Source organism: Ceratotherium simum, chromosome 16 (assembly GCF_057802395.1).
Source record: "Ceratotherium simum simum isolate JZ-2026a chromosome 16, ASM5780239v1, whole genome shotgun sequence".
Taxonomy (NCBI): domain Eukaryota; kingdom Metazoa; phylum Chordata; class Mammalia; order Perissodactyla; family Rhinocerotidae; genus Ceratotherium; species Ceratotherium simum.
The window spans coordinates 43,993,560-44,136,553 of record NC_141915.1 but is presented as its reverse complement, the minus strand read 5'-3'; the positions used below and the strand labels follow the sequence as shown (position 1 = coordinate 44,136,553).

The following is a 142,994-nucleotide window of genomic DNA, read 5'->3' as shown; positions in this document are numbered from 1 at the left end:
ATGCAACCCTGCCCCCTGCCTTTCTCCTGGCTGTTATGGCTACATGAGACAATTTGCTGATGGACTTTCTGTGGAGGGCAGCTTCCTTGGAGACCCCCACCTCCCACAGCACCTGAGGCAACATCCCCTCCACCTGGTGGGTCCTGGAAGGGGCCACAGATGCTTGTTTTTCTCAGCTCATTGCAGCCTCTGAATTCAGAAATGTCATCCTTTCTGTCTGCTCAGCTTTAATCGAAGGGGTTGGGGAGAAAACCCAGAGGCAATGAGATTATGTTTCTCTGGCTTTCAGGGGGATGACTAGGGTTTTGTTGTTATCAAAAGCAGAAGCCATCAGAGGTGTCTTACTTAGCTGTGGCAAGGCCCTCTTTGGGTCAAAAAGGCAGAATGATACAGCAGCTACCTGGAGGGCAGTGTGTGACCGCAGCCTGGACCTAGGTCCCCTCTCCCACATTCAACTTGGGCAAGCAAGTTAATTTCTCTGAAGCTCAGCATGCTTGTCTAGAAAACTGGGATGGTGATGCCCATCCTGCCTCCCACCGGTCAGTTATAAGCACAGAATGAGAAATGGTTGTGACAATGCTTAAAGAGGAGGTATTTTGTTTAGCTCTCTGCACTGATTTCAAGTGACGAGTCTTTCAGCAAGAATGGCTCCTCTGATGTAGACGGTTTATAATTGCTTAAAAGTCAAGTTTCAAATAATTCTGGGCCTCCAAAATGGCAGGCAGGTAGGATACTTAGGAGAGTGAGTCCATTTCAAGGCAACAGATATTTAACAAGCACCCTCCTTGTGCCAGTCACTGAGCTGGATCTGGGGGGATGCAGGGATGAAAGACACATCTCCTGCCCTCAGGCTGGTAGACAGAGAATTGGAACACGGGTGACAGGTACTGAGAAGGAGCACCAGGTGCCAAAGGAGCACAGGGAGAAGTTCCAACCCAGCCTGGGTGTCGAGGTGCTCCCCAAGGGAGGTGAAACCAGAGCTGAGACTTGAATGAGTGGAAGTTAATCAGGCCTGAGGCAGAGAGAAGGGTGTTTAAAGCACAGGGAACAGCGCATGCAAAGGCCAGAGGACACAAAGGTTCTTTGTGAGAAGAGCTGCAATTAACAACTCTAGTTAGGATGAGGGAAATGGCCAAGGATGTGGCCAGTAAGGAGGGCTCTGTCTACCAAGATAAGAATTTTTCACTGTGCTCTGTAGGCACCAGAAAGCTATCAGAAGGCTCAACATATATATGACATCAAATCTCTGTGTGAGAAAGATCTTCTGGGCAACACTGAAGAGGATGATTGGAAAGTGGTGGGAGTGGTTGAGGAGTGATGAGGGCCTCTCAACAGGCTCTTCCATTTTGGTAGGGGAAGTGAGACATAGTCACAGCTGGCACCAATTGTGCGAGGTGGTGTGTGAGCATTGGCACAGGTGGGGTAGACAACGGGAAGATGGGGCTCAGGAGGAAACAGGATCAGAAGGTGCACTGGGAGGGGGTCAGAAACTGGGGTGGTGGGAGGAAGTATAGGGAGCACAGATGGTTTGGTAGAAGGGATAACAGAATTGTCCTATTCAACCTGTTTGAGATGGTCAGAGAAACAAAACACTTTAATTTGGTTTCAGAGATAAGAATTAAGTTCCATCAAATTGGATGGATCAAAAATACTCTTCAGAGCATTCAAGTTTATCACATCACAAAGGGAACAAACAGGTCGACTGTGGATTGGTTTGCCAAATCCTGAAGCTGTGGAACTGTGGGGCACCTCTTGAAGTTCAAACAAAAGGAGAGAGCAAGAAGTCATCATACTGATTTTCCTGAAATATTACTTGATTCCATTACCCAAGGCTCAAAGCCCTCCAGACGTTCCCCATGGCCACAAGATGGAAGCAAAGCATTCTTCCTGTCCACAGCATGGCTCTGACTCACCATTTTAGCTTCATCTGCCTCTACTACAGAAACCCTCTACTGTAGCCAAGAGCAGCCATACAGACTGCCTGGGAACACCTACACCCTTCCGACTTTATCCCCCTACTTGCCAGGAACGCCCTGTGCCTGCCTCTCCATACGTCTTAATCCTTCTTGTATTGCAAGGCCCATCTGAAGTCTCATCTCTTCTGGAAAGTCTTCTTTCATCACCCAAATTCAAAGGGGTCTCTTCCTTCCCTGCATTCTGGCAGAACTGAATTTTCTTTACTACTCATTACACACTCATACATTGTCTTTCATTGTTACCTTTTCATAAGCCCTGTACCCTGTCTGCCCAACCAGATGATAAACTTTTTGAGGTCGGATATCTGGTGCTACATAACAAACTACACCAAAATTCAGTGGCTTAAAACATCATCCATTTTACCATATCTCTTGATTTCCTGGGACAGGAATTCAGGCATAGGCTCACTTTGGTGATTTGTCTGTTCCACGTGTAGTCTACAGAGGTCACTTGGTGGGAATCAGCTGATGGATAGACTAGTATAGTGGGTACAAGATGGCTTCACTTACACGTCTGGTGTCATGGCTGGAAGACTGGTCTCAGCCGGTCATGTTGACTGGAGTACTCACAGAGGTGGCCTTTCCAGCCTCGTGGCCCCAGGGCAGTCAGACTTCTTCCAAAGGTGATTCATGGTTACCAAAGTGAGTACTCCAAAAGGCTGGGTGGAAGCTGCAAGACTTTTATGACCTGGCCTTGGAAATCCCAGAATTTCACCTCTGCCACATTCAATTGGTCAAGCAAGTCACTAAGGCCAGCTCAGATTTAAAGGGAATGGAATTGATTCCATCTTTTAATGGGAGCAGTAGCAAAGAATATGAGACCATCTTTATTCTACCACACAATCTTGTCCTAAGACCTAGGCAAGCAAAGTCCCTGGCCCAGGTCCCAGGCTTCAGGGGGCCCCACACTTTGGAGTGCTATTTTTGAATTTTTCTAAGTCCCCTTGGGCGGCTGGGGTCGTTCTAGTCTGTTTCTCCTCTTCAGGGTACTTTCTAACCCTCCACCCCATGCATGGGGTTGACAGGGTGCCCTGAAAAGCTTCCGGGTGCATGCATATGGGTTGTCCAGGGCAACCTGGCAAGCAGATTGCTTCTATTGGCCAGCACAGTATTTCTTCTGTGGAACTGCACAAGTTCGGGCCACCAGAACGGTACTGACTTGCTGATTTGGAGTGATTCCTGTTCACATTGGATAGATAATGAGTTCAGGACTCTGGGCTACTGACAGTCCACTGCTGACCCTTGGGGTTGAGCCACCTGTGTGGGTCCATGCTATGGCTCTTGCAAGCCTGTATTCTGACCATAGGGCTGCCTCTGGTCTACAGCCCACCAGAATAGTGGGGGTGGCAGCATCCTTTGCCCTGTGTGGGGCTCCCCCCGCTAACTGGTAAGGGTGGTCATCCTACTCCCTCCACAGGCTTTGCACCACATGTCAAGCAGTCCTCCAGAGGTGGCTGTGCCTATCTCCTCCACTTGAGACCATTACTCTGCCAACTGGCTTTTACAATCAATGTCCTCTCTTTCTTCTGATCAATGTAGTGACCCCATGAACCACTGAGTAGTCTTAAGCAGGGCCAGGTGAGGGCCAGATATTCCTTGTGTGACTAGGACTTCTCTTCTTGCTCCACCCATGGGCCCCTAGCCTAACCACCCCCTCCCCTGCCAACTGGTTTCAGTATGGAAGGCAGGGGTGCAGCCAACACTGGAAGAGGTCATATTCTAGGAATGCAATAATTAAGGCCTAAAGAATTCAAGAGAAGACATGGTTGGAAGATACATTAGTGTAGATTTACACTACAAAATTCTGAATAGTGAATTATTATTCATATTTTCCTGCATATTCTAGGTAAAACTTGCCATTAGTGTCATCATCAATGAAGCACAGTAGCAAACTTTGGGTCATTTGAAGTCAGTATTCATGGGCAGTGTGAAGGATGATGCAGCATCATGAGTAATGATGTAACCAGTATTAAATAAATAAATCAAAACTCAGTTTAGGTATCATCTCCTCTTTGATGCCCCCCTGAATCCCCAAACTAGGCTAAGTGTCCCTTCTCTGTCACCCCATAGTTCCTAGTTACCTGTATCCCACACTCACCACATAGTATTCTAATTATCTGTGTAGATGTTTCACTCCCAGTATATTAAAGAACTTCTATGGCAAACTGATGTCTTACTCATCTTTGTACCCCAGCCCTTGCATTGTGCCTGATACATAGTAGGAGCTCAGTGAATATATGTCAGATGATTCATGGAAAGAGACCACTGGACTAAGTCAGATGAACTCTGGTGAGCCTAGAAAACTGTTCTAGGAGAGGTTGGAGGGCAAGTCACCCATACAGAATGTTGGCAGTGTAGATCAATTGTCCAAGTGGTTTAGCCATCAAAGAAAAAGAAATGAGATAGAGGTTAAAAGTGCAGCAAGATGGAGTGATGGAGTTTTCTTCTCTTTAGAGGAAGGCCTAAGCACATACAAAGGCCTAAGAGACTGAGAGGCAGCGGGGAGGTCCGCTGGACTTCAGTTTCCTTATCTGTCTTATGTACCTCACAGGGATGCTGTGAGGTCCAAAGAATAACAAGATAAAGGCATACAAATTCTTTGAGAAAATTTAAAATTTCTGTGTAACCTCTGATATCTTCCAACTACCTATAGAACAAAAATCTATAAATAGAAATCTAAGCATGACATTTAAGATCCTCCATGATCTGGCTCCAACTTTCCTTCTAATACTATTAATACCCCAAGCCCCCAAAACCCAGCCACAGGAGATCTATGTTCTTTCCCCTTATTTGCCTTTGCTCAAGTTATCCCCTCAGCCTCAAATGCCCTTCCCTTCATCTCCACCAGGCCAATACAATAAACATTTACAGAGTGGTTAGCGTGTGCAAGACACTGTTAAAACTCTATTGATACTATTGATTCATACTTAATTAGGCCATGAACTCTTCTTGCTCTTCTCCAGAGAAATGGTATTTTGTATCAATTGTAGCACTTATTCTACCTGATAACATAGCTTGAGGGCATAATTAGCTCTTAAACAGACTATGAGAAATGAGAGATTTGAGGGCTGTCTTACTTGTATTCCTACCCCTAATATCTGTGTCTGGTAATAGCAGGTGCTCATTAATAAATAAATATTAGTATAAATGGGAAAATGTTAGGGAAAGACTGTACATGGGTGGACAGCCTCTTGGGACACAAAACTGGGTGGGATCCAGGATACAGGAAAATAGAAGCATCACCTTGTCAAAGGAAGAGGAACATCTCCTCCCTTGGGAGGAACCGAAGATAAGCCTGGGAGGATGGAAATGGGTTAGGTCTATGTGGAAAGGCCGAAGTGTTCAAATCCTTCAAGTCCTAACTCAAATGCCATCTCCTACATTGTCTTTCCTGAATCTCCTACTGGAGCTGACCCCAGTTTGGCTGGTCTCTTTGGACTTTCTACTCTGTAGATGTTTATTTGTACACATATCTTACTCTCTTTCCTAGATCGCGACCTCTTTGAAGGCAGAGGAACCCGGTTTCCCCCACAGCACACAGGACACATTGTAACCACTCATTCATTGTAGGTGTATTGGACGGAACAATGCTGGGTAGGGGGTGGGGAGGAGAGTGAGTGGACAAATTTGAGATAGGAGAAGCTTGCGCCAGAGACTCCGGCGAACAGCGAAATCTCCAGACCACAACTAAACAGTTTAACGCGAAGCCAAGCAAACACCCACCAGCCTTCCTCTAGCAGGGCAGAGCACGTACCCGCCCGCTCGCCTCTAACCTTGCTCTGAGGACCTCACGTCAGTGGTATGTGACTGCCCTCGCCAATGCCTGACTCAATGCTGAAGACAACGTCCTGCCAAAACCTATACTTCCTCGTCCCCCAGCTGAGGCAGAACCTCTGACGACACTTAGCCTTCTTCTCTAGGCCCCTTTTCTCGTTTCCCTTCGCCTCTCTCGCCACCATCACTAGTAGGGCGCGCGTGGGGACAGCCCTAGCCGGCAGGGGAGGGAAGGTCCTACGACCGGAAGCCGGAAGCCGGAAGGGGGGTTGTGAGGACGTGTTCTGAGAGAGCCCGAGCCGGACCCGCAGGGCGGGCAACATGGAGCCGCTGTACCAGCAAACGCACAAGTGAGGGCAGCGTCGGGGCACGGGCGGGGGCGAAGCCAGGCTGGGCAAGGCCGGACACCCGGGCTGGGGCCTTGGGCGTCCGCCAGTGTGGAGGCCGAGTCCTTCCGCCCGGGCGCTGCCGGGGACAGCTCGGAAGTGCTCAATCTCTGGCGGGATGCCCAGGTCAGCGGCGGACGAAGGGTCCGGCCTGGTGCCCGGGGACGTTGGCCGGATGGCTCCTGGCATCTTCGAGGCCGTGACTACCTCCTGGGTAGAGTAGTTGAAGGGAAAGTCGCACCTACCGGTTGTAATACTTTGTCCAGCACCTGCCAACTCTGCTCCGGGTTGACAGAGCTGGTGGAGAGTCAGGGCCCTTGCACAGAGGAGTTTACTGTTTAGTTGGAGAATCAAAGCACGTACGAAAAAAGATCTAACGTGTGGCACGATGCGGTGGAGGGTAAATGAGCAGTACAAACAGGATCTTCTTAAGCAGTTTAGAAGGATCCATTCCTGAGCTAAGGTCATCAGAAAAAGTTTCATTATATTTCACAGCTGCTAAATGATGTGAGTCCCTTCTCTTGACTGACCCTAATCTTGTTGCTGCTACACTGTGGTTTCTTTCTTTTTTTCTGGTTTGGTTTACTCTGAAAACCATATTTTTATGGTACAGGGAAATTGCTGTACAAGGAGCGTTCAGCGTCATTATTTGTTATTTATGTCTGGTTACAGGTTACCTTTAAGGAAATCGAATTTTGGTTTAGCTTCTCATGTCTTAAATTCCTTGGTAGTGTCCGTTATTCATATTGTCTTGCATTTTTGGAAGTTGCTGAGGTGTGTAATTGAGTATGGTAATAGACTCATACCTATCTTATTTTTTTGGCAAAAAAATTTTTATTTGTTTTTTATTGTGGTAAACTCTACATAAAATTTGCCATTTAAAAGTTAACCTTTTATTTTTAATTTTTTTTATAAATCAACTACCATTGTATTCTTAATTATTTATTTATTTATTTATTTTTCCCCCCAAAGCCCCAGTAGATAGTTGTACGTCATAGCTGCACATCCTTCTAGTTGCTGTATGTGGGACGCGGCCTCAGCATGGCCAGAGAAGCAGTGAGTCGGTGCGCGCCCGGGATCCGAACCCGGGCCGCCAGCAGCGGAGAGCGTGCACTTAACCGCTAAGCCACGGGGCCAGCCCCTAAAAGTTAACCTTTTAATTTTTAAAGTTACCCTTATCATTTAACTTACCATTTGAAGATTTAATGATTTCTATATGTATAGTTCAGTGACATTAAGTACAGTCAGAGTGTTGTGTAACCATAACTACTACCCATTTCCAGAACTTTTTCATCATCCCAAACAGAAACTCATGAACCCATTAAGCAGTACCTCCCCATTCCTCCATCCCCCAGCCCCTGGTACCCTCTATTCTACTTTCTGTCTCTGAATTTGCCTATTCTAGATATCTCATATGGTGGAATAATACAGTATTTGTCCTTTTGCATCTGGCTTATGTCACTTTAAGTTTCCAAGGTTCATCTATGTTGTAGCATGTATCAGAATATCATCCCCCCCTTTTTTTTTGGTGAGGAAGATTGGCCCTGAGCTAACTTCTGTTGCCAATCTTCCTCTTTTTGCTTGAGGAAGATTAGCGCTGAGCTAACATCTGTGCCAGTCATCCTCTATTTTCTGTATGGTACGCTGCTACAGCACAGTTTGACGAGTAGTGTGTAGGTCTGCACCCCAGATCCGAACCCAGGAACCCTGGGCTGCCGAAGTGGAGCATGGGAACTTAACCACTACGCCACCGGGCTGGCCCTGCCCTGAGAATATCATCCCTTTTTATGGCTGAATAATATTCCTGTCTGTGTGTGGGGGGGTGTACATACCCACACCACATTTTGTTATCCATTCGTCTGTTGATGGATACTTGGGTGGTTTCCACCTTTTGGCTATTGTGAATAATGCTGCTATGAACATTGGTGTACAAATACTTGTTTGAGTCTCTGTTTTCAATTTTTTGGAGTGTATACCTATACCTATCCTATTTTAACAACTTTCAAATTTATGCTGTAGTTTTGTGCTGATGAAAACACTTAAAATCACATCCCCAGGGCCTGAAAATGAAATAAAATAGGGACTCCCCTCCCCTAATGAATTTACAAGAAATACTTTGGAGCATTAGGAATAAGAGGATGATGATCCTCTTACTGTTTCATTTGCTAAGTTTATGGGTTTCTTTCTTTTTACTTTAGTGATGAAATGTTTGGTTTGGATGGGTGAAAATTTAGAACCCACTTTGTAATGGTATAAGAATGACAGAATTTGCTCTTACACTGGGGAACCCTATTCGCATATAAAATTATAGGAAGGGACTTTAAAAACTAGACCTGTGAGTCAATTAGAAAAGGAATGAAACAGAAAATCATGCTCATGTTACTAAGAAAGGGCATATCTTTTACAATAGCAAGGCACAGTGGGCTGGGTAGTGCCTTGAAGTTAATCTGTGATGTACAGTCTCATCTGGTTAGTTAATTTGGTTAAACAGTGTTGCTAAGGAGGCCACGGACCCAGTTTATTATTGAGAATAATTTTGTTCAGAGTCTCAGACTACGTGTTATCAGTGCAGCAGGTAGCTGATCACAGAGTAATCGAGGTAGCTCGATTCTATGTAAACGTAGGGAGAGTTGCAAAACTACGATACTAAATGGTGTCCCAAACAAGATTTGTGGAGTGTAGACGAACTACTTAGCTCTGCAGCCCTCCAACAACCTACCCTCAGACTTTCTAGACCCTCAGACTCTATAGCAGGGCTTGCCAACTTCTTCTGTGGAAAGCCAGATAGTAAATATTTTAGGCCTTGTGGGCCATACAGTCTCTGTGGCAGCTATTCAACTCTGCTCTTATGGCACAAAAGCAGCCATAAGGCTATATGTAAACAAATGGATGTGACTGGGTTCCAATAAAACTTTACTTATGAAAACAGACAGTGGGCCAGATTTGGCCTCCCACTGTTTGGCCCTCTTCTAGGCAGGCGGTCATTCATTTGGTGAATATTTATTGAGCACCTACTATATGTCTCGCACCGTTCCCAGTGCAGACAGTACAGCCCTGCCCTCTGGGAGTTTACCTTCTTTCATGCTGCGGTATATTCTGATCTGCCTTTCCCCTTAAGTACTGAGCTGGGACTGGGAGTTCTGGTTCTAGACCTCTTTGCCTTGCTTTCCTCATCTATAAAATGATAGTTTTGAGCTGGTTAAATTGTAAGGCTCCTTTCAGCTCCATAATACTGGTGATTGGGTGTCTTTAAAAGGAAACATACTGAGTCTTGTGAGCATCAGCAATTAACTTTTGCAGTTGCAGAAATTGATGATTGTAGCTGAATTGATGCAACAATAATGGAACATATTAATTTTACTGGAACTTTGAACCCATTTTGTGGTTATCTCTTGCCATGTCCCCCAAAAATACATTGGAATTAGATCAACATTTTAAAGTTATGTATCTTGAAAACTCCTGAACTGCCTGAATAATGAGTGAAAAAAGGGTGAATATTAGAATAAACATTTTACACTTAAATAATACTGCAATGGGATGAACTTTAATAGAGGAGCTAAGAGCCAGGCTTCTATTTTTGAGAACACAGTGGTTGTGAAGGTGCCCATATTTGTCCCCTATGTAGTCCAGGACCCTTCAGTGCGCTGGGCCTTATTATCCCTAGAGATTCTGATTCAGTAGGTTTGGAGCACAAGAAGCTCTATTTTTAACAAGCTCTCCAGGTGATTTTGATGAACAGCTGGGTTTAAAAGCTATTACCTTATCTATCTTGAGACCAGTTGTTCCTTTTTTTGATTTTGCCTTCTGGTGAGAGACTAAATATTGTAGAGGCAAGTGAGTGAGGTGAAAATGACTAGATGGTTCCCACTACTTTTAAGTAAAATTCAGTAAAAACAAACTTTTGTATGATGCTGTATAGGTTACACAGCATTTCAGTTTGCATTTGGATCTGTGATCTTCTAAATAATTGTGATTATTAGTACCCTGTTTTATCGTTGCAGAGACTGAGGCCCCAAGGAGTTGCATGACCTGTTCAGTGTCCCTCAGCTGCTACATGGTAGAACTAGAACTTCAACCCAGATCTTTTAACTCGAAAACTCTGTTTCCTGCTCACGGTGCTCAGAGGCAGCATGAATGCAAAGTGGACATATATGATGGGGGGCAGGGGTAGTTCCATGGACTTTAAAAAAGAAATTCCATTTTAAAATTCTTCCAGATCTTCTACAGACTTTTTTTTTTAAAAAAATCGGCAACAGCGACCCTTGCTTGCTTGCTACTAGGTCTCTGCTTGGTTATGTAATCACCCAAGACCACCATGGACCCCAGGCTAGACAGAGCTAGGACTTCCGAGTTCTGGTGTCCACATTCCCAAGTCGTAGTTGTGTATCACCTCTTCCTTATTGGCTTTAAGTGTGTTGTCTGAATTCCCAGTTCAGTTTAAAACAGATTTGCCACTGGCGTGTAGTAGTTCCCACCATGCTATTCATACTTGTTTTGCATTTATTTCCTCTCAGGCATGAAATGTAGAGATTGGAATCAGTTTATTGGCTATATCTTTTCTAGTTCATTCAAAGCAAATAGAAGTTGGGTGGGAAAAGTCAGTAATGTTTCCCTGCAACTTAAAGTTTATTATTTTAGCTTAGACAATAGTAAAAGCCAGCTGAAGAGTGTTTATAGGGTTTTGTGGGCGTTGGCATCATCTCTCCTGCTGCCCTCATAGAATTTAAAAATTGAAGGAGACTGGCAAGATCTTCCATTCCAACTCACTTTGGTCAGGAAGACCCTTTATGAAACCCAAGACTGTTCATGTACCCTGTATTTAAACATGCAGGAGCTCTTTTTTTTCCCTTTTCTTGAAGAGATAGTTCATAATTGTTCTCGTTTTTTTCCTTGCGTTGAGTTAAAATCTGTCATCTTGAAATTTGTACCTTTTGGTTCTGGGTCTGCCTTAAGGAGCAGCAACAGAGAGCAAGGCCAGTCCTCTTCCTATATGTCAACTCTAGATATTTGAAGAGCACTAGCTGCTGCATTTTAGTTTAGTTTAGTTTTTTCTTTTCTTTTCTTTCCTCACAGGCTCATTTTCACCAGCTCTGTTGACCATTCCTCTTCATGACTTGACTTCTAGACTCTTTCCCAGCCGTCCTGTTCATCATCCATTGGCGGAAACCTTTAATTGATAGGGTTCCTGTAACAGATGGCTCCCAGAATTGAATGCCAGTCTATAATGTGCATTTGAGTTTTTTTTTTTAATCTTAAATCAAAATACTTTTCATCCCTTACAAATTTCATCTTACTATTTTAGCCTAAATGAAAAATGTTAATTATTTGTTTTGTGGTACAATATCCTAATCACTCATTATAACACAGAATCATGTGAAAATTTAATAAGTTGGGTTTTTTTAAAATATTGGACAAAACGTAGAGCCAAAGGCAGTGCTGTGGTGGAAAGCTGGAAATCTTTTCTAGCATCCCTTAGGTACCATTGTTTAGCCTGCCATGAATCCCTCATCCTTAAAGGTTAAAATATTTGTCAACCTAATGGGATAAATGTGATATTTCATTATTTTTAATTTGAATTTTCCTGATTACTAGTAAACTGGAATGTCTTTTCATATATTTATTGACCTTTTGGGTTTCCTTTTCTGTCAGTTGCCCTTTGCCCATTTTAAAAAATTGCTTTGTTTGACTTTTCCCATTGATTTGTAATAGTTCTTTATATTTTCTGGACATTAGTCCTTTGTTATCTGCCGCAGGTATCTTCCAGTCCCTGCCTGTCTTTTTATTTTTTTTATGGTGCCTTTGGTGTAAAAAAGTTTTTTGTTTTAATGTAGTCAAATTTATCAGTCTTTTGTGGTTTGTGGGGTTTTGGCAATAGTTTTGTTTTTTGTTTTAAGAAATCCTTCTTTAACCTGAAGTCGTAACATGCACGCCTATATTTTCTTCAGAAAGTTTTAAAGCCTTGCTTTTTACATTAGGCTTTAAACCATCTTGAGTTTATTTTTGTGTATTATGTGAGGTATCTTTTTTCCATAGGGATAACAAACTGAGCTGTCAGCATTTATTGTAGTCCATTCTTTTCCCACTGGTTTATGGCACCAAGTCCTCAAATACGTAGGACTGTTTCTGGCCTCTCTTCTTTCCTGTTGGGTCAGGGGTAGGGTTAGGGTTTGTCTATCTGTCCCTGCACTACTACCCTATTGTTTTACTTATTATGGCTTTGTAATAAGTCTTAATAGCAGGTAGGAAAGTCCTCCCTCTCACACTTATTCAGAGTGGTCTTGGCTATTCTTTGCTCCCTACCCTCCTTCCCGCCCCCCCCCCTTTTTTTTTATTTTCGTGTTCCTGTTGATAATGCCATTAATTTTCAGATTTGCTGTGTTAAGCTGCTGTTGAAAATTTACCTCACTGCCTACATTCATGCCTTCAATAAAATCCTAATTCTCCTTTCCACCAGCTTCGCCATCCAGTCCTCTATAGCTGTTTCCATGGTTACCTCAAGCTGCATTCCTACATCTGCTTCCATATCTCCATGTGCCCCCATTCTAAAATATTTGGACTTACCTTACTGAAGTAGCAGTCTGGTTTCAGACTTGAGTAGTGATTTCTAGTTGCCTCTCAGGGCCATGGGTCTTGCCCAGTAGCATTCTGAGAGTCTTTAGAGAGCTGGCCTTGCTTCTGATGCCATGCGTCATGTTTAGAGGCTGCAGGGAAGCCCTGGAAAAGAGTAGAGGCATGTTGAAACCAAATTTGAGCTCCTGGCTTACATTGGTAAATTTGGGGTCACAGTTTGTGGTGCTTATGGTAGAGGATGGTTGCTGACCTCTCCCTCAAGGCTTGGAGATGACATAAGAGCTCAGTAGGCCCTTTCGTGTGGCTGTAACGTGGAGAGACCAGAAGCCCCAGGAGGTGGTGGGGTAGCATAAGCAGTATTCCAAGCACTGACCCTAGAGGACCGCTAGGGAGGGCTCTGAGGGTGGCCTTGGTTAAGCCCTGGGGACCCTCTAGAGAGTGCTCTGGGGCCTGATGTGTGGGACCACGTAGAGGTCCAGGGGACAGTGTTGCATTTCCAGATGAGATGGCAATCACCTCATATCGCCAGAGAAAGATGTTTACCAAACAAGAGATCCCTATCTTTCAGGGCCTTCCTCTAATGGTTTCCTCCAACTAATCGCCTCATCCCGCTCTCCCCTCTGACCCTGGCTCTCTTTCAGGCAGGCCAGCCTCCTTGGGATCCATGTGACATGCCCTGCATGCCTTTTTGCATATCATTTTCTTCATATCTTCCTTTACCAAATCATGTCTCCCTTCTTCAAAATGACGTTCAGATATCCCTTCATCCACACAACTGCCCCCAGCTTACTCTTATTTACTTGCCTTTGCTTGGCACCACTGTGCGTAGCTTCTTAGCTTTCTTTCTGTTTACACTTCTAGTGTTCTCTTAAATCTTCTTGGGACTTTTCTTGTCTATCTGGCCTGTCGTTCCTAATTACATTGTTTCTCAAGGACAAGGATTATATCTCTTTTGCCCTTTGACTCTCCCTAGTACAGACCAGTGCTCAGCACATTGGGTCAAAGAACAGAGAGTGGGATTGGCTGGGTCCAGATCGAGGTTTATCGCTTGCTGTATGACCTTGAACAGTTACATAACCTTTCTGGGCTTCAGTTGTCTTATTTATAAAATGAGGATGATAATAGTCCTTTCCTCACAGGGTTATTGACTTTGCAGAATATCTCAGATGTCGTAAGCACTCAATAAATGCTGCCTATCAGTATTATTATTAATATTAATGTTAAAGTATTAGAAACCATGCCAAAACATGTGGCCTAAAGTGCCACATACAAATTTTACAGTTCAGTGATGCTGTCAATTTAAATCAGTTACATGTTAGCATCAGAAAAATTGTCTTTCCTGACTGAAGTGCTGTTGATTACTCCTGTCTCACTCATTTCCTCCCTCTTCCTTTGATAGGCGGGTCCACGAGATCCAGTCTCACATGGGACGCCTGGAGACGGCAGACAAGCAGTCTCTGCACTGTGAGTAATTAACTATGGAGACCAGAGTCCTTTCTCTGATGACATGGTGCTAATGGGCTGGGTTTCCTGACTGCATTTCTGCCTCCGGGGCTTAATGATTCAGCGTGGAATGAGTTCTGATGTGAGGGTGGACAGAAACCCTGATGGCAAAGTCACTGATTTCCCTGAGTGTGCCCTTTGGAGTCCAAGTCTTATCCCCCATTACCCCTCCACTCAACCTGACATGGCCCTATGGGAATGGGAGCTCTTTCCTCCATCTGTCTTAATCTAATTACCTAGTCCTTAAAGGAATGTACTCCATAAAAATTCAGAGATGTTTAACTGGAATTGGTTGTTTCTTCTGAGCTGAGAACTGAGGCTTTTTAGGAGGATTATTCAGAAATGAATAGTAATAGTAATTAGTTTAGTTCCCACAGTGCTGCTTTTAGTTTTTTAGTTTCTTTTCTATCACAAGAAAAGGTCCTTTTTCTGAGTTGGTCATACAGACACTACTGGTACCCACACACTGCAGAAGCTGTCTTCTCGCCTCACTACTTGGCTGTCCCCATACCCAGTTCTCCTATTTTCTCATGTCTCCTTTCTGCAGCTTCAAAAGCATCTCTTCTCTTGGTTCTTTACCCCACCTTGTTCTAATCTAAAGTGTGCTTGTTAGCTTTAGACTAACCTAGGAGGGTGACATTGGTGTTTTTACTGTCATTTTTTTTATTGGGCAAGAAGCAAACTGGATGCCTTTTTTTGGTGCACAGTTTCGTTTCTATCCCTCGACTGTTTGCCTTCCCAACAATCTCATTGTTACATGATAAGAAGTGGAAAAGAGGTCATTTTGACTGTTTATCAAAAGGGATAAGGAAAATGACTGTATTTATCATATCTTTACCTCTGTGGATTCTTTCCTGGACCTTTCCTATTGATATTTGGTCTATTTTGGGGCCTCAAGCATCAGCCTACCCATTCTTATGGAAAGCCTTAAGGGAGCTCTTCTCTGTGTTTCACATACTAATCTTCTTGTGCTTTTTTTTAAAACCTCATTACTGTAGGGAATTCAATTGGCAGTCTTTTTACTAGATATTTATAACCCATATCTGAGAATAATCTCAAAGGAAAAGAGACCTCATTCTGTATCAGAAAATAGTGCTTTTTCTTAAAATATTTATTTGGACAACCTTTAAATGTGTATTTTATTTTCTAAAGGCAGGAAATTTATTTCTATAGATTTATCTTCAGCTTTTTAAAAAATTGGCATTGTTATGGCATTAACAGCTATATATATATTTGAAACAACATTTACAGAGTCATTTAGTATAACTTGAATTTTTTTCCATTATTCCATAGTGTATGCATTTTTTTCCTTTTGAAATATGTTTTTTTCAGTTTATTGGCTATGAAAAAAAGACATGTTTAATTTATCATTCTAATTTAAGTTCACTATCTCTTTTCCAGCAATTATTCTTTTTTCTCTTTTATGCAGTAGTAGAAAACGAAATCCAAGCGAGCATAGACCAGATATTCAGCCATCTAGAACGTCTGGAGATTTTGTCCAGCAAGGAGCCCCCTAACAAAAGACAGAATGCCAAACTGTGAGTGCTCTGACACCCCAGGCTGGTCAAGGCAGGCCTTTCTTCCAGGGGAGGCTGTTGAATGTTCTGAAAATCCATTTACACATTGAAAAACTGAGACTATGCAAAGATAAAGTCCCCATAAAGGGCACAATTCTATTTGAGTGATGCTTCCCCAAAATAAAAAGCCTGTGAGGTTAGTGGCTCAGAAGCCTTGTGTCTTCTTACCTCGCTGGTGTCATTTTGAAATTTTGCCTCTAGTACTTTTTTTCTGTCCAGACCCATGGCCGCTTGAAGCCTGATGCTGCCAGGGAGTTTTACTCTGCCCTTTGGTTCTCACTGCATTCTTAGGTTGAAATGAAATCTTACTCTTAATCACTTCAATCAGTCTATTTATAATGAAATACCGATCTAATGTTTGATACTCTCTCGTGAAATTAATATGAAACCACCCTCACCACCTCCACCCCAGCCCCTGCTCCCAAAAGTTTTATGGAACTTCGTTGATGCTTTACTCCAAAGATGCCCTTGGGCTTCTTCCAGGAGAGCGATATAATCCATAGAAGGTCAGGAAGAGGTCATCGAACCTGCTTCCTGTGACCTGTTCCCTGTCACACATCCAGAATCAGAGACCAGCAGATATTTAAGTAAAGCTGCTGGAATCTCATGTGCTACAACCCTACTTGAACCACAAGCTACTTCTTTACTTTCACCGTCATTGATCAAAATTAGATTATTTTGGGGGGATAGCGTGGAGTGGTGTAGGGAGAAGCAAGGAAACATCATCTTTCCTGAATACAAAGCCTGGCTATCTTAAGTTGTGCTGCCCCGGGTTCCTGGAATTTAATCTCTTTCTCTATCAATTCTAGTCGTGTTGACCAGTTAAAGTATGATGTCCAGCACCTCCAGACTGCTCTCAGAAACTTCCAGCATCAGCGATACACAAGGGAGCAGCAAGAGAGGCAGCGAGAGGAGCTTCTGTCTCGCACCTTCACCACTAACGTAAGCCAGGTGCCGGGCGGGGGTCTGCAGATACTTGACAGCTTGTTTGGAGCTGGGGCTCAGGTCTCTGAGCGTCATCCTTTTACGGGGTGTCTGAAGCAGATGGAGGAGGAGACCAACTGGAAAGACAGTGGACTTCGTGCACTGCCGCAGAGGCTAGCCCTAGACAGGGAATCTCTTTTTCTAACACAAAATCCTGAAGAGGAAGCAGTTAAATTGAGGGACTGGGCAGAGGTGAAAATTACCTGGTTTGACTGGTCCGATGCAGAAAGGTGGAAGTTCACATGGTGGAAACGTTCTTCTGATCAGATAGAGACAGATGATTAAGAACTTAGACCATTTGTAGTGAGGGCAGCATTTCAAAGCTGCCTTCGGGCGGTTGCCATTGTCCTGTGTATGTGTGTGGTTCCAGTGTCTGATGCATTAAAATGTTTTTGCCTGTAGTCTGAGCAGCAATTTGGAGGAATTTGTTAACAGATACTTCGTTTTAGACGGATGGCTTGACTTGAGCCTGTTTGAAAGTGGCCTTTTGGTTTGCTTGTTTGATCTCTTAGAACACCTTTGTTTCTGCCCTTTGGTCTCAGTAGAATCATTTCCTGCACATGTTGAAACATATAGAACATGTTGCCCTTTTTCATGTCATGCATAATATAGTCCACCAAATGAGGTAGGTTTTAGGGGAGTTTTGGGTTTTGTTTTGGTTTTTTTTTTTTGGGTTTTGGGTTATTTTTTTACAGAGAGGTTCATTTTCTAAAGAGGCCTTAGCTTTCTAAGCCTGACATCAGAATTCAAATCAGTTCCCACTTTGCAGATGTTTAACTCTCTTTGCTGTGTCCACACTTGTAGTAAGTTTCCCCAAGTTTCAGAATCTGCATACGTAGTTTTTGTTTCTCTAGAGTAAGCAGTCAAGTAACAATGATTAACAATTCAGAAGGGTAATGGAGACGTGTTGGTGGTATAATGGTAAGCATAGCTGCCTTTCAAAAGTGTAATGAATTATACGACACACTAAAAGATGTGTGGGCTTTTGATAGTTATGGCGTTGGGTATTTGGGCCTTTTTTAGGCTGGGGATGATTGCTTAGAATTATTTTGTTTCTTACGAGCCTGGTGTGATGCTGTGCATACAGTGGGCCCTTAATAAAAACTGACTTGCCGAATGAACTTCTCCCTCATCATTCTACAGTCTGGAGCTATAATACATTTTTCTGAGAGATAATGGCCCATCACCTATACCCTTTCAGATGGCAGGGTTAAGAAAGATTTGTATATAGAAGGCATTCAATAAATCTTTGTTAAATAAATGAAAAGAAGTCTCTAATTGATTTATTCAAACTCTGGAGTCTTTTGACCCACTGAGCATTAGCTGTATGCAGAACCCTACTTAAGGTAGTAGAGTGTGTGAAAAAATTAAAAGACATGACTCCTACCTGTGAGAACCTCCCGTCTTAGCAGGAGGGATTGAAAATGTGCACGTGAAAAATGATTCTGAACTTGAGCAGCAAATAAAAGGTGGTTTAGCCTCTTTGTGATGATTGAAAGTGGTAAAAACGCCCTGCTTGGCAGAAGAGTTTGTGATCGTCGGGAGGTGGGAAAATTAGAGCCCGAAGATTGGTCTTGGTGTTTCTCCCTACCGGATGGTTGAGAGGGCAGGGTCTGCACCCAGTACTGGGATTCATGCCCTGCTGGACTTCTTTCAAGCTCTTTGTGATCTCAGACAACTTATTCCACCTCTCTGGGCTTCAGTTTCTTCATCTCTAAAATGAGGGTAACATAGTAACTACCTCATAAGGTTACAATGAGGATTAAGTGAGCTTAGGGTAATGAGCATGCAAAGTGGAAAGCATTTGATCAGTGTTAGTTTTTTCTCCCTTCATTTCTTTATAGACTTTTCTTCCCTGCTCAGGAAAATAGTCCCATGCTGAACACTGCTAGGCCTCCAGTAGAAAGCACAGTTCTTTTGTCCTTAGTCCGGCTCAGTCTAATTGGAGGGATAAGCTGTAGATAAAATAGCCAGAGAACGAAAGCAAACATCTAATACTGCATTAAGGGGAGTCCAAGTGCAGGAATGTTTGCTACAAGCTAGGTTAATGAGTGGTCAGAGAAAGCCTTTAGGAGAAGTACAGCGAGGTCTTAAAGGGATAGAGTTTTTCCTAAGTGGGGATAATGCTAGAGAGGCAGGAATTAACCAGACTGTGTAGTGGAACTCATTTGGAAAGTGACAAGTCTGAGGGAGGTTCCTCTTCCTCTGAGTGAACAGAGGCCACCCCAGATCTTTGCTTTGCTTTTCCTTCTCTGTTAGGTTCCTCTGATTCTTGCGCCATTCCCTCTGGCTGTTCTTCTGCCTTGGCCTTGGCCGAAAGGCAGAGCAGTCAGACTCAGTGGGACCCAGGAGCTGACCAGCAAGCAAAGTTAATTCAGTGCCTGCGTTTCCTTCACAGGACTCTGACACCACCATACCGATGGATGAATCCCTGCAGTTTAACTCCTCCCTCCAGAAAATCCACCACGGCATGGATGACCTCATTGGAGGCGGGCACAGTATTCTGGAGGGACTGAGGGCCCAGAGACTGACCTTGAAGGTGGGGGCCCTTCTGGGGGACAGGGAGAAGCCCTTTTGGCCTCATCCAGCAGTTTGGCACCTGCGTTTACGTTTTTGATTACGTGTCCCTAAATTGTGGTATTATAATGGTGAGACAGGATCTTTGAGTTTGGGATCCTTCCTGTTGGAGTTGAATTATTGTGAGTCCAAAAGTAAACAAATTCCCTTTGCCAGTAGGTATTTCTTGTGCTTGCAATGAACCATAATGTGGCATCTCTTGGTATCCAGGTCTTTTTCCATTTCCTGCACTTAGGAAAGTGACTGCTATTACGAGAGGGACCAATAATAGACTAAGAAATTCTCTTATAGATTCCACTATCATGAGAAGGAATGCGTGGCTGTACTTTGGCGTCTCACTCAGGTGTTTTCCCATAGGGTCCCTACTGTGACTGCGTTATCCCCGAGACCTTTTTGTACTAACTGAATCCGCCTGGGTGGTTTCTTAGGACTGCCATGGTTGACAGCAGGAGATAGCTTCTAGAGCACGACTCTTGCCTCTCTCTCTGGTCACAGGTGTTCTAGAAACCCTGCCCCATTGGCTGAGACTCAAACTCCTGGGAGTGGTTTACAGAAACATTACACAGACTCTGATGTCAGTCTGAGGCTTCAGCCTCAGCCCTTTTCCTGTATCAGCCCTGTTGGATAATGGGGTGTGGGCTGTGCCTATTATCAGGGTGTGGTCCCCTGTGAACGAAGCACTCCCAGCCACTGAGCTGTGAGAAACAGTCACTCGGAAGTGTGAGCCTTATCTTAGTTTTTGTTGGACCACGTTGAGCCTGTCAGCTCCACAGGACTCGAGTGCAGTTCTGCACAGCCCCTGCCATCTTCACCAGAGAGAAGGTCAGGCAAGCCGCAGGTGACGCTTACCTCCTGCTGACGGCTGCAGTCCTTCAGGTGGTCTGGAAGTGTGGTCTCCGACAGCTTCATGAGTGCCCCCTTCCAGAACAGCCACCTGCAATAATCTAAACTGATACATGATGATTAATCCGCCCTTTCTTTAGTAAACTGCTGGCCTCCTTCCCATATCTCAGAAAAACAGTAAAACCCTTTTAGGACAAGACTCACCGTGTCACACTGACATTGACCCAGGGTGGGTTAGAGTTTATTGTTAAAGCAAATGTTGGCTTCCTGCTGAAGTCTGGTATCACTGAGGAGTCCAAGCGACTTCTGCCCTTACACTGTCACTGGAAGTGAAGTGCCGGGTTGGAGAGTGAGGTTTCTAACTCCATTTCCAATGACACCTACTGCTACCTGTTTTGGATTCCCTCCACCGGCCTCCCACTCCATTTCTATCAGCGAATTTTCTGCCTAAACCATTTGAAAGGAACATAGGAGACAGCGTGAAGGAGCTGAGCCTTGATTGGGGAAATTTGTGGTTGAAAATCAATACATTTTTTGAAATTGATGTTAATTTTAAGGTGATTTTAGAAGCTAGATACTTGAACTTCATAGGGTAATGAAATAATCTGCGCTTTCACAGCTCAGCAAAATCTTTAGCGAGAGTCTAATTTTTACAATCCCTGTTGTGGAGAAAAACATGTCTCTGGTGTCTGGCAGCAATAAAGTTTGACTTGAGAGATCTCTCTCGGTGAGGCTTGTCAGTCATTGTCTGGGCAGAACATCCGTATTGAATTCTGTCCATGATGCCTCATGTCATTCTCACTTCTCTTGCCTCTTCTCGCAGTTGCTCGTTAATGTGTCGTTCATTTAAAAAGTGGATATGGGGCATTAGGATAGATGCCATCCATACAAATGCAGTTGGTGATGTGTGTGTAAGTAAGTTGGGGTCGGCCAGCATTCATTTATATTTGTTACTTCATAAGAAATTCAATGTGCATAAAAATGAAAATTAGAAAGCAGAGAGGAAGGGCAGGCTGGGTGGTTTGGGTTGTTGGTTTAGGAATAAAATGCCTTTTTGTTTTTGGTGGTGGGCGGTGATGTTTATAGAAGGAGTTTTAGGTCATTGTGCTGGTGTCTGTCAGCTGTGTTTCTGTTGTTCCATCTTGCCCACTTCAAACCCTCTTGTAAACACGGACACTGACCACACATTGTACTCAGCAGAATCCCCGAGGTTTCTACTCCACAAAGTGCACAGGCTAATAGCAAAGATTTTGGAGCTAGGAAGCAGAGAAAAGATTTTTTGATGTTGCCTTTTTTTTTAATATAAAATACTCTAATTTAAATTTTTTTATTGAGATATACTGTACATACAGTGAGGTATACACATCTTATTTGTACAGGTTATTGAATTTTGACAAATGCATACACCTTTGTAACTCACATTGCTATCAAGACATAGACCATTTTCATCACCCCTCAAAGATCCCTCGTGCCTTCCCTAGTCAGTCTTCCCCTCCCCCTGGGCAACCACTGTTCTGATTTATTTCATCATAAGTTAGTTTTGCCTGCTATTGAACTTCATATAAATATATTCATATTACTGTTTAGTATGTGGCTTCTTCCTCTCAGGAATGTTTTCCAGGCTCATTCATGTTGTTACACCTTGGTAATTAGGTCCTTTTTATTGCTGAGCAGTAGCCCATTGTGCAGGTATATCGTAAATTGTTAATCCATCCTCTGGTTTGTGTGCTCCTGGATTGTTTCCAGTTTTTAGATATTCTCCTTTGTTTTCTTCTAGAAGCTTTATTATAGTTTTAGCTTTTATGTTTAATTCTGTGATTCATCTCAAATTAATATTAATGTATAATATGAATCGAAGATCCTTTTTTACACATATACATATATGTGTTATTTATGAGACATATGTATGTACATGATACATATATGTGATATTTATTAAATAGCCAGTTGTTCCAGCACATTTGTGGAAAGACTTTTCTTTCCCCCTTGCATTGCTCTAGCACCGTGATCAAAAGTCATTTGAGGGCCGGCCCTGTGGCTTGGTGGTTAAGTGCGCGCGCTGCGATGCTGGTGGCCCGGGTTCGGATCCCGGGTGCGCATCGAGGCACCACTTCTCCGTTCATCCTGAGGCCGAGTCCCACATACAGCAACTAGAAGGATGTGCAGCTACGACATACAACTACCCACTGGGGCTTTGGGGGGAAAAAATAAAATAAATCTTTAAAAAAAAAAAAAGTCATTTGACCATATGAAAGGGATCTATTTCTGGTTGATGCTGCTTTTTGTATGCTTTAGGCGTGACCAAGAAAGCCCCATCTCATAATGACATTCACCCACCCTTGGCAAAATAAGTTGATCTTTGTTTTTCTTTCTTTCTTGTCTGCCCCAGGGAACTCAGAAGAAGATCCTTGACATTGCCAACATGCTGGGCTTGTCCAACACAGTGATGCGGCTCATTGAGAAGCGGGCTTTCCAGGACAAGTACTTTATGATCGGCGGCATGCTGCTCACCTGTGTGGTCATGTTCCTCGTGGTGCAGTACCTGACATGAGCCAACCAAGCCCAGTGGCTGAATAACATTCCCGCTGCGTGAGAGTGTGTGTGTGAAAGAGGGGGGCCCAGAGGCTACCTTTTGAAATGTGTGTCCGTCTTAACTGTGAAGACCACTTAGAAGTAATTATGATCTGTAACCTAGTGGGAATTTCAAACCTGCTGTTTTCTGTGACATCTTGGAGGGGCAGTTAGTGCTACCGGGATGCGCGGTGCTTAGGAAATGAAAGAAGTACCTGTTCTCTCTCACTCTTACTCTCACTCTCACTGGGGGAGGAAGTGATGTAAGGGAAAGGGATGAAGAAGGAAGGGGGAGGAAAAGAATGGCTTTGGTGGTTTTGTCCACAGAGCTGATGTGCACGCCGGGAAGGCTTTCATGGTGAGCCTTGTGGACAGGACTTCCACACTCTGGCCTTTCTGGCTCCTAGGCTAGAGCAGAAGCAAAGAGAAGAGAAAGAGGCCCTCTTTTTCTGTGTCCATTATGGTCGATGGATTCACATGCCCTTGCTACTAGCCACTTGCCTCTCCCCCCAAATGACATGTAGATGACTGACTGCTAATACTTGTCATCCTCCCCTAGAAGCAGCTACCTAAAGGAAATAGGCATTGATGCTGTTACTGACAGCAAGATTTTCCACATTACAATTGTTGGGTGTTTCTCCTTTCTAAAATGAGGCGCCTGTTACTCCCTGGGGGTGTTCAGTCTTGAGACTGAAGACCCTAATTACTGATTTTTTTCCAGTAGCTAATAGAATTGTTGGCTTTTAAGGTTCCAAGACTGCAGCCTGGCACCCATGCCCAGGCTTTGGTGGGCCTTTGCCCCTTAGAAAGAAGCTGTGAGCAAAGGTTAGTGATTTGTCAGTTATAGTCTCATCTCTAGTCTTAGCATCTCTAATTCTTTGGCGCTCTTCCCATCCTTGAAACATATTGGCAACTGTCAGCTGAGCCCCCATTCTGCCTAGCCAGCGTGGGCAGATGCCACCCTGGAGACTTCCCTGGTGTATATGTCCTTGTGAGACTCTGTTTTCAGGGACCAGGACCTTTTTCCTTCTGTGACCAACCCTAGATTAGACCTTTTTTCTTCTGTGACCAACCTTGGATTAAGGCTGTACCCAATACCCAGTGTATTGTGGAATTTATTGTAAAGCCAGTCTGTTTAATGGGATTAATTGCTGAAAGTACCAGAAAGACCTGGTTAGCGTATTTTTTCATCTATCACAGGCCTTACCGGCGCTAGACTCAGTAGCCTTATGGCAATACATAAAATAACACTCAGAATTTTCCAGAAGAACTGGAAACCTAGTCAGTATTAACCCCACCTTTTGTTGTCTTGCCTCACCTACTTCCTGTCTTTGTCTCCTGTCGTTTGGACTATCTTCTCTTCCCTTTTCTGTATGTCTTCCATTCCACCTCCCTTATTTACCTCCCACCTGTTTCTGTAGCAGTATTGCTCTTTTCAGGCACGTCTGTGGCATGGATCCCCTTTTGATGAATGTTTCTTAATTGTCACAGATTTTTAACATGAGTTTCCTGGTTACTGATTTCATCCTTTTGGTGAGATCGCCATTGCTCCTACCCCTCGGGGCTAAACAGGACCCCTGGGTTTCCAAGGAAGGGGGAATTCATGACCCCATCATGAAAGGCTTGAGGGCCCTGCTAGAGTGAAAACGGTGGCCTGGAGGGTGGACAGAGGGGTGAGGCGTCTTCAGACCTAGATCTAACTTTGGGGAGGCACAGTTTGAAATTTCCCTCACACCCAGCACGCCTGCTCTCCCAGGGACCCAGCACAGGGCTCTTAGCAGTCCATAAAATAGATTTTTAAACTGCGCAGTCCTGGCCGTCCTATCCCATGGGCACCTGAGGATCCCGCCAGACAGCACACTTTGGAGGGAGGTGTACAAGGAGTAGTTGAGCCATTTGGACTTGAACTCAGGGAGGTGGAAACCCCCCGCCCTCCCCTGGCTGGTGTGACATCCATTTGTAGTGTACACCAGTGTGTTCCACACTTGCCTTTGTAGTGATTGTTGGCCTTGATGAACCAGAAGTAAGGCCTTCCTTCGTGCTGCACCTTCAGAGCCATTCTCCCTACTTTGTGATAAAAACTGTGGAGGTAGTTTGTGGGTTGTTACCGCCTGGAGCTAGGGAACAGCAGCCACAGTGTGTGTGGAGACCCAAGGGCACTGAGACCTCATGTGGTTGCATGACTGCCTTCCCTCTCACACGGCTGGCTTTCAGTGCCTGGTGAGAAACACACCTTGGCTGACCCGGCACTTCTGTCTCCACAGTCCCCAGTATAGGGAAGGGTCCCAGGCCTGGGAAGGAGCACCCCCTAGTGGAGTTGGGGTGAATTCTTAGATAGAGCTGGTGCAAGAATCTCTAGTAGACAGCCTCTGTGAGCTTGTCTGGGATGTTGGTGTCTCTTGTGGTTTAAGACAGGTGGGTCGTCAAGGAACTTGGAAATATCTTCATTCTGTGGACGTTTACTGCAGGTGTGACCACCTTAAGAAAAGCCAAACTCAAAGGCCAAGTAAGTAGGAGTATCTTGATCTTACAGAAAGCTTCACTGCTAGGTTTTTTTCCTAAGTCCCTTGCCCTAATGAATTTAAACGGGTTTGGTTTGCAATTTGGATTTACACCCATTGTTTTTGAAACACGTCAGTTGAATAAAGTTGAGATTTATTTTATTTAGAAAATTATATTTTGTAAAGGAATTTGACATTCATTGTTATAACTAATGATCCCTTTTTTTAAGTTTCCACGCCAGAGATTGGCAAACACTGCTCTGTGGTCAGGGGCTGGGCTGGCTGCCTCAGAAGCAGCTGGGAAACTTTTTTAAAATGATAGATTCCTGGGGCCTACCCCAAACCTTCCGAATTAGAATATTTTTTAAGTCTCTAAGGTGATTTCTGATGTGTGTATTTTAGAACCACTCTCTTTTACACAGAAGGCTTTTGTCTTAAAGATGATAGCATTTGAAAATATATGCTGAACTAGCTCAGCATATATGTGTGAAGAACCAAACTTATCAAGTCCAAAGTAAAGTCTTATTTGTTTATATCCTATCTTCTTCCAGAAAAGATTTGAGGAGACTTATAGGAAATAACTAAAGCAATGAAATAGAAAGAAGTGAGGACCAAGAACAAATCAGAGTAGAATGTCAAAACCAAGAAAGAGAAACTCAAGTGCTAGTCATGAAGCCCCTTAGAAGTGCTCTGGGGAATCCCGAATTTCACTTTGAGCCCCAGCAGCCAAAGCAGAGAGAGAAGCATGATCTGTTACTGTCTAAATGGGGGATGGGGTTGTCATATTTGCGCAGGGGAAAACCCAGACCTTTAATGGCTAGCTTGCCTGTGGCCCTTACTGGAAGTCAGGCATGGTTCTTTTCCTGGGTCTTCCCTCTAATCGTCACAAACCCTCTGAGTTAGGTCCTGTGTTATCCCCATGGGGCAGATGAAGAGGCTGAGCTGCAGTGATTTTCCCAAGGCCCCACAGGGGGTCCTGGAGGAGCTGACCCCTCATCTGTCTGGCTTTGTAGCCACAGCTCATAACCACTGCACCAACCTGCCTCCTGTGCTCCGTATGAGATGCAAGAGACCAAAGTGGCCTGCTGGGATTGAGTACAGGCCTATAAGGCATTCGTTGCACCTTATATGGCAGGTTCTCTGTCCTAAAATAATTCCCAATTGAAGTGGGGAGGGGGGATTTAGGGGGGAGTTTCTGGAAGGGGACACTGGGAGCTATACTCAGGTCCTGCCACTAGGGAGCGACAGAGCCCTATCTGTGGCTGGTCTGCCCAGAAGTCTGCTCTGTGCGTTAGGCCTGGTGGTGGAAGAGGAAGAAACAACTGCAGATCTGGTTTGGTTCTTTTTAGATCCAAAATCCTGTGCTGACTAGTGGCTCTGAGCTGTTCTTGGAGCTCCTAGGTATGGCCAAAATGACCCCTCAAGTTCTAATTTCTAGGACTCCCCTTGCAGTCCTTCCCTCAGCACCTGGGCAGATGGACATGTTGCAAACATGGAAAACACTTCTCAAAGTGTGTTCATTCCTTCTCCCCTTTTTGTGTCCTTTCATTTCATATGACACATGGGAGAGGAGGGAAGTGGGGTGGTGGTGGGGGGATCTGGTGGGTCTTTGGCCCCTCAAGTACAGTTGGTAAGTTCCCTGACATAGGACCTCTGTGAGCAGGCCCACCCTGGCTCATCCCTGTGTCCCTCTAGCACAGAGTTCTCAACCTTGGCTCTACATTGGGATCCCCCCGGAGATTTTAAAAATACCCGTGTGTGGGTCTTACCTTGTTCCATTCTGATTTCATTGGCCCTGGGTGCAGCCTGGGCATCAGGAGTTGTAAGAGTTGTCGAGACGATTCTAACGTGTAGACAAGGGTGAGGAATACGGCTCTAGCCCAAGAGCATTTTACCCAAGGCAGGGGTGCCTCCCACGGACTTCCCTCCGGCCATACCAGGGGAGCCACTGCCCTAGACCAGCAGGGGGTGGGGGTAGGGATGGAAGCTTAATTCTGCCTTCTGGTTTGGGAAGGGGCCACATCCTTCCTGGCCAGTGAGCCCTCCTCATTGACTGATGTCTCTGTGTCTGCTGAGTAAAGCATCTTAGTGTGACAGGCCAGCCTTTCGCTGCCCCCTCCGGTGCACCTCCCAGCCCCGTTCTCCCTGGACTGCTTAGCCTTCTCCAAACGTGCCACCTTTGCACAAGATGTGCCACAAACACCCCCACAATCCCATGTCACCTCCCAGAAGCCTGCCCTCCCTCCCCCAGACATACTTCTAGTACTGCACGTTGCCTGGGGAACAGTAGTTCAGGTGTGTCCTCACTATGGGACCTTGTGCATCCTGTGCATATAGTAAGCATTCAGTAGCCATTGGGTCAGTGGCCTGCAGGAGGGCACTTGATGAGCCCAGCCCATGCGGGTAACAGACTTCTGAGAAATGAGGGCAATGGTTCAGCAAAGCTGTTGTGCCAGGCCAGGAGGAAGCCAGAAGGTTCAGGGCCACTGATGCCACTAGCCATGTGCTCATAGGCCCTGAACAGCAGTGATGGTTAAGGTACAAGGAGAGGCATGGGACCCCGTGAGGAAAAGTGCGTCAACCAGGACTGTTTGGGGAGAGAGAAGAGCAACCAATTTGTTTTGGTTTTAAAGCTGAAAGTCCTAAATCCTGGTAACCTCCTCAGGCTGGAGTAAACCAGGATAGTCAGTCACCCTAGAGACACTAAAGGCTACCACAGCTGTGACTAAAGCAGGGCACCCAGGAAGAAGGGACTGTGGCCTCGGAGGCTGACCTCCTGACCTAGTGATTCCATTAGTGAGGTCTCACCGGCCCCTCCTCCTAGGCCCTATGACATGGAGACTCCTGGAGAGCTGGCATAGGCTTGAGCAGGCCCAGCAGCGGAGCCCTCCCACCTTCTCAGTCCCTTAGTAACAGCTACCAGAGCCCTGGCCGATGCCCGGCACCAGGTTACTGTTTCAGAGTAGACACAGGTTGGAAGCAGCCTCTGCACCTGGCAGGAACTAAAGAGGCATGAGGCAGCAATAAAAGCCCTGAGTCTAGGATGCAGACACTTGGCTTCAAGTCCCCAGCCGTGCTGGCGGCAACCACATGGCAGGCCCCTCTCTGAACCTCATCTTTTTCCTCTTAGAATGGGGGTAACACATGTCCCACATCCCATCCCCGCGTGGACAGGGGGCCCAAAAGACCTAGTGTTTGTGGCAGACTCCAGAGGTCTGAAGCAGTGGGTCTCAGCCCTGGCCGCTGATTGCCATCACCTCGAGAGCTCACACAATCCCGGTTCTGGCTCTTGCCCTCAGAGGTTTGGAGCTACTTGATCTGGATTGTGGCCTAGGTTTCAGGATTTTTTTTTTTTTTTTTTTTTTAGCTTTCCAAGAGATTCTCATGTGCTGCCCTCCAGGTGTGATGGATTATTATTCCTGTTTAACTGGAAAGACAAGAACTATTCACATGAAACAACCAGAGGACAGAGTAACATGCAGAATCCCCAAGGTTGAGGGACAAGCTTAGAGTGGCTGTCGCAGTGGGGGCATTAACTAGGAAGGGCTTTCTGGGCGAGAGCAAGGTGATGGCCGCGGGAGGGTTAAGGGAGAAGAATTTCGAGAGCAGTTGAGGGGAAGGGGACTGCCTGGGGGAGTTAATAAGCTTTCAGCAGCCTTTAACTGCCAAGGCAGTGCGGGAGAGCTGCTGGGAGGGCTGACGCAGTCATCTGCTCGGCTCACAGCTTCCTCGCACTGGCTCAGGACCCGTCCAAGAAATGGTTACTGCTCAGAGGCCCAAGACGCCTGAAATGGGGCGGAATCCTTGGTGGGCAGTAACTCATCAGAGACGAACAGGTGTACGCTGTGCAGAAGGGAGGCAGTTCCACCCTCTTCCTTCCCTTTCCAGCCTGGGCAGTGGGCTTCACATTCTTTCACCCAAGACAGCTTGGGCACAGTCCACCCTGTGGCTCTCCACTCACCTCCTGGCACCTTTCAGCATGTTCTGCTGAGAGTTTCTCATGCCCAGGGCATGTGCAGGGCCAGAGGCAAGGGGTCAGGGAGCTGGGACCTCTGTAGGAGAGAAGACCGGTCACTGCTGCCCCCAGACCTCTCCATGTTGTTGTGAATATCCGAAGATAAAGCCCTAAACACTCCTGGATGTTGTCCAGATCCTTGTTGCTAGATGCATGGAGTGGGCGTACATTGTGTCCATAGTGATTTATCCCAGAAACCATTTCTTTCTTCCCTCTCCTTAAACCCTGTGGCAGAGGGCAGCCCCCAGAGCAGAATTCCAGAATGGAACTATGGTCATCTCCTTGGATGAGATAACACCTTGGAATAAATTTTCTGAGGGTGTCCTTTCAGAGTGAAGAGCACTTAATTAAAGATGTGGAAGGGCTGGGATGTTCTCTTAAGGAAAAAAATAGCTCAACCCCAGTATTGTACCCATTTAACTTAAAAAGTCAACTTAATAATTAGAGGAGATGTCATGGGACAATGATAGGTGCCAAGCAAGTGGGGTAGATTCCAGAGACTGTGTGTTCAGAGGGTAGAGAGCTCATCCAGCCGGGGTGGGAGTGGTGACAGAGCGCTTCCTGGAGGAGGGAGGACTTGAGCTGAGTGGAGTATGGATTAGTGGGCCTGGAAGGTGGTACTGACTCATGCTTCTGGGGAAGTCAGGAAGGGGAGCTGGTTTGAAGGGCAGGAATGTGAGCTCAGATCTCAGCTGGCTGGGTTTTGGAGCGGCCTGTGGGAAGCTTGAGTGGGGTGATGGAGGAAGGCCAGGAGGCCCTGTCATGAGAGCAGCTGTAGCTGTCCTCCTGAAACCAGAAGTGCTGGGAAGGCTCCCTGCTCCTGCCCTGGACTCTGTGGACCCTGGAGCCACTGCTCAGGAACGGGGAGGGGGTTGCTCCGAAGCCAGCCTCACCTTGCCTTGAGGGTTTGAATTAAAATCTCTTCTTTGGTATAAAACGTGCAGGAGAGAGGGTGTGCTGGGGCTCTGGGTAGCCAGTCTCTCTCAGGAGCACCCAGCAACCTGGACTCCCTAGACCAGGTGAAACTCCCAAATGGGCATAGTGTGGGAGGCTGGCCCTGCCACAGCACTGCCTGAGAGCTCCCCACAGCTCTTTTCTTGATGACGTGCTGATGGCACCTAGTGGGGAAGCTGTCTGAGGTCGGGTGTGGACAAGCTCAGCTCTGCTGGGACGTCCTGACCACCAAGGACCTTGGACGTGATCTTCTGAGATGCAGTGTAACGTGATGGGGATGGTGGGATGGTGTTTGTGAGGGGGATGGCAGACATGGCTTAAAATCTTGACTTTACCACTTCTTAGCAGGGTAACCTTGGACTTAATTGCCCAAACCCGTTTGCTTGTCTGTATAATGGGAATAATAATAGCTGCCTTATAATGGTGGCTCATGTGCCCATTCTTGAGATCTTGTCTGTCAGTGGCAGTGATTTGTAAGGCAGCAGAAGAGCTTAAGTGGTTGGAAGGAAGTAGGCCTGGGTATGCAGCCCAGCTCTGTCTCTTAGTAATTGTGTGACCTTAAGCAAGTCACATCACCTCTCCCAAGCCTCTGTTCTCTTACCTTCTAGGGATAAATAACGCCCATCTCATTGGGTGGCTGGGAGCCAGTGAATGCTGCAATGTGTATAAAATGCTTATGCATAGCCTGGGACGTAAAGAAATGGGAGCTAAAGTTTTGCTGTTGGTAATTAGCATTGCGCAAGACCTGGGTCTGGTCCCTTCTTATTCAGTGGGTGTGGTTATTAGTCAGGGACCTGATATCCCCAAAGAACGTACCACAGGTATCCACCAGTTAGACTTCATTTGTGAACAGGTATAAGGTCGTGGATATCATATTGAGTTTGGCATCCCAAGACCTGAATTCAAAACCCCACTTGATTATTTATCAGCACTTGCTCTCTCTCTCTCTCTCTCTCTCAGCCTCTGTGTCCTCATATGTGAAGTGGGGATGGTAATAATGACCTGCTTCACAGAACGGTGGTGAGGACACAACGATCCAGCACGGGGATCGATGAGGATGCTCTGGGCTGCAAGTACCAGCAACCCTGACTCCTAGTAGCATAAGCAGTAAGAACTTGGGGAGCTGGAGCAGGCTGCAGGGTTGGTTGATTCAGGGCTCACTGACGCCATCCAGGACAAATTTGGGACTGCCTAGGTCCCTGAGAGCAGTGGAACTCTGGAGAGGGCTGTAGGAGCGGCGAGAGTGATGGTTGAGAGGTCAGACTGGAATTGTCGCCTGCCTGCTAAAGTTCATTCATTCACTTATTCATTCAGTAAGTACTGATTGAGCACCCACTATGTACGAATCATGGGGCTGGGCCTTGGAGTGCAAACGTGATTCAACAGGGCCCTGCCTGCAGTAGTGATCTGTTGTTGTCTATAACAAGTCACCACAAAACGGGGAGCTTAAAACAACAGTACTCAGTTACTATACCTCACAGTGTCTGAAGATCCGGAATTTGGACAGGGCGTGGCTGGGATGGCTCCTCTCTGCTCCTTGATGTCTGGGGCCTCAGCTGGGGAGGAGAATCATCTGACAATTCACTCACATGCCTGGTGCTTGATATCGGCTGAGCTCCTTGGCTGGGCTGTCCCCTGGAACACCCGCACGAGGCTTGTCCACGTGGCCGGGGCTTCCTCAGAGTGTGGGGGCTGGGTTCCAAGAGGGAGCAGCTCAAGGGAGAGAGCCAGGTGGGTCCCGTATCCTTTTTGTGATCAAGTCTCAGAAGTCATGTGGCATCGGTTCTGCTATACTCCTTGGGCTGTGGCATCACAAGACCCCCACGACCTCTCTGCAGGAGTGTTGGTCACGGTGTTAAGAAGAACAGGTGGGATGGGAAGAACCCATGGGCGTGGCCATCTTTGGAAGCTACAGTCTGCCACACTCCCCTTGAATAATGCGCACGTTTAGCTCACAGCAATAAAATGCACAAATTCCATCACCCTAGCTACCAGATGGCATCTACTCACCTGAGACAGTGGAGGAGGCTTTTGAGCTGAATCTCAGCTGAGTCAGACTTGCCCAGGTGCAGCCTGGGGGGAAGGTCTCAGCAGAGGGAATAGTGTGAGCAAAGGGATATGCCCTGGGAGGGGCAGGAGGGCCCTGTGGCTGGAGCTCAGGCTTGGGGGGGTGGGGCATACGTGGGGTACCTGAGAGCAGGCTCATTACTTTGCCCTGCTCCATTCCCCGCCCCTCTGCGCACAGTAGGCATTTAATACATATTGATTGAAATGAGAGTGAACAGTGTGCGTCATAGAAAGGAAATGTATCCCAGAGTGGTGCCTCGGGGCCTTCTGGAGGAGGCCTGGAATGCAGACAGGCAAGAAGTCACCTTCTTAGTGTGGGAACTTGAGGTCCTTTTTCTTGGTTGCTGGCTCTCCGATACTTGTCAGTGTCTCTGAAAGGGTCCACAGGAGCTGGTAGGAGTACCTGAATCACTTCTCTCTCCTATCCCTCACTCCCAGCAGAATTCTTGGGTCCTCTTCCCTTTCTACTGGACCCCAACCCACACTCACTGCTGCTCCTTGTAGGGTGAGGAGGAGGCAGCTGCCTGAGGAGATGGGGATGGAGATGGCAGAGGGGAAGTGAAAGGGCCAGTGGGGAGGGCATGGAGAGGAGGGGGAAGAAAAGGAGAAGGAGAGGGAGAGGAGAGAAAACGGAATTGGTAAGTGTATGCTCGGTGCCGGAGCCAAAATCCCACAGTGCAAATTGCTTTTTCCTTCACAATTGTCCCAGGAAAGGCCCAATTAAAATAGCACCTATTGGAAGTGGAAGAATAATTGCAACAGGCAGCTTATTAAGCCTGTCTCAGGGAGCATGCGGGGGCAGCCGTGAGCTTCAGGAACATCCCTCTATGTGCTCAGACACCGCTGAGCTCAGATGCCCCCGAGCAGCAAAGGCTGGGAGGCTGGGGGTGCCCCAGCATCTTGTCTGTCTCAGAAGAGCCTGGACCAGTCTCTGTGGGGGGCACCCTGTGCCGTGGTGGGGTAGTTGAGTGGGCTGAGATATGCGGCTGATGAGATCGAAACACTCAGGTTCCAAATCCCAGAAGAGAGGAAAAGGGGAGCTGGAACGGGTCTTAGGGACCACCAAGCCTGACCTGGGGGAGAGTGACTTGCCAGGGGTCAGTCAGTTGGTATAACAAATCTAGAATCAGAATGGAGGTCACCTACTCCCAATCCAGTGTTCCTGCCATTTCACCCTGCTGCCCGTGGGCATTCTCACCATGCTAGCTTGTCCTATCCCAGGCTGTGGTCCTCGCCCCAGCTATAGTCCCATGGCCTGGCACTGTACCATATTCTTGCTAGGCACAGCTAACTCAGGGTGGCAGGAGCCATGCCAAAGGCTTTTTTGGTTTTGGGGCTTCTCCCTAGGCCCCTCAGATATTGACATGAACTAGCACATGTATTTGTCATATTGTGATGTCCCTAAGAGAATCCAGACAGATGTGGACAGAGCACATGAGCATGGCTGAAACAGCGGGTTCCAGAGGTGCCCACAGTGAAGCCTGGTGGTGGGTGGCATTCTCCCCACGGGTTACCCATTGGACCATGTCTCATCCACTCAGAGCCAGTTTCCATGGAAACAGCAAGCTCCTTACCCATCATTTTCATCCTTAAAGATTCTCACCCCAGCTGTCTGGGCCTGGGCTCCTCGCCCAGCTGCCACACCAGCCCACGACTCCAGATCCCAGGTTTAACAGTGAGTTGTGGAGCTGCCAGCTAGAGCCTCCTGGGAGGTGCCTGGTAACTGGCATAGCCCCTGAAAATGACCATGTAATCACTTCTTAATTGGGTTAGGAACTTGCTCCCAGTGGCTCCGTCCTGCACCCATGTCGGAGCCACCTCCCTCCTCTCCCCTGGAGCTCAGCATTGGAGATCTTCCCCATCCCCCTCTGCCCAACCTCCCAGGCCAAGATAATGCTAATCAGGGCTACTCCAAAGCCAGCTGTGATCCAGGGAGGAAACCCAGCCTCCCCAGAGGCGCAGGTGGGAGAACGCTCAGAGCTGGTTGTCCACCCCTCCGTCCCTCACTCTCCCAGCTGGCCCTGTTCCTGGCCTCCGGGTAGTGCTTTTGTCTCCCGGCTCCTCCTCTCTAGGCATCACCTCCTTCACAGCCTAGCTCCAAGTTCACTCCCACCAGGAAGTCTCCTTTCTACACCATTTTTCTCTGCACCCTCTCAGCGTCGCTATATTTGGTTCCTGCAACATAACTTTGTGTATATATTGCATCAGGGAGAGGGGGAGATTCCTGAGGCTATTTTTTTTCATAAAGCTGTTTCTTGGTATATTTTTTTTATACTGGAAAATTCTTGTAGTGGATGTATGTTGTTTGTCTGCCCAGCATCCCCTCTTTGGACTACAAGCCCTCATCTCCTTCTGCTGGTAACATAGTCTCTCCTTCCCGTGGAAAATCTGTTCCATGGGATTCACCCAGGGCTGCCTCCTCCAGCAGGGCCTGGCCAATTAGAGGACTTGGTCAGTAGGCCACGGTGGTTAGTTCAGGGATGACCACATGACCATGCAGAGCCAGTCAGAGTCTTCCTTGGTATTCCTATAGATACTGCTGGTTCCCTGACCAATGTCCATTCTCCCCTTGGTTCTCACTAACAAAACCCTAGTTTTATTGGTCTAGCAGGAAGCCCAGTTGAAAATACTTGCTTCTCCAGACTTTATTTCAGCTAGGGATGGTCATGTCACCCAGTTCTGGTCAATAGATATGGGGAGAAGTTGTTAGAAGGGTCTTCTGGGAAAGAATTTCAAAAGGAGCAGACTCAGCTGGCATGTCCCCTTTAGCTCTAGTGCTAACTGATCACTGCCTCTGTGAGAGCAGGACATCTTAACAGCTGTGTGGAGAGGCTGCCTGAGAACAAAGCTCTCCAAGAGGAAAGCAAAGCCAAGAGAGGGAGAGAGGGAGAGTGAGAGAGGACAATATCAGTTAAGCCCCTGGAGAGCCATACCTGAAGCCTCAGAACTTCCCAATTTGGAGAGCCAATAAATCCCTTTCCTACTTAAGCAGGTTAATGTTGGGTTTCCATCTCTTTCAGTGAAAGAGCCCAGAAGGAAACCCTTCACAAGACCAAATTCATGTTCTTCTCTGTCTCTGCTCTCCCCTTCCAAGCTACTCACATTATAAGATGCTAGATGCAAAGCTGGAACACAATAAATATTAATTTAAATAGACTTTGAGCCCCCAAAATTCTTATCTCCACAAGAGTCAAATAAGAGCTTGAAAGGACAGGATATCCGAACTACTCATTAAGGAACAAACTCACCAGTTCTCTATGGACTGAGACAGTGCATGGCTTGGAATCCCTTCTCCTCTTCACCAAACCATTCCTTCAGCACTCACCTCCTCCAGGAAGCCTTCCAAACAGATCTTAACACCATCACCCTTCCCACCTTTGTGATTACTTACTTTTGCTAACACTTTGGTCCAGCCATACTTGGTTAGATGTATCATTTGACATAACTGTGTGTCTCATCCTGCCCACCCCACCCCCTGCCAACTGACTGAAGAGCTTTTAAGAACAGGGGCTGTGTCTCCACCCTCAGACTAGGAACTTTCTGGGGGTGGGGGCTCTAACTCCCCTATTATATTGGGGATTCAGATACTGCCTCTCCTCACATCAGACTGGGGACCGCATAGTCTAGAATCATCTCTCCATGCTTCATGAAGCCTCATTGGCAAGACAAGAAGATATGGTCTGAACTACAACCGTGTAGAGATGGAGAGTGGGGGGAAGAGGGGTAAGAGTGAGCAGTTAGCAGGAAGGTCCATCTTAACCTTCAGGAAAAAACTGATTACAGCCCATAAGATTAGTCCTGGATCAGAGTCTGTTATTCAACAACTCCTGTAATATTCTAACTCAGATCCTGTTCCTTCCTGTGTAGCAATATAAACAGAAATCTTCTCCCCACATACGGCCAGAATGCTGCCTTACAAGCTTTCTTATTTCCTGTGTTCTTTCACTGTTGTGTAATGGTGAATCCTTTGTTGGGAAGCTTGTCAAATCCGCGTAGACACCTAGGGGGTGGCCATGTGTTTACTGTCTCTTGGTTGCTGTTGGATGGCAGTCCTGGAGTAGCCTGTGTAGCTGACAGTGCTGGCGAGACAGGATACCACCATCCTGCTCTATTCAACTTGCTACCCTGTCTTTGTATCCCCCCGCCCCCATCCCAACACTGAAGCCTTTTGCAGCAGCTATACAATGAGAAGTTGTTGAGGAAGGATGTGAATGTAGGGTCTTGAAGAAGGTAATGGATTCCCAAAAGAGAGAATGCCATTCAGGAAGGACAGATAGCCTGAGTAAAGGCACTGTGAGTGAGGTGGGTGAGGCTGCCCTCGGAGAGCTGACTTGGAACTACAGAGAGCAGAGAGCAAAGGTGAGGAGAGGACATGAGGGGCTGGTTTGTTTGGTGGGAGAGGAGAAAATTGATGAAGCTCTTGAATGCAAGTTGAGTCTGTATTTGGTAGAAAAAGCAATGGGGAGAGAGACCAGGTCTTGGATAGGAGAGAGACATGGTAAAAATAGTGCTAATGATCCAGTCATCTGCCTGTGGGAGGATGAGCACTCAGGGGAAACAGAGGCAAGGCGCTCAGCCAGGATTCTGCAGCAGGGATCAGTGTGCATAGTGATGGGTAGGGAAGTGGGGTGGAGCTGGGGATCTGAGTGAACCACTCCTCAACGTTTAGACAGGCTTTGTCCCTTGGAGGAAGGTGCTGGGAGCTCTGGCTCAACTCCCCATCAAAGGGCTGATGGCTCCAGGAGTCTGGGCTGCTGCTTTGGGGATCAGTTGCTGTCAAATGTTGTTGGATCTGGGCCACCCCATTCAGCCCGTGGAGAGCAGGTCTCCTTGTCCTCAGCTGTCCAGGACTTTCTTTCCATTGGCAGCTACTGGCCAGGGAGCCTCAGAGAAGACAGGGATGGGGAGCAAGCTGACAAGAAGCTTTGGCCCAGGTAAACCAAGGTAAACCTTGCAGGGCAAGGGAGAGAGGTAAAGAGCCGCCGACCTCAACATTTTGTAGACATCCAAATCACACACCAAAGAAGGACAAAGATGGGACACATTTGCACAATAATTCAAGGCAGGGTCTCCATGGCAACAATGACCCAAAAATCCACTCCTGACAGTCGCAACAGCAGGAGCTGGCAAAGAAGACTCTGGGGGTGGAGACGTGCGTGGGAACTCAGAGAATGGCTTCCTTTTATTCTTAAACTGAAGGAAGTGCTGACGGCAGGAACCAAAGCATCTCAGAGCCTGACTAGGCCAAGAGCCATTGGAAGCTAGAGCTGGAAGGAGCCATAAAGATGAGCTGCTCTGAGGCCTGGCTGCAGAACACTCCAGGAGGATGTGCTAGCTCAGGGGTGAGGACTAGGCCATCAGGGCATTGCCCCTCCCACCACCCACTTCTGGTGGACAGTCATTCTCCTGCCTCAAGAGGTCTTGGGATGGGGATGAGGGATGGACCCAACTTCCTGGGAAGTCAAAGGCTCTGGGGAGTTTGAGTCTGCCTGAAGACTGAGTCCTCTCCATAAAAACCTCACACGTGACCTGGGTTGGGACAACACCCCTAGCCCGCTCTGCCCCCTGACTTGCTGTATGACCTCTCAGTTTCCCCCACAGTGAAATATGCAACCTGCCTTGAAGAACTATTACAAGGCTGAGTGAATAGCATGAGGTGGGCAGTGCTTTACCCAAGTCAAGTCCAGTGCAAAGACAAGAGGTCTCAGTATGGTCTTGCAGGGCAACCTGACAAAATTAACTGCACCCCAGGCTCTCCTCCACAGGCAGAGCTGTGTCCTAGGATGAGCGAGTCCATGTCATGAGTGCAAGGGGGCCCCTAGAGTGTGGCCAGAGAGAGGCCCCAGGGAGATGGTGGGAAGGTGGGGTTGAGGGTGACTTAGCAGCAGAAGCATTATGTGCTTCCTACCAGCAGACAGATGGACAGACTGACTGACAGAGTGAGCTCAGAGGCAGGCAGCAAAGCGTGCGACCTCCAGTTTTTTATTTTTTTAAGAAGAGGTTTGGCTCAAAAGGAAAAGTATTCTGCTTTCTTTTCAGAAAAACCTAAATCCTCCCCCACCCCCATGCCCACCATCACCCCCACTTCCAAGTTTATTTCTCTTTGACTGGTAGTGCTCAAGAGCAATTGACTATTTTTCAGATCCTATAGCTCAGGCTGCATTAAAAACTCTGGAGAAAGGAGAAGTTTTTCATCTTTTGGGGGGAACTAAGAAAAGAGGTGGTTTGACTCTGTCTCTAGAGCAAAGAAAAAGTCTTTGCTGGGTCTTGCCTGCATTTGGAAGGAAGACTTTTCTACCAACTCCCACGGAGAGCAATCCCCTTACACTGAATTATGGTGAGAAGGGATTAAGCTAGAGCATTTCCTGGGCTCTGTTCCTATTCCAAGCTCTCTCTTCTGCCATCCCGCTCTCTACCCCAAAACTTTTTCCTTCTCTGTTTGTCTCCCTAACCATGGAAAGACCTCCCATCCCTGGAGGTCTTCACAAGCCATTCTTCCCACCCCTGGAGCTGACTTGTTTCTCTCCCCTTCTGGACTGAGCAGGGAAGAGAGAGATGCAAGAGAGAAGCCCTCTGAGGAAGGTTGGCTGGGCCCTCAGGCAGGACCTCACAGGGTAGACTTCAGAGGGGCCACCATCATCCAGGCTTCAGTAGGGTCCAGAAGTTCAGTTGGGCCAGGGCACTCAAAAGTGGCCAGCCTCTCAGGACTGACCAAACTCAATGATGAGCAACCAGAATGCCACTCCCTAAACTCAGAAGCGAAGGGATGGAGGCTGCCTTTTTGGTCACTGGACTACTCATGCTCACTGTTCTGAAGACTCCTTTCTTGGAGTCAGGAGACCACAGAAGCCGAAATACAGATGGCAAGGCGACTTGGAGAACAGAGAACCAGAGCAAGGAGGCAATGTCCTGAGGGATGCAATACCCAGGCCAGAGTGAGTCACCTCCTCAGTGACTGGAAGACTCAGTTCCTCCTTTCACTCATCACTTCATTCGCTCAGCAGACATTTGTAGTGTCCGTACTGTGTAGGCACTAGCTAGGTACTAGGGACACAGTAGCAGGGGAAAAAAGGCCATGGATGGGGAGGTATGGAACTCTGAGAGAGATACTGTTAAGAGAATGAAAAGACAAGCCATAGATTGGGAGAAAATACTCAAAAATCACATATCTGCTAAAGGACTTGTACCCAAAATATATAATGAACTCTCAAAACTCAACAATAAGAGAACAAACAACCCAACTTAAAAAACAAGCAAAAGAGCCTTCACCAAAGAAGATGCACAGATGGTAAATAAACATATGAAAAGAAGTTCACCATTATTATTCATTAGAAAATACAAATTTAACCCACAATGAGATACCACTACACACATACTAGAAAGGCTCACATACAAACAAAATACGAAAACAACTGACAATACCAAGTGCTGATGAGGATGCGGAGCAACTCCAACCCTCATACACTGCTGATGGAAATGCGAAATGCAGCAGCCACTGTGGATAACAGCTTGGCAGTTTCTTACAGAGTTAAGCATACACTTTCTATATGACCCAACAATCCCACTCCTAAATATTTACCCAAGAAAAAAGAAAACCTTTGTTCACATGTACACACAAAAACTGTAAAAGAATATTTATGTTGGCTTTGTTCATAATCACCAAAAACTAATACAACCCAAATGTCCTTCAACTGGAGATAGTAGAAATAAAAATTCAGTTTCAAAAACCTGTGATAACATCGGTATGATGGAATACTACTCAGCAATAGAAGGGGATGAACTACTGATGTGCAGCAACGTGGATGCATTAAGGTAAGAAGCCAGGCGGAAAAGGCTACGTATCATATGATTCCATGTATTTGACATTCTGGAAAAGGAAAACCACAGGGACTGAGAACAAATCAGTGGTTGTTGGGCGTTAAGGGAAGGAGGGAGGGTTGGATTACAAAGTGGCAGCGTGAGGAAGCTTGTTTGGTAGATTGTTCTGTATCTCGATTGTGTTGATGATTACACAACTCTAAGCATTTGTCAAAACTCGTAGTACTGTACACCAAAAAAAGTGAATTGTACTGTGTAAATTTAAAAATAAAAATAAATAAACATTTATAATGACTACTTTAGGGAGAATTTTAAAAAATAAGGTAGAAATAAAATACTAGACAAGATAACTTGGTAGATGAGAGAGGTAATCAGAGTTTAAACATTCAAAGTCTGTTTTGTCCCGGATGAAGACAGAGATATTGATTAATTTCAGACTGTTTCATCAACGATGCTGTTAAAAATTGAAGGTACCCACTAGAAGCACAGAAATAAAATGCATACCTTCCAAACCAGTAGCAGGCATCAAAGAAGCAGAAAAAAGAAGCAAATAAAAAGAATGGTAAAAACAAAAGGCTAACTAATGGTATAAGTAAATCCAAATGTTTTAGTTATCACAATAAATGAAAACAGATAAAACATACCAGTAAAAATTATATTTTTTAATCCAGCTTTATTTTATGTACCTAAAATATATTGACAGAGAAAACTTCCAAGGAAAGGGTTGAAGAAAAGCTACACAAAGAAAATATTAACCAAAATACAGTTGGTATAGAAATATTAATATCCAACAAAATGTACAGCCTTTATTTAAAACCTACTGTATACAGAGCCCTGTCCTAGGCCTGTGGGGTGATAGGGGAAAAATAGAAACATGACACCTAGCCTAGGGGACTATAGTTGGGGTGGTGACCACATGACTCTAAATTACTCTATTTAGTCAAAAAATCTTGTTCAGTAACTCTGTGCAAACCTAACAAGAGATACATCTGAAAAATGAGATAAGAGAGTGAAGCATACTTGAAATTCCAATAATAAAAATCATGTATTGATCAATGTAGTGGTTGGTTTCCAAAAACCCCCTCCAATGAACCATGCCTCCCGGTATTCATGCCCTTACGTAGTCTCTCCTCCCACAATGAATCTGGACTGGCCATGTGACTCACTTTAATAAATAGGATGTGGCAGAAAAGAAAATATGCCAATTCTGAGCTTAAGCCTTATGAAGGCCTGGAAACTTCTGCCTTTGCACTTTGAGGAAGAAAGCTGCCACCTAATAAGTACAGCCATCCTGCTGTAGGGACCGTGTGGAGAAGCGTGTGGAGGAGGAGATGCCACGAGACTACTAGGACAGGAGCGACGTGCAGCCATCCCAGCTCAGCCCTGCCTTCCAGCTGTCCCCGCCAAGGCGCCAGAGTTGGTCATTCGAGCCAGTCGACCCCTAGATGGCTGCTGTTCTTGCTGACGGCACATGCAACAGCAGAACTGCTCCACTGACCCAGAGTTGCCCAGTCAACCCACAGAACCATGAGAGATAACAAATTGGTTACCATTTTAAACCATAAAGTTTTGGGGGTTGTTTGTTATGCAACTATAGATAACCGAATAATCACTGTCAACGTGTGCCAGACACTGTGCTTGCTCATCATTTTCAGAAATGATGTTATTTAATCCTTTCAACAATACTTAGAGGTATGTGTCATTAACCCTCATTTTACAAATGAGGAAACTAAGGCTTGGAAAGAATGTCTTGCAGCTAATAAGGAGCAGAAGCAGAGTTTGATTCAAGGGCCCTTCTTGATATGGACTCCGCGCTCCAGATCATCGCATTATGTGGCCAGGTGGGGGAAGCCAAGGGTGAAAAACGCAAGATGTTTCAGAGCAAGTCCCCACATCCGTGTCCCTCCTCGGTGAGCTCCCTTTCAGCTTTCCCATCTTGGTCTTTTTCACCCTGTGCTACCAGGAGTGCAGTGGATTCTGGAAAGATGATCAGATAAGTAGGTGGATGATATAAGTTGGAGATTTTGTTATAGTTTTGACACATTTCATAACAAGCACTAATCATCCTCGGTGTTTGGTTGTCGTTTGAGAAAATGTAAATGCCACCTCTGCTCACTGCCTGTCTCTTCTTCCAGACAAAAGAACACATGTTCCTAACAAGGGAGCATGCTTTGTCTCTCACCTTCAGTCACCAGCAGAGAAGCCTGAGCTTTGGGACAGGTGGGGAATGGCTGGGTCTTTACGGGCTGTCCTCTCCCCGACAGCCCAGGCAAGTTTCCAGGACTTTTCGGGCCCATCGGGTTTTAGGGATCATCTTAGTCCCCACCTCAGTTTCACAGATGAAAACAAAGGTCCACAGAGGAGGTGTGGCTTCACCAAAAACCCCCTGAGAGCAAATGTCAGAGGCAGGCGAGGACCACACCTCCAAATTCCTCCACTGCTCTCTGAACTCCAACGCCCTGTGGAGTCTCCTCTCTAGCTGCAAAGAGGTCTCTAGACTCCTGATGGAGGCGACCTGAGTCCAGCAGTCTCTAGGAGTGCTGAGAACAGCCAGGATCTATCAGGATCAGGATGTGGCCCAGGAGCTCAATAACTGGATGTTCAGCACCACAGACAGCTCAGCTGGCTTGTTACTTGGGAGGCTGGTTGCCTGCTCCACAAGGCAAAGAATGTCATGGGAGAGAGAAAAGAGTATTGGAATGATCTTAGAGACCATCTTGTCCAGCCTCCTCACTTTGCACGGGAAGAAACCCAGGAACAGAGAGAAGTGACTTGTCCAAGGTTGCACAGCAGGTCAGGACACAACCAGAGAGGACGGCCGGTAGCCATTTCCTCACACCTCTTCAGAGCCCTCAGATACCTGGTCTCTATGACTTAGTGCCACAGCCAGGTCTCCAAAATTTATATCTCCTGCCTTTGGGGATGGCAAGAAAAGAAAAGAAAAAAGGAGAAACAGAAAGAAACTGAAAGAGCACCCGGCCCTGATGGGAAGGTCTGTGATCTGGCCTCTAACTGCAAGTCCTTGACAGAGGCTTCCTACTTCCCCAAGGTGATGTGGCCTTTTAGAATCAATTTAGTTACCTTGGCAACCTCATTCTGGGTTTCATCTCCATGGCAATTTATTGGAGTTTTTCACTCTTATGGTAAGTACACATGTGACTGCCCATATGTACATTGCAGGAAATTAATATAAAATCACATTTCTAGAAGTAGATTATCTCATTATCCAAGTCCACAGTCAGGAGCATAACAAGGCGGTTCCAAGGTGGACAGGGCCAGTGGCATCAAGGACCCAGGGCAGTCTTTGGGGCAGCTCTGTCCTCTTACTGCCATGCAAACCTCTCCTGTTCTTTACAGCTCAGTGTATCTAGGATCACCATGGGCATAAATAATTTCTCCTTTGCTGTGTCCTCCCCGGTGTCCTGCCCATGGTGAAGCCTCAGAGTTACCACTGCTGGCAAGAAGTGCTGGGGCAAGGAGAGAGGAGGCTAGTTCTTCTGACTACAACCTCCGCCAGGAGTGCCTCTTCCCGCTTCCCTTGTCCATGCATCCCAGTCGGGGCCACCCCTGGAGCTGCTCTCATCTTTTGTGATCTGTGGACTGTAGGCACCCCCTTCAACATGACCTCACCTGTCATCTATTTTCCAGGAAATCTTCATGGTTTCTATGAAGGGGTCCACTGTGGGCACCCCTTCTGTTTTCCCGCAACGCTATGGATTTTCTCCAATATGTGTCCTGATGTTTCTAATGATGTATTTAGTCTGCCATCTCAACCTAACCCTCTCTTTCTTTATCCACTTTTAGTGTTTATAATAACAGCTTTACTTGTCAACTTATAGTCTAAGGATGGTGGTGGGTCATTTCTTTCATCATCATCATCTTCTTCCTCATCAGTAGTATACTATTTCATGATTGAGGAGTCACCATCACATTCTGCAACAAAGAAAAGCGAGAAGTGCTCACACAAATATTCCTCCAGCATCCCAAACAATACAACAGAAAAATCAAGGCAGGTTTCATTTCAAAATTTCAGTTAAAAGTATGAAACATTCCAGCTATTCACCTTCCGAATATCTTTTGAATTCAGATAGACTTGAATTTGGACTCTGGTTCCATGAATTATTAGCTGTGGTTTTAGATGAGTGACCTAAGCAAGTTGAGCCTTGTTTTCTTAAGCAGAGATGACAATATCTGCCTTGCAGGAACTCTTAGATATGGCTTATGAGAAAAATCAAAAAGGAATATGTGATAAAATATGAAAAGTGCTTCACACTATTCCTGGCGTGTGGAAGATCTCTAAATGGCAAGTACGCTTATTAGCACCTAAAAGGGGAATCATTCCCATGGAATTTTATTTGCATCTGACTGAGGAGAATGCTCACCCTCCTTGTGTTTTGTTTATTTGATCACAGGTCTTTGATCTCTATGATGTATGACACCCCTTGAAAGCAGGGGCCGTGTCTTCAATTCAACAAAGGTTCATGGTGTTCCTAAACTGAATAAAGCATCATGCTGAATGCTGTAGAAAATACACACACAGAGAAGACAGTTCTGGTCCTCAAGGGTAGTGTAGTGAGGCAGACAGACAGGGACACCAGTAACTATAAAACAATATAGCACAAGGCACATGCCGTGCACCGAGGCAGTGTAGCCTTGTGGTAAGGAGTGTGAGCTCAGAAACCAGTCTGCCTGGGTTTGGATCCCAACTCCACTTAATGGCTTTACAACCTAAAACAAATCTCTTAACCTTGCTGGGCCTCAGTTTCTTTGATTGTAAAATAAGGTTGTTGATAGAAGCCACCTCTTAGGAGATTTAGTACATGAACTGAGCCTAACACATAGAGGGCTCATAAACATTAGCTGTTGTTATGTAGATATACAAAGATTGTGTGGTGGGATGTGTGATTGAAGTGATTATAATTCTGTTGCATGGTTGTACTTGAGCTTGACCTTGGAGGAAGAGTAGTTTTCAAAGGGCAGAGAAGGAGAAGAGAAGCATTTGGGGGAAGCAGAGCAGCGGGAGCAAAGGCATGGAGTGTGAGCTCTGCAGCAATTTCAGGGACTAGCTTGGAGGCTGGGTCTCAGGAGCACAGAGAGAAACACCGGGGAATGGGCTGGCACAGAGGTTTAGGATTGCCTTAGAAGGTCTTGAACACTGGCTCAAGCATTGGAGAGTGTTCTGCAGGCAATACCCCCATTACAGGTTACTCAGGAGGAGAGTGACATGATGTCACCTGTGTTTTGGGCGAATCACCTTGGTGGCAGTGAAGGAGGGATCAGGGAAGAGGGAAGTGGGTTGGCCCAGAGACCATTAGGGGGCTCTAGCACAGCTCAGGCAATATTTCAAGGGCTTAAACCAGAGAGGTAGACAGGAGGGGAGAGTCAGGCGTGGTTTCCCGCTGGGTAGCTGGGAAGATGGGGATAGCGACGCCCTTATACAACCAGGGCCACAGGAAGAGGCCCGTCTTGGGGGTGGGGGGCCTTCTTCAGCTTGGGGCATATGGCATGGCCCAATGCACACTCTTATATGTCCTCAGGTTCTGTTCCCCTCTAGTCTTCACAAAGCCCCACAGAGCACCCTGCATAAATCAGGTGCTTAGCGAACACCTATGAGGAAGTAACCAGGGGAAGGAGACCTCCAAAGACTGCCCCCCATCTTCCTCCACTCCAGATCCAGCCTCTTCCTGTCCTACCTCGGACAGAACAGGACTATGGGATGATGCGTGCTGCCACTGTGTGCGTGCCTAAACATCCGCTCCTGTTTCTGAATCTTTAGGCAAAAATGACCCAACCCCATCTCTCAGCATGGGCTCTCTCCCCTTGCCCATCCCAACAGACATGTGACTTGTTCCCACACGCCCATCTTAGAGCCCTGCCTGGAGGGTCCCCCCGGTGGGCACTGCTGGGGCATCAACCACCATCATCGTAACACTTGCAACTGGTTATCCAATACCTGCTGTGGGCAGAGCACTGTGTCAAGCTCGTCCGTCATTATCTCATGGATCCTCTCAACAAACACACAAGGTGGGCTTTATGATTCCCATCACAGATGAGCAGTGTGACTCAGAGCACTTAATAACTTGCTCTTGCACACACAGCTGGTTCTGTCAAGTCTGAACTCGGTCCATTCCCTTCGCGTGCCTCCCATTCCAGCATCCCCACATGGATGGTCACAAGAGTCTTCAGGACACAGGCGGCAAGCGGGGACTACCTAAGACTGAAATACCAGGGCATCTCTCTTGTGATCAGCACCATCTGGCAGTCACTGAATGAAGAAGGACCTTCTAATTCTCAAGCCTGTTTCCACCCCCAGAGATTCTGATGTAATTGGTCTGGGGTGCAACCTAGGCAGCAAGACTTTTAAAGCTCATCCAGGTAATTCTCATGAGCCACCAAGGTTGAAAATCATTGCACTAAGGGGGGTACTTGCCCAGAAAGTGTCATTGCTGACACCTGGCCCTCACCGCGGCTACCCTGGACCTGCTCCGGGGTCTCAGCGCTGGGCTCCTCCCACAGCAGGGAGCCGTGTCCTGGAGGAGGCCCCCACGGCACGGGCCTCCCTGTGGCCCTCCACCTCTCTGGGTCCCTTGTCTTGCCCCAGATCTTTCTCTCCTCCTCTTGCTCCCCGTGTTCCCAGAGCTTTTTTATGGCCTAAAGCTCCCCATCGCCATGAGAGGCCATTCTGGCTGCCCTTCTGGAAAGGACTAAATTAGACCCCAAGTTGATCCCACTTCCCTCCTCGATTTTAACCAGAGCACAGATTCTCATTTTTCCCTCCGTGGGGCCCACTCGGAGCAGAGCAGGGAGGCTGGCTGGTTTCAGCAGAAGAGATGATGGTGCACCTCTTCCCTTCCCTCTCCCTTCCCACACCGAGGGTGAAGCTTTAGCATGTAGAGAGAGGCGCAGAGCCCAGGGCCTGGTGGGGTGGGCAGAGGGCACAGCCCACGTGAGGGAGGAGGGGAAGCACCCCAGGGCAGGTAACTGCTTTTTCTTCAAAGCCAGACCATAATCACCCTCAGTGTTGCTACTTCTCCTCTTTATTCTTCTGCAGAGACACCGAGATCTGAAAAATTGATGGCTAGGGTTGGTGGGAGCTGTGTGTTGGTGGAACCTGGGGCTGGGACGGAAGGGGAGTTGCCTGCTCAGCCCGCTACTTTGTTTCTCCTCCATCCTCTTCTTCCTTCTCTCTCCTCTCCATTCATTCTCCTCCTTTTTCTCCTCCCTTTTCTCTTCTTCTCCTCTATCTTCTTTCTTGCTTTCTGGTCCAGCTATAATGGGGAGATGTCCCTGCAAAAGGCCCTGCTCTTGGCCAAGGTGGAAGGAGGACCCGGAACAGGAAAGGACCCCAACAAGAAGGTGAGAGTTGCACGTAGGGTCCCTGGAGCCCCTGCTGAACTTCACCTTTGGAGCACAAGATGGAGTCCACATCTGCCAGCCTGGCCCAGCTCAGCAGAGAACCAGCAGTCTGTGCAGCGTGACCACCAGTGACAGGTTGGCCTCTGCCCATCTGGCTGTGTCATCATCAACATCCAGGTCCCATGTCCTGGGCTTTCTGCCCAGGCATTCCCCTGCAAAGCAAGCCCCAGGAGAAACCCAGGTTTACAGCTGACCTGCAGGCTCCCACCAGAACCCTGTACCCACTGGCTGCTGCTGGCTACCCGGAAAGAACAGTGGAGGCTCGGAGGCTGGCACCACTGAGTCCCCCATGTGGATGGTTGTTTCTGTAGTCATGTTATCAGCATCTTGAGGGCAGAGTTGCCTTCATCTTAGCAACCTCCTCAGTAGCTAGCACAGGAGAGTCATATATGGCACGCCTAATAAATACTGGCACTGGCTGGCACATTCATAAGACCTGGGTTTGCATGTCACCTCTGCCACCCTTTAGCTGCAGGTGTGACCTTGAGCCCATTACCTAACCTCTTTGGGCCTCAGATGCATCATCGGTAATAAGATAAAGTGGGGATAATGATAGTATCTGCCTTAAAGTGTTGTTATGAGGATGAATTTAGATAATGCCCTTAAAGTGAGTAGCACAGTGACTATGAAAAAAAAAAAAAAGCACTTTATTATTACCATTGTTGTAATCCAGTTTGTGGAATGTAGCACCTTTGTCAGTGCAAAGGAGGAATCAAGGCCCCTGGTGTCCAAGGGTGTGTCTGTGTCAGGAAGTGTCCGCTGGCCTGCCTGGGTCAGCCTGGGTCAGCCTGGGTGTGGATAGCTCTGTGTATTAGCTTCCAGAGCTACCAATCCCTGCTGATGTAGTCTTTGGCTCCTCCAAGATGGTAGAAATGGGGGGACTTCCATCTCTCTCTCACACACACACACACACACACACACACACACACACAACCAGAAGACAATCTTATAAAAGCTGGTTTTCTAACTGTTGTTTTTTTCTTTGCTGGAAATTCTAGAATGTTCCCTACGGATTAAACTCTCTCTATCCGTGAACTGGAGTGTACCTATCACAGATTCCTGAGTTTAGGGGCCTCTGGCTGCAAGGGTAAGCATGTGCTGCCTTAGGACACTCCCCCAGCTGCCATCTCAGATGCCTGGACACTTGCCCAGCCTGGTCTGAGCTGGGGTTCAGGGTTCAGGACATCCCACATCCCTGGGTGATCTTGATTGACAAGAAAGGGTCATGAGCGGCACTCAAGGGATGCCGCTCAGAAATCTCTTTGAAGTCCTTTGTATAAAATGAGTGTGTGTCTACATGTGTGTGCACACATACCTTTTCCCCAAAATAGAAATGCTGGCTGTGAGCCACTTTTGTCTGTGCCCACCACTTCTCACACTTCCTTCTTTCCCTCTGAAACCTCCCCTGACGCCCAGGGCTGCTCTTGGTCTGCTGCTGAGTTAGGGCCTCTGTGTGAACTGGGATCAGACAAACAAGAAGGAAAGTAGGGGATGGTGTGATGTAAGCCCTCCCTACTGTCCTTCATTCCAGGGGAGGTCTTGCTAGTGAGGGCACATCTGACCCCAGAAATTCCATCCCTGACTCAGAGGAAGGGAAGTGGAGGGTTTGACCTGGTTCCTGAGACCCAAGGAACCAGCTACCCCACCCAGGGCTAGCGGCCCTGAGGAGCAATGCAAGTACCCGGGGCTTAAGGGGCTGCAAGCCAGGCTAGACTCTAGCTCTGCCATCTCCTCGCTCACCCCGGTGCCTGGCACAGTTCCTGGCTCACAGCAGATCCTCAGTAGACACGGGCCGAATGAATGGGCTTGGGCGAGCCTGTTAAACGGAACCTCCTATAAACAGGCAAGTAGGAGAATGTCTGCTCTGACTCACCAAGCTGTTAGGGAGAGCAAACCAGATCACGTAGAGTGAAGACGAGTCATACAGGCCGGGCTGAATCCCAGCTCTGCCCCTTCCTGGCTGTGTGACCACAGGCAACCTCTTCGAGCCTCAGTTTCCTCATCTGTAATGTGGGAGTACTCAGGAAACCTTCCCCGTGAAGGGGGGACCTCAGGGCTTGGCATGTTAGACACTCAATACATTTTTTTCATCCTGCTTATGAAAGTGCTTTGAAAACTACAAAATGCTTCGCAAATATGAATTACTATTTTTCTGTCCAGGGAACCCATTTCAGAGAACCAAATATATTTTGCTGGGAAAGAATTCATACAATTAACAAAAATAACAATAATCATCTTTATTCAGTGTCTATTGCATGTCAGGCATTGTGTTGACTGCTTTACACACATCATCTCATGGGAGCTATGGGTTCCGTTGCTTCCCTTTTATAGATGAGGAAACTGAGGCACAAAGAGGTTGAGTGACTTCCCCAGAGTCACAGATCTAGAAAGCAGGGCAGCTAGGACTTCAAAGACCAGGGTCCCAGGTCTTCTCTTCCGAACCCAGGACCTTCAGAGATTTGGCCCCTGCATTCAGGGCAGACCTTGTAGGAAGCGCTCTGTCCACTGCTGGCCACGCAGTCGGGGGTGAGCGGCGCTTTTGAGAACCAGCCCCCTTCTCCATCCTCCACCCGATGCCCCAGGCTCGGGATTCTGATCCAGTCTCGCCTTTCCCCTGGAGCACTATGTCTCATCAGCCCTTATGTAACTCAGTGTTCCCACCCCACCCCCACGGTTTATGTAAGGCAGCTCAGTAAACACACTGCAGGACATCAGGGCTTCAGGGAGAACTAAGATGGGCTACAACTGTGATCGCACCCTCCACGCCTTCCCAGGACCCCACTCACACTTGCTGTTTTCCTCCTTGCGGCTTGAGCCTACCTTGCGTGTGCCTGCATGCGTGAGTGTACACTCGTGCACAGTGCCCATGAGTGTGCCCATGTGTGCATACTTGTACACGTGGGTGCACTAGTCATGGGAGAAGGGCACAAACATGCATGTTAGTAAACAGACATCTTCATTGTCCTTTTTCTTTTTTACAGGGAGAAAATCCTGCAAAACTTCCCCACTAAGGCTTTCCTTTTTCAGCAAATTCAGGAAACTTAACTCGTGAATCCCCTCCTCTTGCCCCATCACAATTAGTAGCTGATCCATTCTATTAGAGGAAAGTTCTCATAGTGTTCACTCTAACTTGGTCAGCCAGAAAACAGTGTCTAAGCCTGCGTTCCTCCTGAAACTCCGGTTTTCCAGTCATTTGGGGTTTTACATGAACGCCTGCAGCTGTCTGAGCTGCATTCTCCAGGCCACTGGGTCAGCCCAGGCTCCAGGCACCTGTGCTACATGAAGCCAGATATCCAGGTTTCCCACATCCTTAAAGACTGCTCTCCCCAGATCAGGCTGGGCTACCTGCAAGTCGCAGCAAACCATCAACAGGACATTCTCCACAGACACTTTACAAGTAGTCTGTGGCCTCTGGCCTTCCCTGACCTGGCCTGATTAACTGGATGAACTCTCCCAGGTCTGAGATGGGGGGGGGGGGGGGGTGAGAGGTGACACATCCTGATGATGATGATTCTGACCACACAGGAGGGCTCAGGAGCTAAGAAGATTCTGGATCCTTCATAGTCAGTGACCATCTATGCTTTTGTGGAGCTACTGCCCCCACTCCTGTATGGAACTAGTGCTGAAGACATGAGATATTGTTCCCCCCACTTCTCTGCCCAAAGCCAAGTGAGGCATCAGCCATCTTTCTTCTCATTCACCTTCACTTTCACCCAAGGCAAAAGAGAGAAGAGGGGGAGAAAGCCATCAGAGCCCTCCCCCCCAAATCTTCCAAGCACCAGGTTCCTGAATGGGGTTGGCACTAGGGTAAGGGGGAGAGACATCTGCTACAAAGCCCAGCTATCTCTCTTCCTGTCCCCCCACCTCCCAGTTTCATCTTTCCCGGAGACCAGACACTTGCAGACAGCAGAGCCTCCCACTCCCCCTTGGCCACTGAATGCCGAGGCTCTTACTGCTTACACCGCTTCAAAGAAATTCTGCACCTAGAGAGGTGCCGGGTTCCGGGCAGCAGGGGGCAGCCCATAACGGGAGCTTCCAAATTCCCTGAACACAGCTGCATTTGGAAGCCATTTCCTCCAAATTAAACATCCTGGGTCCTTCACACCACAAAGCCCTCTCCCAAGCTTCCATCCCCCCACTCTGGGATGCAGCAAGGGGGCACCTTCGGAATCCACTCGTCTACTCTCAACAAGGGGGGGGCGTGGTCAAAACAAGCCTTTAGATGGGGCTTTTGGCCCTATAATTAAATTTCTAACTAGATCTAGTCGTCCTCCTTCCTCTAATTAAATTTTATTTGTTCACTGTCCTGATGTATTAATTTTGCTGTTTTCCCCGTGGGACTCAAGTCACTGATTTTTTTTTTTTTTTCTATCTCATGAAATAGATTCAAATTTCCCAATGATTTAATCAATCTCACCAGCTGTCCGGCCGCCCTGCAGGACCTGCCTCCGTGGCTGTCCGCGTAGAAAATGATTCCTTTTCCCCTCCCAGGCTACGGCCTCAGGAGCCCGCGACCTGCCCCGAGGGCTCCCCAGTCCTGCGAACAGGCGTCTGGTGACCGGCTTCAAGCGCTTGCGGCTAGAGTACACACTGCCCGCTCGCCCCCGCCAACACACATCCCAACACACACACCCACAGTGGTGCGGGTGGGAAGCTGTCAGAAGCCCGATGGCTGCAGTTTTATTACAAGATTTCTTTTCAAACGCAAAATCAGGCCAACAAGCTCAGCGACTCGGATTCCTCAACAACTCCCCCCCCAACACACACCCCGCTCGTAACTCGCCCCCACATCACCCCACCTACTTACACACAAAACTCCCACGCCAGTGACCTCAGCCCCAAGTTGCATCCCACAGCCTCTCCCACCCTGCCTCGAACTTCCTTTTTGAAAAACAGTTAAGAACCCCATCCTCTACCCTCCCACCCCCAACGCTGAAGCGCACACAGGACCGAGCCGGGTGTGGAAGTCCCTTCCCGCGCCGCCGCCTGAGTCCCGCAGTGTCCCGGCCCGGGCGCCCCGAGGCACGTCGCTGCCCCTCGCGCTGCCCGCCTGGAGGCGGCGGCAGAGCCCGGGGAGGGGCACGAGGGTCCTGTTCTCCCTTCTCCGTCTCCTTCCAGCCACGCTGGCGAGGGCGGGCCGAGGCGCGCTCAGTACAGCCCCAGGATGGCGGCGCCCACGTCCCTGGAGGGCCGGCGCTCCTGCATCAGAAAGTTGATCATGCTCTCGGACTTGATGAGCAGGTTGCAGCCCAGGAAGAAAACGCCGAAGACCACGGTGAGCGACAGCACGCAGAGCACAGCGATCTGCGCCACGCGCGACACCCACAGGCTGCGCTCGTCGGGCGCCAGCCCCGCTGGGACCCCGTCGCTGGAGGTCAGGGGCGCGCCCCCCGGGCAGCAGCCCAGCCACGTGCCCAGCCCATGGCTGCGGTTCCCCAGGGCGGCCCCGCCGCCGCCGCCCGCCGCCTCCAGGCCGCTGTGGTTCAGGAAGGTCGCGTTCATCGCCGCTCGGCGCCCGGGGCCTGGGCGCGCGGTCCGGGGCGCACGAGGAGGCTCGCCGGTTCCCGCACTCTCGGAGGCGCTCGGGTCTACTTGTGCGCGGGAGAGGAGGAAGGCGGGAGGCTGCCCGCGCGCTGGCACCCCCTCGGGCCGCCTGTCCCTGGGCTCTGGGCGGGAAGCGGCGGCCCGGAGGAGCGAGCAACAGGCTGCGCGCGAGCTGGAGCCGGAGAGCGGTGCGCGCGTCGCGGTCTAGGGCTGCGCTCCTCGCCCGCCACGCCGGCCCTCCCCTAGCAACAGCCCCGCCTCCTCCCCTGCCTCCTCCTCTCCCCCACCCAGGCCCCGCCCCGTCTCTGGAGAGCGGGAATCCCGCCGCGAGCGCAGCTCCCGGGAGTCCCAGGGCTGGAAAAGGTCGGGAGATCCGGGAAGCATCGCCCTCGGGCTGGCGAAGCTCGACCCCCTCCGGGCGGCCGCGCACTGTTCCAGGCTGGAAAATCTCTCCAAGGCGCCCATTCTGGCATTAGGTGCTCTTAGCAGTTAAATTCTTCCTGAAGTCTGCTCTAAATCTCTTCTCTGCTCTTTATTTAAGTCCTGGCAAGCCTTCCTAGACATCAGAGGACTCGCTGTGACCCCAGCGCTGCCTTCCCTTTCCCCTTCACCCCTCTCCGCTGGGCCGCGGCCCTGGGCTCCGGAGCCGCCGCGCACCAACCCGATCCTCCCAGCTCCCCAGCCGCCACCCCACTGAAGGCTGTGGGGTGAGGAGTGCTCTCTGCCTCTGTCCCACCCACCTCCACCCTGCCCCTATTTGATTTTTCATTTAATTTAAAAAATGTTATTGCTTTTTTTCTCCATTCCTTTTTATAAAAACACGTTATTGTAAACTAGTTAGAAAGTGTGGATTAGCAAAATGAAAACAGCTAACTAAAACCTCATAATCCTACCACCCAGAGAGTGTCGATGTTACCACCTGGGTACAAAATCTTCCCGGCCTTGCTGTGTCTCTCTCTTTGTATACGTATACTCAAATAGGGATGCAGTGTTCATACATAGTCTTGTACATGTTGTTTTGTAACCCTTAGTCATTTAACGGTGTATCTTTTCGTAGTGGTAAATATCCATCAACGGTGGTTTTGAATTGCCTGGAGGACTTGTTGAAACCCAGATTCTTGGGCCCAGCCCAGGGTTTCTGAATCAATAGGTCTGGGGTGGGGCCACAGAATGTGCATTTCTAACATATTCCCAGAGGATGCTGATTTTCCGGGACCACACTTTGAGAACTACTGATCTGCATTTTTAGTGAAGGAATATTTCAAAGTATGGACTACTACAATTTACTTAACCAAGGTCTCTATTTTTGGACATTTGAGTTTCCTTTTTTTTTTCTTTTGGCATCAGAAACAATATTACCATAAAGAGCCTTGTAACAAAGTCTTTGCGCAGAAACTGTAATTTTTAAGTTAGATTATATTTTGAAAAATGGACCTGCAGAATCAAAAACTTACATCCTTCCAAACTGCTCTCCAGATGTACCAGTTTACACTCCTGCCCTGTGGGGATGGGGGGCATTGCCCTCAATCTTGATTATTGACTGTTTTAAAAATCTTTGCCTGAGTTCACGGGGTGGGGGATGGTTTCTCATCCTTGTGTTAATTTGCGTTCTTTGACTGTTGTGGGGAAGGAAGGAAAGCATTGAGGAGTCTTTGCAATAGTCCAGGCAAAGGACTCCGGCTGGTGGCTTGGATTCTGGTGGTGGAAGTGGAGGGAGAGAAAAGTGCATGGAAAGGGCTTGGCAATTTGGAGTGAGGGGATTCAGGATATCCCCAGCATGCCAGCATCTCAAAGCCACCTCCTCACCATTAGCTGAACACTCATTCGTGTGTGTGTGTGTGTGTGTGTGTGTGTGTCCTGAGAAGCTATTAAAATTCTCATTTTCAAGATGAAGAAACTGACTCACACACATAAATACACACACACAGACACATAGGAGAGATTGGAAAGAGACCGGTTCCCCTCCTCATTCCTGGGAAAGCATCTTGACACAAGGGCACCCAGAGGTTTCTGGGCAGGAGTCTCCCTGCCCTGACCCCCCTCAGAGCCAGGATAGAAGAGAGAGACAACACGGGTCCAGCCTGGACATTTCGTCCTCCACTTCCAACCTGTTGGGTTTCTTTGGAGGAGTGCTTGGTCATGTCCTTCGTCCATCCTTCTCCTGAGACCAGCCCCTGACCTTTGATATACCCTGGACGTGGAGCCCATGCCCTTGACTCCATCCAGCTGAGGTCAGGCTGTCTGCTGCACAGAAAGATGTGGTACAGGGACCTGCCTCCTCCAGCAAGAGGCTTTGAGGAGACTGATGGTTGGCTTTCCTTTATTAACTGCCTACTCTGTGCTCAGTGCATTAAATATCTTACCTCACTGAATTCTTACACCAGCCCTGGGGTTCCGCTGGATTGTCCCCTGGACATGAAGAAACAGAGGCTCAGAGTGGTTAATTGACTTACTCAAGACCACACAGCTAGTTAAGCATCAGAGCCAGAATTTGAGCCCAGATCTGTCCTGTTCCAAAGCTATGCTCTTGATAATTCTTGTCCCGCCCTCTTCCAACATCCCTGAGCTGGTTTCTCTGGGTACCTGGGGGGAGAGGAAAATGTTGTCTATGACCTTCTAGCAGGAAGGGAGAGCAAGAACTTAGGCTTGTGGAAATAAACAAAGACCACCAAAATGAGAACAATTCAGAGCCTGCTACAGCAAAGGAGTCAGCCACCATCACTTGAGTTTGGCAGAAACTCAAAGGCAGGCAGAGGAGTGGGAAGGCTTTATAGAGGGAAAACGGAAGGCTTCGGGTGTGCCCTGATGGGAGGCTGTTGGTAGGGGAAAGCTGGAGGTGGGCTAACTAGAAGTGGGGCATCCTATGTGATCGGTTAGAGGAGCATATTTAACTTTCTCAGTTCGTCCTGTGTTGGAAGTGGGGGCAAAATTAGGGAAGCTGTCAGTTATTGATCAAGTCTTGGCCGTTTGGGGCTGATTGCTACAGGAGTTCTGGTTTGGCTTCCTGGGCCATTGCTGCAGGTAGCGGGTCAGAATTCTGCTTTTATAGATGGTCTGGCCACTGTTTATTTGTATATTCAGACTCTTCCCCAGAGTTCAGGCCTGCCTGGTCTGGACCCAGCCAGATGCTGCTGTCCAGTGCTCCCCTCTTCTGCTGCTTCTGTCTGCCTTTTCTAGAGCCACCGGTCCCAGCAAGTCTGGTTGCTGTTTGATGTGCATTAGCTCTTAATTCTTATAATAACCCTGAAAGGTAAGTGAATTTGTTATTTATTGGTGCACCCAGCTAAGCTGCTTCCGGATTCCTGGTCCTCAGAAACTGTGTGAGATAATAAATGTTTGCTAAATTTGCTACAGAGTCCTGTTGTTAAACACTGCATCCTGCATCCCCCCTGCGAAAATCACGTGAGGTTATACAGTCAAGGTGGAGGCCGCACCTCGGCCACAGTCCTCAGATGCCCTGACTGGGGGTAGAGGACTGGCTTCCAAGGGGACTCCCTGGCACAGCTGTTGTCTCAAGGCCTCAGTTCCTGGCCGTGTAGGCCCTCCCCAGGGCTGCTTGAGTGTCCTCATGACATGCAGTTGACTTGACTCAGAGCCACTCTTGAAGAATGTGCTAGAAAGTGAGCAACTGGTAGAAGGGAGCGGGATAGAACAGGGAGTCGCAGAGTGAAACCTGTCAGCTAGCTCATTATTTAATCTTCACAGCAAGCCTGATAGAAATCATTAGGCCCATTTGACAGACGAACAAATGGAGGCTCAGAAAGGAGAAAAATCTTACCTGAGGTCGCAGAGCAGGGAACCAGCATGGCCAGGATTTAAGCCCTTAGCTACCTTATACCCTAGCCCAAGTTCTTTCCAGCACTTTGTTTGTGGCGGGGGAGGGGTGCTTCATTGTTAGTGAAAGACCCCCAGCCCCCAGGGCGTGGGAGGGGTCTTAGGACCCTAAGACGGTGCCGGTCAACTGGGCTGCCTTCCCACTCCAGAGGAGAGGAAGCTGGTGCCTCTGGGCCCAGCTGCCACCCACACAGGACTATTTTTACCCTCCACCTCGGTGACAAGTCTGCATCTCCCAGCTCTAGAAAGGCCATCTGGGCAGTCTGGCTGCCCCAGGAAGAGCCTCCACCCAGAGGCCACCATTTATGCCCTACATCCCTGCAGCTGTTTCTAGATGAACGTTTAGCTCTCCGGCATGCCTCGGCAATCTGGGGTCAGTAAGATGCCTCCCTCCCCTAGATTCAGAGATGAATAAAACCTCTTTAATTAGTACCACTTGCTAGATGGACCTGTCTGAACTAAAATGTTGAAATCTGCAGCTATTTTAAATTGTTCACATTTCAAACGAGGTTAAAAAGTGCTCTATGCGTGAGCCATTTTAATGACAAGATAAGAATGATTTTATTTGCGTATTCAACTGTACACACACATGAAAAATGTAAATAGATGAGCATTGTATGACAACATACTTCAGGGAGGCCCAAGAGCCCTTGAACATAATTTATTTTCTGAAGTGGTTTCAAACAACTCCCCTAGGATCCTGTTGACGCGATTCATTTGTTTGGCAAGCTCTTCCTGGAGTGGGCAAAGGTTGCCTTCTGTCGGTTCCCGTCCAAATGATCTCACGCTTCACATTGGCAGAAGGGAAGTTAATAACGTTTTACTGCAGCTGGTACAGAATTGAAATAAACATGGATTGCCCTGTTCAACCTTTGCCCCCTAAGAGACCTCAGTGTTGGCCCCTGCTCTGTTCACCCACCCAAGGTGGAGCTGAGGAGGCCCCCAGGCAGTTCAGGCCAAGGTGGCTTTACCCAAAACAGCAGGAGAAATGCCTCGGAGGTGTCTGTGCAGCAGGAGACAAGGGGCAGTGCCTGGGTAAGTACCACGCAATGGAGAATGAGACACGTGTCACAAGGATCATGGAGCTTCACACCCCATCTCCTGCCACCTATCTGATTTGTGTTTTGGAGAATACCTGGATTTTGGAGATTTGGCCTCTATTTTTGCCTCTGCCCCTAATTGGCTGTGTGACCTTGGACAAGTCCGCCATCCTCTCTGGACCTCAGTTGGCTTATTTGTAAATCAAGGGAGCTGGAATAGATCATCTTCAATAAAACTTTATTTACGAAAACAGGTAGTGGGCCAGATGGGCCGTAGTCTGCCTTCCTCTGCTCTGTGTTTCCTGTGGGGTGCAGAGAGCATGGGGCCCGAAATCCGTGTGTCGTCTGTATCTAAAGCACTGGCCAGGCCTCCATTACCCCATCTATAAAATGAGGAGCATGGTTAACATCTGCAGTCCCCAAATCATGCTCAACAGAAGTGACACTGACCTAAAAGGTTTCTGTGCTACAGGACTTCTCAGGGCCTTTAGTGTGTTGGTGTGCATTGTGAATTTCCCAGCGGGGATGCAGAATGCAGCATTTAACTAACACCGACTAATATTGTTTGCCACTATGTACCACTCAGCACAGTTTGGGAAACGCCCTGTAATCTCCCCAAAGCCTCAGTTTCCTTCCCTGCAGAACAGGGGTGAGGATGGTACCTGCCTCCTAGAATTGTTGGGAAGGTTAAATGAGGTAATGCCTGGAAACAGGCCTGGCACATTTCCTGGCACAGAGTAAGTGTTCAATAAATGCTGGTAGCTATTATTTATAATCAAGTTCTTCCTTTTCAGCTCTGACATTCTGTGCTTCCAACTGCAGTGTATAATTAAGCTCCAAAGCATCTGGCTTCTCAAGTTGAAAGAACAAGCCTGGAGGAAGGAAAAAGGAAGTGAAAGATCCTTCTGGGTTGCCCATGTGTGCACCAGCCTCGCTGCCAGTCCTCACAACAGGGGAATGTAGCAAATGCCAACCCCTAATGACAAGGCTCGGGGAAGATGGTGGTTCCGTTTAGCTCAGACGCTGTGGGGCATATAGGAGAGGCGGAGACGTGAGAGGTTGGATCAACGCAGCTTTAGGGTCAAGCAGAGGAACCCAACAGCACCCTGCATGGCTCAGCTTCCCTTTCCCACTGTCCAGGGCACAGTGAGCTCGCCTACTTGCAGGTATGTGTGACAACCTAGGGGAACAGCGGCAAAGAGAGCTGAAGTGGAAAACGTAAGTGGGAGAATGCAGGCAAGAAGGTCAGGAAGGGCGGTCGCAGAGAGAACAGCATCTGCTACGGCTCAGAGGCCTGACGGCTCAGAGGCCTGGAGGAGCCCATGGCTGTAGTCGCAGGGACCCAGGGGTGGGGAGGCAGTGCGGAAGGGTGTCAGAAGAGAAGTGGGCGTGCACAAGGACACTAGAGTCTTTATCCAAGTCATCAGGGAGGCATTTATAGTCCCCTGGATTAAAAAAAAAAAACCTCTTTTCTGTATTTTTCAAAAATTGACAATGATGCATAGTTTCTATAAGAATAAAAATAATATTTTTGAAAAAGAGAGGAAAATGATCACCCTTGCAACCATATGCAGGCCCATTTGGAAGCTACTGCAACTGACCAGGCAAAAGGTAATGATGAGCAATTCCACCCCCAGGATTATACCTAAAAGAATTGAAAGCTGGTACAAATACATGTACACGCAGGTTCATAGCACGATTCACAATAGCCAAAAGGTGGAAACAGCCCACATGTCCATCAACAGATGAATGGACAAGCAACATGTGGTGTAGCCATACAATGGGATATTATTCATAAAAAGGAATCAAGTACTCGGACATGCTTGAACCTCAATATGCTTGAACATACTATATGGATGAACCTCAAAAACAGTATGCTGAGAGCAAGAAGTCAAATATAAAAGGTCATGTATCATGTGATTCCATTTATATGCCACACCCAGAATAGGAAAATCCATAGAGACAAAAGGCAGATTGGTGGTTGCCAGGGGCTGCGGGAAGAAGGGATTGGGGAGCAACTGCTTAATAGGTACGAGAGAAATCAAGTCCCAGTCGTTAGAACTCTGAACTCTCATAGTCTGGTAGCATAAACCACTACATCCCTCTTTATGGCTTAACCCACCTCTTACACAAAAGAGTCCTGTCTAATTCACCTGATATCATGCTGGGAGTCGCTTTGCGAAAGTTCTTGAATCCAGAAGAAAATGATCATGCTATTGATGTTGCTGAAAGCTGTATTGAACATGTGCAATGTGAGAATCTTGGAGAAACTTCCAGCAGTTGTTGTAAGGGATGAGACAGGGAAGGAAATAGTTCACATCACTCTAGGAACCGGTGTCCAGAACATTCACCCATCAAGGCCAAGTGGACAACAGGAAGATGTTCACACTCATTTGAATGTTAGAAATGTGCTTTTGTTCTCTCTCCCTTTCTGCAGGGCCATTTGACAGCACACATAAGCTGCTTTAAAAAGGTTTTGGTTGGGGCTGGCCCTGTGGCATAGTGGTTAATTTCGCACGCTCCACTTTGGCAGCCTGGGGTTTGTGGGTTCGGATCCCAGGCACAGACCTATGCACCGCTTATCAAGCCATGCTGTGGTGGTGTCCCACATATAAAGTAGAGGAAGATGGGCACGGATGTTAGCCCAGGGCCAATCTTGCTCAGCAAAAAAAAAAGGGGGGGCGGGATCAGGCCCTTTGCTCCAGCAGTTACACTTCCAGGAATTTATCTTATTGCAATGTTTTTCAAACTGTGTTTCTTATGGAACACGAGGATTCCACAGAGATGTTTTGTTGGTTCTGCAATACTTTGATTTGAATGCTGCAGGTGCTGAGGCTGATTAAAAAACAAACAAACAAAAACTGCAACCATCATCTACAACTCCTAACTGACTTTCTAAAAATGAAATGTACATTTGAATTTATAAATATATTTAGGTAACAAAATTCCCCTCTTATATGTTGTTCACATGAGTTCTAGTCAAAGTTTCATTTGAAAAAGCGTCTTACTTCCAAAAATAAACAATATAAAATCATTGTCCCAAGAAAATGATCATTTCATACTAGAAGGTTCAGCTCTCCAAGGATGCTCACTACAGCACTGTTTATAACAGCGGTCAGGAAACTATTGCCCACAGGCTAAATTTGGCCACCACCTTTTTTTGTAATAAAGTTTTGTCAGAACATAGCCATACTCATTCATTTATGCCTTGTCTGTGGCTGCTTTTGTGCTACAATGGCAGAGTTAAATAGTTGCAACAGAGACCTTATAGCCAACAAAGGCTAGAACGTATACTATCTGGCCCTTTACAGAAAAAGCTAACTCCTGGTTTTTAATGATGAAAAATTGGAACCAACCTACACATCCAAGAAAAGGGGATTGATCACAGGGCTGGCCCGGTGGCGCAAGTGGTTAAGTGCGCGCACTCCGCTGTGGCGGCCCGGGGTTCTCTGGTTCGGATGCCGGGCACGCACTGACGCACTGCTTGTTAAGCCATGCTGTGGCGGCGTCCCATATAAAGTAGAGGAAGATGGGCACAGATGTTAGCCCAAGGCCAGTCTTCCTCAGCAAAAAAAAGAGGAGGATTGGCAGATGTTAGCACAGGGCTGATCTCCTCACAAAAAAAAAAGGGGATTGATCAATACAGTGCATCCCTTCTGCAGATAGATTGCAAGACCACTATTGAAAAATGATGCTGTAGCACAGTGGCTCTCAAGCTTGGCTACACATTGGAACCACTTGGGGAATCTTGACTCAAGGTAGAACCCAGACCTCAATATTTATTAAGCTTTACCAGGGGGTTCAAATGCAGAGGCGCTGTTGTTGAAGAATAGTCAATGACAGCGAAATATGACTGCTATATATTGTTAAGAAAAGCAGATTTTCTAATAGAGTGTATATGACTCTTTTTTGGTAAATTTCTACATGTACACATACATGGACATAAACTCACATGTATGAAGAATAGATGCTGAAATATTGACAGTGGTCATCTCTGTAGGATGGGGCTATGAGAGATTTTGATTTTTTTTCATTTTGATGATCTGTATTTTTCATACGTTCTACAATGAACATTATATCTTGTAATAAGTAGTTGGCTTAAAAATTCGTATACTTTTCATTTTGGGAAAAATACAGAAATGAGCATCTAATCAAAGTGTCCCCAGGTCATTTGTGTACACAGCACACCCGGGGGGTGTTGGCACTGCAGCCCAACAGAGAGGCAGGCCCCGTCTCATGGAGACACCGGGGCTCTGTGAGTTAAGCCTCAGGCTCCTCGAACGTTAAATGGAGTGCTTGTGCCCACCTCATAGGATCAAAGGCATGAATGGATGAATGCCAGTGTCTGTTGGGCGCTCAACAGAGGTTGCTTCTTTCTCCATAAGCAGCTCTTAGAGTCAGGACCTGCCCCCAGCCAGCTTCCTGCTGTTCTTGCTGAAGGAGAAGGACTGGCTTTGCCAAAGCTGGGCCTGCCCAAGTTCATCCACAGCCGCAGTCCCTGGTGCTGTGGCAGCTGTGCTGGCTGGCAGCGCCGCTCACGGCTTTGGCTTGGAATCTCCACTGCCCTAGAATTTTCCCGTGCTCCCTGGAAAGACCCCAGCTTCTCATCAACACAACCTGCTGATCCTCTTACCAATATAGCCGGTATCCGCTATCCCCAGATTGGGTCCCATCTGCATAAAGAAGGGCTTTCAGTCTTCCTGGGGCTACTCTCACTTTTAATAAAAATGACAATAGTAGCTGCCAAATATCAACCCTGCATGCGCCTGGGCTCACATCCTCTCTCTCTCAGCCTCAACTCTGCAGGGTATCTGACAGTATTCCCAGTTCACAGATGAGGCTCAGAGAGGTTAAGGAACTCAGTCAAGGTCACACAGCTGGTAGGTGGCAGACCCATCTGGCCCCCAGTTTTCTCCACTGTATCCCACTGTCTTCTTTGCTGTCTCCAGTCCACCTTCCTCTCAAAAGGCAGATGTTCCCCACTTGATTCTAACACGCAGCCAAGTTTGATAACCGTTGTTATAAAAGTGATGATTCCCAACAGTGACTATGGAATCCTCTGGAAAGATTTTTTAAAATGGTGGGGGTGGGGTGGGCGTTGGTGGGGGGAGGGTGGAGTTGGGAGGAAGGGGTGGGCAGTAACTGGAAGAGGACACTCGCTGCCTCCTGGGCTTCTGTAATCTTCTGTTTCGTGATCTGGGTGCTGGTTACTTGGGTGTGTTCATTTTTTGTGAAAATTATTGAGCTGTACATTTATGATGTGTGTACTTTTCTGTGTTCATATTACTCTATAGTAAAATTCTTTTAATAATTTTTTTTAAAGTAAAGAAAAAAAGGCGGTTGTCACCAGCCACTTCACTGCCTCCTGGGAAAAGGCAGTCTGTGGCCCTGGACTCGTCATCTTGAGGATGCTTTTCACAGCATCAAGCACTCGTTGGCCTTTGAGTCTGTGCCTGTCCTTGGTGACGAACAGACGCTTCTTCCTGGGCTGATGCTACGTTTAGCTACAAAATGCCCTCTGTTACTGCAGTGGCAGGTACTCACGAATGGTCGGGCCCTGTGGCTAGGCTCTCCAGCTCCTCCCTCCCTACAGCTGGTCTCATATGACCCCATCCTGCCCAGGCCCCAGGACCTACAGCAGCAGAGATGTGAAGAGCTACAGCCCAGCACCTGGGCCTAAGCTGTGAGTCCCCTGCTGACTTCTGCCTCATGTCATAATTTGAGTCGCTAGACACAGGTTCTCTGACCTTCAGTTACAGACTCTCTGATTTTTAGCTGGGCCCATGGATGTGTGAAATGAAGACTATATTTCCCATCATCATTTGCAGCTAGATGTAGTCATGTGACTCAATTCTGGCCAATAGAATGCAAGGGAAGTAGTCTGCACAATTCTGGGAACTGCCTAAAAAAGAAGAGTGTTCTTGAGCCAGCCCTGATGGCCTAGTGGTTAAAGTTCGGTGCGCTCTGCCTCGGCAGCCCGGGTTCAGTTCCCGGATGCGGAACCACACCACTTATCTGTCAGTAGCCATGCTGTGGTGGTGGCTCACACAGAAGAACTAGAAGGACCTACAGCTAGAACATACAACTATGTACTGGGGCTTTTGGGGAGGAGAAAAAAGAAAGGAAGATTGGCAACAGATGTTAGCTCAGGGCGACTCTTTCCCAGCAAAAAAAAAAAAAATCAAGAGTGTTCTCTTTCCCCTACTCTTTCCTATGCTACCTGGAATATAGCCTGGAAAGGCTGAGTTCCAGCAGTCACACTGTGCCATGGAGGGAAGTCATGTTTGAGGATAGGAGAGCAACAAGACAGGAAGGCCTGAGTTCTCTGTCTTGGTCATCTCCTTTGTACCACAGAGCACCCTGTTGGCTATGGACTGACTCCCTCAGGGTGTCTTAACATGAGAGAGAAATGAGCTTCTACCCTGTTTGAGCCAATGATATTTGGGATTTTCCATTCCTCTCAACCCAACTTAATCCTAACTAACACTCAGGGCTTCTGACTTGAACCTTGGCCTGAGTTCCTGCCTTGGCCACCTGCCCAGTGTGAGGATGAGGGTCCTGGCTGGCTCCTTCTGTGGACTGGGGTTCTGCCCTCACCCATCTCAGTGGCTGGACCCTGCTGCCTGCTGGTGCACCCCATCCATGCTGCCTGCAGGATTTTGTGTGGTTGGCCTTGCCTCTTGCCAGGGTGGAGGATAGCCCACCACTCCAGTTGCTTCCATGGACTGAGCCCTGCTGCCTCCCCTCTTCCTGCTCATTCCTTTGCTTACCCCTGGCTCCTGCCCTGTACCTGATAGGCTGGCTGCTCCCTGGACATCTGCAGCAGGACCAACACCTACAGTACCTTCCCCACTGGACAGGTCCAGGAGCAGCCAGTCCCTGATATAAAAACAATGTCACCTTCATTCGTTTATTCATTCAACAGCTATTTATCAAGTTTCTACCATGGGCACTGGGAACCCAACAGTAGGTAAGATGAGGTGGAGAGGCAGACCTAGTGCAGTGGGTATAAGCATGGGCTGTAGAGTGAGAACGTCAGACACAGCCATCAAAGACACTGGAACTGATCGCAGGAATTTTCTGTGGGTTCCTTTAAGGATATGCCCACGGGCCGGCCCCGTGGCTTAGGGGTTAAGTGCGCACGCTCCGCTACTGGCAGCCCGGGTTCGGATCCCGGGCGCACACCGACGCACCGCTTCTCCGGCCATGCTGAGGCCGCGTCCCACATAGAGCAACTAGAAGGATGTGCAGCTATGACATACAACTATCTACTGGGGCTTTGCGGGGGGGGGGGGGAAGGAGGAGGATTGGCAATAGATGTTAGCTCAGAGCCCGTCTTCCTCAGCAAAAAGAGGAGGATTAGCACGATGTTAGCTCAGGGCTGATCTTCCTCACAAAAAAAAATAAAATAAAATAAAAGGATATGCCCAGGACCTAGGTTCCACGGGCAAGCTCACATGAGTCACTCCACCTCTGAGGTCCTCAGCTTCCCCGTCTGAACACAACAAGGCGGAACTGGATGATGTTTAAGATCCTGTGCAGGTCTGTCCTCCTATGAAGGGAGAAAAGGGCCCAGGAGCCCTTAGGATTGGCTTTCCCCCCATGGGCTGCTGCCTGATTTAGGGCCTTGAAACAACTCCCACATAATTGTTTATTATGATTCTATGGGTTGACTGGGGCTCAGCTGGACACTTCTCCTGGTGACAGTTCCCTAACCCCTCTGACCTCAGTTTGCCCACACAGAAGTGGGGATAATCACATGGACCCAGAATCCTCACAGAATTCGTGAGACCATACCCTGTAACTGACAGTAGATGAGAGGCAGTTTCTCTTTATAGAAATAATCCAGCTAATAGATGAGGAAGGAATGATAGAATTAGAATATCACCATTTTTAACCCCCGGGGAATTAATGGGTCCAGGCATTGAGCGTCAACAGCCGCTAATGTCACAGAAAGGAAGCCAACTAGACATTACGTCCCTTCTGTGGAAGAACACAACACCTACTCTGACGTAGTCTTGCCAATAAATTCAAATCTTAATCTGATCAAACCTCTAGACTCAACCATCAATTTACAGGAAATATAGAAGACAGAGCGATATCAGGGGCCAGCCCGGTGGCGCAAGCGGTTAAGTGCACACGTTCCGCTGTGGCGGCCTGGGGTTCGCCGGTTCGGATCCCGGGTGTGCACCCACGCACCGCTTGTTAAGCCATGCTGTGGCGGCGTCCCATATAAAGTGGAGGAAGATGGGCATGGATGTTAGCCCAGGGCCAGTCTTCCTCAGCAAAAAAAGAGGAGGATTGGCATTGGATGTTAGCTCAGGGCTGGTCCTCCTCACAAAAAAAAAAAATAAATAAAAATAAAAAAATAAAAAAGAGCGATATCATCTTAAAGTACATCATGGGTGTACAATCATCTAAACCCGGACTGTGGACAACCTATAGGATACATGATGTGCCTTCTTCAATAATAAATTGCAAGGAAAAAGAGGAAGATGGAGGAAGAACCTATGGATTAAAAGAGCTTTAAGAGGGGCCAGCCCGGTGCTGTAGCGGTTCAGTGTGTGCGCTCCGCTTCGGTGGCCCGGGGTTCGAAGGTTCAGATCCTGGGTGCGGACCTACGCATGGCTCATCAAGCCATGCTGAAGCAGCATTCCACATAGAGCAACTAGAAGGATGTACAACTATGACATACAACCATCTACTGGGGCTTTAGGGGAGAAAAAAGGAGGAAGATTGGCAACAGATGTTAGTTCAGGGCTGATCTTCCTCAAAATAAGTCAATATGTAAATAAATAAATAAAATAGAGATTTAAGAGACATCAACCAATCACAACTCAGCACATCTTATTTGGATTTTGATTTAATCAAACTGTTAATGCTTTAACAATTTGAAATTTGGACACTGACCGAATATGTGATGATATTAAAGAATATGTGATGATATTAAAGAATCATTGTTTTAAGAAAGACACAGTGAGACAATGTGTGAATAACAGTTGAGAAAGTACAGAGAAGTACCCAGCAGCAAGGACCTATTATTAAATAAGGCTGGGAGTATGAGTCCTCCCTAGCTCAGCCATTAGCTCACTCTGTGTGTAGACTTGGTGGAGTTCCTCCCCCTCCCCAGGCCTCAGTTTTCCCATCTATGAAATGAAGCAAGTGGACCCAGTGGGTCTGTGAGGGCCTGCTTAAATCTGGCCTCCTTTGGCTTTGTGCAGCCTCACATGTGCAGCCCTGGAGCCTTTACTTGGTGCCTGTATCAATCCTACCATGTGTCCACAAGAGCATAAGAGCCACAGGATGGGCACAAGCCCAGAGCGGTTGACCCCTGCCTAGAGCAGGAGTACCACCTCCCTGAGGCATCTCACCTGGAGGATCAAGCTGCATGATCCCACGTGGGCTGGTCCAAACCCGAGAGAAAGGATGTCCACGAGAGAAAGTGCTGGAGGACATCACTCGCCCACCCCACGAACCATGGCCATGAGCTATCTGCTCACCAGGATGCTCTGGCCTTGCTCTGATAACCAGGGCCTTCTGGTGAGTTCCCTGGGCCTGCATCCTGGTCTGGTCACCTGCTCAGGACTCCAGCTGAGATGGGGTCCTGCTGCCTTGGACACACACCTGTGGGCATGAATGAGCAATGCCACTGGATCGCTACGTGTCACCTGCCCCTCGATTCCTTTTGCGGGCCTCTGCCCACCTGCCCCTCAAATACCATCACTCTGAAAGTATCAGCCTGAGCACAGAACCTCACACATTGTAAATGCTCACCAAACAAAGGAGGAGGACTTCCCTCTGGGGCCATCAGAGGTGCTTAAAATTCTCTTGAAGCAGCAGGAGCTTTATCTCCAGAAAGTTAAACTAAAATACCACCACCTGCTACCAACACCAACCAGTTTAACACATGAACTAAATAATATCTCAACCCCAAAGAGTGAGAAAGACAATCCTATTCAAGTGAGGAGCATCGAGTAGCTGCTGAACCACCATGTTGGTGTCAAACCTGGATTCAAATCCTCGCTCTGTCTCCTGCCAGCTCTGTGACTTTGGGCGAGTCATTTAACCTCTCTGCAGCCCATTTCACAAGAGTGCCATCAAGATGAAATCATTCTCTGCACACACCGTTGAGCATCACGCCTCGCACATGGGGAGGGCTCAGTATGTGTCGGCAATTGTTTTTATTGGGAGGCCTCCATTGTAGCATCCATGGATGCTCCACCATCACCTCCCCACCCCCAATGAAGTCTTCTCTCCTTTCCCTCTCCCTTTTAAAAATGATCTTTCCAGTGCTTCATTCTGTAGCCTTGTTGGCTAAGCCTGTGGTGTTGCAATGTCTCATCATGGACCCCTGCCTGGTTTTATGATGGTGGGGTTTTAGGCAAGGTGGAAGGCCATTATAGAGGGTACTCCAAACCTGGGAGGTCTTCCAAAAGCACCTTGAGAATCACAACTCCTTGGTGCCATCTCCAGCTACTACTTGTCAGCCCTGTGGATGACAGACCTGGAGCTAAGGCTGCGGCCCCCCTGGAGACAGAACACTCTTTTGAAAGATAGGGTAGCACGAGGGGATCTCTTGGTGTTGAGGGACCAACGAGGCAGAACCAGGAGTCAAAGAGACCATGGCCCAAAGCCCAGCTCTACTACTGTGTAAACTGGGGATATAGATGCCCACTTCCCAGGCTAGTGAGCATAGAGGAGGTCGGTGGCCTGCAACACCCCTTTACTGTACATGGGCCGCTGCTGGCCTCTAGTGGCCACTGTTTAACTTACACCGAGAGTTGGCCTGAAGACCGGTATGTGAGAGGTTTTCTCCACTTCTGATCTACCTGATGCTGGAGTTCTCAACCGTGACAGATCCGTAACTTCATTTTCATAAAGTATGTCTTGTGTCATTATAGTAATTTTTAAATCAGCTTTATTGAGGTATTGACCCATAATAAACAACACATATTTATGGTGTCCGATTTGATAATTTTTGACCTATGTATACACCCCTGAAACTATCATCACAATCAAGATAGTGAATATCTCCAACACCCCTAAAAGTTTCCTTGGGACTCTTTTAATCCCTGCCTCTGCTCCTTTCTAATCCCCCATTCCCAAGCAACTATTAATTTGCTCTCTCTCATTATAGATTAGTTTACATTTTCTAGAGTTTTCTATAAATGGAATCATACAGTCTGTACTCTTTTTTGGTCTGGCTTCTTTCACTCAGCATAATTAGTTTGAGGTTTATCCACGTGGTTGTGCATACCAATAGTCCATTCCTTTTTATTGCTGAGTAGTATTCCATTATATGAGTGTACCACAATTTGTTTATCCATTCAGTATGGTAGTAATTTAAAAAATCAATATAATACCCTAATTATAATATGCAAGAAAAACTGAAGGAAAGTAATAAAATAGTAGGTAAGTTCCATGTAAATACTCAGGCATGATCACACTGGAACATACACTGATAGATTCAGAAGCTTCACATGCATACAGTTACGGGAACCCAGGTTTGGTTCCAAAGCCCAGTGGTTGGCCACCCTGTGGAGGAGGGTGCCACGCTGTGTGGCCCAACACGTGGGGACTGAGCTTGAGTGGAGAAGGTGGCCACAGGCAGATTTTAGCTCAGTGGAAAGATTCACTTTTCACAGGGCTAACCATCAGGGTGGCATGTCAAGCATTGTGAATGGCGTGTTTGGACTGGACCACCATGGGATTCTCTAATCTATTAATTACCCGGACTCATTCACTAAGGTCCATATTTGATTTTTCAAAGGCATGTTTGTATTTCACCTATCTTGGATTTCACAGCACAATCCAGGGGCTTTCCGTTGGCACTTTCCTGAGCAGAGACATAAGACTGCTTTCCTGCCCCGTGCTGGAGGGGCCGGCAGCAGGCGTTGGCGTTTCTCAGTCCAGCTGGGGGCCTCTCTCGGGCAGAATATAATCTTATGGAAGAAAGTGTTTAGCAAAGCTTTTGAGGCAACAAGATTTTAGAACTTTCTACTACAAATACAACTTTCAATTACATCCCCCTTCTTAGATAATCACCCACCGTGCTATTATCAAAGGAGCCTGGTGGTTGGTGGTAACCTTTGGCTTCTGAGTGGCCTGTCCTTGTAAGGAACTCATTCCAGAAACTTTGAAGAATTTGGTTGACCCAACATGGGTGCTACAGAGAAGGATCAAAGTCCACAGCAGGTGCGGTGGCACAGCAACCCTCAGGTTCTCTAGTCTTTGCTTCTTGACTCCGTTTTTAACATCGCCCCATTTTCCCCCAAATCCAATTCAATATGTCATGCTTCCATTCTTGTCCTTTACTTCTTCCTGCTTCCCTTGGAAATGTTTTTCTTCTACTTTTTCTATGAGCTGAATGCTCAGTTCATTTGTCTTGTTTTATTTGAATGAAAGACTATGAATTTACTTTTTGTGTGTGTGTGTGAGGAAGATCAGCCCTGAGCTAACATCTGCCAATCCTCCCCTTTTTGCTGAGGAAGACTGGCCCTGGGTTAACATCTGTGCCCATCTTCCTCCACTTTATATGGGACGCCGCCATAGCATGGCTTGCCAAGCGGTGCGTTGGTGCATGCCTGGGATCAGAACCCGCGAAGGGCGGGGGCAGTGGAGCGCATGCACTTAACCACTTGCGCCACCGGGCAGGCCCCTGAATTTACTTCTAAATACAGTTTTGGATAAATTTCAGAAACTTGATATGTTAATGTCATTTTCATTGTTTTAGAAAGCTGTTATTTCAGATTTTAATTTGCCTTTGATCCAATAATTAGTCAGGGGGAAAAAAGCGTGAGTGTGTTTTTCTTTTAAAGTTATAAGAAATTGGGTATGTGGGGGGCGTTAATTGTAGTCAGAGTACGAAGCCTACATAGTTCCTCCTTTGGGGCGAACTTGAGGTATTATTTGTAGCCTAGTTTATAATCAATTTGTGTAACTACTCCTGAAGTATTTGAGAAGGTATATATTCTATGGGGTAAAGTGCATGCCTGATAATAAAGCCCAAAATTCAGTCTTCTTAACATATCATTGGTTGCATCTAAGTGGTGACTGTCTTTTCATATATTTTCCTGGAACATAGGATACCTGTCAGATCTGCAGACTCACCTGTTTCAGCCCCCATTTAAGTCTTCAATCTTCGTCGTCCATATCCATCCTTTTTTGTCTCATTATTTTCCACATGTCGTCCTGCTCTGCATTTGGAGAACTTCTCAAGATCGCAGCCACAGCCTTGACTGACTTTTCTGCAGTGTGGATTCTGCTGTTTCCGCCTTCAATGCAGATTTCACTTCTGTCACTGGATTTTAGTTCCTTGGTTTCTGCATTTCAGCAGGCTGTATCATTTTGGAGTTTTCTCATATTTTATTGAAAATTCAAAGTGGACATTTCCTTAAATTTGCCTCTGTTTTCTATAGCAATTTATTTCCAGAAGCATACTTTTCCAGCATTGCCCTTAGAACTGGCAAGAGGAGCCCCTAACTGGGCCCTGTGCTTTAGAGTACCCTGCATACAAAAGAATTAAACTTAAGGACCACGGGATGCTCTGTTACTCAGGATCTGGTGCTCAGCACTGGCACAGCACGACCTAACCCTAAACATCCACTCTCTCAACAGACAGTGTTCAGGCCCCAGGGAATGCTCCTCACCTCTTACCCTGCGTCCTACTGCACCTAAAGGTTTAATGAAAGCTTAAGGGGGCCCCTGCTAGGTACTATTTCGGAATGCAAAGAGGCTTTGAGCAGAAAAGTATTTAGGTAAGAGACAAATTAATTAACTTGTCAGATCCTTCTTCTCAGCCTGAATGCAATGGATTTGAGCACAAGGAAATATCATTTTCTATTAGTGCTGAGTGTACAATTTCTTCTAGTTTTTGTGTTCTTATTCATACTTCTGGGGGTACACATGAATTAGTACAGTATTTGCCTCAGTTGTAAACGGAAGCTGAGGAAATTTTTGCAATACTGCATAAATCACATTACATATTACTCTTAAATTTGTATATATGTCTAGACTTTAGACAAAACATGATGCTGATTCCTGACATTGGCAACGAGATGGATATTGACTGCTAGAATTAAGAAGTTTAACATTTTTATTTAAAAAGTTACTTAAGGGGCGGGCCTGGGGACGTAGCGGTTAAGTTCGAGCATTCCACTTAGGCAGGGCAGGGTTCGCCGGTTCGGATCCCAGGTGCGGACCTACTCACCGCCCATCAAGCCATGCTGAGGCGGCGTCCCATATAGAAGAGCTACAACTCTACAACTATGATACACAACTAGGTACTGGCGCTTTGGGGAGAAAAAAGAAAAAGATGAAGATTGGCAACACATGTTAGCACAGGGCCAATCTTCCTCAAAAAAAAAGTTACTTAAATTTTAAATTAGATTTATAATTTAAATACAATTTAAGTTAAATTTTAAAATTAAAAGTTACTTAAAATTTAGTTAAGCTTTCAAAGAGTAGAATAAAATGTTTGGATTTGTGTAAATAATTTTGGTATAAAAATTTGGTATTTGTTAATTCTAATTTTTATTTTGCCTTTTGAATTATTAGATATGTGTCAATATTTAAAAAGCTAACTTTTTGGAAAATATATCGGAAAATTTTAATTCAAAGTTTTTATATAAATTTATATTTTTGATGAAGATATATTTAAATTCTTACACTTTGAATATAATTTTTGTTAATCCTTAAATACATTTTTAAATCTTGATAATAATAACATAGTTAGTGATTTTGCTGAAAGGAAGATATGAAAAATAAATTTCATGGATTAATTATAATCATTTATGAATTATGTATATATTTATTATTCATCCTAATATTGTCAGCTCATTAACAGAGCACCCAGACATGTGTAATAAAAATTGAATTCAGTCATCTTTGACATCTTGCTAACTTTCAGTCAGATACAAACCATAGCTTCATCCACATTTTTAAATTTTATCTTTTTAAAGGAATATTTATCAGAATATGAGAATAGAACATATTTTATTTAACAGCTTGTTAGTTGGATTTATAACTTGTCAATATTTAGACAGATGATCTGTGGCCTCCATTTGCCTTCTCGCCCCAGGCTACAGCATCCAGAATTTATTCACAGACCCCAGGTTGGGTCTTCCAGTTCCTTGAATGGATAAGAATCCATGCAGGGCTCACGTCTGTCACAGCTGTGGGGGTGGGGGTAGAGGGTCCCTCTCTGCCCCTTTGAATGCTGACATTATCCCCTCTAAGATTTTAAGCTTCAGGGAGACCCTCCCCTGGCCAAATTTCCAGCCTTTGGTCCTGGGCTGTGGGAGCCTCTCCTCCCACCCAGGGCTCTAAATCTGTACAGACAAGTTTATTTGGTTCATCTGAGGCACCTGTAGATTTTTGGCCACAAACGGTACCTCATAAAGTGGTACCCCAAGAATGCCCTCCTCCCAGGGTTCTGCCTCCACCCAGGCTCCAGCTGGCTTCACCTCCCAAGATGCAATGTGCTGCTGCCCTGCTGGGAAGAAAAGGCCAGAGGTGGAGGGTACCGGGCAGCACTGCCCACTTAGAAAGCTCTTCCTACTTTCTTTCTGTCAGACCCTGCCATCCCGTCTCAGAGAGCAGAGAGGCCATCAGTAACAAAACTTTCTCTTGCCTCCTTTTGCTACGGTTGGTGAAATGTCTCTCAGACGTCCTTGGTGACTAATGATACTAAGATGTGTGGCCTTCGTGGGGAAGTGACAGGTTGTCAGATCCCCATTCCACAGATGGTTAACCCCAGGCCGACTCTACTAGGCAGGTCTCTTTTGGTCGCAAGTGACAGACACCCAACTCAAACTTGTTTACGCAAGAAGGGACATTTATTGACTCGCAGGATTGCAGTAAGTGTGAGAGTGTGTTTAGGCCTCATAAGCGGTGGACTCTGGGACTGGAATCCTGTCTGACTCTGCTCCCTCTTCAAGGAGGCTTATCCTCTCAGATGGGCTATATCCACATGATTTCAAACTGCTGGCCTCTGGCCCCACACTGGAAGGCTTCCTGTGAAAAGCTGAGCTGCTCCAGTTAGTTTCAGTTCAAAATGTATTGGTTTGGTCTTAGGCACATCCTGTAACCTGGAGGGCACGGCCTTGTGACTGGCAGCCCCCACTAAAACCCCATGGGGGAAAGAGTTTCCCCAAAGGTGGTACTGTTCCCAGAAGGGAAGGGAGGTGGGCAGACAGAACAACCAGCATTCTCCACCCTGTCCCACCTAGTGGTCCTCATCACAGTTGTCACCAGTCCTTCCAGGCCCATCCACCATTTCTGCCGGAAGCTTGGATAGGCCTCAAGACTGAGCCAATTTGTGTGGTAAGACCAGCATATTTCCAGGAGAGTGGTGACATCACAGAACTGGGGTTCCAGAAGGCGGGGGTGGCCCGGCACTCCCACCTTCTTTGGAACATGGAGAGCTGTGAGCTGCGCGGGACTAGAGTATAGTTCATGAGGAAGAGGAGGCTCCTACCCAAACAGCTTTGTTCTACAGATTCTCACAGAAATCCTTGGGCCGGCTGGGACCTGGGGTCAGAGCGGGACAGGAGAGAGGTAAGCTTCAGAAGGGGTGGGGGAAAGGCACCTGCCTGAACCACTGTCTGCTTCAAGGAGACCTCAAGAGGGGACTTCATGGGAGAGACAGAGCTCCCTGCTTCCCGAGGTTCAGTGACACCTGTCTCTGGAGGAACCTTGTGAGTCAGGGCATGAGACGTACTTACTCTAAAAAATTCTTTGTTGTTTGTCTGAAATTCTAATATAACTGAGCATCCTGTAATTTTATTTGCTAAATCTGGCAACTCTAGGGTGGGAGAGAGCAGCAAAAGCATGGTGGCAAGCTCAGGCTGGTATGGAGGAGTCTCAGAAGATAGAACAACAGATCCGTGAGGAAACAAGGGCGTCGAGGTGGCCATCTTGTTCAAGCAGAAGCTGCCTGACTCATGAAGCCGGTGGATGCAGGACACCAGGCCTTTGCCCTCAGGGACATACATCTAGTTTAAGGGGAAAAATACACACACACACACACACACACACACACACTCCTACTGATAGAAATCGCCCATTCTTTGTTTTCGTGGCATTGACCATTTTGAAGAATATAGGCCAGTTATCTTATAGATTTTCCTTCAGTTTGGCTGTGTCTGATGTTTCCTCAGGATTAGCTACAGGTTGCGCATCCCTGTCAGAATACTCCATAAGTGATGTGAGTCCTTCTCAGGATAATACATCTGGAGGCACGTAATGTCTCTCTGTCCCTCATTGGTGGCCTTAATTTTGATTGCAAGGTCAAAATACTGCCTGGTTTCTCCACTGTATAGTTGCTGTTTTTCCCATGCAACTAATATGCAATCTGCGGAGAGACACTTTAAGACCATGTACATACCCAGTGCTCCATCAAGCTTCCCACCACCTCGGATTTAGCATCCATTGATGATTCTTGCTCAAACCAATCTAGGATGGTTGCAGAATGGTGATTTTCCAACTTCCTGATTCCTCCACATCTATCGATCAGCATTTTACTGTCAGGAAGAGCTCACTCCTTCATGCCCGTTATGTACCTATTTATCTGGTTTTTACTATTATGGACTCATGGATTCCTATCTCATTCAATGGATTATAATCTGCTACTATCATTATTTATTTTGATGATGAAATTGCCCCAGATTACCTTGGAAAATTATGCAATGGTTTCTCAGATACGACACCAAAAGTACAAGCAACAAAGGAAAACTATATAATCAGTCTCCATCAAAATTTAAAACTTTTGTGTTTTAAAGAACACCATCAAGAAAGTGAAAGGCAACCCACGAAATGTGAGAAAATATTTGCAAATCATGTATCTGATAAGGTTCTAACATCTAGAATATATAAAGAACTTCTACAACTCAATAATAAAAAGACAAATAACCCAACTAAAAAATGGCAAAGGATCTGAATAGACGTTTTCCAAAGATATTCAAATGGCCAATGAGCACATGAAAAGATGCTTAACATCATTAGCCATCAGGGAAATGCAAATAAAAACCACAATGTGATACCACCTCACAGCCATTAGGATAGCTTTGATCAAAAAGACAGATAATGACAAGTATTGGTGAGGATGTGGAGAAATTGGGATCTTCACGCACTGCTGATGGGAATGTAAAATGATGCAGCCACTTTGGAAGTCTGGCAGTTCCTCAAAAGTTTAAACTTTAAGTTACCATATGACCCAGCAATTGCACTCCTTGGTATATACTCAAAGACATGAAAACATATGTCCACACAAAAACTTGTATGTGAATGTTCATAGCAGCATTATTCATAATAGCCAAAAAGTAGAAACAACCCAAATGTCTGTAAACTGATGAATACATAAACAAATTGTGCTATATCCATATGATAGAATATTGTTCAGCCATATAAAGAAATGAAATACTGATACATGCTATAACATGAATGGCCCTTGAAAACATTATATTAAGTGAAAAAGCTAGACACAAAAGGCCACATATTGTATGACTCCATTTATATGAAATGTTCAGAATAGGCAAATCTATATATAGAGAAAGTAAATTAGTGGTTGCCAGAGGCTGGAGGGAGGGGGAATGGGGAGTGACTACTAATGGGTACAGGGTTTGTTTTGGGGGTTGATGAAAATGTTCTAAAGTTGACTGTGGTGACAGTTGCGTGGTTCTGCAGATACACTAAAAACCTATTGTACACTTTAAATAAATTAATTGTATGGCATATGAATTACATACTGTGAATTATATCTCAGTAGAGCTGTTACCAAAAAAATGTTATTCCAGATTCGGCCAGTGAGTGCTCCTTTGCGCTGGCTCTCGTGTCCATTTGACACGCCCCAATCCACACTCTGAGCAGTTGCTTACTTTCTGGCACAACAAGATAATCCAGACTTACCTCAAACCCTTTCCTATTCCAGCCTGAGAGTCAGCCATTTTCCCAAGAGTCCTGGTTCCCATTCAGGGGAAATGTGAAACCAAGATCTGGGCATTTATTATTGCCTTTAATCGTCAAGACAACCCTATTAAGTAAGTATTAACATATCATTTTATAAATAAGGGTCAGAGAGGTTAAGTATGTTGCCCAAGGTCACACAGCAACCCAGCCTTTGAAAGCATGCAGTGTGAATCCAGAGCCCTTGTTCTTCACTCCTTCCCCTACAGACACACACACACACACAAATGTGAAAGTGAAGGTTATTCCTACAATTAGAACACTCTTACCTGCTTTACGATATGCACCTTCAAGGGGAAACAAAAGGTAGAACTTATAACCAGCACACTAGGAATTGCACAAGATAGAGTATGCTCTTGGGGAAAGTCACGTGTCATGTGTCCGGGAGTGCGGGGTTGGGGGGAGATCAGCATCCAGTGTCATAGCCCTTCCTCTGAAAGCACATGCCCTGTCCGAGGACACACACACACATACAGGTGAAGCGTGGTTATTAATCCCCTTTGCCAACCTTTGAAAGAGGGCAGAGACCTACAGATGAAAGGAGATTGGCCTTAGTTTTTAACCGGTGAAGCTGGGCAATGGGTACACGGAGGTTCATGATGCTATTCTCTCTCCTTTTGTAAATGTTTAAGATTTCCTGTAATAACAAAGTACTTATAAAATAATGAATGAGAGGAGAAAGACTGGAAAGAGCCAGATGGGGAGCAGTGAGTGAGCGAGGACCTTTGGCTGCTCTCTCCAGATCCCTCAGGCTCTGGGAGAAGACCAGCAGGAAGTCTGTGAGACCCTGAGAACCACGGGCCCTCAGCCGCACCTTCTCCCCTCCAAAGATGCCGAGGGCGCTGCTCATGTCCTTGGTCAGCTGCCTCGCCGCCGTACATCAGGCCAGCCTCATCAGCCGCTGCGACCTGGCCAAGGCGCTGCACGAGGAGGACTTGGATGGGTTTGAGGGCTACTCCCTGAGCGACTGTGAGTGCCATTCGCCCCGCCCCATTTCTCCCCCTCTCCAGGTTGCGCCCTACGCGACCGTCTTTCTTTCTCTCTCATTCGTCTTTCAAAGCCAAGTTCAAAAAGCAGCCCTCTCCAAGAAGCCTTCCCAACATTCCACATACATTCAGCAATTGTTAACTGAGCACTTATTGTGTACCAGGAACTATTCACGGTGCTGAGGATATAGACATCAACACAGCCCCTTCCCTCCTAGTGTTCACATGGTGGGGGAGACAAGCAATAAACACACACACAACTGAAGCATTGACATACTTCCTGTTGGTGATAAATGCACTGCAGAAGAATAAAGCAGGGGGAGTGATCGGTGACGCTGTTCTAGAAGGGGAAGTCAAGGAAGGCCTCTTTGAGGAGGTGACATTGAGCAGCGCTGAATGAAGTAAAGGACCTGGTCACCCAATGTCTGGGGGAAGAGCAGTCCAGGCAGAGGGAACAGCCAGCTCAAAGACTTCATCCTACTCTACGCTAGAGATGTTGCCCTTTGGCCCAGAATTTGTGCACACCTGTTTTACAACACTTTCTCCTTTTATCTCACTTTGTGGTTTTTTTAGGTACATATCTTCATTCTAGGACTATAGGCCCCTTGAAGGCAGCACCTTCATTTGACACAGTTAAATGTCCCTCACTGGGCTTTGCACAGTTCCTGGCACACAGTAGATGATCATTAAGTGCAGAAAGCACGGATGGACAGAGGGACTGATGAGTGGTTGTGCTGATGGGTGGGTGGATGGACCAAAAGATGAGAAAAGGAGCAGCTAATGAGTGTTTCTAGCCCACGAGCCCTTCTAGCCTCTGAGGCCTTGTTCCTCTCTTCCAATTCTTCATCTCCATTTCTCCTCCATCTCCATTCTCCCTCAGGTTGGCCCCCTCTAAAAGCCTTCTTCTCCCTGTTCTAAGGGCTGTGCCTGGCTTTTGTGGAAAGCAACTTCAACATATCAAAGGTAAATGAAAATACAGATGGCAGCTTTGACTATGGCATCTTCCAGATCAACAGCCACTACTGGTGCAACGATCACCAGAGTCACTCGGAAAACATTTGCCACGTGGACTGTCAAGGTCTGGCCCGGGCCCCAGGGTGGGAGAGGTGAGAGAGATCCCAGGCTCTACTCACAGGACCTCTCTTCCCACCACAGCCTGGGAATGCCCCCAGAGGGATGGCTCAAGGAATCAGGGAATCCCTTTACTGAGCAGAGGGTTTGACCAATGGCCCTAGTGCCCATCCAGCTAGGAGATTCTGCAGTGTCCTCAAGCAGGATCCAGAAAGGCTCGGCACAGCCGGTAGTAGCAGAGCAGCGGCAGCAGCCAACGTTTATTGAGAGCATATTATACACTAAGCACTTTACACGCAGAGCTCATTTCATCCAACTTTCCTTGCAGTAGAAACTAGTGTGATCCCCACTTTACAGATGAGCCAACTGAGGCTCATAGAACCAGTGATGCATGCCAGACTAGTGGCCCTGAGGGCTCAGCTCTAACCACTAAGTAGTATTGTCTTTAGCTAATGGTCTGACCAAAGGCCAAGTGCAAACTCCCCACCTCAGAGCTGATCCAGGAGGCTCCACAGCTCCATCACTCTGCCCCTCACCTCTATCGTACTCTGAGTATTGTTCCCGGGCGCTTCACCTGAAGTGCCTCCCTCATTAGGCAAGACTTTACCCTGGTCTCTGTGCTGCCTGTTTGGGCATTTCCTTTCTCTAGAAACCCCCAAAGTCAGTCAACCACCATCTGAGTGAAACACCGTCTACTCTGGCCAGGACCCAAATGTCAGTCCTCCTGCCTCTGCTCCACCCCGCACCCCCGACCTCGAGCAGCCACTGTAGTGATGTGTAAATGGGCCCCTGGAAGGGAGGCCCTGCCTAATCTGGAAGTACTCAGCCCCTGGGCGGCATGCCCCTGTGCAAGGGGAGCCGGGGTCTGCCTCAGACAGTGGGACCGTCCTCTGTGCTCTCACAGCTGTTCTCGTTCTCCCTTCCAGAGTTGCTGAGCCCCAATCTTCTCTCAATCGTCAACTGTGCAAAAAAGATCGTGTCCAGTGCAGGGGGGATGAAGAACTGGTGAGGAGGACACTGAGGGGCTACATTAGTGGGCAGAGCCCCAAGCAAGTTGTGGTGACAGAGGAAGGGACAATGGGCAAGGACTAGACCCTGTCTACAGTCTAGGACGGTGTGGAAAGTGGCAGGGCTTGGAACTCCGACTTAGAAGACCCGGGAGCTGGTTCTTCTCTATATTGTATTAAACAAAACTCTTTTGGTTGCAGTAACAGAACAACTTGAGCTAGCTCAGGGAGATTTATTCTGAGGGGACAAGGTGTCTGCTGAGCCCACACAAGGGGTGCAGCTAGAAGAGAATGGAAGCAGGGCTGGAAACTGTCGGCCAGCTTTCCCTGGCAGGTTTCTGCTTCTCTTGGTGCATTTGTTTCACTACTCCCTCTGCAGTCCACAGGAAGATCGTGGCTGCCCCAAGTTTATGGGCTAACATCCCAAGCAACTGTAGAGACTGGCTAAGCTCGTACCAGTCCACGTGCCTGGGATAGAGAATCTGATTGGTTCCACTTGGACCCCCAGCTTCGTGTCCCCGCTTGCCTCAATCAGCTGTAGACATAGGAGCAATTAAGCAATACGATCAAGGCTGCCACCGGGGCCTGCTCTCTATAACTGGCAGCAACACTTTCTATAAAGAGTGTGTTGCTCATTAGCTGGGCAGACACTCCCAAAGCCGTCAGCTTACCAATGGTGGATGTTGGGATGGTTACTTTTTCTGAGCTTCAAACTGGATAGATAAATAGTATAAATGGCTGCCTCTACAGGTGACTGCGAGGATGGAAGGAGTTAAGTGTCTTGCATACTCTAAAAACACTATGCAACAGATGGGACATTGATGACTATTAGGGCTGATGCTTTCTGGAGGGAGAGACAATGGTTGCACTTGGGATTTTTTTTTTTCACTAATTCTCAGCCCTGTAAAACAGTGCTCTCCCCCTTCAGAGAGAGATGAGGATTTGAAAATGTGGGAGCATACTGAATGGGGAAAGAGGGCAAACACTACAGATAAGGGAAATTTAAAGGAAGAATCAGAGAGGCCACGGGAGCACAGACCAGAGAGCTGGGAATGAAGGGGATTCTGGGCGTTGCTATGTGTAGAAGACTCACGAAGCGCTGGGTCATGTGTGTGGAGAAGCAGCTACTAAGTAGGAAGCAAGACGCAATCTTTTTCTCTCCACAGGGTAGAATGGAAGTTGCACTGCTCAGGCCGGCCGCTCTCCTACTGGATGACAGGGTGTCACCTGGGATGAGACAGGGCCAGGCCTGCTGTGGAGTCACCCAGAACTCCTCTCCTCACCTGGAAATTCTTCATTTCTTCCTCCTCTTGCCTCCATGTTATTTTCTTCCCTTCCCATTTACAAATAAAACTGACAAGAGCCCCAGGAATAAACGGTTTTCTAGGGCTTCCTCCTTGTTCCCATCCAGGCCCATGCCCCGGGTTCCCAACATTGCAAACCAAGAGGACCACAATGAAGAAGTTTCTATATTTTTGGAATTATTAAAGCATTCCTTGTGCAAAGAATGTGTTAATTTATTCATTATTAAGTCCATGTATATTTGAGTACCTATTATAGCAGAATGTGCTGTGACTAGAAGAAGGAAGATAAAATGTAACTATTGCTCTTCCTAGCCTAGGTGGAGAAGCAGAGACAGACAAATAATGGATACAAGAACGAATGGATACATACAATGAATACAATGGAAAATAAAATCTATAATTATTGATTTGAAACAGTATCAGGATCTGAGTAATTCCTCCAAAGCCAACTATTTTTGAAGTAAAAGAGAAAGATCAGAAGTAGATAATGGGTGGGACTAAGGGTCTGGGATATTGAGGTGGAGAAAGTAGTGGTGGGGTGGAGAAAGGGTGCCAGGTGCCAATGATTTGGGGGGTGCTTGGAAGAATGGGCTGGAATCTAGATGATAAAGACTTCTCTAGATAGGATCTGATTTGCTTGGAAGGTGCTGATGTGGAGCAGAACCTGCTTAAGGACCATACAAGGCAGAAAAGGGACAGCTGGAGGGTTGTCCCACACACTCCCCCCATCAGCCTCGTCTAACTAAACTGGGGGGTTTTCTTGGGCCACTCGTCCTTACTTCTGAGCCTTAACTGCCTTAGCTATAAAATGAGAGATTTGACTATTCTATGATTCCCAGACTTTTGGATTTCATAGACTAGTAAAATTCAAAAAAAGACCATGATAAGATTTCCAAATTTTATTTTAATGTGCAAGAGTATTAATCAAAACAAGCACTGTCCTCTATTAGCATCTCTTCATAAAACAATTTTTAGCATCAAAATTGAAGGAAGATCATACTTGTAGGATAATAAATTGGAATAGATTTTGTTTTATGAAAAAACATTTTTTAACTGATTATACTGTCCTTTTCTCGTTTTGCCGAGGACTGATGAAAACTTCATCATAGACCAGCAAGGGTCTGAAGACTATTGTTTAGAAACCTCAGAGGACCTATTTTGTAAGGTTCCTTCCCGCTCTGACATTCTAGAATTGAAATAAGGATCTTTAGGACCCACTTTCCCTCTCCGTGCGTTACTCCGCGAAACAGCCGACTATTAGGGCGCCTAGAACAGCCCTTCTCAGGCACCATGAGCTCCCATGTTGGTGCCCTACTTGGACACACTCTTTGATTTTTCCAAATTTATCTCTCCTCACTCTGCTTCCCAACATCCCGCCTCCCCGCCACGAGCACACATACACAATTCACCAGAATCATGTAGGAAAGTCAGGGAATTCTTTTTAAGGAGTTCATGCTAGAGTGTTCATGACTTAATGAGTTATACCGTGATTTGTGTATCTAAAATTCATGAAAACACTCAAGTCAAAGGATTGCGTCTTCACTAGTCTTTCCCACACAGAGTCAGGAAATCTAAAATTTCAAAGGTCTGTAGATAACTACTCACTACTAGTACTCTAAGTCTTCTCCAGGAGTGCAGAGGAAGCGGGCTGCTATAAAGAGGTCCGCATCCTTCGATCCTGTAAACTCACCCTTTGGACTCTACCCTGAAAATACACTAAATTCTACGACATTGGGGCAGTGGGGCTTCAGAAGCGGGAACTAGAGCCGGAGGAGAGAAGAGGCTGTCTCACGCCGCCCTCGCCCCACCCCCCCGGAGGGCCCCGCCCCTCGCATGCGCCCCTTTTTAAAAAGCGCGGGCGCGCCTTGCGCAGGCGCAGTGAGGCGTGAGCCTTAGCCGCGCACGCGCAGTGATGATAGGATGGCGGAGTTGGTGCATTTTGCGGTTCCCACCGAGAGTGACAAAACCTTGCTGGTGTGGGAGCTGAGCTCTGGACCCACGGCCGAGGCCTTGCATGTGAGCCGGGCCTCGGTGGAGGGTGGAGGGTGGACGGAAGGATGGAGAAAGCCGCCCCCTGGTGACTGGGAGTCCCAGAGTCCAGCTTTAGCACCTCACCCGCCTTGTAGTCTCCGCTAAGGACCCTTTGTTCCAGAGGGGACCTCCGCTGTCATCTAGCCCCAGCAGATTTCTGAGAGGTGACTCTCAACAGCCAGCACGTATTGCCTTCTAATGCTTCTTGAATCTTCAGATTTCAGAGGAAAACTTGTCCATGAAATGAGAAGTGTTTTGAGTCGCACCCTCTCCCCAGTTGCCTGTGGAGAAGGGTTTGGGGAATAGAAGGGAACGGGCAGTTTTGTTTCCTGGCCATGACATTTCATGCACTTACCTGGCGTGGGACCACACCACAGCGTTCTCTGTTCGCAGTGTTCTCCCAGTTTGGCCTTGTGTATTCGGTCCGAGTCTTCCCAAACGCTGCAGTGGCCGGTCCTGGTTTCTATGCCGTTATCAAGTTTTATTCAGCAAAAGATGCCCACAGAGCCCAAATGGCATGCGACCAGAAGCAGCTTTTTCAGAAATCTCCAGTGAAGGTGGGTCCAAAGAGGGAATTCCTAGCTCCACTGGGATGAAGTGCTGAATTCGATAATAGGCTAGCATTTGTGCAGCTCTTTGGTTTACAGAATGCTTTCAGATGCATTGCTACTCTGATCCTCCTGTCCCCCATTGTTTTTTTTAGATGAAGAAACCTGAACTCAGGATGGTTAAGTGACTTACTTAAAGTTCATGACAATAACTGTGGAAGTTTGAGGTCAAACCGAATCTTGCCCATGTTAAACCCCTTGTCATTTTATGCTGCCTCTGAATTTTAAAAATCTTCCCTAGAAGAGTCTTGCTTATATTTACTTTTATGTGGATTTAAAATGTGAGCTTGACAAACTCTTTTGTCAGTTGTAACGTTAAGGATACTTCATCATCATCACTCTCAAACTGCCTATTCAGAATTCCTTTCACTTCTCGGAAAACAAAACATTCTTTAATGCATTATAGAAAACTTATTCCATACTAACATGCCGTCCAATTTTACTTTTCCAGAGCCCCAGAATTATATTTTATTTTGTGCCTTAATTCAACCACTGTTCCTTTTTCAAGGACCATCTCAATTCCTCTGAATAAGAGTGAGGCTTAGATTTCCCGAAGCTTTCACTTTATAATTGTGTCTTCATAAGCCTTCTCTGATTGGCTTCTTGATCTGGCTGTGTCCTGCTGACCTTGCTGCCTATTCTTACCCATATTCCTTTCCTCATTGATTTAACCTTGACTGAATCTGAGAACTCTCCTCAGATGTGACTCCAGGTATACCACTTCCAATTCTGTACCCTGTTCAACACCCTCTTCAACCCTGGCTCCACTACCTGTGATTACCTGTCAGACATCCTTTAATTTGCAGACTATGATCTGCCTGCTTCTAGTCTGGGACCATTTCACATAGCCACTCAGATATTACAGATGGTACGGGAAAGACTGTGATACAGTTACTTGGCATCAGATGTGAGTTATGAGGTTTTTTTCTCTCATTGGACATTAAAACCATTTCAGAAGCTTTAGGTTTTGAGATTTTCACAGCATAAAGCACATCACTGATAGAGTGATGCAGGAAATGTTCTATAAGTCAATACATAGTTGAGAGGAGAGGGAATTCATATTAGATATCTTTATTTAACACAGAGCCTTGGGTTACTACCAGCTGCCCCCAAAATTGTTATCTAGTTTAATTACATGTTCTTTATACTTTGGCAAGTACACATAGTTCCTGTCTTTTTGCCTTTTATAAATACAGAAAAGAGAATAGCGTCTTAAAGTAAAATCAAGGAAAGGCCTCAGGCATCTGAGAGAGGTTTTTTCAGTAGCATGAAGGAAAATGGTTGCCAGAAAGAACGGTGCTAAGGTTATCCGAGGTGACCACTGTCCCTACTACCCAGGGGCTCAGAGCCCTTCTGAAGCTTCCTAGTTGTTCAGAACAGCTCCGCTGTGACTCACCATACAGGCTCACCTCCCCTGCCTCACTCAACATTTAAAAATTAATCTTCATTTCTCCTTCCCAGCAGGCAGCTTCAGGTGGAGAAAGTAATTTCATTTTCTTATTTACTCATTTCTTTCATTCATTCGCTCAATCAACAGACCATCAATTCCCTATTATATGCCAAGAACTGTGCTTGGTTCTAGGAATGAGACAAGAATAAGATATGGTTCCTTCAAGCACTTAAAGAGCTTATAAACTAGTGATAGAAGAAGATGCACAAACAAATCAATAAAGAATTAAAAATGCTTTGACTTTATTTGTATTATTTGAATTTTTATGAATTTATTTTATACTATACCCTGTTTAAAATTGAAATAGACATTTAAGAAAGAACAAGCGGTGTAAGAAATCCACAGTAATGCATAAGCTATTTAGAGAGTTAACACTGGAGACATTTGCATTCTCAATGAAGCTTGTTAATGCAGATGACCCTCTGTTTTAGTTGCTTATAAAGTTTACAGAGGTATGTGTAGTCCCTCTTCTAACAGGAGTTAGTAACTTGGGGAGGGGGGTGCTGCAGATTAAGGTCCTACCTCTGTGGCAGGTCCATCTTATCTGCTCTTCAGGTCGTATTCTCAAACAGGAGCTATGGAATGGGACAACTAAAACAATTTATATCCTTTGCTTACCCATACCCTATAATTTGCTTCTGCAGGGCTTCCTTAGTTGCTTTCGTTATTACTTTCACCGCCAGAGGTCAGGGAAACCTTCTGATTAATCAGGGGCCCTGGAAATAATGCAGAAATGTACTGTGGCTTAAAAATAATAAATAATATTTATTTAGGGCTTCCTATGAACTCATTGCTTAAAGTGTTGTATCCTATTTAATCTTCACACCACTCTTTAAAATTGGTATTGATAAATCTCAGGGGTATCCAAAATAAGTCTCTATGGCAGGTTGTGATATTTTTACGTCTATCTCTTATGTCTCTAGGTTTGTCTCGGCACCAGACATAAGGCGGTTCAACATCAGTCCCTTCCCCTAAACAGCTCCCGATGCCAGGAATTGGCAAATTACTACTTTGGTTTCAATGGATGGTCAAAAAGGATCATCAAGGTACACTTTGTAGATTTTCTTTGACTAACCAAACTCTTTTCAACATTGAAATCCTAGGCCTCAGAGAGAAGAATAGAACTGGGTTGTGGGGAGGAAATGTGAGCGACCTCTAAGTGGAAGTATCTGAGCATTGGCCTGCCACCTAAAATTAATAATAATCTCATCAACTTGGGTGGTGGTGTCCATAATTTTCTCTAGTGTTTGTATGGTATATAATAAAAAATAGTTGTCTGTATCTAGTAATTCGTTTGCAAGTCTTACTTGATTTTGAAGCTGTAGGACACCTCAACTGTTAGCTGGGATTGCTGGGGTTTAGTTTTTTTTCTAATAACAAAACACTTTGAAGTCTACATTGAGATCCTAGGAAGGACTTTTAATTCAAAATCCCGACAGCTTCAGGATCTTTCTGACCTTGAAGAGAGGGAAAATGAAAATGCCACAATATCACCACCTCAGAAGCGAAGCCTCAAGTTCCTCTGTGCTTTAGAGGTGGTGTTGCCCTCCTATGAGTGCAGAAGTCCTGGAGTTGGTGTGGCCGAGGAGCCTTTGGATAAGCTGGAGGAAGGTCTGTTTCGGGGCGGGGATGGGGGTTGGGGGGAACAGCGGGAATCCCTTTTTTTTTTTCTTTCTTTCTAAAACTTATCTTTTTGGGTACATCTTCAAGCCCTCCCCTTGCTAAGCTATTAAAGCCCTTGGCAGAGTTTTTCTGCCTTCCAATACAGGTTTTTATCTTAGGCAATACCTGACAGAACCTTTAACTTTACAATTTTAGAGCTGACTTCCTGCCAAGAAGCTTAACAAGAGGGAAATAATGTTTTTCCCATTTTTGGTCAAGAATTTTCTTTGTGCTAAAATAGTCCTTCAAATACAGGACTCTTGTAGCCTTCAGTTATCCCAGCAAAACCATCACCTAAAGATTTAAATAAACTCTTGTGTGAACGTTCAGTCCTTTGCCTCCTATAGAGGGACTCAAGTGGAAAAAGAGTTAAATATAGACCTACAAAGGGTATTCCGATTGGTACTGAGTTTTTTCCAAGGATCCATGGCTCTCAGGCTTAGGGTTTTATGTCAGAGGCAGGGCTGTCAGCAAATGAAGTGGGGTAGGCTCTCGTGGGTGATGCTCAGGGAAAGGCCACATCACCTGCACCACCACTGAACCTTTCCCACTGTGTGATGCACAGGAGAGTAGGGTCTGTAGGAGTGTAGTTTCAGCTTGTCCGTTTGAAATCTGTGAGTGTTGTGAGATTTGTGCCATATTCTTGGATTGTATCTCCCTTCTAGTACGTCAGGAACTTCTGGAATAGATTGGGGCAGTAAAAATGTGCCCTGCCAGGATATACCTACAACAGAGCCATTCAGTCATACCGTTGTGTTGTGCCTGCCCTTAATCACTAAGATTATGATCTAAGAATCGTGGATACATTTTAATTTTTAAATATAACATAAAAATCAATTATCATTCAGATAGGCATTTTAAATCCGTTTGTTTTGGTTGGATTTAGGACCATTATCATTCCTTATGAAAAGGAAGAAAACCCAGAAGCTTGCTATTCAGAAGGCTATGTCAGATGCATTCCAGAAACTGTTGATTGTGGTTTTAGGTAAGACTTTCTTGATTGTCCTCGCAGTACCTCAGTTTCAATGAGCAAATACACTCATTTGGAAAAGTCAATTGAATGAAAATAATGGATATCTGAAACACTCTATATTTCATTCACCAAATGCTGTCACAGCAGTGGTCTCAAATTTGTTCTTTGTGGCATTTGTGAGAAAAATGACAGCAAATATTATTTTCCCCAGTATATAGCTGTAGATTGACTTGCCTCAGTTCCCACTGAACGTAAGTGTTTGATCCAGTTCTTTCTTGATTGCTTGCCTATCATACAGAATAGTATAGTGATTACAAGCTTTGGACCCCTGTGTTTGAGTCCTAACTCTGTCTCTTAGATTTTTTTATGCAATTTGAGGTTTTATAGCCAGAGAGATTTGAAGGTATTTAATATCTCTAAGCTGCAATTTCTTTATCTGCAAAATATGGTTAGTAATTCAGCTTACGTCATGGTGGATATTGTAGGAGTAAATGAGGCGATGAATGTAAAAAGCTTAGAACTATGCCTAGAACATGGTAAGCAGACAAAATATGTTAACTACCATTATTATCATTGTTTTCCTGTTGGAGAGTTTATTAGATTATGTTTTTGGAATCAGTTCCGTTTCAGTTTTCATTTCTGGCACTGACATATTGGGAGAAAATGATTCTTCTGTAATAATCAGCTACGTTTTTGTGAGCCTTGAAAATGGTCATACTATTGAATAGCATTGATTATGTTCCCTATTGAGTTCTACAGTGGTGTGAATGTACGGGCTGTGCCCAAAGGAAACATTATGATTAGTAGAGAGTTCTGAACAGAACTGCTGCCCTGCTTCACAGCCCTGCAGGCTTAGAGACTGAGAAATCCTAGCTAAGTTGTCAGAGACCTTATTTACTTGAAGGGGTTGACCCTGGATTGTTCTCAGCCTTCCAGCTTGGGCAGCCCTTCCAGTGAAGGTTGACTTTCCTGATCATCGGGTAGAATCTCCATCAGCTGTCAACTCTGAGTAACAACCTTTAAGAACCAAACTACATGTCTGGGTTGTTTACTTCTCCCTAATGTGCTAACGTATCCCTTGTACACACTCAAAACTCCTGAGACCAGAAAGCCTTGTGGCTCTAGTTTGCCTTGAGGGAAGATGTATTGTCTATAAGGTACATGGGCCAGTTTCTGCCAATAAAGTGTTGAAATGCTCGCGCTCTCTCTCCCCCCGCCCCAAAGCTTTGTTCATTGTATCTGCTGGAATTTTGGTTCCCAGGGAGTAGACACTTGCCTTGCCTCTAATATGAAGTATCTACTGTGGTCCAATGGTCTCTATCCCAGGTTTGAACTCTCTTTGACCCCCACCTAATGCCTTACTATTTAATCGTATTATGATCGAACAGTTTTGTTTCCACAGTTTTTACTTCCTATGTCATTATTCCTTAATTCCTATCTCTAAGATCATAAAATTTTTTGAACCAAAGTTGATACATCATATATATTTTTTCACAAATAGTTATGATAAAAACTAAAGTGTGAGATGAGGGAACTTCTAGGAAAATGCTCTTATTTTCTGCTTTTAGAAATCAAAAGAATGTGGAATTATTGGGTGCTACCATTGTATACAGGAAATTTTAAAACAAGAAAAATTCTGAATTGATCTTTAATAACTGTTTCAGAAAGTGGTAAAATAGCTGTGACATATAGACCCTGTGAAGAGATCACAGATGCCAGAACTGAAGAGGAACTACAGGATTTAATTCAAGTATGTGGAGATAAAAGCCATAATTCAAAACAGCCAGCAGGATTTGGAAGACTGGCATGTACAGTCAGCTCTGTCATCCTTAGGAAAATGTGAACCTCTGAAGCTGCTTTTGAGTGCAGGGAATTTCTGGGGCTTTTCCTGAGGTCCTGGCCCTTGGCTCTGAGCCCTTATTTGAAATTTGGAGAGCAGGATTGGAGACCATCAGAGTACGCCTACAGTTGTGGACACAGGAGAAGAGACAGACTTTTTAGAACTCCCCTCAAGCAAGATCCCAGGGATTTGGGAACAAAGTAACTATGGCCTTAAGTGTGATTATGCTACAGCATTTGAAAACCATTATGCCTTTCAAGTAAGATGTATTACCCAGATCTCAGCATCTCATATACATCTTGTGTGAAATATTTTGCTGAAGAACCTTTCTGTGAACCAATTATATGGTTGCCCTGAATTAGGGATTAAGTTACCAAAGTAATTTCTAAAAGAAAATATTAATGTACTACATATAGACTGTTTTTTTTTTTAAAAAGGGAGCAAAAAATGTGTTTTGTGTCATTGAGAATTTAATTTGGGGCTAGATTTCTGACTAACTCACCCCAAAGTTGCAAAGTTTGATTTGAAGGGAAGAAAGTAGAGAAAGAAAAGGTGATTATACTCTGAAAAAGTATTTGAAGTTTTCTCTGTGCAAAATAATTATTTTAATCCAATTTAGATCAAACCAGTCAAGGAAACTTCAAATTTATCCAAGTTTGGGCTTTAAGAAGTCTAAGATGAAGCCCCTTTTCTCTTGGAGTTTACATGCTAGAGGTTGTGCCAGATAATAAACAAGGACTAAAATAAAATAGATTATAAAGGGCTGTGAAGGAGGTAGTAAACTGGGTGCCAGTTACAGTATTTCAAGAAAATTATTTAACATGCTGACTTTAACATCCTACATGTCTTCTCCATGTGTGCACACAGGGTAGACCTCTGAAAAGTGGCATTGTTACTTTTTCTAGATTAATGGCTGTGTTGAGCCATGGTGGGGTGGGGGTGGGGGGGTCGAGTTTTCCCATGCCAATGTAGAGGGCTGTTCAGTTGGTTTCAGACCCTCTTTCCCAAAATGAATTGCTCACCCCCTACAACCTCTCCTATAGAAATTTTGGAGTCATCACTGATTCAGTGGTAGCCCCTATCTAATAGAGTGGTGAATTAATAATCAGATATGGATACTGAGAGTTTAGAGGAAATGGCAACATTTTGGAATAACTAACTCCAAAGTGTGTTCCCCTCTCCGCCACCCTAACTGGTGTTCATTTTGCAGGTCAGCTACTTTTCTTGGAAGCAGTGTGGCCAAGGGGAGGAAGAATATCTCTCTGATTTCAGCTTTGAGGAGGAAGAGTTCAGATTGCCAGAACTGAACTAGCACTTTTGAATTTCCCGGGATGCCAGGCCCTGTGGCGTCCTTGGGAAGCTCTGCCTCCCCTGTTCCCCACCCCCCACCCCCACCCCGCCACTCCCTTAACCCTCGGATCCCCCCACCCCTGGGCTGCTGGAGTCCCTGCCACCCAGGTCTGCAGCCCAAATCCTGCCTTCCTGTGAGAGGGTAACAGGGGCCTGGCGGGAGGTGGTGGTTGTCTTTGCAGGAAGAAGGGAGGCTTGGGCCCTGCTGATTCAGAGAAAAGGGCGCTCTCTGGTGGTGCGGAGCCGATCTCTGCCCGAGCCTAATAAAGGTGGCGTAAATAAAGGGTGCGACGTGAGGCGGGGGAGGGGCGCGCGGTTGCTAATGGTGCGCGCCGTCACCAGGCTGCAGTAACGGTTCGGCTTCCGCTCGGCGTGGCGCCGGCGCCCCACTGGCTTGGGTCGCTGCGCCCCGAAGCCCCCGCATGTCATGTCCCGGCTGCGCCTCTGGGCCCCACGGCTCCTCCTCGCGTGGCAACTGTTGTGGCTGCTGGTCCAGGCATCTCATCCTCCGGAGTGGGCCCTGGACCCTATCCAGCTGACCTCCGACCCCCCGGGGCCGACTGAGCCCTGGTCTTCGCACTCCTCTGATCTCCCCCCCGAATCGCCCCATGCACTTACACCCCCGGCAGAGCCAGGGGGCTTTAATTACCTGGGGTCCTCTCCTCCAACCCAGATGTTGGCATTGCCTCAGGAGTTGACTGAGACTTTGGTTCCATTCCCGGACACGGATTCAGTTGGAGAGCTGCCCCCAGGGCCAGATCAGTTTGCTGTTCCACATCGGGATCTGAATGACAAGCTAATCCAGCGTCAAAGGCTCCCAGAGGTGGTTCCAATGCTAGGTTGGGATCAGAATCAGGCCCTAGCTCTGCCTCCTCGACTCAAAAGTAAGAAGCAAACTGTAGGTCTAGATCAGGCTGGAGGTCACCAATCATTTGAAATACTTGTTCCACCTCTAGATAGTCAGAGTTCAAAACCAACAAAGTTTATTGTTTCACCCCCAAACCTGAAGAAAGATCTAGCTCAGCATCGACGGCTCGCCAAAGTTGTTGTTGGATCTCCACTTGCAAAACAAACTCAGCATCTAGAACAACAGTTGCAGGATGATGATTTAGATTCCAGTATGGATAGCTTTTATCATGAGGAGAACCTACCTATGGATTTCCTGGGGGTCCCAGATCAATCTCCAGAGCCATCTGAGGAAGTTGAAATTTCTCCACCCCTGCAGGAGGCCCAAACTCATCATCCAGAGCCCCCTGAGAAGGTTGAACCTTCACCCCAGCAAGAGGCCCAGGCCGAGCATCCAGAGCCCACTGAAGAGATAGAACCACTTCCTTTTCGGCAGGAGCCTCTGCCTCAGCCTCTAGAGCCCCCCAAGGAAGCTGAAAATTCTGCAAACCCACAGGAGGCCTCCGCTATAGCTCCTGAGTCTCCTGAGGAATTGAAACCATCTTCAGTTCAGCAGGAAGCATCAGCTGAGCCTTCAAATACTCCTGAAGAGGTTGAACCTGCTGAACCTCAGCAGTCATACTTCCGCAATGTCACCATTAAACCTGTGGATCTGGCGCTTACCATAACCCCAGAGGTGACTAAGGAGGTTGTATCTCCTCCAACCCAGCAGGAGGCCCCAACTCAGCCTCCAGAGCGCCCTGAGGAGATTGAACCTCCAGTTCAGCAGGAAGCCCTGGCTCCGCTTCCAGAGCACCCTGAGGAGGTGGAACCTACTCCAAGCCAGCAGGAGGCCCCAGCTCAGCCTGCGCAGCCTCCTGAAGAGGTCCAACCTTCTCCAGTTCAACAAGAGGTCTCAACTGAAGCTCCAGCGTTCCCTACCATTCCAGTGGGTAATGAGGTGGCAGTTCAACCTGTAGGGGAGGAGGAGGCTCATCATTCAAACTTGCCCAATGTTACACTTAAACCTGTGGATTTGGAAGTTACCATAACTCCAGAGCCTATTAAGGATGTTGAATCTTCTACATCCCAGCAGGAGACCCCAGCTCAGCCTTCTGAGCCTCCTGAGGAGATTGAACCTTCTCCAGTCCCACAGGAGGTCCTGACTCAGCCTCCAGAGCGCCCTGAGGAGATTGAACTTTCTCCAGTCCCACAGGAGTTCCTGACTCAGCATCTAGAGCTCCCTGAGGAGGTTGAACCTTCTCCGGTCTCACAGGAAGCCCTGGCTCAACCTGTGCAGCCCCCTGAAGTGGTCGAACCTTTACCAGCTCAGCAAGAGGCTCCAACTGAAGCTCCAGAGTTCCCTCCCTTTCTAATGAGTGATGAGATGGTAGGTCCACATTTCGGTGGGAAGGAGGCTTATCATTCAAACTTGCCCAATGTTACACTTAAACCTGTGGATTTGGAAGTTACCGTAGGTCCAGAGCCTATTAAGGATGTTGAGTCTTCTACAGCCCAGCAGGAAGCCCCACCTCAGCCTCTTGAGCATCCTGAAGAGGCAGAATCTTCTCCAATCCAGCAGGAGACCCCAGCTCAGTCTCCAGGGGAGGTAGAACCTTCTGCAACCCTGCAGGAGCAACCAGCTGAGCCTCCAGAGCCGCCTTCTGGGGATTTGGAACCTTCTCCAGCCCAGCAGGAACACGCAGCTCAGCCTCCAGAGCATCATGAGGTGCTGGTTTCACCTCCAGGTCATCATCATGCTCAGCATTTAAATTTGCCCAATGTCACTGTCAAACCTGCAGATGTGCAGCTTACCATAACAGGAGAACCCACTACAGAGGAGGGACCTTCTCCAATTCAGCACCAGGCTACAGCTCAGCCCTCAGTGCCCCTTAATAATGTGGAGCCTTCTGCAATCCAGCATGAGGCCCCCACTCTGCCTCATGAGAAACCTCCAACACAGCAGGAGGCCCCAGCTCAGTCTCCAGGGGAGGTAGAACCTTCTGCAACCCTGCAGGAGCAACCAGCTGAGCCTCCAGAGCCTTCTGGGGATTTGGAACCTTCTCCAGCCCAGCAGGAACACCCAGCTCAGCCTCCAGAGCATCATGAGTTGTCAGTTTCACCTCCAGGTCACCATCATGCTCACCATTTAATCTTTCCCAATGTCACTGTCAAACCTGCAGATGTGCAGCTTACCATAACAGGAGAACCCACTACAGAGGTGGGACCTTCTCCAATTCAGCACCAGGCTACAGCTCAGCCCTCAGTGCCCCTTAATAATGTGGAGCCTTCTGCAATCCAGCATGAGGCCCCCACTCTGCCTCATGAGAAACCTCCAACACAGCAGGAGGCCCCAGCTCAGTCTCCAGGGGAGGTAGAACCTTCTGCAACCCTGCAGGAGCAACCAGCTGAGCCTCCAGAGCCTTCTGGGGATTTGGAACCTTCTCCAGCCCAGCAGGAACACCCAGCTCAGCCTCCAGAGCATCATGAGTTGTCAGTTTCACCTCCAGGTCACCATCATGCTCACCATTTAATCTTTCCCAATGTCACTGTCAAACCTGCAGATGTGCAGCTTACCATAACAGGAGAACCCACTACAGAGATGGGACCTTCTCCAGTTCAGCATGAGGTACCCCTTAATAATGTGGAACCTTCTGTAATCCAGCATGAGGTCCCAACTCTGCCTCATGAGAAACCTCCAACACAGCAGGAGACCCCAGCTCAGCATCCAAAGCCCACTGAGGGGGTCAGACCTCCAGTCCAGCATGAGCATCCAGCTCAGCCTCCAGAGTCCTCTACAAATGTTCTTGCTCAACCTTCAGTACATCCTGAGGTAACATTCTCATCTCTAGGTCTGGGTGAAGCTCAGCATCCAATGTTGCCTAATATCACAGTTAAACCTGTGGATCTGGAGGTTGTCATAACTCCAGAGCCCACTAGGGAGGTTGAACATTCTCCAGTGCAACAGGAGGCCCCTACTCAGTCTCCAGTTCTCCCTGAGCAGGTTGAATTTTCTCCAGCGCAGTCTAAGCCCCTTTCCCAGTCTCCAGAGTCCCCTGAGAAGGTTGAATCTTCTCTAGGCCAACAAGAGGCCATAGCTCAGAGTCCAGATCCCCCTAAGGAGGTGGAACCTTCTTTAGTCCAACAGGAGGCCCCACCTCAGCCTCCAGAGCCACCTACGGAGATCGTAGCACAACCTCCAGTCCATAATGAGATGACAGTTCCACCTCAAGAACAGGACCAAGCTCATAATTCAAATTTGCCCAATGTCACTGTTAAACCTGTTGACCTAGAGCTTACCATAACTTCAGAACCTACCGTGGAGGCCGAACATTCTACAGCGCTGCAGCAGACTACAGCTCCTCCAGATCACCCTGAGGTAACACTTCCACATCCAGAGCAGGTTCAGGATCAGCATCCAAACCTGACTGAAGGCACAGTTCAACATTTGGATGTGGGGCCTACTATAACTCCAGAACCTACGACAGAGGTTGAACATTCTACAGCCCTGCAGCAGACTACAGCTCCTCCAGATCACCCTGAGGTGACACTTCCACAGCCAGAGCAGGTTCAGGATCAGCATCCAAACCTGACTGAAGGCACAGTTCAACCTTTGGACGTGGGGCCTACTATAACTCCAGAACCTATGACAGAGGTTGAACATTCTACAGCCCTGCAGCAGACTACAGCTCCTCCAGATCACCCTGAGGTGACACTTGCACGGCCAGAGCAGGCTCAGGATCAGCATCCAAACCTGACTGAAGGCACAGTTCAACCTTTGGACGTGGGGCCTACTATAACTCCAGAATCTACGGCAGAGGTTGAACATTCTACAGCCCTGCAGCAGACTACAGCTCCTCCAGATCACCCTGAGGTGACAATTCCACAGCAAGAGCAGGCTCAGGATCAGCATCCGAACTTGACTGGAGTCACAGTTCCACCTACGGACGGGAAAGTTACCATAACTCAGCAACCAGGGTCATCTGAGACAATTCTTTTACCTCCAACAACTCAGCATTCTACAGACTATACTATAGAAGAGGCACACCCAACTGAGCAACCAGAACAGAATGCCACCAAAACCATCAAGATCTGTGAGCTCTGTACCTGTAAAGATGAGGCGCTGTCGTGTGTTGGTCTCAGGCCAAAGGAAAGGCTCCGCACAGTGCCTGTGCCAGAGCCCTACAACGGCACCTTCACCATCTTGTGAGAACTGCCTTTCTTCATTTCTTCTCTGCATCCTGCCTGACTGGGCAGCCTTTCCCTTGAGGTCTTCCTGGGCCTTCCTTACCTCCCCAACCCACATTGACTGACTTTGTGTTTTTACCTTTTGTTTGTCAACTATTCCTTCATTCTCCTTCTTACTATTATTCCCCCTTCTCCAATCGTTTACTTGTGATCGTGTTTATACTTTTTCCTTATCCATTTTATAAGCCCCATTATTTCATTCCTTAACCTCTACTCTCCTCCTACTTTTGCTCCATCCTCCTTACAGCAACATGTCCCTCTCCCCATCTCATTGGTAGTAATACAACAAAGTGGTTAAGAGTAGAGATTTTGGAACCACACTGCCTGGGTTTGAACCCAGGTCTGTCATTTATCAGCTTTGGGACTCAATTTCCTCATCTGTAAAAGGAGGTTTATGATATTTACCATCTTATACGATTGTTGTGAGGTTTAGATGAGTTAATACATGTAAAGCACTTATATGCCTAGCATATATATATGTGTGTTAGCTATTACTATTATCAGATTCCTCATTTATGTCCAGAACTCATCTTTGTCCCCTGGCTTTCTATATATGTAGCACCCATTTTGTGCCCGACCCAGGGATAAGTGCTGTAGGAGCCACGGAAGTATGACGTTGTCTCCAGAACATGACAATGATAGGTGGGAAGAAGGGGGATATGCATAAAAAGGGAGATGATATATAATTAAGTACTAAAACATACAGACCAGGGGTGATATAATTCATCAGAATCTGTAATCACTGGGGTATGGAGGTCAGGAAAAGCTGCATGGATAGACTAAAACTTTAGCCAGGATTTAAAGAGTGCTATGACTTGTTAAATAGAGAAAAAATAGGGTGTACAGTCTAGGGAAAGGCATGGCTGCAGGAATGATCAGGATTTAATAGACCAGCATGGCTATAAAGAATTGGGTTAGGAAGCAATGAAAGACATGATTATAAAAAACCTTGACTATCAATTACAGGGGTTTGAAAGTTACACTATGAGATATAGAGAGCCATTGAAAATTTTCAAGCAACAGAGACAAATGATTAAAACAAGAGGATTATTTTAGACTCCATATGTAGAGCAATCTAGAGAGGAAAGCTTGATTCAGGGAGACCAAAGAGAATGCTTTAGAAAAATCTTAGTGGTTGTGATAGGAGTAGAAAGAAAATCCTGAGAACACTACAAAGGAAGAACCAACAAGTCTTAGTAAGTGACTGGCGTTGGGGGGTGGGGTGTACAGGAAAGAGAATAATCAGATATGACTCTCAAGTTTCTGTCCTGGTTGATGAGAATGATGGTGGTACAACAGGTGGAAGTACAGCAGTTGGGAAGGAGTGCCCTTCCCAACAGTTGAGGGAGATGAATTCAGTTTTAGGCATTTTTATTGTTGAGCATAAGGCAACCAGAAGGCTTCTGGTTGAGTGGAAATGTCCACTAGGCAGATGGACACACAGGTATCTGTTTTGACTTATTTCTGATCACCTGAAAATGTATATAAACTGAATAGGTAAGTTGTTGCTGAGGGAAGAGGACAAAGCTAAAGGTAAAGATTCCAGGTCATCCACCAAGTTGGTGGTTGAAACTGAACCTCAGGCATTTGACAGCTTCTTTTAAACACATGTAATTCGTGGATACATTCTCACTGTTCAAAAAAAAAAAAAAGTCACAGAAATATATAGGATAAAATGTGAAAATCCCACACCACCCTCCCTACCATCCATAAGATAATTCCTGTTACCATTTTAGTGTGTGTCCTTCCTTCCAATCTCTTTCTTTTGCATTTTTTCCCCGGATGAGGTAATACTTTACTCCTGGCTCAGTGGTTTGTGCTTTTCCCTATGCAACATGTCTAAGAGATCTTCCATATTAGTCCCTCTAATTTCAAATTGCCCTTATCCTTCTAACACTTGGAGAGATTTCAACAGAAGGCACTAAACCAAAGCTTTGGTATTGCCTGGCATAGGGTTTCTTTGTATTTATTTGCTGATAATGATAAATTTTTGCCATTTTTCTATTGAATTGTTTATCATTTCTCATTGATTTGTTGAAGGAGTCATTTTAGAACTGTAAGTGATTTTGGAAAAAATACTTATATTCAAAGTAAGACAGATAGGAAGTTCAGGTTCCAAGGAGATGCCTCGTTGTTTGTGCCAGCGGCCCCACATTATGTCTTTATTAGTTGTACAAACTGGGAAGCTGATAGCTGTGGAAATTAGAAAGCTGATATTTTCTGCATTTGAATGTTCCCCACAAGGTTGTTATGATTCTTTTACTTATTCTGTTCATTCTTTTCCAACCTAATCAAGGATATGAACTGTTTCTTCACAGAAATTTCCAAGGAAACTCTATTTCTTACATTGATGAAAATGTATGGCGTGCATACCGGTGGGCTGAGAAACTGTGAGTATAATCTCTCCAATTATGAATACAAAAAACTAACTGCACTGTAAATCCTTCTTGGTCCAGAATTTTGACGTCAACAGCTCTGAGAAAATGTATTTCCCCCTCCATATCCCAAGTCAACTTCTATTGATTGCAATTCTATGTTTATTTTAAGAATTAAATTTGGCAGGCCCTCTTTAAAATAAGTAAGAGTTAATTTAAACTTATTTTCCATTATACAAGTAATATATGATTATATTCTCATTATATAAAAATGAAATAACAGGTACAGTGAAAACCCTCCTTGTGCCCTAATCCCCAACCCCTGAGGTAACGGTTACTCTTGGGTTTAGTATATATCCTTCCAGATCTTTTTCCATACATTTGCCTACATACATATTTACAGAGAGCAAAACAAGTTTGTTGTGTGGTTTTCTTATCTTTTTTTACATAAACGGTAACATCCTACAACTTGATTCTTTCGCTTCATGATATGTCTTAGATTTCTTTCCTTCCCAGCACATAGAGGGTTACCCCATTCATTTAAACTCCTGCGTAATATTCCATAGTATGGATGTATCACAGTTTAATAATTCCCCTATTGATGGATGTTTAGATTATGTCCAGTTTTCTTGTTACATGCATTGCTGCAATGAGCATCCTTGTACATGCGTCTTTGTGAACACGGGCAGATATTTCTGTAGAATAGATATCTAGAAATGGAATCGTTGGGGTGAAGACTTTGTAGATATAAAATTTTAATTGCCCTCAAAAAAGTTTTGTCAAGTTACACTCCAGTTAACTGGCCAGGACAGCATTCATTTTCCCACACCCTTTCACCACTGAATATTCCCCATTTTTTGGCTGATCTGATGGGTGAATAAAAAAGGATCCCAGGGGCTGGCCCGGTGGCGTAGTGGTTAAGTTTGCGCATTCTGCTTTGGCGGCCTGGGGTTCGCTGATTCAGATCCTGGGTGCGGACCCACTCACCGCTCATCAAGCCATGCTGAGGCGGCATCCCACATAGAAGAGCTACAACTCTACGACTATGATACACGACTATGTACTGGGGCTTTGGGGAGAAAAAAGAAAAAAGAGGAAGACTGGCAACAGATGTTAGCATAGGGCCAATCTTCCTCAAAAAAAAAAAGGGATCCCATCTGAATTTGAATTTTTCTGATTACTTGTGAATTTAAATATCTTTATATGTTTACTGAACATTTGTATTTCTTCTCTGAATTGTCTGTTCTTTGCCCGTTTTTCCATTGTTAATCTTTTTTTATTGATTTGTGGAAAAAGTCAATTTAGACATATAAGTGATTTTGGAAAAAATATTTGTATTCAAAGTAATTAACTGGCATTTTTTCTGACGGTTTGTGTGTCATATCATTAGTTCAACTTGAATAGACAAGTCATCAATGACTTCTGAATTAATAATAAAAGACATAATAGTCATAGTAATCTGAAAATAGGGACTATGACTACCCTAAAATAGATCCCCCCCTTAGTCCGATATCTTTTTTTTTCCCCTAATTTTTTGTTTATTGCAGTAACATTGGTTTATAACGTATAAATTTCAGGTGTACATCATTATACTTCTATTTCTGCATAGATTACATCATGTTCACCACCCAAATACTAATTACAACCCATCACCACACACATGTGCTGAATTATCCCTTTTGCCCTCCTCCCTCCCCCCTTCCCCCTTCCCCTCTGGTAACCACCAATCCAATCTCTGTCTCTATGGGTTTGTTTGTTGTTGTTATTATCTACTACTTAATGAGTGAGATCATACGGTATTTGACCTTCTCCCTCTGACTTATTTCACTTTGTATAATACCCTCAATGTCCACCATGTTGTCACAAATGGCTGGATTTCATCGTTTCTTATGGATGAGTAGTATTCCATTGTGTATATATACCACATCTTATCCATTCGTCCCTTGATGGGCACTTAGGTTGCTTCCAAGTCTTGGCTATTGTGAATAACGCTGCAATGAACACAGGGGTGCATGTATCTTTACCCATTGGTGTTTTCAAGTTCTTTGGATAAATACCCAGCAGTGGAATAGCTGGATCATATGGTAGTTCTATCCTTAATTTTTTGAGGAATCTCCATACTGTTTTCCATAGTGGCTGCACCAGTTTGCACTCCCACCAGCAGTGTATGAGAGTTCCCTTCTCTCCACATCCTCTCCAACACTTGTTGTTTCCTGTCTTGTTAATTATAGCCATTCTGACGGGCATGAGGTGATATCTCAGTGCAGTTTTGATTTGCATTTCCCTGATAGTTAATGATGTTGAACATCTTTTCATGTGCCTGTTGGCCATCTGTATATGTTCTTTGGAGAAATGTCTGTTCAGGTCTTTTGCCCATTTTTTAATTGGGTTGTTAGTTTTTTTGTTGTTGAGATGCATCAGTTCTTTATATATTTCGGAGATTAACCCTTTATCAGATGTATGGTTTGCAAATATCTTCTCCCAATTGTTAGGTTGTCTTTTCGTTTTGTTGATGGTTTCCTTTGCTCTGCAGAAGCTTTTTAGTTTGATGTAGTCCCATTTGTTTATTTTTTCTGTTGTTTCTCTTGCCCAGTCAGACATGGTGCTTGAAAATATGTTGCTAAGACCGATGTCGAAGAGCGTACTGCCTATGTTTTCTTCTAGAAGTTTCATAGTTTCAGGTCTTACATTCAAGTCTCTAGTCCGATATCTTATTGGTAAGGAAAAAATGCTAGAACCAGGCAGTATTTTTAATTTATGAATTTCTTAAATACTAAATACAGTTTCTGTTTCCTATGATAGTATCTGATTTGGAGATTTTATTTCCCAAACTTGTAAGAAAAATGCAAGTCATTTGGCATAAGAAATAAGTAACATTAGTTTCCTCTAAGGAGTGGAGACGGGGGTAGGCTGAGGGACAGGGGAGGAGCAGAACTTTGGATTGTGTATATACCTTTGGAATTTTGAACCATGTGAATGTATAGTACATATTTTTAAAAATAAATTGAAATTTAAAAATTAATCTTTAAGAAGCATGTGTTTGGAAGTTTATACACTCTAACATGAGTCTGGTAAAGTTTGAAGATTTCTAAGTCAGCTTGAGATTTATATCTCGTGGTCCCCAGGGCAGGATTTCTTAACCTTTTTTCTTAAGGTTAAGAAAATGGGATCATATGGGGTTTCTTAACCCATATATCTCTTTGGTGATCTACAGAAGCCTATGTTCTTGGGATAATGTTTTTAAATGTGTAATGAGTTAAAATATATAAGAAAACAAAGGAAACCAATTATATTGAAATACTTTCAATATAATTTTAAAATATTTTTAAAAATATTTTCAGGCCAGCCCCAGTGGCCTAATGGTCATGTTTGGCACACTGTGCTTCGGTGGCCCAGGTTTGGTTCCTGGGCACAGACCTATACCACTCATCTGTCAGTGGCCGTGCTGTGGTGGCAGCTCACGTACAAAAAGAGGAAGATTGGCAATAAGTGTTAGGGTGAATCTTCCTCAGCAAAAATATATACATATATATATATTTTTTTTTTAAATGTTTTCTTAAAAGATTAGTGATATAGTAATAAATCTCCTTCCCTTAACATATTAAATAACAAGATATAGTGGTAGGTCTAATAACTATTATAACTTCAAGGTAGTGATGAGAATAAATGATATTTTGAGATATCTACAACAAATACATGTCATGAAAATATCTGTGATTTCTGTTGGGGACCAAATTAACTGTACTGCTAATCTACTGTGGTTTGTTGCCTACATTCATAATGGAAGGAAATGCTCATTTTAGTTAGAGGATTATGAAAATAGAGATGTAATTTTATTTCCCACCCAAGTTTGTCCCTCTGAATTCAATCCATTCTGTTCACAGACCTCTGCCCTAAAGGGATGATACACAAATGGAAATTGCACGCACACTTTTGCATGTATTCAAAAAAGTGCAGTTTTCAAGGGAAAGGGTTCATAGCTTTTATGAAATTCTCAAAGGGTTCTTGTCGCAAAAGATTGAGTCACAAATAAATGTAGGGGAGAAGGAAGACTTTTCTCTTCCTGTAAAGCTTTACTTATCCTCATGAGTGATAGTAAATGGATGATTTGTTTTAAATAAAAGTAGTTTGTCTGAAAATTGATTCCTGTCACTTTCTGTATTCATTTAACGAATATTACTGGGGCATCTACTATGTGCCAGGAACTGTTGTACGTGTGAGGGATACAGGCCCAAGAACAAAATAAACCAAATATCCCAGTTCTCAAGGGGTTTACAAGTATATAACATAAAAATAAATATAATAAATAGATATAATTTCAAGTATTGCTAAGTGCTTTGGAGAGAAAGAAAGCAGGGGAAGGAGAGTAAATCAATTCCAGAATGTCCCACCGTTTGCATTATATGTATAGTTAAGTCCAAAAAAAAACCCTCTGAGCCCTCTCAGTTTCTTAGAGGTTAACAGAGGTGGGAAGAAGGATAATTGCCAATAATATAGAATCAAGAATGAATATTATGAAATTCGGAAGATTGCCTTAGTGAAAGGAAGCCTGGTCAGAAGTTAGACATTGGTATTTCTTAAATGTTAGTTCTTGCCTGGTTTTGATGTTTTCACGGTGTGAGAAAGTTTTAGATCTGGGTTTAACTCTGATTATACTTTTAAAATTTTTGCTTCAGTCAAAAAGAATATTGGGAGTTCTACAGATCGGTGTATTTTATTCCAGTTACTTGTTTATTTGAAACTCCTTTTTTGGGTAATTTTTTGATGACTGACTCATTCTCAGTGTAAACTTTCTTTCTAGGTTGAATTTGTTATTGTTATTTTTAAAAAATTTTACTATCCTGTGATCCAAATGCCTTTACAAAAAGAAACCCCATTAATTTAAAATACATACTCTTTAGTTTAGGTCATATCCTATATTCAAACTCTTTAACCAAACAGTCTGCCATGGGCATCAGCCAATCAGAGAAGACACCGCCATAAACAGTTGAGGATCAGCCCTCATCTCTCCTCTGTCCTTAATGAATCCTTGTTGGTATTTATATTTTTTAAGTTATAATTAGGATATACAAGTTTCATTTTTGTGTTGATTTTTTTCATATACCATCGTTTCATATGACCTTTTTGTATATCATCTATAGAATACACATACAGTTTTGTTATGTGATGGGGGGAGGTGGAGTGGAGTTTTTTTTCCAACTTTTTATAGTTATGAAAAGGGTAGTATAAACATGGTTGGACATATTGATTTGTTTTTTCTTTTTGGATCATTTCCATGGAAATATGAAACCATTACCTAACAGAGGTGAGAAAACAGTCAATCATAGCAACACCTGTTGACCATTCCCCCTTCACACATGTTCTGACCATCACTGCTGTTTCTTCCAACATGGTGAATTTCAAATTGAGGTCAAGGTCTTTGATGCATTCTCAGGGGTCCAAGAGTTTTTTGTGGGAATTAAAGTTTTTTTGTGTTTTTATTTTAATGATCTTTTTAAAATGTGTGTAACTATATTCTGTGTAATATGAACCTTAAAACTGAGAACTGCCCTTGATTTCAGTTGCAGAGTGTCCAGGTAGTAATATTTTAATTGTCATAAGCTATGAGTAAGGAATTAAGCTGTGAAATGGAATTAACATAAATATGTGGCCAACAGATACTGTGAGGGAAAGCAGAACGTTTTAAATGCAGAACTTGACGGAATAGTTTCACAAGGCAAATAGTATGTTCTCAGATCCCCAAGGCTCCTGAAGGATGTACACCTGTTAATATTACCTGCAAGGAAGGGGGTTCTCCCAGGTAGGAGAAACTTGCCTTTGACACCTTATAGAGTTTCTTCTGTACTGGCTCCACCACTCGTCACTCCACAGACACTGGCTATATGCCTTCCCGCGCAGCAGGTCTGAGAAACAGAAAGGGGTACAGACCTCCCCCTCCCAGCATGTTCCCAGTCTATACTGTGAGACTAGGTGAAGCGAAGGCCTTAACGGTCCTTGGGCAAACCCACGTGTCAGGCTTGTCTGTGGATCACTCCTGTTCCCTTCCTCCTGCATTCTGGAGAAATCACTGGCTGGATCTCTTAGTTTTCTAATTCTTCAACTGTCATTTCTGCTGCTCATATCCTAAGTTTTTTATTAATAATAACACTTTTCATTCGTATAATCTTGAGTTAATTCTTTTCATTGGCTGCACTACCTGCTTACATCTCCCTGAGGGTATTAATTATGCTATTCTAAAGTCCTCTTGTGCTTTCTCTGTTCACTCTGATTCGTTGGCTATAAGCTCTTGTGTTTGTTTTTGTTTTCTGTCCTTACTGGAGTTGGCTTTCTCGCATGTTTGGTCAGTCCTGAGTTGAGATTCTACTGCTTCTGTTTTCTGGCACTAGGGGAGAGGTGAAATGAGCTGCTGGGGCTTGTTACTCCAGATGGATTCCCCTGAGAATAAGGAAGCGGTGGGAGGTGCCTTCTGGTGGCTAGTCAGGGAGTGCATACCCTTCCTGCAGGGTTCTGGGACCCTGCCCGCTTTCTAACACCAATTGCTCCTATCTGGAGGTAGACACCCTTTGCTGCCTGGTCCAAGGAGGAAAGATACGGTGTTGACGTGCTGCCGGCTGCTCCGACTGCAGTATCCCAACTAATCACCCTGTAGGTAATTCCAGGGCATTTCTGGTGATGGAGCATTTGTGGAGCTGCTCCCATGCTTTGAGCTAAGGTTGTGACTTTTAAATTGTATCTTTTCTATCCTTCTTAGGGATTTTGGTAGAGGTTGGAGGGATAGATACTTGGCATGTTTCAATCTGCCAACTTGAAATAGCACAACTTCTTAGGAAAACAATTTTGTGCCCCTAGTATATCCTAAAGAAAGTCAGGCAAATGTGTATCAGGATACAAGTACTAGAATGTTCCAAGCAGCATTGTTTGTAATAATTAAAACTAGAAAAATCTTAGTATCCACCAGCAGTAGAATGCCTAAATTGTGTGGTATAATCATATAACGGAATACTATTCACCAGAAGAATACTGCAAGCCACATAAGTAATCTTAAATTTTCTGGTAGCCACTTAAAAAATGAAAGTAAAGAAAAACAGATGAAATAAATGTTAATATATTTTATTTAACCCTTACATCCAAAATATTATCATTTTAACATGTAATCATTATATACATTATTAATAAGATATTCTACTTTTTTTCATACTGTCTTCAAAATATCCAAGGTATTGTCATTTCTACAAGTAATCAATATAAAAATTGTTAACGAGAGAGTTTACATTCTTTTTTCCATGCTAACTTTTTGAAATCTCAGTTTGGTTTCTAAATTTTTATCAGAAATACTTGATCTATATTTAGATTTCATAAAATTTACAGTTGAAACAGTAATATCCAAGTTGTTGGAAACATGCTTAAACGTTTTCCAATAATTGCATGGAGTATCTGTTTTCAAATTTAAATTTTAAATAATTAAAATTAACTAAATTAAAAGTTCAGCTCCTCAGTCACACTAGCCACTTTCAAGTGCTCAGTAGCCACATGTAGCTGGACATGCAACACTAGACATTGAAATGAACCAACCTCAGCTACATGCAACAATAAAATGAATTTGCAAAATATTGTTGAGTGAAAGAAGCAAATAGAAAATAATACATATAATATGATTTCTTTTATATAAGTTCAAGAAGAGGCAAAACTAAACTGTGTTGTTTATGGCTGACACATAATAGGTAAAACTACACTGAAAAAGCAAGGAAATTATTGTTAAAGTCAGGCTAGTGGTTACCTCTAGGGAGTCAGGGAGGGTTGTGATTGGAAACGGGCACACTGGGGGCTTCCAGAATGCTGGCATTGTTCTTTCTTGACATGAATGGTGTTACCTGGGTATTTGCTTTATAATTATTAAACTGAACATTTATGTCATGTGCATTTTATGCACATTTTAGTTTTCAAAAAAATTTTTTTAATGGGGGGAAAAATCCAACGGTTTCACTTGCAGCCTTGATGTGGTTCTGTATGGGGTTTCAATAATAAGGTTTGGGAAAAGTGAGGAGGAAATGGCAGTTCAGCCAGTGTTGGTGTCACCCAGAGTTGGGCTCTAACGGAGACTTTGTGATGTAGAGAGTAGGCATTAAATATACAGTTTGGTGGGAAGAGAGTGTGTGTGTGTGTGATGGAGAGAGGTGGACACAAAGGAGGATGTGAGACAAAAGGTTCGAATGAAAACAGAGCAGAGATCACCATCCCTAAATTAAATAAGAAATAGGGTATTTAGGTGGCAGCATTACCCAGGTTTCCCCCACACATAGGCCTTAGTCATATGTAGTAAATGGTTGTAGTTATTTTGCATTTTGATCCAGAAATAACCTTTTCATTTTTCAGAATTCTCAGTGACAATTTTTTGAGTGAATTACATAAGGATTCATTTGAAGGCCTGCTATCCCTCCAGTATTTGTAAGTTAATTAGTTAATCATATTTATTTATGAGACTTCAATTATATAATCTATAAAATAAATAAGGGGTTCAAATTATGTAATCTCTACAATTTCTTCCAGTAATAAAATTTTACAATTCTGTAAGTCTGTGTAGGGTCCCAGCCCATCTCTAGCATTAAATATCTCTTATGCATTTTTAATTTTTTGGTTATATAGACAAGATATAGATAGGAGAAAGCCCTTCTGTTATAGAGGAAAAGTGGTAATGAAGTCTGAGCAATTATAGACACCCATATGAACCGTGTTTTATAAGAGTTTATATTTGCTATTGTTAGTGCCATCAAGTGGATTCCGCTGACCCTGCTGGTATCTGAAATACCGGTGGCAGAGCTTTCAGCGTCACAGCAACATGCAGCCACCCCAGTATGACAACTGGCAGATGGGTGGTGTGGCTCTCTGACCGGGAAATGAACCCGGGCTGTGGTGGTGAGAGCATCAAATCTTAACCACTAGACCACTGGAGCTGGCTACAGGTGCTCATATGCCATCTGCTTATATTTACATTTCGTTTATGACCCATGGACCAAATCCGGCCCATGGTCCATTTTTAAACAGCCCATGAGTTAAGAATGCTTTTTACATTTTTAAAGGGCTATAAAAGAAAAAAAAAAAGAAGCAAAGAATATGCAACAGAGACTGTACGTGGCCTGCAAAGCCTAAAATATTTACTATCTGGTTTTTACAGAAAAGGTTTGAAAAACTTGGTTTAGTAAAATGAGAGAAATTAAAGTTAACCTCAAATTGTCACCTACAGGACAAGAAAATATAGAACACTTGCATTAATTTGAATGCCATTAACCCAAAATTTTTTGAAAATTTAATCTAAATAACATTTAGATATTAAATATTTAAGCAGATAAATTATGTAAACAATAGCATCAAGAACTTATTAAGATACCAAGAGAACAGACTGGTGTTAAGGATTTCAATGCAGGAATTGTTATACCAATTTTAAAATAGATGTTTAAAATGATGGTTAAGTGGTATAGCTAGAAATGTTTACACTAAATAAGCATATCAGAAATGCCCCTAACTTCACTAATTACAAAATAAAAATCTCTCCAGCCTTGTTGTCAAGGAGGAAATGCTTACATAGTATTTCTGTTTACTTAGAGATAAGGAGATTCTATGTTATTTGCTATAAAAGCTCAATTTTTATCTGTTGTCCATGGCATCCAGAGCTGTGTATGTCATTAATTCATATTAAGCTAATTAATGATGCTCTTTAGCAAATGATTCATCTTGTAAATGTAGAAGGCTTAAGGGAAGTAGGTATAAAGAGCCTCATGTGACACTGAAAATAGTCCTTTGAATTATCAAACCTTCCAAGCCTTGGGGGACAACCACTTTTGTATTCGTCTTCTTGGGTACCTCTGCCATTTGGGCTCCAAACCTTACAAACACAGTTTGGAGAAAAACAAATGAGATGACTGCTCAATGGATTAAGCCCTTCATTACTTCTACTATGAACTTTGTAAGCTAATTATTTCATGTTAGCGTAAGTATTCTCATTCATTTAAAAAAAGTTCCAATCAATAAAAAAGCTAAAAAAGAATATGCCAAGCACCATGCGTAGTCTTGTAGGCACAGAGATGGGTAAGACAGGTTCCTGTCCTTAGAGGAACTCATGATCTCACAGGAAAAAATAAACATATAAGCTCAAACCATAATGCACAAGCACTAAATGGATGACAAAGTGTTGCAGAGGTGCAGAAGAGGGAGCCATGAAGTAATAAAACTACATTCCTTTTAAAACAGTCATTTTCCTCCTTCTACTCACTCCCCAGCTATTCGTTGATTTTATAAATATTTGTTTGCTTTATGTTCATACATCACTTTTAAATATGGTAGACAATGCACATGAGCAAGACCTAGTCCATATTCTTAAGGAGTTTGTGCTCAGAGGAAATGGAATGCAAAAATAACTTTGTTAAAGGAGAAATGGAAATGGGCAATGAGAGGTATACATTGTTTTTGGAGAACAGAAGAGGGAAAAAAGACTTCAAGTTGGATCAGGGAAGATGTTGCAGGAGCAATGTTGTTTGAACAGGACCTTGAAGGGCCAGTGGGTATCATCAGACAGACATCTGAGGAAGAGTAAGCTTGCGAAAGGAGAGAGGGAGAAAGGCACAACGCAGGAAGCATACCTAGAGTACAAGTAGGGAGAGTAGGAGGTTAAAGCCAGATCTCCTAGGGCTTTGAAGGCCATGCCAAGGATGACATGCCAAGCTACCACGTCATCACAGCAGTGCTCTAGGACAAACTTCAGCCTGCAAAAGAAACACTTGGAGGGCTTGTTAAAACACAAGCTCTACCCCCATAGTTACTAAATCAGTCCATCAGAGCAGGGCTGGAAATTTGCATCTTCAATAAGTTCCCAAGTGATGCGGTATTTGAGAACCACTTCTGGAGAGTTAACCTGGTGACTGTGTGCAGAATGAATTGGAAAGAGAGAGACTAGAGATGGAAACACCAGTCAGAAGACAATTGTACCCATCCAGGTGAAAAGTGAGGGACTAAGCTGTAATCAATGGAAATAAGAGAATCAGCTGTAGTCAAGAGTGGGTGTTTTCAAATAAAAATCCAGTTTTCTGTTGTCCCACTGAAGCAATTAAATTCATGGAATATTAAGGCAATGTAAAACCAAAAATGAATTTCTATTAATATGATAGTATAATTCTGAATTAGTTCAAAGTTATGTATTAATTGGAGGAGTAACTTCAAATTATGTGAAAGAGTATCTTTTATTCTGGTATTGAATTGGCCTAGAAAAACAGAACTAAACCAGAAGGTGTGTAAATGTGAGAATATTTTAAGATAAGAAATGATAATTATGTATGGAGATAAAAACCTTGAGTTTATAATCTAGAATTTGATGAGACCACTAAGATCATCTAATCAATTCTTCTGCTCTCAGGAAAGATTACCTCCAGAATCTGTCAAGAACTATAGTTGTATATGTTATTTATGAAGATCTTGAAGGTGAGACTCTTAAGAGAGATGAGGGCAGGGTTAAAGGTTCTGAAAGGTTCAAATAACAATTCCTAGGGTTCAGAGTTTAGACAGTAATTCCTTATTCAATATTATTTTTCTAACCTCTACTAGTTATTCCTACTAATTAGATACCTAATAGCTAATTGAGGCAATATTTTCCTTTTACTTTTCCTAGAGATTTATCCTGCAATAAAATACAATCTATTGAAAGACGTACATTTGAACCACTACCTTTTTTGCAGCTTATGTAAGTTACAAATATAACTTCATTATATTTGGAATTTTTATAAAACTTAATTATAAGCCTCTATGTTATTCATTTTGAAATGCTAAAATTTTATTAGTAGAAAGCCACTAAAATTATGTAGCAAATCCTTTTTGTCTCTAGCAAAGTGTGAGAATTATTACACAGATCAGAGTGAATCATTCTAGAGCAGTGGTTCTCAACCAGGGTGATTTTGCACCCAGGTGACATTTGTCAATGTCTGGAGACATTTTTGGTTGTCAGAACTGTAGATATGCTACCAGAATCTAGTAAGCAGAGGCCAGAAATGCTGCTTAAAATCCTACAATGCACAGGACAGCCCCTCATAACAAAGAATTATCCAGCCCATAGTATCAATAATGCTGAAGTTGTGAAACCCTTTTCTAGAGAAATAAAGTTCACTTAACACAAGTATTTATTCAGAATTTACTGTTTTGTGTCTAATGCACCACATGAATAAATAAGAAAGTATAAATTATAAGCAAAAAATATCTTCCACAGTGAGATTTCTAATATAGAGGGAGTATTGAGGTTATGTTTCATCATATATAAATTAGAATCACTGCCAAAGGATAAATGTTCTGAAAAAATATCTATTTTTCATCTTCTTTTGCTTGTGTCTTTTTTTGTAGAAATCTTGGTTGCAATTTACTCACAGAACTGAGCTTTGGAACATTTCAGGCCTGGCATGGAATGCAGTTTTTACACAAGTTGTAAGTGAAATAGAAGAGGAATATGTGTAAAAAACTATGTGTAAAAACACCATACAGTTGTTGGTTAGCTGGGTATAAGCCCAGTATGAACTCTGAAAAGTGTGTCGTAAGATCCATTGATCTTTTCAAATAAGGAAACTAAGGTACAAAGAGGCCCAGAGACTTTTCTAACTCATGTGTGGCATGCTCTGCTTCCCTAGTACCAGTCTTTGGCATGGGCAATAGAAGGCACCAAGCAAATAACACTCAAATTAGCATTGTCGTGAGAATCCCAATGATGCTGCTCCAATATGTGAATGGTCCTTGAAATTCCACTTTTGAATTTAACTTTGATTCCTGCTCACATGCAAAGTTCCTAACTGCTTACATGTATGCAACAGAGAGCTGCAAAGAACCAAGTTTAGCACAAAGTTCTCCAGGGAGCAAAATATGTGGGTGCTTCCTCAGCCAGCGGCTTCTTTTAAATGGTAAAACAGAAAGAATTACTGAAAACCTGCCACAGGGCACTTCTCTCCCCAATCACCCAGAACATTATATTTTAAAAAGTATATACCACTGAACTGAATTGTCTGTGGGCTATAGGAACCTTTGAGGTATGAAAAAAGATGTGTTAAGCTGTAGTGTGAAAAATATTCATAAAGAAAATACGTGGCTGTAGCCTAATTCCATATCCTTTCTTTCCTGACTACTCTTGGATGAGAAGTATGGGTTTCAGTCCCTTTCAGCTCGAAACTTCTGTGATTCTCTGTGATGCAAGAAAATCCCAGTGGGTATGTTCAATGCCCGAAGGGGATTTTAGACTCAAGGTGGAGATCCTCCTCTAAACCTGACTTTGGAAAAGACTGTCTTACCTGTCTTGTGGTTCAGAAATCTGATTTCACACAGTCCATTTTGGATTAGATGAAGATGTTCAGGGTGTGTCTGGAGCTGGATTAACAGTTCCTGCCCATCTGTGTTGCCCTCCCCTCTCCCGTCACTGATTTGCTGATGCCTAACTTGGGGAAAGGACACTGAGGCTCAGTTTTTTTTGCCAGCACACCAGAGGGTAGGCTCATTAGGCTCCTCCACCAAGAAGTTTTTGTAGCATCAATACAATGTCTGAAACTCACCACCTTTACTAAGCATTTTATAACACCGAGAGTCCCTTGTAAGAATCTGAGTTTCACTATAGTTGGGTAGGCAACACAGGAAAAAAAATTGTGGAATCACAGTTGATAAAAATTAATGAATTCGTTCAAAAACATTCACAGAGTGCCATGCCCACTGTGTGTCAGCACCATACTAAGTGCTGGGGGTACAAAGAAGAATAGGACGGAGACTTTGTCCCCAAGAAACTTTCATACTGGAAGGAAGAAGATGGATGTTAAGGGGAAAACATACAAGAGCCATGCTAGCATCTATGCAGCAGGGTAACAAGGGAGGGGGTGACAAGGTAGGGAATGGGTGGTGAATTACAAAAGATTCGTGATGGAGGAGATGCCCACTTGTTTATGTTGAGTTTCTGTGTTCATCTGAAATGATAGGAAAAGGTAATGAAAGAATCAGAGCTAGCTGGTGTTGGAAATAAATTGTTACTCATATCATGTGATTTGAATAGAGCTGTATTCCTAAAACTAATTCACAGTTACTTTCAAAAGATTGTCACAATATAGTAAGTCTGTGTTGGGGGCTGGGCTCCTTCTTTGTTTTGGGCCAACTCTTTGTAATGGACAAAGCTGATTTGCTTCAGGGAACATTTGCCTTAGTGAGATGTCAACTGTACTGCATCTCTTTCCAAAGGCAAGTTGCCAAGGGAAGATGCCACCCCTTGAGTTAAGTCACTACTGGAGTGTTTACAAGTTGAAACAATATTTTTCCCCAGCATTAAATGAGTTTGTAATAAAGCCCCAGCTGAGGTTGATTTATCATGAATTGAATAAAGCTTAAACTTCAGGGCTCCTCATTTGCATAGGCCTCTTCCAAGGTCTTGGGAGGGGCCCTAGCCATTTTTGTTTTCATAATTTTGCATGTTCGTATTAGACAGACTTCCTGAAGTAGATGAGTTTAGGCCCCACAAAACCTTGATTCACTCCTGGGTTTCAGGTAATTATACTTCAGTAAGTTTCTTGAATGAAGCCTCTGTGTTATTGACAAACACAAGTGAACAAGTTAGCAGTGTGGTAAAGAAACTATTTTGAATCTAAAATCCACCCCAAAGATGTGCCAAGAGCTTATTGATGAAGTACCACTTTTTGAATGGTAGTAATAATCATATCTCTTTCAGGTGAAATCGGGAATGAAATATGTTATGGAAAACCAGCAGTGGTTGATAATCCTAAGTATTAACTATACTTTTTTTTTTTTTCTGACTTTAAAGTGCTTCTCCTTCCTTTACCTACACAAGTCCAGACTGATGGCTTATTTAAAAAATTCTTTTAGTTACTTCATTGGTTCCAACAATACAAGCTCCATGATTTTAGAAAACGAAGGACACTACAGTGTAGAAAGGCTGTACCTTATCCAGATGGAGCACATTCACATGCTGGTTTGTCTGTGATCCATCAATACAGTGCCAAGAACATAAGCACTAAGAGAGAATGAGAGGAAAATCCAAACCTTATTCCTGTTCAAGTGTTGACCCTCCTGTTGAGAATATCAGGAGATAGGTGTGGCCACACTTTGAAGGCAGATTGAGCTGCCATCACAGAGATGCCCTAATGCTCTCACAGTCAACTAGCATCGGTTTCCTCTAGAGGGCTGTGTACACACAGAAGTTTACACACTTCGAGGTATTGTCATCACTTTTTGGTACGTACTGGAATCCTGGCAGCTTTTTCTCAGATTCAGAAAGGCATAAATATTAAAGATGTAAACAACAAGTCAGGCCTGTCCTTTGGGGTAATTTCGGGTAACTGATTTATTTGTAATAGTTCAGAAGTTTTGAGATTATCACACACACCTGGCAACTACTGTCCTCTTCTCCCAGCTGCATCTTATTCTTCCCACCTGTATAACAAGGTGTCTTCTTTTTCTGGGAAGCATAGTAATTCTTCCTCTGCCCCATAACATTTCCTTAATACCTACATTTCCTTAATACTACATTTATCAGTGTGTCCCAGGCACTATACTAGGTGCTTTTACTTATTATACAAGTAAGATAGCATACCTAAAGCTCTTAGAATAGTGCTTGGCCCACAGTAAATGCTCAGTACACGTTACCTCACACTATATCTCATTTTCATTTTCCCAACAACTCTTGTGGTGTAGATATTATTATCCTCATTTTGGGGATGAGGAAATGGAAACTCGGAGACATTGGATAACTTGCCTAGGTTCACATTGTTAATGGCAGAACTGCTTACGAGCTTTGCAAGTAATTTTCTAAGCAGCTCTGCATTCCCTTGTAATAGGAGCTGAATGATGACAACTTGGCCTTTTGTGCATTGTATCTGGAAGTTGGTTTCTAACTCAAATAGGACCTTAGAGCGCAGAGCGCCTTTTCCCGGTGAGAATTCCCTCTTTTGGTGCTTCTAGGCCTCCCTAGGGTTTCTGCTCACTGTCCTGGGCAGGTGTGACATCATTACTACTGAGCACCTGCTCTGCGCCCAGCCTTATGCCAGGTGCTTTGCGCGTGCTCTTTTATTCAATCCTCAAACTGCCTCATGAAGTAAATGGGACTAAGCAAGACTCAGAGATGTCCATTACTCAAGTCACTTCTCTAGCAAGTGGCAGCCAGCCGGAATTTAAACTTAGGTCTACCTGATTCCAGGGCCCTTGCTTCTTCCACTGTTCCTGGCTGCCAGGGCCTTTTCAAGGCTATTCTCAGAACTTTGATTAAAATATAGGTTCATCATTTCAGATTCTTTAGGCTTTGCCCCCTGAGAAGAGTTTACGTGAAGCAGTTAGAGGTCGCGTCCTGAGGGGCTTCATGTGGGGAGTCATGTTCTCACAGCTCATGGATCTATGTGTATGAGTAAAGGAAAGGAGTTGCTCCATCCCCAAGTGCTTCGAACATAGTGGAACAGGATTTAGGTTACTCTGCTTATTTCTTTGACTACTTTCCTCCAAGAAACCAGTTTTCCCTGCCTGCCTTGGGATTCTAGCATAGACAGTTTGGGAATTTGTCTTATTTTAAATTTATTTTCACTGCCCGCTTTGGACATTTTTTCGGCTAAAGCTGTTAGGATTACAGTACAGGATTACGGTCAGGACAATGATGACGTGCTTCAGTCCTCAGTTCTTCCCTATCGCCTCCACTAGTAGAAAGGAAATGTAGCCCATCTATCTGGACCTGTATAGAAGAATTTGGAGGAAAAAAAATAACAGGTAAGAAATGTTCCGTTATTTTGTGAACTACCTTTAATCTGTCCCATTGTTCTACAGCAAAAGGCTTATGCAAAAATATTCGAGTTTTCCTCTTCAAATAAGACTTTTTAAAAAATCATTTTAAACAATATTTCTTAAACTTTGACTTTGAGACAGTCTTTGAGGCTAATAAAAACTGCTGCCATGGGGCTGGCCCAGAGGCGCAGCAGTTAAGTGCGCGCGCTGCGCTTCGGCAGCCCAGGGATCGTGGGTTCGGATCCCAGGCGCCCACTGAAGCACTGCTTGTCAAGCCATGCTGTGGCGGTGTCCCATATAAAGTAGAGGAAGTTGGGCATGGATGTCAGCCCAGGGCCAATCTTCCTCAGCAAAACAGAGGATTGGCATCGAATGTTAGCTCAGGGCTGATCTTCCTCACAAAAAAAAACAAAAAAAAACTGTTGCCATGTTTTACTCCGTAAAGATAAGCCCATGAATATCACAAAGGCAATGTACTAGGAGTCAGCACATCTTTTCTCTGTAAAATGAAGGAATTGAACCAAAATTGAAACAATCTCTAGTGCAGTGTCCACTGTGAATCTAAAACCATTCGTATTGTGGTTTGTGGAAAAACAGTGGCTGTAGAGTCCCTCAAATTTGAGCTGTTGAGTCGGTTCTCACTCATTCTCTCCCTTGCTCAGGCACAACCTTGGTGAAGAAAAGACTGCCCTGCAGGCAGGAGGAGGAGATAGGATCGTTTAGAGTGGCCCCGTATTTTGATTTCACTAGGGATAAAGGCAAGGATATTAATCTCAGTTGGAGAAGGGTTGCCTCGTTAAGAGGAAACACTAAGCAGAGATAATTTTGGAGGAAGGATAATAAACTTTGCTAAATTGTTTTGGCTGCATATTGCTTTATAGTCATTCTTAATGACTGGGGGAAAGGTGGGCAGGGGAAGATGCCGAGGTGGAGGAGCTCGCTTGCAGAGCCCACTGGTTATCTTACAGTTTTCTTTTAATGCCAAAAAATTCTTTTTCAAAGCAAAGAATATTCAAAACCTCAAAGTTTGAGGAACTGTGCTTAACCAGACATGTGACACACATTCTTTCTCTTTATAACAGCATCTTACTAAATATTAACTAGTGGTACAAATAAGACAAGTTAATGGTACTAAAAAAATCCAGAAGAATGGGCTAGAATAGGAAGAATAGGAGAGTTGCCAAGGCAAGAACAAACCGCATGGCTCCCAGCCTCGCCACTACCCGCTCTGACCTTGGTCACGGAAGAATCTGAGTCTTTACTCCTCTTTTTTCCATCTACCAACATGTTTGGTCTTCTGGCAACTGGTGCTCTATATGTTACAACATGGTTCTTTTTTTTTAAATTGAGATATAATCCACATAACATAAAATGCAACATTATAAGGTATAGGATTCAATGGTTTTTTAGTATATATACAAGGTTGTACAGTAATCAGCACTATCTAATTCCAGGACATAATTCCCGAGAAGAAGTACTGTGCCTATTACTGTCACTACCCATTTCCCCCTCCTCTCAGGCCCTGGGAACTACTACTTTCTTTCTGTCCATACAGATTTGCCTATTCTGGACATTTCATATAAACAAAACATACAATATGTGGCCTTTTGTGTGCCTGGCTTCTTTCATGTAGCATGTTATTTTCAAGGTTCATTCATGTTGTAGCATGTGTCGGCACTTTATTCCTTTTTAAGGCTGAGTAATATTCCATTACATAGATATACCACACTTTGTTCATCCATTCATCAGTTAATGGACATTTGGGTTGTTTCCACTTTTTTGTGTGTGTGTGTGAGGAAGATCAGCCCTGAGCTAACATCTGCCAATCCTCCTCTTTTTGCTGAGGAGGACTGGCCCTGGGCTAACATCTATGCCCATCTTCCTCCACTTTATATGGGATGCCGCCACAGCATGGCTTGACAAGTGGTGCGTCGGTGCGTGCCTGGGATCTGAACTGATGAACCCCGGGCTGCCGCAGTGGAGCGCACGAACTTAACCGCTTGCACCACCGGGCCGGCCCCTCCACTTTTTGACTGTTATGAATAATGCTGCTATAAACATTCACATACAAGTTTTTGTGTAGACATATGTTTTTAATTTTCTTGGCTTCATACCTAGGAGTGGAATTGCTGTGTCATATGGTAACTCTATGTTTACCTTTTTTGAGGAACTGGCAAACTGTTTTCTGCAGTGGCTGTGCCATTTTGCATTCCCACCAGCAATGTATGAAGGTTTCAATTTATTCATATCTTTGTCAGCACTTGTTATTGTCTGTCTCTGTGATTATAGCGATCTTAGTGAGTGTAAAGTAGTATCTCATTGTGGCTTTGATTTGTATTTCTGACTTAAGACATTGAGCTTCTTTTCATGTCCTTCTTGGCCATTTATATATCTTCTTTGGAGAAATGTCTCTTCAAATCCTTTGCCCGTTTTAAAATTTGATTATTTATCTTTTTATTGAGTTGTAAGAGTTCTTTATATATTCTGGATATTCTGGATACCTAGACCTTTATCAGATATATGATTTGCAAATGTTTTCTCCCATTCTATGAATTGTCTTTCACTTTCTTAATAGTGTGCTTCAAAGCACAAAAGTTTTTAATTTTTATAAAGTCCAATTTATCTATTTTTCCTTTGATTGTTTGTGCTTTTGGTGTTATATCTAAGAAACTGTTGCCTAATCCAAGGTCATAAAGATTTACTCTTGTGTTTTCTTCTAAGAGTTCTGTAGCTTTAGCTCTTACATTTAGGTATTTGATCCATTTCAAGTTAATCTTTCTATATGGAATGCAGTGTTGGAGTCCAGCTTCATTATTTTGTTTGTGGATATACAATTGTCCTAGCACCATTTGAAAAGGCTGTTGTTTCCACATTGAATCGTTTTGGCTCCCTTGTTGAAAATCAATAGACCATAAATGTGAGGGTTTATTTCTGGGCTGTCAATTCTGTTCCATTGATTTATGTCTATGTTTATATGTGTCAGTACCACACTGTGACTGCTGTAGCTTTGAATTGGGTTTTGAAACTAGGACGGGTGAGTCCTCCCACTTTGTTCTTCTTTATTAAGAGTATTTTGGCTATTCTGAGTCCCTTGAATTGCCATATGAATTTTAGAATTAGCTTGCCAATTTCTGGAAGGAAGTCAATGGGGATTTTGATAGGGGTTGAGCTGAAACCATAGATCAATTTGGGGAGTAGTGCAATGTTAACAATATTGTCTTATCCATGAATATGGCACAGCTTTCCATTCATTTAGATCTTTAATTTCTTTCAGCAATAGTTTGTAGCTTTCAGTGTATGAGTCTTGCACTTCTTTGGTTAAATTTTTTTCTAAGTATTTTTCTCTTTTTGTTGCTGTTATACAGGGAATTGTTTTCTTAATTTAATTTTTGGATTACTCGTTGCTAGTGTATAGAAATACAGCTAACTTTTGCATATTGATCTTGTATCCTGCAACCTTCCTGAACTCATTTTTAGTGCTAATAGTTTTTTTTTCTAGATTCCCAGGAATATGTCTCGTGGTCTTCCAGTTTCCCAGGAATATGGTGGAGCACTTCAAAGTCTCTATGGACATCTCATTCCTCAGCTTTTCCTTTTAAGCTTTTGGTTAGGCTGTTTTTTGCCCCATTACCTCATCCAGCTGCCATGTTAAAACATTTACCTGTAATTGTTTTAAAAACATACCCCCTGAGGAGAGGCTAGCACTGGGCAGCTCTCAGTCAGGTCAAAGACAAGCCTTTCAAGTGAGGCCTTCCAGGGAACCACCAGACAGGTAAGATAATGATAGCTTTTTGGAAAAGAGGCTTTGAAGGCCCTCCAGCTCCGTTCTGCTCCCTCTGGTCCCAGGGATGTGGACTTTTTCAGGGCTACCACTGGGATGGAGAGCACAGGTCTAGGACAAGTTAAAGCAACACAAATCTCACTATTATTACAGAAATTAATTTCGTTTTTCTTAAATAAATGCTCCCTGGGTTGCTGCAAGCCCATTGGTTAAATTTCCAGAGTTCTGAAAAAGTTGATTCTGACAATTTTTGCCAGTTTTTTTGTTGCTTTTATGGAGGGAGGAATTTTCAGATGTCCTTACTCCCCCATTTTCACTGAGTTGCCTACGACAGTTTTAAATCTCTGAAGTCTCAATGACCATGGGCTCATTAAATACTTAATCATGGGAGATGATTAGGAAAAGGAATAAAAAGAAAATTTAATTCTCATAGAGGCTCTCCCAAATAGGTATATGAAGTTTGAAAAGGTATTTCTGTATTTAGTGCTCTCAAAATTAAGATTAAAGTAACAGCTATTTTAAACCCCTTTTCTTCATACAGGTTAAATGCAGGCTTTGGAGTCAGAACTAAGTTCAAATTACACCTCTGCTTCTTACTAGCTTTATGACCTAGGACAAGTTATATAACGTCTCTGTGCCTCAGTTTCCTCATTTGTAAAACAGAGTAATAATATTATCTATCACATAAGGTTATTGTGAGGCTTAAATGTGAAATGCTGATCACAGATGCCTGGCAGCCCAATAGATATTAGTTGTGATAATTTTCTTTATGATATTCTGTAAAAGTACACTAATGATTCTTGAGTAGAGTTAACCTAAAGGCAGATTTTCTTTTCTTTCTTCCTGTTTCTTTTGTTCGTTTGTTTGTTTGCTTGTTTGTTTTAAAGAATTAAGAAGAAAATCTATTCCAGCATTTTAGAATAAAAATTTATGTCAAAAAATGAATTGGTTCATTTTATTGATATGTAAACAAAATGTTTATTCAACAAACATTTATTAAATACCTAGTAAATATCAGGCACAGGGATGACAGTGACAGTAAAGTGTGGTCCCTGCCCTCAGTAGACAGGTGATTACATACAATGTAACAAAGGCTATGATACAAGAACACACATGGGAATATGTGACTGGAGGGAGAATGGCTTTCACTGGTTCCTCTTAGCTTTATCCCTCTTCTTTGGCTCCAAAACCAAGGAATTGGTCCAATTTTTGTCTTTAACTGGGTAGTTTAAATTATGGAATTTTTAAAATTTCTAGAGATGAAAGAAAAGCACCTTGAATTATGAAGGACACTAGAAATAGTGTTTCCTGCAGAGCAAGGGCTTCCTACCAGCATAATCACTTCTAGGGTTTTCAGCCTGAAAAGTTATTTGGCATATTTTTTCTTTGCTATCCACTTTTTTTCTATTTTTTTTCTCTTTCTGTCCTTCACTTTATCGTCTAGAGACCTGGGTAGTTCCCAAAAGAAGAGTGCTTTATGGATTCTAAGGGTGATTTGTAGGTAAAGACAGAAAATGATTTTTTTTTTACCTTCAAGTTCCATACCAAAAAAATGAACATAAACTTTCATGGCAGTTATTAAAAATGCGGATAATTTTAATTCCATTGCATTTTTCAGAATTCTCAGTCGTAATCCTCTGACAGCTATTGAAGATTCTTATCTTTTTAAGTTGCCAGCATTAAAATATTTGTAAGTATTGCAACAATCTCATGGCTAATGAGATGATTTCTGCTCTTTTTTGCTTTCATCAAAGATTAAGTAGTTTGCATTTTGGTAAACAGTCCTAATTTAAATTTTCACTGGGTTATTGAAATAAGAGTTATTGGCAAAGAAAAGGATTAAGAAAGAATATATATAGGCAAGACAACCAGCAGAGCAAGAGAGCAGTGTTGAAGAACACATACAGATATAGAACATATAGATGTGTGTAGAAACATCGTTTATCCCAGAGAGCAATGAGGGATAAGGTGTACATTATTTTTTTTAAAGAGTAATCAAGAAAGGTGGCTGCAATTGAAAATGAGAGGTAGGATAATGGTAAAAAAAAGATTGTACTGTTCAGCACCAAGGTCATTAATTTGATGATGCAAATAAATTTAAATTTCTTCAATAAGAGCTTTCTGGAATTATTGTCTGTGGCACGTAAACTCTTGAGCTAGCTTGACAGAGAAGGCAGAATTGAAGGAATCACGTGTTGTTAAGTATCTTTTTAAGTATGGAATTTTTGTCTTTGGGTTCATATCATGCGTGTTTGGGCTTCTCCTTCAGAGACATGGGAACCACACAAGTGACACTTACAACCATTGAGAGCATCCTCATGATGACCCTTGAACTAGAAAAACTGTAAGTTGATTTTTCTTACATTTATTTTCATTTAGTTGTTTTTTTAGATTTGTTTTCTTTTCTTTTTTTTTTTTTTTAATTTTATTTATTCATTTTTTCCCCCCAAAGCCCCAGCAGATAGTTGTATGTCATAGGTTCACATCCTTCTAGTTGCTGTACGTGGGACTCGGCCTCGCGCTGGACGGAGAAGTGGTGCCTTGGGGCGCGCCCGGGATCCGAACCCGGGCCGCCAGCATCAGAGCGCGCGCACTTAACCGCTAAGCCACGGAGCCGGCCTGTTTTATTATTTTCTTAAATCAAGTTTATTGACGTATAATTTTCATTTAATAAAATTCACTCTTTTTAAGTGTACAGTTCGATGAGTTTTGACAAGTGTATGGTTATGTAACCACCACCACATTTGAGATATAGAACACTTCTATCACCCCAAAAAGGCCCCTCATGTCCCTTTGCAGTCAGTCCTCTCTCCCACCACCCTCCCCTGGCAACCACCTGATTTTTGGTCCCTATAGTTTTGTCTTTTCCAGAATGTCTTACAAATGAAATCACGTAGAATCTAGGCTTTTGTGTTTGGCTTCTTTCACTTAGCATACTCTTTTTAAGATTCATCCATGTTGTTGCACCCATCAGTAGTTCATCTGTTTTATTGCTGAGTAGTATTCCAGTTGTATGGATATACCAGTTTGTTTATGCTTTCATCAGTTAATGGACATTTGAGTTATTTCTAGTGTTTTGGCTATTGTGAATAAAGCCGCTAAAAACACTCACATGCAGATCTTGGTATGAACATATGTTTTCATTTCTTTGGGGTAAAATACCTAAGGGTGGGATTGCTGCATCATATGCTAAGTGCATATTTCACTTGTTAAGAAACTGCTAAACTGTTTTCTAAAGTGGCTATACCATTTTGCATTCCCACGAACAGTGTATGAGAGTTGCCATTGCTCCATGTCTTCACCTGACCCTTACATTTGTTGTTAAAAGAATTTTAGCTTCTCTAGTATGTGTATAGTTGCATCTCATTTGGTTTTAATTTGCACTTCTCTTAATAGCTGATGATGTTGAGTGTCTATTCATGTGCAAATGTCTTTTTTAATGAGGTGTCTGTTCAAATCTATTTTTTAATTGGATATTTATCTTATTGAGTTGTAAGAGCACTTTATATATTCTGGAAAACATCCTTTGTCTCAGATATGTGTTCAGTAAATGTCTTCTCCCAGGTTGTGACTTGTCTTCATTCTATTAAAAGTATCTCTGAAGGAACCAGCCTGGTGGCGTAGTGGTGTAAATGCTCTGCTTGGGTGGCCTGGGGTTTGCAGGTTTGGATCCCAGGCACGGACCTACACGCCATTTATCAAGCCATGCTGTGGCAGGTGTCCCACATATAAAGTAGAGGAAGATGGGTACGGATATTAGCCTAGGGCCAATCTCCCTCAGCAAAAAGAGGAGGATTGGCAATAGATGTTATCTCAGGGCTAATCTTCCTCACCAAATAAATAAATAGATAGAAGATAAATCTCTGAAGACCAGAGGTTTTTAATATTTAAATTTTGATGAACTCTAGTTTAGCAATTTTTTCTTATGTGGTTTGTGCTTTTTTTGTCTCATCTAAGAAATCTTTGAGAACCCATTGCCTTATCCAAAATCACAAAGATTTTTCTCCTATGTTTTCTTCCAGAAGTTGTACAGTTACATTTAGGTCTATGATCCATTTTCAGTTAATTTTTATATATGGTGTGAGGTAAAGGTCAAGTTTCATTTCTTTGCAGTTTTAAAAAATATTTCTGTAGGGCCCTTTTGTGACAGTTTATTACATAACTTACCGTACCCTAAATTTGGCATCCCCCCTCCAATATGGCAAGCTAGTAGAAACTTGCTAACGCTAAGTAGAAATATGCTAAGGCTACTTGAGGGGATTACATGAGATTAGTTTGGGAAAGGGCCTTGCGTTTAGCATTCTGCTCCCACCATTTTTGTCAGGTCAGCTGACAAATGACTATCTTCACCACATTGTCAAATCTATTGGTCACTGCTCTAGCCTCATCTTCCTCAATCTCCTGTAGCATCTACCACAGTCGATTCCTCCCTTGTCAGCTAGATGCTTCCTCTCTGATATCCAAAATCATTTCTCTGTATAATTACAATACTATTAACACTGAAGAAATTAAATTCCTACACAATAATATTATCTAATAAAGAGTTGTATTCAAATTTACCCATTGTCTCAATTATATAATTTATTTTTCATAGCTTTTTGAGGTATAATTGACATACAGTAATCTGTGTTGATATACGTATACACATGAAGCCATCACTAAACTCAAAATGTCTGTTACCTCAAAAAGTTTCTTCATATCTCTGTACAATTATGTGCCGTATAATGACATTTCGGTCAACGACGGACCACGCATATGATGGTGGTCCCATAAGATTAGTACCATATAGCCTAGGTGTGTAGTTAGGCTATACCATCTAGGTTTGTGTAAGTACACTCTATGATGTTTGCACAACAACAAAATCACCAACGACGCATTTCTCAGAATGTACCCGTTATTAAGAGACGCATGACTATGTTTCTTCCTTCCTGTCCCTCCTTGCCCTCCCCAATCCTCAAGCAACTATTGATCTGCTTTCTGTTACTATAGATTAGTTTGCATTTTCTAGAATTTTGTATAAATGGGATCATACAGTAGGTACTCTTTTCTAACTGGCTTCTTTCCCTCAGCATGGTTATTTTAAGATTCATCTTGTTATGTGTAGTAATAATTCATTTCTTTGTATTGCTGAATAGTATTCCATTATAGGAATATACCACAATTTATCTATTCACCATTGATGGACATTTGAGCTGTTCCAATTTTTGACTACTGCAAATAAAACTGCTATAAATATTTGTGTACAAGTCTTTGCGTGGATATATGCTTTCATCTCTCTTGGGTGAATACCTGGAAGTGGAATGGCTGGATCATATGGTAGGTGTATCCTTAAGTTTTTAAAAAACTATTTTCCAAAGTACCATTTTATATCATTGTAAAATCAGCTTGTACCATTTTACATCAATGTCTGAGAGTTCCCTTTTCTTCACATTTTTGCCAACACTCGCTATGGTCAGTCTTTTAAATTTTAGATAGTTTGATATGTGTGTAATGGTATCTCCGTGTAGATTTAATTTGCATTTCCCTAATGATGAATGATGTCAAACATCTTTTCATATGCTTATTTGCCATCCGTATATCTTTGAACCTTTTGCCTATATTTTTATTGAGTTTTGAGAGTATTCTGAAAACAAATCCTTTATCCAATATGTAATTTGATAAGTTTTCTCCCATTCTGTGGCGTGTCTTTTCATTCTCTCGAGTGTCTTTTGCAGAGCAAAAATTCTTAATTCTGATGATATCCAAATTATCCTTTTTTTTTCCTTTTATGGATTATACTTTTGGTGTTATATTTAAGAAATCTTGCCTAAGTCAGGGTCATAAGGATTTTTCTCCTGTGTTTTCTTCTAGATTTTTTATGATTTTAGGCTTTACATTTGGATCTTTGAACCAGTTTGAATTCATTTCTGTGTATGGTTTGGATGGAAGTTCACTTTTTTGTGTGTTCCAGCACCATTCATTGAAGACTATCCTTTCTCCACTCAACTGCCTTTGAACTTGAAAATCAGTTGTTCATATCTCTCTACTTCTAGACTTTCTATTCTGTTCCTTTGATCTATTTATCTATCTTTACACCGATATCACAATATCTTAAAAGTGTAGCTTCATAATAAGTCTTGAAATCAGGTAGTGTAAGTCCTCTAACTTTGTTCTTCTTTTTTCAAAGTTATTTTAGTTATTCTAGGAGCTTTGCATTTCCATATGAATTTTAGAATTAGCTTGTCAATTTCTAGCAGAAAAGCCTGCTAGGATTTTGATCTATAAATTAATTTGGGGAGAATTGACATCTTAATATTGAATCGTCTGATCCGTGAACGCATTATCTCTCTACTTACTTAGATATTCCTTAATTTCTCCCAGCAATATTTTGTAGTTTTTAGTGTGCAAGCCTTTTACGTCTTTTGTCAGATTTATTACTATGTATTTTGTACTTTTGGTGCTATTATAAATACTATTTTTAAAATTTCATTTTCTGATTATTCATTGCTGGGTAGTAGAGATAAATTAATTTTTTGTATATTGATCTTATACTCCGCAAACTTGATAAATCTAGTAGCCTTTTTGTAGATTTCTTCAGGTTTTCTACATAAATAATCATGTTATCTGTAAATAAAGATAGTTTTACTTCTTCCTTTCCATTCTGAAAACCTTTGATTTCTTCTTCTTGCCCTATTACACTGGCTAGAACCTTCCATGCAGTGTCAAATAGAAGTAATGAGAGCAGACATCCTTGCCTTTTTCCCGATCTTAGAGAGAAAGAACTTTGTCTTTCACCATTAAATGATATTAGGTTTTTTGTAGAAGTCATTTATCAAGTTGAGGAAATGTCCTTCCATTCTTAGTTTGCTGAGGTTTTTTTTTTTTTAAATCAGGAATAGATGTTAGATTTTGTCAGATACTTCTTCTGCATCTATTGCAATAATTGTATGATTTTTCTTTTCTAGTTTATTAACTTGGGTAAATTACATTGATTTTCATATATTAAACCAACCTTGTATTCCTGAGATAAACCCCACTTTGTCATGATGTATCATTTTTTTATATATTGTTAGATTTGATATACTAAAATTTTGTTTAGAATTTTTGCGTTTGTGTTCATGAGAGGTATTAGTGTGCACTTTTCCTTTATTGTACAGGCATACCTCAGAGATATTTTCCATTCAGTTTCAGACTGACACAGTAAAGCGAATATTGCAATAAAGCAAGTCACATGAATTTTTTGGTTTCCCAGTGCATATAAAAGTTATATTTACACTATACTGTAGTCTATTAAGTATGCAATAGCATTATTTCTAAAAAACCAATGTATATACCTTAATTTAAAAATACTTTATTGCTAAAAAATGCTAACCATCGTCTTCAGCAAGTCATTACCTTTTTGCTGGTGGAGGGTCTTGTAAAAAATGCAATATCTGTGAAGTACAATATAGCAAAGCGCAATAAAATGAGATATACCTGTAATGTCTTTGTCTAGTTTTGATAAGGTGAAATCTGGCCTTATGAATGTGTTGTCAAGTATTCCCTTGTTTTCAATTGTGGTAGAGTTTGTGTAGATTTGGCATTATTTCTTCCTTAAATGTTTGGTAGAATTCACCAGTGAAGCCATGTGGGCTTGAAGCTTTTTTTGTGGGAAGGTTTGAAACTACACATTCAATTTCTTTAATAGTGCTATTTAAGTTATGTATTTATTCTTTTTTTTTTTTTTAATAATTTTATTTATTTATTTATTTTTCCCCCAAAGCCCCAGTAGATAGTTGTATGTCACAGTTGCACATCCTTCTAGTTGCTGTATGTGGGACGCGGCCTCAGCATGGCCAGAGAAGCGGTGCGTCGGTGCGCGCCCGGGATCCAAACCCGGGCCGCCAGCAGCGGAGCGTGTGCACTTAACCACCAAGCCACGGGGCCGGCCCAATGTATTTATTCTTGAGTAAACTTTAGTAGTTTATGCCTTTCAAGGAGTTTTTCCATTTCATCTTGAATTTATTGGTGTAAAGTATTTTATAATATTTCCTTATTATCCTTTTAATATCTGTAGAATCTACAGTGATGTCACCCTCTCATTCTTTTTTTTTTTTAAAGATTTTATTTATTTATTGATTTACCCCCAAAGCCCCAGTAGATAGTTGTATGTCATAGCTGCACATCCTTCCAGTTGCTGTATGTGGGACATGGCCTCAGCATGGCCGGAGAAGCGGTGCATCGGTGCGCGCCTGGGATCCGAACCCCGGGCCACCAGCAGCAGAGCACGCGCACTTAACCGCTAAGCCACAGGGCCGGCCCTCACCCTCTCATTCTTGATATTGATACTTTGTGTCTTCTGTCATCTTTTCTTGTTTAATCTGGCTAAAGGTTTATCAATTTTATTGATCTCTAAGAACTGTCTTTTCATTTCACTGAGTTCTTGATTTTTGTTTTCCATTTTATTTATTTCTGCCTTGATCTTTATTATTTCCTTTCTTCTCCTTACTCTGTGATTAATTTGCTCTTCTTTCTCTAGTTTCTTAAGGTGGAAGCGAGGAAGCTGAGTACTGCCTTAGCAACATCCCACGTGTTGACGTGTTGCGTTTTCAATTTTAGTCAGTTCAAAATAGTTTCTAGTTTCCCTTTTGATTTCTTCTTGAAGAAATCCATACAATTACTTAGAAGTATGTTGTTTAGTTTCCAAATATTTGGAGATTTTTCATATCTGTTAATTTCTTTCTTTTTTTTTTTTTGGTGAGGAAGATTGTCCCTAAGCTAACATCTGTGCCAGTCTCTCTCTACTTTGTATGTGGGACACCATGAGAGCATGGCTTGACGAGCAGTGTGTACGTCCGTGCCCAGGATCTGAACCCGTGAACCCTGGGCCACCAAAGCGGAGCCCGTGAATTTAACCACTATGCCAATGGGCCGCCCCAGATCTGTTAATTTCAAATTTAATTCCATTGTGGTCAGAGAACATATATTGAATGACTAAAATCTTTTTAAATTTATTAAGACTTGTTTTATGGCCAATAAATTCTGGTAATAGAATTTATCTGGTCTGTTTTGGTAACTGTTATGTGTCTGCTTGAAAAAAATGTGTATTCTGCTGATTTTGGGTGGAATGTTCTAGAAATGTCAATTAGGTCAAGTAGGTTGATAGTGTTGATCAAGTCTTCTATATCTTTAGTGATTTTCTGTCTACTTGTTCTATCAGTTATTGAGAGAAGGTTATTAAAATCTCCAACTATAAATTGTGGATTTGTTTGTTTCTCCTTGCTATTCTTAATTTTTCCTCATATATTTTGAAGCTCCATTACCAATTTTTAGCTCTGTATAAATTTTTAGGTTATTTTTTTTTAATTGACCTTTCTATCATGGTGAAATAACTTCTTTTATCCTTGGTAATATTCTTCACTTTGACTTTGACTTTGTCTTACAGTAATATAGGCATTCCAGCTTTCCTTTGATTAGTGTTAGCATAGCATAATTTTTCCATCCTTTTAACTTGTTTGTATTTTTCTATTGAAGATGGTTCTCATCGATAGCATATGGTTGGCTTTTGTTTTTTTTATCCAGGGTGACAACTCTATCTTTTAATTAGAGTGTTTAGACCACTTACATTTAATGTAATTATTGATATGATTACATTTAAATCTGCTGTCTTGCTATTTGTTTTCTGTTTGTCCAATCTGTTCTTTGTTTCTTTTTTCCTCTTTTTCTTCCTGCTTTTCGGTTGAGTACATTTTATTATTTTATTTTATTTCCTTTGTTGGCTAATTAGTTATAATTTAGATTTTTTTTGTTTTAGTGGTTACATTATGGTTTATAGTACATCTTTAACTTTTCTATCTTCAAATTATATTATACAATTTCATGAATAGTATAAGAACCTGACAATAGCGTACTTCCATTTCTCCCCTCCTGGCCTTTGTGCTATTGTTTTCATATATTTGGCTTTATTTTTTGTTGTTGTTGTTGTTTAAACAATCAATTATCTTTTAAAGATATTTAAATAATAAGAAAAATATTATATATTTACCTATGTAGTTACCAATCCCAGTGTTCTTCATTCTTTTGTGTAGTTCCATATTTCCATCTGGCATCATTTTCCTTCAACTTAAAAATATTTCTTTTAGCATTTCTTATAGTGCAAGTCTACTAGTGATGAATTCTTTCAGCTTTTGTATGTCTTAGTCATTATTTTGCCTTTGTTTCTAAAAGATCTGGGTATAGAATTCTAGCTTGATAGTTGTTGGGTCTGCCTCCCTCCTTCACTACTTTAAAGATGTTGTTCCACTAAGTTCTGGTTTACACTGATTCCAATGAGAAATCTGCTGTCATTCTTATCTTTGTTCCTCTATATGTAGTGTGTGGTTTTTTCCCTCTGACTGCTTTTAAGATCTTCTTTTTATTGTTAGTTTTGAGCAGTTTGATTATGATATGCCTTGGTGTAATTTTGTCCATGTTTCTTGTGCTTGAAGTTCATTGACCTTCTTGGATTTGTGGGTTTATAGTGTTTACCAATTTGGAAAATTTTTGGCTATTATTTATTCAAATTTTGTGAAATTTCCTCTCCTTCATGGACTCTTTAGTACACGTATATTAGGCCACTTGAAGTTGTTGCACAACTCACTGATGCTGTGTTCATTTTTGTTGTTGTTTTGTTTTGTTTCTCTTTGTGTTTCATTTTGGATAGTTTTTATTGCTATGCCTGAATTTTCATTTATCTTTTCTTCTGCAGTGTCTAATCTGCCATTAATCCTATCGAGTATCTTTTTCATTTAGACGTTGTAGTTTTTAATCTCTAGAAGCTTAGTTTACATCCATTGTATATCTTCCATGCCTCTGCTTAACATTTTCAGTCTTTAGTCTGGGTTTTTTAACATATGAAATATATTTATAATAACTGTTCAAATGTCTTTGATAATTCTAACATCTGTGTAGATTATAGTTTTGATTGATTCCTTTTTCTCCTCAATATGGGTCATATTTTCCTGCTTCTTTGCATGCTTGATAATTTTTTGTTTGATTCCAGACATTGTGAATTTTGGTTTGTTGAGTGCTGTATATTTTTATATTTCTATAAATATACTTGAGCTTTGTTTTGGGTGAAGTTAAGTTACTCAAAACAATTTTATCCTTTTAGGCCTAGCTTTTAAGATTTGTTAGGTGAGACCACAAGCAGCCTGTGATCTAGAGCTCATTCACAACTACTGAAATAAGACCTTTCGGAGTACCCAGTGCCCCATGTATCATGAGGTTTTCCAGTCTGGCTTGTAGGAACAGGCACTATTTTTACCAACCCTATGTGATGTCCAGTTATTCATATCACTAATCCTTTCATGTGGTTCTTTTCCTGGCCTCAAGTAATTCCTCATACAAAAGCACTGACCAGTACTTTGTTGAATACTCAAGAGATCCTTCTGCATACCTCCAGAGTTCTTTGTCTGTGCACCTCTTTTCTCTCTAGTACTCTGCTTTGTGAACTCTAGTCACTTTGGTTTTCCCAGACTCTCGCTCCATTTCCTCACTTAGGGAGTCCATCATTCTTCACCTGGGTTTCACCTCCCTGCACCATGACCTGGAAACTCAAAGCAGTAAGCTAGGGCAATCGTAGGGCTCACTTCGTTGATTTCCCATCTCTTGGGGATCACTGTCCTTCATTGCCTGAGGTCCAATTTCTTGAAAACTATTATTTCATATATTTTGCCTGTTTTTTTAATTGTTTCAGGTCCCTGTTACTCTGTCTTGGCCAGAAGCCAATAATATTCTTTAAATCTGGTTTGTTTTGATTCAGGGACCAATCAAAGATTAGGCATTACATGTCATGTCTTTGTTTCCTTTAGTCTAAAACATTTCCCTACTCTTCTTTTGGTCTTTCATGATGTTGGCAGTTTTGAAGAGTCTAAGACTGTTGTCTTGTAAATTGTCCCAAAATCTGGATTTGTCCGTTTCCTCATGATTAGGTTCAAAGTAAACATTTTGGGGAGGAATACTACATAGGCGATGTATCCTTCCTACTTTATCATTTCAGGTGGCCCAGAATGCTGAGTTTGATCACTTGATTAAGGTAGTATCTTCCATGTCTCTCCATTGTAGAGTTATTTTTCCCCTTGGTAATTAATAAGTAATCTGTGGGGTGATACTCTGGGATCAGTGAAGATCCTGTTCTCAAACAACTTTTCACCCAACTGTGCATCAGTGATAATCCTTGTCTCAATCGATTTTTACTTTGGTGGTTGCAAAATTACACTTTTGTAATTCTATCATTCCTTCTGCATTTATTAGCTGGCATTATTCTATAAAGCAGAGCTCCCATCCTTTTCTTTTTGAATATCATTGTGAACTCATGGGCTCTTCTTTAAATTATGTTATACCTTATTATCATCATTATTCTTTTGAATATTCAAGTTGTCCAGATTTGGCCAATGCGATCTCTGTTGTTGTTTAACCACACGATGTTTTCTATTCCCAGAGTAATTTCTAATATATATTTCTAATATATTTACCACTCACAACTAGGAATTGAGAAAGGAAATCCAGAAGTCGGGGACTTATTTAGACTCTTCTTAGAAGTCTACCCTCTTCTTGTGTACTCTCAACCCAAAGTGAGACTTTTGGATTGGGAGGAGATCATTCTGAATTAAACTACAGATCGATGTCACCCAATTCTAATCCTTATCGCCTTTATTCTAGGCATACCATACCCACTGCCATCCTTACCTTTCTTTTGGACACTTCCTTCCCCTCTCTATTTATTTACAATATTCAAGAACAGCAGTTGGCCAACTGGTTCCTACCCAATTTTCCAGGCCATATGCCCCAACAACTCCTTTTTGCAGAGCCCTGTGGTGGCCTTGGCCTGCCTCTTCTACCTGCTCAAGTAACTCCTTTACCGCTAATTTACTTCTCTGTGTTTCCATTTATAGGATCTTACCTAGCCGTATGGCCTGCTGCCTCTGCCAATTTAAAAATAATATTGAGGTGGTCTGCAAGACAGTCAAGCTACATTGTGACAGTGAATGTCTGACAAACACCACACGTTGTGGTGAGTCTGAATTGCTTGATGATAAATTTTTATTTTATTTATGTTTTAATTTTTATTTGTAATCAATGATGACAAATTTTTAAAATAATGATGTAATTGCACTATTTTTATTTGCTCATTCAGAGTTCAACTCCCTAAATCACTAGGAACTACTCCCTTGCTAAAAGTCAGATTCTCAGTTACATTATTAAGCTAATATACACAAACAAGAGACAGGAATGGAAGTGGGGAGGGAATTGACATTAATGGCCACATATTGTGTATGGTGCTCTCTGCTTGGTGCTTTACCCACAGATGAGAACTTACTCATATAGTGCATCGCAGTTTGTAAGCTGATTTTATATGCATTAGGTCTCAAGTGCCCTTTGTCTTATAGGACAAATGTAGATATATTTGTCTTTATTTTGTTTGCTTGTGCAATTTTATAAAATAGCACAGGTGATGCTGTTTTATAAAAGTTTTATTTGGAGTCTGAGAGTTTCTGGTTCCATAACCAGAAGCTACTACCCAGCCCTTCTAATGGATGGAAGGGCTCTTCCATTCGTAGACTGTCCAACTCTGAACTTGCTGTGAATCTCACACCTTTCTATCCAAAAAACACTCAGGTGCTTTGAAGTATTTTTCCATATGTTAGATTTATTGGCACTAACTTGATGACTTCCAGAATGTGCTTTCATGCCCAGATAGCTTGAATACAGGTCTCTATCAGTGATCTGGGGCACATCATAAACAATAACACTTTACTACTTATATAAAGACAGTGTTGCTTGTTTTTCAAAACAATTTTTTACCAATTACATTACTCCCTTCTCCCCCAGAGGTGGGCAGAACAGGCATTTTTAATTTCCTTTTATAGGTGAGGAAAAGCAAAATCAGAGGTCTTAAGTGCTGTGGCCTAGTACCCAGTTCTCCTGTCCCCAGTTTTGGGCTCTCCACAAGCACATGCTCCTCCTTTCTCATGACCTTTACCTCCTCCTCTGACCCTCACCACCACTGCCAAAAATACTTTTAATTCTGGAAAAGAAACCCAGCTGCACAATGGTACACTTGAACTTCACGCAGTCAGAAGCTTTGGATGGTTCCCCACGTAAAGCTGGAAATATTAGAAATGAAATGAAATGAAAGCAAAGTAGACATCTGACAAAAGTTCCTTTTTCCCTTCTGTATTTTAGGACCTCAAGTATGATTTCATTGATTTATTGAACATTCCACCTTGGCATACAATCTGGCAAATCTCTTAATCTACACCTCAGATCCCTGCCCGAATTTAAACAAAGAGCCAGAGTAGACGTAGTGTTTTTTTCTGTATAGAGCCTTCTGTTACGGGGGCTGGGATATATGGGAGGAGGGCCCAAGCAAAGGAATCTGTGAGTAGATGGAGATGGGCGTGTTCAGATGAGGACCTGTTAGCAGTGGGTGGTGTTGTGGTCATCTGTGATGGTAGCCAGAACGTGAGCACACTGAAGAGGTGGAGAGAGGAAGCCTCACGCTCCCTCTGCATCTGAGGCGAGACAGGATGGGGTATATGAACGTGAGGAGTCACAGTAGATCTGCAGGGAGTCTAGCTGAGCAGGGGAATATTTGTCTTTCTTCCAGCCTTGGCTTTTCTTGAGTACGGGGCATTTGGCCCTTGGGGACCAATGGCATAATCCTACATATAGTTACTATATTTCATGCTATGGAATGTTCTGAGTAGAGAGCCACTTTTTCAAAAGATATCTTTTTCTCCTTTTGTTGTTGCCAATCACAGGTTTAAATTTGGGTTTATTTTTCTCCTCTCTACATGGGACTCAAATGCTTGCTGATTCCTAATTTGTTTGACTGGGATATATGGCTGTGGACTGACAAAAAGCTGTCCCATCAGTCTTTCATTATAAAAAGCGGTCTCTTCTTTTTTGACAGATGAAGAAATATCTATAGGGAATGCAGAAGGATCGTTCATGAAGGTATTACAAGCCCGGAAGAAGAACACCAGCACTGAGCTGACTATTGAGCCAGAGAGAGAATCCTCAGACAGAAATGGCGTCAGTTTGTCAGCCTTCGTGAATGAGCAGCTAGACTTTAATGATGAAAGCGATGTTATCAGTGCACTAAATTACATATTGCCTTATTTCTCGGAGGGAAATCTAGAAGATGTAGAATCAACATTATTACCATTCATTAAGCTTCTTTTTTCAAATGTACAAGATGGAGATAAACAGGAGATGGGTCATTTGAAAAACAGCTCAAAGAAACTTTCTCTTAGTCATGAATCCAACAATTCGACTTACAAAAATAAATTGAGGAGACTCTATTTTCTGGAAAATTTGTTAGATGCAGAAATTCAAGAAAAAATTGATGAGGTTAAAAAGAGAGAAAAAATTGCCATGCTTATACATTCCAACCTTTTAGGTCCCAAATTTAAACGCCAGATCTTTCAAAAGAAATTGGAAATTGCCCAACCACAGGAAAACAGCCTAGCAAAGACTCAAAGTGTAGGGAAAAGGCTGCTGAGAGTGAACAGGGTCCTCAAGGGCCCAAAGGGCATACAGAAAAGACACTTCAAAGAAGTGGGAGATCAGAGCATCAAGAGGAAACAGAATTCCCAGCCATTTGTGGAGAACATTGCCAAAGAAAGAAGGCTCAGGAGGCCATCCCCAAGGGAGCTGGAACAGCCTCACATGGTAGGGAGGCCCAGGAAATTAGTGGGAAACTCCTTCAACACAGAGCCTTCATCCTTAAAGGAAGATAAGGCGGCAGTCTCTTCTTTTCTGAAACAATACTCCATGGGAAGCCCTTCTGACTCTGCTGCTCTAGAATCCCCATCTGAGGTTAAAAACAAATCAAAAGACTTAAGCTACACTATTTTTGTTTTAGAAGATGCAAATGCCAGAGTTAGAAATATGAAGGCTTCTAAACCAATAGCACATTCCAGAAAAAAATCCCTCTTTCATAAAACTGGCTCTCGTGTGGTCCACGGAACACCCAAGGCCAAAATGAGTCAAAAGTTCAGCAAGAAAGGTTCACTCAATAGACTGATGCTTGCAAAGAGGCCTCCGTTCTCTGCAGTGAGGAGCCTCATAAACTCCCCTCCACGAGAGGCTTTTTCATCTTCAGAACTGACTTCTCAGGAAAATCCTTTTCCAGAATCATCTTCTCTTACAGAACCTTCTGCAGAAAACACTACTGCAGAAAATGTTTTTGAAGAAAATAGTCCTGCAGAAAACACTACTGTGCCGGAAGAAACTGTCCCTGAAATCACTGCCAGGGAGAATGTTTCCACTGCAGATTCTGCTGTTACTACAGACAACTTTATGCCAACTGTTAAACAAACCAATGAAACACAGTGGGAATACCACAATGTGGGCACTGACTTACCCTCCAAGCCCAAGGGTTTCACTTTCCCATTGCTTTCATCCCCGGGTGATCAATTTGAAAGTCAGCTAAACCAGCAGCTTCGGTCCCTCATCCCCAATAATGACGTGAGAAGGCTCATTTCTCATGTCATCCGGACTTTGAAGATGGACTGCTCTGAGACCCATGTGCAACTGGCCTGTGCCAAGCTCATCTCCAGAACAGGCCTCCTGATGAAGCTTCTCAGTGAGCAGCAAGAAGTAAAGGTGTCCCAGGCAGACTGGGATACAGACCAATGGAAAACTGAGAACTACATCAATGAAAGCACAGAAGCCCAAAGTGAACAGAGAGAGCAGGAGTCCAGTGAGGTGAAGACAACTCCCGAAACGTGGGACCTGGACTTTTAGTCAGTTTAGGACATGCCCCTGAAGCACCCAAGCAGGAAGACTAGGGGCTCCTAGTCTGTGTCTTTTCTTGGCCATGTAACTCTGGCTAAGACAGTGACCTCCCACTTTGCTTATTCAGAGAATGGTGCCACTATTCCTAGAGTAGACAAGAAGAGGACTTAACACACAAGATAAATAAATTGTAGAAGAAAATGCTAATGATACGATTATGTAACACATTAGATTTGCTGTGTTCTTTAAGAACCTATAAGCTACTCACCAGAAAGAATGGGGTTTTAGAGCAGTTTAAGAACAGTCAGCTATTCTTTAGAATGGGTTTGAGAATAGTTAGCTTTCATCCTTTCCATCTCTTTGTTTAAAAAAAAATTGTTCTTAATTTTTTAAGCTCACGAAAGAAGTTCCAGGATATGGCTATAACAACAAAGTCATCTTGACGATATCTGTGATTGCAGTAGTGATGATTTTGATTATAATTTTCTGTCTCACTGAGGTAAGGACAACAGTTAATTCAGGTTTCCAGTATATATCTTGTCTTTATAATAGATTTGGAAGCTACAAACTGAAAATCAAAGCTGCTTTTCCACCCCCTACCACTTGATATTCCTCTTCAGTCATGAGGACTGAGATCTGCTTTGTTCTTTTATTGCAAAGTATATGCCAGGGATTTTTAAAGGAACCCCACTCCCAGGAGATCTCTGTGGAATGGCAAGATGATAAGCCATTAGACTGTTGAGAAATTAAGTTTAAGAAGGCCATAGCTGACATGATAGTAAAATGTCTTCAATTCCGAACTATGTTGACTTGATGTATTCACCAGTCACTCTCATCCTACTGCTGATTTCTTTCCTTGTTGGCTGAAATGACGAAAGATATATAATCTCCATCCTCCTGGAGCTATCAGTCACCCTGGGAGAAAGGACATGGCTAACAGATGGAAGTGTGATCTTGTCGATTCATTAGATTTACGTAGCAGCTTTCTTCTCCAGCATGTAAGGCATTGTGTAAATAGGTTCAGTGAAAACACGGCAGCTAAAACCCTGCATCAGGCTACTCTAAAGCATGTCTTATTTACATAGCCTATTCCTGGAGCTTGCCTATTTACCTTTTGTTCAGTTACATAATGGTTTATTACTTTTCCCAACAGGCGGGTGTTAACATTAAAAGAGTGATTTAGTAAGCTGACAGTCTTGACTCTACGCTACCAAACCAACCTAATTTACCTTATTTACCTTTGCTACTGTTATGGCAGGCCTCTATCCCAGCCAGAGCAGCCCCTGACCCTACTCTAGACACACCATGCCCGTTCCTACTTTTATCTGTGCCTTTGCCTATCTAAAATCCCCTTATTTCTCTCTGCCTGTGGAAGTACTGTGAATCTCTCAAAAGCCAACTCAAGTTCTTCTTCATAAAGCCTTCCCTGAATACTCTAGCCCTTCTGGTCCTAGTCCTTCTGTAAGATTTGTCACCATTTCTTAGGGGCCATAGTGAGGCATTCCTCTCCCCTGAGAACTTAAAAATATGGTAAACAATTTTTTAAAAGATGCCTCCCCAGAGAGAAACACCAAGGTCAGCACATCACAGAGCAGAGCAGAGATGTGTAAGGACCAGATGGCTTCCTGGTCTCAGACTTGAGTAAAACCTGACTGGATGCATTAACTGCTAAAGAGAAACATGTCCATCTTCGGGAGGGCTGGTCAGTAGTAGAAGCATAGAAAAGGTGAGGAAGAGACCATCGTGGACAGTGCACATCCTGGCGTTGCACAAAAGTAGAGATGGCACCTCAGGCAGCAGATATGGAGAGCCAGGCCCACTAGCCAAGCTGTGCCTGTCGGGGAGACGGATGATCCGGCTACCTCAGTCCTTCCCATTAAACGCTGGATTCAGCTGATTCCTTTTGTTCTAATTCTGTTCTCAACAAGTAGCCTTCTGATTGTGCTTTAGTATGTTACAGAGAGCTGTCTCCACAGAAGGTAATTACCTGATTGTGTAGACACAGATGCCCTGTCTGTGGAACAGATGTATTTCTCATTGTAAGTTAATCTGGCATTCTGATTTTTTATCAATCCTGTGATATTGATAAGGTGAGACTGCCCCAGTGTAAAGAAGTGAGTTCTCCCTTGGTGAGAACAGAGTCTGATTTCTGAGTCTAGGAGGTTGGGGAGTAACATGGGGTCAGCTTGCTGAGGCCTCTGGGAAGACAGTCATTGGCCATTGCCCAGACAGTACCCTCTGCATCTCCAGGTGGCATATGGCCTTTTGCTTTTTTGGAATTTCTATAAACTCCTGTACTGCTTTTAATTTTTATGTAAGTTTAACCTTGCATTTGTGTTTATTTATATGGTGTCGTTATTTCCTCTCCCCATTTAAATGATAAGCTTTTTGAGGACAGGGACCATGCAGTGTTTTTCCTGTAGTAGACAATAATGGTATTCAAAGGAAGAGAGATGAGGCGTTATGTCAGTTCCACAATGAGGAATAATGCAACCTAATATTTATTTGAAGTAGCATATAGAGTTCAGCAATAGGCAGACCCATGTGTTCCTAAGACTTTTGAAATGTCACCTTTTAATATTCTAATCAGTGGAAGAAAATGAATAAGTGGTAATAGCACAGCTGCCTAACTGTTTGGGGGGAAATAACAGCAGATCCCTATTTCTCACCTTAAACAAACATATTTCTGTAAATATAAAAAAAAGAAGCCATAAAAGTATTAGAAGAAAATAGAAGCAATATTTTTATAATCTTGTGGCGAGAAAGAGCTTTCTGACCCTGATACCACAGACAGAAACCTTTGATGGATCTGACCACCTTGTCTGTGACACCATTAGCGAACTTAGCACTGACTTATGCCAAGCATAGGACAAAGAGTTTTCCATATATTTTCTGATTTAATCCCCACAACCCTGTGAGGACGATACTACCATCCCTCTTTCATAGATGAAGGAGATCAACTTAAGTGGCAAAACCAAAGCAGAACCCAGTTTCGCCTCACTGCAAAGCCTGTGCTCCTTATTCCACTGTTCTGTTTGGTCTCCTTAAAGACGAAAATATTTGAAACATTGAAATTCAATGAAAGCCACTGAAAGGATTAGTATATTTAATATAAAGAGGAGTTTATAAATCAAGAAGAAGAAGACAAACAGTCCAGGGGAGAAGGGGGCAAGGGCTATGAAGAGCAGGAGGTGTGTTGACAGTCTGACACTGCATCTGCCAGTCCTCTCTTCATGGCTTATGGGGGGGCGGTTGTTAGCAAGGCCTTTGTCACCTCACTGTAAAGAATATCTCTGATATTTTTATATTTTCTGATATAAAATATAAAAAGTCTTTGATATTTTCTTCCAGTACTTTTATAACATTTGTTGTTATGTATTTTTAAATTCATCTAGAATTTGTTTTTTAGTGTAGTTGAGGTATGGCATCTTTTTTCCCCTGCATATAGATCTAATTGTTTTAAAATCTTTCATTGAATGGTTCATTCTGTCTTCACTGATCTCGAAGACTGTCTTTCTCTGGACTCTATTCTATTGATCCAGTTATCTTTTCTGTACCAGTACCAGTATCACACTACTTAATTCCAGTTGCTTTATAACATATTTTGATACTTGATAGGGTAAGCTCCTGCTCTTTGATCTTCTTTTTCATACATTTCATAGCTATTCTTGCATATTTTCTCTACCAAATATCAGCTGGCCAGTTTTTGTTAAAAAACTATCTTGGAATTTGAATAGAATTGCATGGAATTTGTAGGTTAATTTGAGGAGACTTGACATCTTCACAACATCCTAGGAATGTGGTATCTCACACCGTGTATTCATTTCTTCTTAATGTCCTTCCGAAGATTTTTAATGTTTTCATCACATAGGTCTTATACGTTTTTTGTTAAGTTTATTCCTAGGTACTTTATGCATTTTTATTGATATCGTAAATGGGATCTTTCTTCTGTTTTTTAATTAGTTATTCATGATATATAGGAAAGCTATTGAGGTTTGTACGTTGATCTCTTGATTTTTGTATCTAGCCATCTTACTGAATTCTCATATTACTTCCAATAAAATTTTAGTTGATTCTCTTGGGCTTTTTAGGTTGTCCATCATTTCCTATGCAAATATGTTTTGTTTTTTCCTTTCCAATAGCTTCATTTTTCTTATTTCATTAATTAGGACTTCCTCAACAATGATGAATACTGGCAGTAATAATAGGCATCCTACTCTGTTCTTGACTTTAAAACAATGCTGCTGTTTAGGTTTCTGGTAGATACTCTTATTTTCTTTTCCTACTTCTAAGAGTTTTTATTAGGGATTATCTATTGAATCTTATCTAAAACAGCCAGTAAAATATATTGCCAGCTGTATGCAAGATCCTAAGTTAGGTACTGTGGAACATCGAAGGATTATTAAACAAGATAGACTTTCTGTCCTCAAAAAGGTATCTCACTAGGTAGATAAGACTTAGTAAGGAATGAATAAAGATTTGGAGATGGTCATTGTGATGGATAATCATGATCATCTTTTCTTCCAAAACAGATTTATTCTCATAGAACAGCACCAGAGGACAGTAAAGAAGGAAGCTCAAGCTCAAGGTAAATATTGGTCTGGCAGTTTCTAAAGTAGAATTTTAGAACTAGAGGAGAACTTAGAATTCATCTATTTCAATCTCCTCATTTTACAGTGAGGAAACCATGAAAGGCAGGAAGAATACTTATTTGCCCCAGTGCTTTGCTTGGATCCAGCAAAACTAGCTTCCCAGCCAAAGCTGAGTTAGAATGGGACTGACACGGATGAATCTGCTGTCTCTAGTCCTTTAAGGAAAGAGGGTGGTGGGGAAGAAGTTTTGGTTGTACCTGTTCCTGCTGGCAGTGGGCATCAGGCTGGGCCAGAGGCCTTCTCGAAGGCTCTGGGGAAGGGGTGGGGGAAGGCCCCATGGTCTGGGGGAAAGGGGCTAGTCTCCTTTAAGGTTGATGGAAGGTAGAATATATGAGTCCTTCCTGTAAAGTGGCAGGAAAACTTCCCTTCTCATCCTACTGGTTTTCAGGCCTCTGCTTTCTATTCCCTATATCCAAACCTCATAGAATTTTAACTGGGAGAGACCTTAGATAGTAGTTTGTCTCTTCGTTTTATAATAAGGAAATGAAGAAGGAGAAAGGGAAGATATCTTGCCCCGTGATCACAGTCCTGTGAATGTTAGAAAGAAGATGGCTCCTTTCCGGATGGGGATTTCTCCATTGATTGCACTGTACTCGGGCTGTGAGCTACATTTGATGTCATGACTCAGTATACACATACCATATAGACATAAGTAGTTTCTAAAACAAACTTATTATGCACTCTAATTTTTTCTCTTCTGTTTGTATTCAAAAAGAATATTTTGGCTTTAGTGCTAGTTGTGACCTTTAAACTGATTTTACGACTCTCTCACTCATCATTGGCAGCCTGCAGTGTGCAAGTCACTGAGCTAGATAACTTTGCTCATTGGACTCGGGCACTTACTTGGTGTGATTCAACTCATAGGATAAAGCAGCTAGGAAAATAGAAACACATTCTCCCCCACCCCCAGCAAGTGATGCATGTGAGACTAGGTCCAAAGGGGACTGATGGGCAATGCTTCTGGGAGTCAAGTGCTTCTGCCCAGTGTGGTTGTACAGTTTGTTCACTGCACAAGAGCATTTGGCCAAGGGCCAAGAAGGTGAGCGGGGCTGAAAATCCTGCCTATACTCCATGCCAATCCACATACAAAGATCTGCCCAGAGACATTTTGGAGCCATTTTGGACAGACATGGAGAACTTCTGGAAGCCAGGGTGTGTGGAATTATTTTCAAGATCCCAGGTCTGTGGTGATTTTGCTCGTTGTGTTTATGGACTGAGGTACCCATTTAGTCTTAATAAGAACAGAGGTGTATGTTGTGAGAGACATGGAAAATGGCATGAATCACTAATTGTCTGTCTGTGTTTTCCTCGAAGGGGCTTTTTTCGCTTTCTGCGTAGGAGATACTCAGCGGACAGTGAGAGTAAGGTAAATTTGAGGAGGATAAAGTACTGTGGCCGGAGAAAGCCGGAGAAATTCATAATCACTGTCCCTTTCTGTTTTCTAGGGGGGCTTTTTTTTCAGAAGGCGGCCACTTTGGCTTAGGGATATGTATAGACCCCTCAACGCCACACGCAAGAAAAACATGGCACAGAAACTACACGACAAGGATTCTTCCGATGAGGAAGAGATTTTCAACAAGGATGCAGGGTAAATGATTGGGGACAATTTAAAATTCTATCTAAAATTAGGAAATAATGAGAAGTTTAATTGTTCCTTTCAAGAGTAAAAGCCCTGGCACCGTTATTTTTATCACAGGGAGCTCGGCGAAGCCTCAGCAGAGAAGATTCCAACCACAGAGTCGGCGGCCGAGGAGCCGGATGAGGAAAGTGAGACAGCACGTGAGACCACGGAGTGACCTCCATCCGACCTCAGGTCAACTGTGAATGTTATTTTCTAGTATTGGCTTCTCAGCATTGCTTGGAAAATACTTATTTTTCTCATATTAAAATGTGTAAATTTATAACCAATTCTAGCCATGTGGTAAGGAATTAAAAAGTAAATAGTGGGGCTGGCCTGGGGGCATAGTGGTTAAGTTCAGGGGGCTCCGCTTCAGCGGCCTGGGGTTCGCAGGTTCAGATCCCTGGGCACAGGACCTATACCACTCATCAAGTCATGCTGTGGCAGCGACCCACATACAAAAAAATAGAGGAAGATTGGCACAGATGTTAGCTCAGGGCCAATCCTCCTCACCAAAAAAAAAAAAAAAAAAGTAAGTAGTTAAATATTTATATACAGATAACAAGGGCCATAGGCAAGAAAAGCAGAGCTAAAGCTGGAATCCCTCACGGTAGCCAGTACTTCCACAAGAGGCAGTATGGGCAAAGAAGGATGAATAGGGGCTTCTCTCTCTCATTTCCCCAATATAATCAGTCCCTGGGACCTGGAACACATATCA

General features: G+C 43.9%; 5 protein-coding genes across 11 annotated transcripts; 4 read left to right on the top strand and 1 right to left on the bottom strand.

The window, feature by feature from the left end:
• Positions 1–6,014: 6,014 nt before the first annotated feature.
• Positions 6,015–25,436, top strand: GOSR2 (golgi SNAP receptor complex member 2). 2 transcript variants are annotated; one of them, XM_004432594.3, is made up of 6 exons: positions 6,015–6,100; positions 14,106–14,170; positions 15,639–15,747; positions 16,596–16,728; positions 19,169–19,309; positions 22,580–25,436. In XM_004432594.3, the coding sequence occupies exons 1-6, from the start codon at positions 6,072–6,074 to the stop codon at positions 22,739–22,741; spliced, it is 639 nt and encodes a 212-aa protein (XP_004432651.1). In that variant the 5' UTR covers positions 6,015–6,071; the 3' UTR covers positions 22,742–25,436. The 2 variants fall into 2 exon arrangements, with proteins under 2 accessions (XP_004432651.1, XP_087297455.1); XM_087441329.1 differs by lacking the exon at positions 19,169–19,309.
• A 26,905-nt stretch (positions 25,437–52,341) lies between these two features.
• Positions 52,342–53,252, bottom strand: RPRML (reprimo like). The gene has a single exon (XM_014789426.2). It carries the CDS (start codon positions 53,032–53,034, stop codon positions 52,681–52,683), a length of 354 nt encoding a protein of 117 aa, XP_014644912.1. The 5' UTR covers positions 53,035–53,252; the 3' UTR covers positions 52,342–52,680.
• Positions 53,253–77,743: 24,491 nt separating this feature from the next.
• Positions 77,744–81,213, top strand: LYZL6 (lysozyme like 6). Its single transcript, XM_004432592.3, has 4 exons — positions 77,744–77,882; positions 78,819–78,977; positions 79,897–79,975; positions 81,144–81,213. The coding sequence occupies exons 1-4, from the start codon at positions 77,744–77,746 to the stop codon at positions 81,211–81,213; spliced, it is 447 nt and encodes a 148-aa protein (XP_004432649.1).
• A 1,988-nt stretch (positions 81,214–83,201) lies between these two features.
• RDM1 (RAD52 motif containing 1) lies at positions 83,202–91,175 on the top strand. 2 transcript variants are annotated; one of them, XM_004432588.3, is made up of 7 exons: positions 83,202–83,297; positions 83,690–83,869; positions 86,294–86,416; positions 86,810–86,981; positions 87,919–88,017; positions 89,670–89,755; positions 91,056–91,175. In XM_004432588.3, exons 1-7 carry the CDS (start codon positions 83,202–83,204, stop codon positions 91,155–91,157), a joined length of 858 nt encoding a protein of 285 aa, XP_004432645.1. In that variant the 3' UTR covers positions 91,158–91,175. The 2 variants fall into 2 exon arrangements, 1 of the variants encoding a protein (XP_004432645.1); XR_015554746.1 differs by lacking the exons at positions 86,810–86,981; positions 91,056–91,175.
• Positions 91,176–91,622: 447 nt separating this feature from the next.
• On the top strand, positions 91,623–142,562 carry LOC101409171 (leucine-rich repeat-containing protein 37A2). Of its 5 annotated transcripts, XM_087441324.1 has the most exons (14): positions 91,623–96,286; positions 98,647–98,718; positions 107,077–107,148; positions 110,360–110,431; positions 111,082–111,162; positions 120,882–120,953; positions 121,533–121,607; positions 132,157–132,275; positions 134,178–135,976; positions 136,401–136,505; positions 140,539–140,594; positions 141,973–142,024; positions 142,104–142,246; positions 142,355–142,562. In XM_087441324.1, the coding sequence occupies exons 1-14, from the start codon at positions 91,623–91,625 to the stop codon at positions 142,452–142,454; spliced, it is 7,482 nt and encodes a 2,493-aa protein (XP_087297450.1). In that variant the 3' UTR covers positions 142,455–142,562. The 5 variants fall into 5 exon arrangements, with proteins under 5 accessions (XP_087297450.1, XP_087297451.1, XP_087297452.1 ...); XM_087441325.1 differs by lacking the exon at positions 110,360–110,431; XM_087441326.1 differs by lacking the exon at positions 136,401–136,505.
• Positions 142,563–142,994: the final 432 nt, after the last annotated feature.

Bases quoted from the DNA above. Each gene is read 5' to 3' on its own strand.
- GOSR2 (XM_004432594.3), top strand. From the start codon at position 6,072: ATGGAGCCGCTGTACCAGCAAACGCACAA. The intron at 15,748-16,595 runs GTGAGTGCTCTG...TATCAATTCTAG, and splicing joins AAAAGACAGAATGCCAAACT to TCGTGTTGACCAGTTAAAGT. The intron at 19,310-22,579 runs GTGGGGGCCCTT...TGTCTGCCCCAG, and splicing joins CCCAGAGACTGACCTTGAAG to GGAACTCAGAAGAAGATCCT.
- RPRML (XM_014789426.2), bottom strand. From the start codon at position 53,034: ATGAACGCGACCTTCCTGAACCACAGCGGCCTGGAGGCGGCGGGCGGC.
- RDM1 (XM_004432588.3), top strand. From the start codon at position 83,202: ATGGCGGAGTTGGTGCATTTTGCGGTTCCCACCGAGAGTGACAAAACC. The intron at 86,417-86,809 runs GTACACTTTGTA...AAATCCCGACAG, and splicing joins GGTCAAAAAGGATCATCAAG to CTTCAGGATCTTTCTGACCT. The intron at 88,018-89,669 runs GTAAGACTTTCT...TAACTGTTTCAG, and splicing joins ACTGTTGATTGTGGTTTTAG to AAAGTGGTAAAATAGCTGTG.
- LYZL6 (XM_004432592.3), top strand. From the start codon at position 77,744: ATGCCGAGGGCGCTGCTCATGTCCTTGGTCAGCTGCCTCGCCGCCGTA. The intron at 77,883-78,818 runs GTGAGTGCCATT...CCCTGTTCTAAG, and splicing joins GGGCTACTCCCTGAGCGACT to GGCTGTGCCTGGCTTTTGTG. The intron at 78,978-79,896 runs GTCTGGCCCGGG...TCTCCCTTCCAG, and splicing joins TTGCCACGTGGACTGTCAAG to AGTTGCTGAGCCCCAATCTT.
- LOC101409171 (XM_087441324.1), top strand. From the start codon at position 91,623: ATGTCCCGGCTGCGCCTCTGGGCCCCACGGCTCCTCCTCGCGTGGCAA. The intron at 132,276-134,177 runs GTGAGTCTGAAT...CTTTTTTGACAG, and splicing joins GACAAACACCACACGTTGTG to ATGAAGAAATATCTATAGGG. The intron at 142,025-142,103 runs GTAAATTTGAGG...TCTGTTTTCTAG, and splicing joins CAGCGGACAGTGAGAGTAAG to GGGGGCTTTTTTTTCAGAAG.